Source organism: Pollachius pollachius, assembly GCF_949987615.1.
Source record: "Pollachius pollachius genome assembly, chromosome: 6".
Classification (NCBI taxonomy): domain Eukaryota; kingdom Metazoa; phylum Chordata; class Actinopteri; order Gadiformes; family Gadidae; genus Pollachius; species Pollachius pollachius.
Window position 1 is genome coordinate 10360667 of NC_136939.1, and position 142307 is coordinate 10502973.

Here is a 142307-nt window from a genome sequence, read left to right on the forward strand (position 1 = left end):
AAATGAAATGAATGGGCGGGCCTGCAGAAGGTCACAGTAATCTGTTTTTTTGTTTTCGTCATAGCATTTTATTTATTCATTACTGTCGGGATGTAAATAGGAGAGAAAATACGACTAAAAATTGTTTTCCTACCCTCGATCATTATGTTCCATACATTTTCAATAGTTGCCTACGTTTTTTTCACCCACTTTGATCTAAAATACATATATAGAAATATTTTCTGCAATTCAGGATCGTTGAGGGTAGATTAGCCACACCAGGATCAGGTGTAAAGCAAAAATAGTTATTTTGCTTTACACCATGGCAGCCAAGTAAGCGGCCACACGCCCTTTACCACCACATGAGTAGCACGGTTACGCATTGTCACAGAGAGATATATGCGCATTAAACGAGCAGCAGAAAAAAAAGAAATATGTCCACCGAGATGCGCGTCCACAGGGGGGCGCCGGTATACCACCGTTCAGTATAAAGATCAACAAACACAACAGTTGCCATATCAGATAAACACTTGGGAATACTTCTGAATGTTTCCCTACTCCCAGTTAAGCCCAGTACTTGGTGTTCGACGACCCCAACCGCGATCGAGGCGTTGTTATCTAAACCCGAGAGCACACGAGTCTGCGTTGTCAGGATCTGAAGGCGTGGGCCGAGTGAACGCCACTACCGCACTGACGCTAGCTCGTTTTTAGAAAATGGCCAGCTGGGGCAGGGTGTATAACATCTTGAGGAACTTTGCGAGGACGCCTCGGGTACTCACAGCGTTGGGACAGTCCCGCACTGTTGGTACTGGCGTATTTGCATCTCTCGTTGGAGCTGGAGTGATTTATCAGCATTATGGAGCTAGCAGGACGTTTCCTGTGGTCGTTTATGCTGAGGAGCCCCAGGTAAGTTTAGATCTATTGGGATCTCAAAATACGAATGGATCGCTTATTTCACTACACATCACCCATTTGCCTACAATCGACCTTGATCCTCGTTCTTCGTCTGTTATGATCAACATAACATCTCTCAAGGCTACTACGTATTTTATATTTCTGTCACCAGGAAACCGCTGTACCCGTGCGGTCTGCAAGGCGAATTCGCTTTAATCAGTTTGCCTCGTTGATTTACGAGCAGGAGGTTTACATGACACCCAGAGACTTCCTTTTCTCGGTGATGCTGGAGAATGTCGACCGTAAGAATTAAATTCAAATCTTTATCACAATAAGATGAGCTATGGGGTCCCACGGTGTGATGTGGGATTCCCTGTCAACATGGTCCCACACCTTGCTTCCTGTCACCTTTCCCAACTTCCATCACAATCATTATCTCCCAGATGTGTTTGACAGGAACCGTGTTGGAATTTAAACGATCCTTTGACATCTTTCTCTGTGCTCTTTTTCAGGTAAGTTGCGAAAGAAGGAGTTGAAAAAACAGGTATGGTTTTACGTCTTTATTTTTTCGTCTATCTTATGCTTATGCTGTTGATAAAGTAACTGGTTTTCATAGTCGATTATGCAAATCTACTGGTGATGGTCCTACTTTCAGGAAGTGGATAAAATGCTGACGACTGCCAGCAGGGCACAGGCTGATAACAACCTTTTCAGAAACATGGGAGATAATGGTATGATAAGTTCAACCATGTCGAAAAGGAAATAACTTGATCAAATCATTCATGCCTACAATATATAAAACAGACAAATCATTGCTGTGCCGATTTGCTCTTTTGTGCCTCACAGGCTTGATATCCTACACCGAATATCTATTCTTGTTGACCATCCTAACCAGTAAGTTTTTGATTCCCTGACCCTGTGATGATCCTCTTAAAACATATAGGTTTTAAATTATTTTCGGGCATTATCTATGAAAGCAAATCACAGATAAGGAGAGCATACATTATGTTGCTATTTCAGAGCCTGGCACAGGATTTCATATTGCTTTCAAGATGCTTGATGATGATGGAAATGAGCAGGTTGATAAGAAGGAGTTTCTTAAGGTAAGCCATTTCAGGATTTTAATGATGGGCTGTAATACAATGCCAAATGTGACCTATAATAATACTAATACATGTATCCTATTTAGCACTGAAAACCAGTGAATTGTGTATATTATAATATTTTAATCAAATGCAGATTCCTATTTAGCAGATATGAGTGTTCTGCTGAATTGTATTTAATCACACTTACATTTTAAATATTGCCACCTTTTTAATGCTGCCACAAGTTTGGATGCTACCTCAAATGTAAGTATGTACGCATATTGCAAAAGCCACGGACAGGTGAGGGCGCATTTTGTAGGGTCTCAAATAAAACTTTTTTACTTTACGTCGCTGTGGTTTGTGGTTTGGTCAAGCCGATGGAACTTCTTTAAAATGTTTGCTTGTTGTAGACAAATGTCAAGACTTTGCCCATTGTTATGAGCTTTTCTGTTGATTTGTTCAAGAGACTGCATGTGAGCACGTTGTGATCCACTCGTAGCGCTGTTTGCTACTCAAGGCTGAGAGTAGAGTCCAAGTGCATGAATGACAACCTCAAGAATTCATCATAAATACAGAATTACAAATCTGTTATTATCCTATTATTACATACCAACCTTTGCATTTGTTTGTTGCGCGACTACTGCAGTTGCTTTTAAAATGAATCGAACATCGTTATTATTTTTTTCGGCTTTTCAATTATTGTATTTTTGTACCTACAGCTGAAGAACATCATTCGGAAAAAAAAAGAAAAAAATCCCAAGGAAGGTGACAATGTAAGTAACAAGTTAATAATTCATTTTTTACTCTTTAATTTCATGTGGGGTTGAAAGATGAGTTTTTAGTTTTTGTAGAACCAGTCTAATTTCTTGTCTAGGCTTAAGGATTCAACAATGAAAATGTAACCTCTATTGGAAGCTTTGAGAATCCAGGAGGTGGAGATTGGATTTGACCGTTTCGTCTTCTTGACCTCGCAGAAGCCAACAGCTGGAGTGGAGGACGTGAACACCACCCTGCAGGCCTTCTTCTTTGGACGGCACGGGGAAAACAAGCTGCAGTACAAGGAGTTCCAGCGGTAAAAACGAGCGATCATTTTACTGTTGGAGAAAGATACGTCGCAATGTTTTTATTTATTTTTTTGTCAAAGGAGGGGATTGCTTACGCCTCACTTCAGTCTTTTCTTCGCCTCCAATGGATCTTTAATGGTTTTGTATTTTGGGTCACCATGCTTCCTGGTTTCATTTCTCCTCCCCCTCCAACAGGTTCATGGAGGACCTGCAGGCCGAGGTGCAGGAGATGGAGTTCCTGCAGTTCTCCAAGGGCATGGACACCATGAGGAGGGAGGACTTTGCTGAGTGGCTGCTACACTACACCAACGAAGAGGACAACGACGCCTACTGGGAGAACATGCGCAAGAGGATCCCGGCCGGCGAGGTGCAGATGAGATGGCCACTAAGAGTGCATACAAGACAAGGGATTTAGTACATAAGTGTTTTTTTGTTTTTCCACTCCACAGAGATGACTCACTTTTTTGCCACACACAAAATTATTTTTCTCTTTGGCGACAATATACTATAATACTTAATGGAGGAACCTGATTGTTTAAGGATTAATAGGATCAATGCATATATGCAGGATATATGAATAGGTTGTAAAAAAAAATGAAATAACAATCTCTAAGGTTTCATTCCTTCTTTATGAAATCGACTTAACAAGATTATTTTAAACCATTGTTGTAATTGTAAAATGTTTAAAACTGAACTGTGTTGTCTTGCAGAGCATCACATTTGCTGAGTTCAAAGCCTTCTGCCTCTTCACCAACAATTTGGAGGACTTTGCATTCACGATGAAACTGATCAGTGAAGCCAACCGACCTATCGGCAAGGGTGAGATCCCACATCTTATCTAACATGAATCTTAATTTTAAATCCCTGCTTGTGTGTGCCTGTTTGTCATCTAACTGTCGTGTGTTGTCCGTAGTGTCAGAGTTGCATCTAATTTTCCCTTTTAGGGAGCAGTCGTTGTTTACCGTATCGTATATCCATCATATTGGTCGTCTGTCCCGCCAACACAATTAGTTTTTTGTTGGTTTTGCGCTCACTGCAGCCCAGTTCAAACGAGCGGTGAGGATCGCAACAGGACACGACCTGTCTGAGAACGTGCTGGACACTGTGTTCAAGATCTTCGACCTGGATGGGGACAACTGCCTGAGCCACAAGGAGTTCCTCGGTGTCATGCACGACAGAATGCTACGCGGCCTAAAGGTGACATTGTTAAAGTTTGCGTAGCTAGTTCTGGTGGGACACTCTAGTCACGCACCCCTATCAGCAAACTGCTGGCGCTGTCCAATCAAACGCATGTACACTGATTGTGGTCGAATTTAAGACCTCATTCTGAGAAGTATAGTGTGCTGAGCAGAAATCCTGATGTACCCCATGGTGTATTGTATAGGGCTCCCTGTCAAATGTTGGTATGCTGTATCTGACATCTGTAGGTCAAGCTTTAAATCCTAAAGCAGGGGGCACCAGAAAAGAGTTGAACCATGCCGCCAAACTAAATTGTATTACCATTTCATGAAATAAGTGGTTTAATCTATGACATGAGGGATTTCTGACAGAACCTGTGTTATGGCAGGTCAATCCATTGTTGCCTGTCGTTGTTTAGGAATGTTTATGAAAATCGTAATATTGCAGTAAATTGCAATGTGAATTCATCCAGTTTACATTCTGCTTTCCCCCTCAACATCATATCTAAAAAAGGACCAAGTAATTACTTTTGAAAAACATGTTTGAGTGCCTACTTGTAACTTCAAATCACATGTTATACTTGCGTGTGTAGACTTGTGTATGATACGCTGGCGGGAAACTTTATTTTAGTCGCCAAGTTATATTCGATTCAAAATGTTGCCTACATAATTCTATTTAATTGGTGATCAAATTCCTAAAATGTAACTAGCTCATGAAAACCTATGCCTTTAAACACGTGGCCTCCATGTCTTTTAGGTGCAGCCCCGGTTAGGCCTGTCTGGCTATTGGAAATGTGTGAAGCAGGAAACCCTGAAAGGAGCGCAGGAGGCCCTGAGGGAATCTGGAAGCCCTTTCTAACTCCCCTCTGATGCCAACTGAGTGTTTTGATGTGATGAGTCATTTTTTTTGTAACGGATGAACGTACAAAGTTAACTTTAAACATATCGGAATTAGATGGTTCAGCTGAACTATGGCGCAAAAGGGAAAACACAACCATGATGCCAAGCAAAGGATGACACGGCAGTCTATGTCCCAAATGTTTACAGATTTAAATTTTGTTTAAAGAATATGCACGGTTAGTACATTGTGCCACAATATAAAAAAAAGGTAATTAATATTTTCTCTACACATATGTATTCATCATATTGACGTTGGTGTGCAGATTATGCATATCATACCAAGAAATAGTGTCATCAGCTTTAAGTTTGCACAGCATACTTTTGCTATTCAAGCACATTGTGTTTACAAAACTGGTTACCTGTGGTATGGTGTTTAAAATAAACTGGGGGTGGGTTTAAATTGCGTAGCATAAACTACAACATTTGCAAATAAAAGTATGCAATCTGATACACATCTGAACTGTTTTTTTGCAGCCGAATAAAGCCATAACTGCTAACTAGTCTGTAATTTATTATAGACTTGACCTTTTAAGGTCACATGAGTATGTGAATTAACCATTGACGATTGTGGTGCTAATTATCTTACCATATATATATAATCTATATATAGAATAAAAAAGACAAATACAAGCTGACTAGTATAGTAGGTGAAGAAATTAGTGACTGATGCCAAGGTTATCTGAATACAGAATACACGGCTACGATACAATAAAATTACACACGAAGCCATCTTTGGTCTTCTTATCACTTACTATAAACAAATACATATAAATTTGTATTGTATCAAAAATAGAAATTACATGGTAGCCATTGAAAGTAAATTCACATTTGACATACAATATATAGGTAATAAAGACACATACCTCAGATGTGATTACATTTGTTTTTTAAACCCTTGGCTTTAAAAAGGACCTAATAATTTTACCATATTTTTTTGGACATTCACTCAGTGTCTGGTATGAATAATGTCATTTTTCTTTCACACCACGTACAATCAATATTGGTGTCATTCATTTGCAGAGAACAGTATACAAAAGTACATGAACAAAATGGAAACAAAAACAACGAACAAACCAATAAACAGATTGTCATTTTTAAACATACGCCCTGCGCTTTCAATCCAGGGCTTCTGAGGGAACAAGAGGAGATACATGGCCTGGCTGGAACAACGATCCTGTAGAAAATGTCTCTCCTTAATTCATTGCAGTAGGCCTTTAAATGCATGAGCGATGTCGTGACGTGAGGTAAGCCCCTACGGAAACAGACGCGTGTCCTTACTCAAAAGAGATTCCATTGTTTAAAAAAAGAAATACAACAAAAGAAAAGGAACACTTCCCAGAGCTGTCAGTCTGGTTGTTTTTAATGGGAGAGGTTCAGGATGTTTCTGGTTTTCTTTCAGCTCAGGGGCACATATGTTGTACTGCAGCCAAGTGGACTTCTGCTCGAGAAATTCAGGAAGTGCTTTCTAAGTTGTCGTTTTCCGAGCCACTGTGGAGAAGAAAGTGAAAGAAAATAATGGTGTCAACCAAGGGCGGTTAAGACTCTACTACTACCTAACCACAACATGAACACGGTCTGTCTGTGTTCACTTTTTACCGTCCTAACAAAACACAGAATGTTTTAGTTATCCAAAAAAATTCTGAACACCCCAATAAAAACCACCGTAAAGAAAATGCATAAATGTGTCCCCCACTCTCCCCAAGTGTTTTTACCATTCACCACTGCAGGGCTGGGAGGTCAAGGGTCACTCTCCTTCTTCACCGTCACATCTCCATCACCAGCCAGGATGGTGGAGATCTCTCCCTGCATGAAGGCCCAAGGCACGGTGGACCCGGACAGGGGACAGCGCTCCCCGCTGGGGCAGTACACCTCGCCGCCGGGACCCTGGCTGCGGATGGAGGCCCGGGTGCACGGGAAGCAGAACTTGTGGTGTGGGACAGAGGGACACTGGACAAAGTGGGTGTCCTCTAGTCGCTCGCGGCAGAGGGTGCAGCAGAGCAAGGCGCCTTGGGCGCCTATTCCTGGCTCTCCGGCTGCAGAGCTACTGCTGCTGGCACCGACCTGGCTCCCTCCCTGCCCCAGTGACGCCTGGGAGCCCGAGGCCGTGGAGGGGCTGCCGCTGGCGGGGCGGTTGGCTGAGGCGGAGGAGGAGGAGTGTGCTGCGGACATGCCGGGGCTCTCTCGGGACATCTGGTTGGAGCTCAGGCTGTCAGCGACGCCCATCAGTGATGAGATTGGCGAGGGTTGGCTGTGCAGGCGAGGCGGGGCCCCCTCCTGAGGGGCGGCCATGCCCGGGAGGGGCTCCATGCCCTGGTAGGCGCTGCGCTGCCAGGCCTCTCTAGACGGGTGATCGGGGCGCGCGCCCTCACCTTCTCCGTTCTCTGAGCCCGGCGAGGCCTTGCGTCGGCGCGCCGCACCCTTGGGAGGTACCGGTCGCCCGGCGGTGGCCATGGGCATGCCCGCCTCGGGGTAGGGCTGTGGCAGCACCTCCTGGATCGGGGGCTCCTTGAACAGACGCACGCCGTCGTTCAGCAGCTCGGTGAGTCCGCGCCAGTCGCCGGTGCCCGGGCGTTTCTCGTATTCGACGTAGCGCAGCCCAGAGTTCACCGCTTTCCCGGCATCCTTGGCCGAGTCGCGGAACATCTGCCTGACCAGGTCTGGGATCTGGGAGTACACGATTCCGGAGCCGCAGGGATACTCTGCAAAAACTTTCAGCTCAAAATCAGGGGTAGTGTTGGCATCAAAGGCCAGCACGCGCCCTATTAAATTATGATCTTTCCTAAAGCGCACGTTGAACGGGACACAGCCGTTGAGGGTCACGAGGACATCTCGTACTGCTTTTGGGCGATTGGGCCAGCCTTCAGCTTTACTGCGGGCGCTCTCTGCCAGCTCAGCCATTACTTCACCATTTCTCCAGACCCCAGCATCCAGACCCACCAAGGTAGAGGCACTAGGCCCCACACCCAAGGACACAGCTTGTCTTCTGCCAGACTCTCCCATTATAGGTCCAGCTGAGACAGCAATAGATGGGGCTCCAGCCCTGGAGCCTCCTAGTGGGGCTAATAGACCATGAGGAGCTCCTACTAACCCTTGTGCCAGCAAGGCATGAGGGATAGATCCGTGTAGAGTAGAAACTGCTCCAACTATTGCCCTTCGAGGATTGGGGCTTTGCCTGCTTCCCTCTGATATGGCCACATCTTCAGCTCTGTGCAGACCATTGGGAAGACGAGAAGAGGAGACCCCATACTCTCCCCTCCCCCGGTCTATACGTTCTGAATGCTGGCGCCCCCCTTCCATTGGCCCACTCGAGGTGGGTTTGCTTTGCTGTGGTCCGGGAGACCTCCCGTCCAAAACCCCATGGGTGCTTTTTAATTGCCTGGCAGTTTCTATTAGAAGCTCGATTCTGTCCGCACCATCGTAATTCACACATCCGCGACATACCGCCTCGCTGAATTCCCACAGCATTGCCCACGGCATCTTGGGGAGATCGCAAAGGTAGCACCATTGCCGTCTAGAGGATGCCTGCGAGGCGGAAGACATGTTGTTTACAGGCCCTCGCACAAACTTTCTTCAGAGGCCCACGCTTTGCAGTCTTCGTGTTTCAATAATTATTTAATATCCAGACACGATCGGCCGCATGTCTCGAGATCTGTAGGAATTATTACAATTAAACTAAGATCGAACACGACAGAGGATTACACCGTTAAAAAGTTATCAACGTCTTCTTTCTTGGGTTGTTCGTGTCGGTCTGTCTGGAAGGAAGTAAAATGTTGTAAGACACCGGATACACCTACACGTCAATGCCATTGCATTGTGGGAGTTGGAGTTCTGTCATTTGTGCATATAAATTTGTCTATATATCTTTATATATATGAATAAAGTATTTGGGGTTCGTTTAGGTATTTTCTTATAATAGCAGAAATTTGACCCTGTAGTGTTAAAATATTTTACAGTCTTACAATTATAATGTCATCGTTATGCCGGTAAAACCAGTTTGCAAATATGTATGCAAATGTAACAGTATACAGCTATTTAATTTAAGTTGCGCATCCAGAATCGGACATCAAATAAACATGGCACCACAAACGTTTTTTTGAAGTACATTAAAGCTGTAAATAAATGTCGCTAGTTGTACTTCTCTGTAATCGCTTATAATTGTTAACGTTATTCATGTAGCAAACATTACTACTCTTAAAACTCGTGTTAAAACATTGACCCCTGTAAACAAAATAATATCGTTATGGATTTTTCTGAAGTAAACTGCTGTTCATGGAATTCAAAATTTTGTGTATTCCATCCGGGTCTCACATGTTGCATGACCCAGAAGAATATGCAGCAGAGGTTTAAAAGTAGGCCAGATGGAGGCGCTGTGGGCAAATGTGTGGAGTGACCTCTGCTTATTGCGTGTAGATAGTAGCTGCAGTTAATGCAGTACATAATATATCATGACCTTTGACAGATTTAAAAAATACACACACACGTGCAACTTTAGGCTGGACAATACACATTATTTTTCCAAAAATAGAGAGAGGACACATGGCTCAACTCAAAATCGTATGACGGGAACATTTTAAGAAATCCATTTATGACCTTACTATTCTTGTTGGTTAAGAAAATGCTGAGAAATCACATCATAGGTTAACAATCATCACTTTATTAAAAAAAAAAAGTTCACATGGAAATTGATTTAGAGCAGGTGTATCGGTTGGGGTGTTCTTTGAAAATGAACGCACTACAAAAAAAAAAAAAAGGTATAGCACCAAAATAAAAAGGATCAACTTAATAATACAAAATCTATTTAAGTTAAGGTAAAGGTTTTCTAAAAACCCATTGATACTACATTTTTGTCAATACAGATTGAATGTTCTATAGGGGTGTGACAAACTTTGAAATACACTATGCGACAACATAAAACTAGAAATTGGTGGAGGGTGCATCGTCATTTAGTTGGCATGGTGTGCAGTTGAAAAGCACAACTTCAGTGTGTACGGGTAAGGTCCACCTAAAAAGAGAAGAACAAATGGTTAACAAAAACAGTTTTGCCTCCAAATGTAAATGAACAATGAAATGAATTAACTGGACTCACTGGGGTTTTTCATCTGATAGTGGTTCATAAGAGCAAGGGCTTCCATGGCATCGTTGATGGATTCCCACTCCAGTAGGCCAGAAGAGCTGCGCTCACCTGGAGCAGTACAGGAAAGAGACCTTCATTTCTAACTGAAGCACAGCCGTGCAACAAAAAGTAAAACTAAAAATCGTTATACATTATATCTATGTCCTTTTTATCTTTACTCACTCTTTCCAGTGAAAAGTTTCACATTGGAGGGGACCTTGATTTCCAATTCTTCACAGACCTGAAAGATAACGTGTTTTAAGTAAATTGAGATAATCCTCCCATTGTACCCAGCATAAGTAAATGGCTCCCAAAACAAAAACAAAAAATAACTCCTGGTCTCCCTCACCTGGTTGAACATCTCGGCGGAAATGTCCGGCTGCCCGTTGAAGAAGTGCAGCACGTTGCTGGGGTGCTGGATGCGGTTCTTGGCTGCCTGCTCGGCAGAGGTGAAGCGGTTGTTGCGGGAACCGTGGAAGTCCTTGAAGCTGCTGCTGCCGTCCTCCAGCTCGTAGCACTGGCCCGGCATGATTGCCTGCTGCTTGGACACACTGCAACAGAGATAACGCATGACTGTCACCACCCACACCACTAGCATCTGCCCTCCTGGTACAATTGGGTTTATTGCTTGGCAAACATGGAGGAAAACTTCTTTACCAAACATTGAGCTTCTGTCCGAAAAGGAAGTTGTTGTTGAGGTGAGTGATAATCCTGTCCACGGCATAGCAGTCTCCCATCTCCACCATGGCAGCCCCAGGCTTGCTCTTCATGAACTTGATCTAAAGAGATAAAAAAAAAAAAAATCAAACAACAAAAACCATTCACTAACCCAACACAAGCAGCAGCACACACACACACACACACGGTCACTTTTAGTCATGGGATCCCTTCCCTTGCAAGCTTACCCTCTCTATGTTTCCGTAGAGGCAGAAGACATTGAAGAGCTTGTCTGCGTTGACCTTTGCTGGCTCCAGGCCGTACACCATGACGACGGGGGAGTCGGCGTGGGCACCGTACTCCGGGGGAGGTGGCCCGTAACCAGGGCCGTAGCGCTGGCTTCCACCACGACCACCACGCCCGCCGCCCATAGGGGGCCCCATGCGATGCGGTGGGGGAGGCCCGTAGCCGCCTTCATCATTGTAGTTGTGATAGCCTCCCTGGGGGCCAGCTATTCAGAGGAGAGCAGATTACTAGCAGAGGAGGAGCCTCCCTCGTTGTTCTAGCATCGTGTCATTGGATACTTACCATAATCAGGAGGGTGGTCCCCCAGGAGAGCGGGCTGCCTCTGACGCTTGTTAGGATTGGCATTAGGATCTTTGAATAAAAACACACAGAAAAAGATAAAACTGCCTCCGGACCTAGGGTGTCAAACAAATAGAAGGCTACAAGCTGTGTTTTGAACTACGTGCTACGTGATAAGGTTGGGGGGGGGGGGGGGGGGATGCATGCACCAGAGCCATCTCAAGATTAGTATGCAGGACTACTTAAAAAAAAAAAAATTAAACAAACAACATAATGGAGATTTTATTTTGACGCTAGAAAAATAGTATCAATACGCAACTATCAGTATCAGTCGACTAGGATATTTGTCGCCCTAATGCAAACATACACACAAACACACCTTGTGAATTGTTCCAATTGCCTTCACCATCAGCATCTGTGCAAGTACACATAGTCACATGTCAAGTCCGTATTCACAGTGAGACGAATGGAGCGCCTGGGCGAGACTGAAGCAACATATTACTTTCCAAACTGCAGGTCTGACAAAAAACAAGTTGAGGGAATACTTGAAAAATGGAAGCAGCATCAACCCTATGTGCACCAATTGTAAAAGGTCTAATCCGTCTTTCTTTATTAAGTACAAAATCAGCAGAATATGATCAAAAGGATAACAATGGAGGTATAAAATGCATTGTGTGTGGACTTGAGACTTTGACCTACATAGGGTCACCTCGAGATAAAAGGAGAGGGCCTGATGGACCCTTATGGTTGACACACCTTGGCACGTGGATACAGGTTATAAAAAGGAAACACTAACTTCTTAGCATGTCTTGACTGGTTTACAAAGATCGCTCAAGGCTGCTTTGATATTACCTCAAATAAATGTTTGAACAAAGCATTAAAAAGGGTAAAAACAGACAGGGAAAAAAACCTCTGGTAAATGTCTTACCGACCAGATTAAAGAATTGTTATGGCCATACTAAATTATTGCCACATCCAATACAAAGTTATAAAAAATAAACATGGGATCAATTATTCAATAACTGGCAACAAAACATGGAGCCAAAGCAGCATGGAACACCGTTTGGACTCCAGGTTAATATGTTGCCTAACAGCAAGAGACCTGTTTTTTTTTTTCATGTGTTTATCACCTTATAAAATAATAACCCCGGACACACTTGGATCAGCAGAAATAGATGATCTGAGTCCCCGCCCGCAAAATATTGATCATGTAAATGACAGTCGGGTTGTTGCGTGTACTTACAGCACCACAACTGCAGCACAGGACACAATGGGGACGTAGGGGGCGCTCTCCTGCGAGGCAGCTGCCCGAGCAGCCTTGCTGCTCCAACATCAACTCATCCCTTCCCTCCTCCTTCCCTCCTTTTCCCTCTGCCAGAGAAAGCACATCCGCCTGTCCAGTCTTGGGTTTTAAGTCGTTGTTGCTTTGTTTCCTTCTTTGGAGTTTCTTTGTCTTCCCCCACCCCCAGTCTTGTCTGTGTTGGGTTTTCCTTTTTGGGTTTCAATGAGAAGCTTGTACTCCAGCTTACCGTGCTTTCACTGCAAAGCAGGACATTAGCATCGTTTGAGAGTGGGGTGCCTGTCCGCAGACACACTGTGCCAAACCTGCATCACACGGGAGGCGATAAAGGCATCACTATGGGCCCGGTCATAAGGAGGAAAATGAAACAACACAAAACAGCACAAGGGAGAGGGTATGCAGGGAGAGAGGGAAGGAGAGGAAAGAAAGGAGGAAGAAAGAGCATCAGAGTCCTTAAATGAAGAAAGGATATTGGAGAGGAGGGGGGGAGGATGTTGATCTGTTTGCCTCTGAGGTTGTATGCTTGTGTCTTCGTAGGACCCACCCGCCACCCATGGTTATTCTTCAGGTGTCAAAATGGCAGCACACATGATGCTTGTTTATTTGTGTGTTGTTGTTGCTGTTGATGGTTTTGTAGCATTCAGCCACTAGCAAAGTGAGAAGTCATCTAGTGCTTGCCAATGTGTCATCTGCAGTCATGGAGACTTGATGCCGTGTGTTGCCGTGGATATTTTCTGCACGGTGTGTGGTCGTGTGATGTTCAGCGCAGGAATGCGGTGACCAAACGGATAGCGAAAGGAAACCCACACAACCAGGTCGAGCGTTGAGGTGTGGCATCTGAGAGAGTGCTTGTATCATATTGATGTTGTTGTCGTTGATGGTGGTGATGTTGTTTTTAACCGCCCTTAAGTATGTGATGCCGTCTGCCGCCCCCTTTTGTCAGGCTGAGTGTGTCTGAGAGAGCTCCTCTGTTGCGTTCCTGTGGTTGTGTTTGTGCCAGTCAGCTCCTGTGGGCCCGGGAGGAGTGGTGCATTTAAAAGAACGCCCACCCACGCCTGCCTCCCGGCCGCACCACGCGTCAATGTGTTGTGTAGAAAATATCCACACGAAAAATGAAAAATAGGTGAATCCTCTGGTGGCTCTGCAGATGGAGAGATGTGCTGTAACTTGTAAGAGAGATGATGGTGGTAGTTTGTTGTGGGTATGCACGGTGTCTGTTTGCATGACCTTTGGAGGAGTGCATGTCCAACAGTGGGCTTGAACTCAGTGGCTAGTCAAAGCCAGGCAAGGGTTATAGAAAGAGAAATGGATGTTCCATGTCAGGTGGAGATAGGAGTGATGGAGGACTTGGAATAGGTAGGCGGTATTGAGGGTTGAGGATGTGTGATTCCAGTGTCTGTCGCCCCCACTGTGTCCGATGTGTGCCACAGAGCAGCGTTACGTTCGCTGTGGCTGTAGATGCTGTGGCACTCCCTGCGCGGGACTCGCATTGAGCCTGTATGCGTGTGCACGGTGAGGACACAAGGAGCACCCTGAGGCAGCCGAACCAAGAAACTGAACACGAAATGTCACAGAATGGCGAGAAGCTTTGAAAAATGTCTATTGTATATTTTGTGGACCTACCTGTTTGATTTAAGTGTATGGCAATGTTTAATTTTCGTACAAGTATGTATATATTGAGTCTAGGTATATCAGAATGCCAAAATACTTTGAGGGTTTTACTTTTTGCATACCATGGCCTTTAAAACATTATGTGAGGTTGAATTGAAATCTTGATTTTTGCATTGTATTTACAAAAGTCAGTAACAATTCATGGATAAACATTCAAATTAACTAGACTTAATTAGTGTGTTGGATATAGCAATGTTTTGGTTTAGAAATCAAATGTGTTTATAATTCCGCAAACAATTACATTTAGCTTTCAAAAAATAATAACTGAAATGGATTTTAACCAACGTCAATGATCACAAATTATATATACATTCTTTACTCATTCAACTACAACTAAAGTACATCCAGCAGATTTAAAAAGAAATGTGTACAATTTAACAATCAAAATACTATACAATCAATTAAGTGTGCTTGTGTCTCTAAGCTTTACAGAAATGTACCAGTGCTAGTTTATCCACACACCCCTTGAGTTGTGCTCAGCTGTGTGATCCAGTTTTAAACCCAGCATAAAAATCTCCAGTATGTTGTGCAATAGCATTTGATTAAAAGCAAAAAAGAGACACTAAAACACCAACGTGCGCTAGGCCTCTTCATGGACTGGGGAATGTGAGGCAGTGACATGCGCTACAGGGATTGTGATCCTAGGCGTGAAGGGACCGTGTGCTACTGTGCCCGGTGCAGAATCGCGACCACTTTTTGCAAAACCACCCGACCCCCACGTGAGGCTGCTCCTTGTGCCCTTACTGTGAGCCTGCCGTGTGCCCGAGACAACGCATGAACAGTGGAACGAGCGTCGCCAGAGAGCGCCCCCTTCGAACGCCACGGGGGGCGGGTGCGGCGGGGCACCAAGGGTAAGGGGCGCCCAGCCGCGGGCGAGCGAAGGAGACGCTCAGGGAAGCGGCGTAGCCATCCCATAGAGTGGCATGATACGAAAAGAGGAAGAACACAAACAAATCAAGGAGGGGATGGAGAGAGGAAAGGGAGAAGGAGGAGGAGTTGCGCGCGTTACCTTGGCCGCTCAGGTTTGGGTTGGTGTAGTCCCAGGTGTCCTGGTCGTTCTTGAACACATTCAGACGCGCCGGCTGCAGGGGCGAATACAGACATTTGAAACATCTTTCACCTCCAAGCCCTTGAAATAACTCCACTCATAAAGAAAGACTGGGGAGCCTTAGACATGGCCATTTCCTAACCTTGGCATATTCGATCTTTAGAGTGCAGCAGCCAGAATAGATGTCCGCCCCGTTCAGAGAGGCCTTGGCTCGTTGGGCGCTTTGAACGGAGTCAAATGTGCTAGGGGGGTGGGGGTCAAGGACAAATAGTATTTACCTCGATGTCATGGAGTCAGATCAATAAAAATAATATAAAACATTTACAACATATTCTTTGGGAAAAAAAGCACATTACATAGGCCAGACATAACCAGGTGAAATGGACTAGAAGCAAAACTAAAACTGAAGGATATTCCACCATAGCCTGAACACCATTCTTCCTGAAAATGACGATTCTCTGTACTGGCCCACAGTTGTTGCAGATGGTGTAGAGCACATCCTGTTGGCAAATAAAGAGCACCTGATTATAAAAAAGATGATCGATCTCTTATCAAATATATCTTTATAAGAATATAAATATAAACATGGAAATCATTTTTTTGGTTGCGTTTTTCATTAATGCACTACATATCATTTTAAGGGATGGTCCTTTCTGAAGCGCGCCATCCCAATGCATTATGTCTAGCTCACTGCACTCATGCATTATTTACATATCTGCACACAGAGCATGCCAATGGTCGCTTGCTTTACCGAGGTGATGGGGTATATTGGGTTCATGACGGTGAGCAGCAGCACGTTGTTGACGCTGCGGGTGTCGTCGGGGTCGCCGGGCCGGGAGATCTTCTGACTGGTAGAGTAGTTGATGAAGGCGGGGTGGCCCGCGATGTACACCTGGTTCTCCGACGCATAGGTCACCGCGCTACTGGAGCCGTTCAAGTCCTCATACTCCACCAGGGCCTGACGCTTCTTGGGCATCATCACCACAAAGCTGAAGGCATGTGAAGATGCAAATATAATAGATGCCGGCGAACTTTATTTGTTACATGCTACTAGGGAAACAATACTATGTTTTCCCTAGGGGATTTATAGACTTGCATGAGATGCTTTTGCAAACAGTGTAGTGTGGTGGTTGGATACCTGATGGCTCCGAACTCCTGCAGAGCCTCCACCAGGTCAGCCTCCATCATGCCGTCAACCAGACCCCGAACGTGCACCACCGGGGAAGGGAGTGTTTTATGGGGGTCATCGTAACCCTCCTGTGTACAATACCAAATCCCTCACATCAAACAACAGCTATGGTGGCAGACGTTGATAAGGCGGTACATTAGCTTCACAGAGACGCACCGCTAAAGTACAGCACTGCAATGAACGCAAATGTCTAGCAAGAATAGCAAATAATGCTAAGACGTTAGCCAAACGAGATAACCTTTTTTACTTTTTATTGTTTAACTAACCTCATTTAAATACTTTAATAACGCAAAGGGTCAATGGAATAGTAACGGATGATATCGTATTATCTGTAACAAAACAATGAACGTTAACATGTTAAGAGTAAATCGACGGGATGTGGCATCTCTTCGCTACACTCCCCGAAGCAAGATGCTGTACATGAGCTAGCAACCAGCCACGCAGTAGACAGAATAACCATCCGATTGAACGAAGTGCGTGATTGTCAAAGGGAATTCTCACCGTTGTCATTCCTCCGTCTTCAGTTTTCTGTCTTTTCGTTGCTCTGCCACCTTCTCCGTAGTAGCGGCCCGCAGCTGCAGCCATGTTGTCCTGATCTGAGTACACGACTGAAAAGAACGGAAGATGCCGAAGGGACTCACAAATGGCCAACAGGCTCAGTTTTTCCCCCGTTGCTGTTGGTTGGGATAACCTATTTTTGCGATTGTAGCTCATTTTTTATATCAAGGCTTAACAATGCAAGCAAGCACAATTTTTCTGCATGTAGTATCTTTTACTTTTTTAAGTGTCAGTAGAAATTATTTTAGTTATTTAAATATTTTCTATGTGCATTCTATGTTTCTGCATTGCTTACTGCAATATATCTGTTTTGTACGAAAAGTTGTGCATTAATAGCTAAGCAATTATCACTTTTCACGTGTATGGTTACATATAAGGCTGGTGTCAATAAGCTTTGCAAAAAAAAACTAAAGCCTATCTTTAAAGCCTTATCACATTTCATTAAATTGTTTAATTTATTAAACACTGGATAATATGAGAGGTAGGAAAAAACACAATGGTTATGACAAGAAGCAGCAGTGCACTTTTGTTTTACTGTTGCCTTTTTTTTCATTTTTATTGATTCAACGAAGTGAGCATGAAACCAAATTTATTTCCATTTGTTACATTTTTGCATGACTACAAAAATTGTTTGTAAGGCTTCTGTGATCTTGGGCAGCGGGCACTTAGTCTTAAATGTCTTGTCATACGGTCAATACAAGGTTTCGGGTATGATCTGTGCGTCAATGGGCAAGGCATCAAAGTCAATGACTTCCTCAAAAAGATTGTTATTGGCGTGCATAGCAGGTCTATCACTGTATTTCCTTATAGAATACTATGAGCATAAAATGACTAACACACACGTGTCCTGTACAGTAAGGTTCTTTAGGTGCTTTAGTACCTTCAAAATATATGAATGTACACACTTGTGCAGACACATTGTTCCATCATGAAGACCCCATCATGCAGACCCCTAGAAATAATACAACAATATAGTGTTTTTTTTCATATCAGCTCATTTACATTATAAAGACATTAAATTAATAAATAATCAGATTACACTTAGTGAGTGAACGAATCATCTCTTTTCACACAATCACTCTAAATGGCAAGTATTATGCATATAAATATATTCCCATGCTGCAACTGATTAAATTATAAATAAATTTGATTAGACGAATGATTGAAATTTTGCCATTCCAGCAACACTGTGCACTGATGACCAGTACAAATAATCAGCACTTGGATTGGGTGAAGTTCAGCAGCATGGGTGCTATCAAGACACGTTGCGTAACGAACAGGATAATGTGACATCTGATCAGTCAAAACAAGGCTTCAGAACAACCTAGGGCAGCTTTCTTCCACACTGTCAACTCTTTTCAGTCCATGGGGTTTATGTTAAAAGAAAAACCTGCCACAGCTATTGTGGGCAGTCGTCTTCTGTTGAGTGGTCCTTTGGTCATGGCAAAAAAAAGCCTTGTTTTCCTTATAATGAGATATTTCATATTTGTGTCAACTCAAATCTTAGTGACCTAACGAATGCAGTCCCGGCTGAGTCCAACCATGATCATCACTGCAAGTCATTTCCTTTCCTACAGCGAGCACCTCTGTTAATCGCACCAGTACTAGTGTGGAGGAAACTTGCATATATGGTTGCCCATATGCATGGTTGATTATGTATGTGTATCTGTATGTGTGTATCTGTGTGTGTGTATCTCTGCGTGGGTGTGTGCGGGTGTCCTTGAGAGATTTTTTTTTCAAAGTTCATGGCAGTGGTTGTCAAGCAGCTTCCATCGCTGTGTAGCACTTGACCTTGTTTTACCGCAGCATCAACGATATCTCTCAACGATATCTCTGGGTTTTGCGTTTATCGTCGCCTTTTGCCCGGTTCTATCTGCGGTCCCTCAGAAAGCCGTTATATGGCAGTAGGCCTCCAGGCTGGAGAATAGGATGTAGAGGAACCAGAGGCCAAAGAAAAAGAGGGCCGTTAGTGTCTTGCCGCACTTGGAGCCCCCCAGCTCGCCCCCTATGGACGGCCGCCGGCGTATCATCAGCACGGCGATGATGAGGAAGGCGAAGATGGTGAAGAGCGTGACGGAGAAGGCCAGTGAGCCGGGGTCCACGTGGAACTTCAGGCCCTTCACCTCCCAGTAGATGGCGGCCACGGACCAGGCCAGGCCGATCCCCAGGAACACGTTGACCGCGTTGCTGCCCGTCACGTTGCCGATGGAGGCGTCGGCGTAGGGGTCCTGGGTCGCCGCTACTTTGCTGGCAAACGTATCTGGAGCACAAAGAAGAGCATGGGTTTAGGGGGCTGCATTGGGACTTATGGAGAACAAGCTTTAAAGGTGACATATGTACCACCAGGTGTGAGTGTGATTAGCCGTAACAAGCCGTTTTGAAAATGTGCCTCTTCTGACATCACAAGTGGGCGTGTCCACCTAGATGTATGGATAGATCAGTCGACCTGCATTCCCAGGCAACTGTAGCAAACGGTGCTCATCTATCCGTCATACATCTAGGTGGACACGCCGACCTATGATGTCAGAAGAAGCTGATTTTCAAAACGGCTAATCACACTCACACCTGGTGGTATAATAGAGAGAGAGAGACAGAGAGAGATTTGAGTTTCTGCAATGATGAGGAGGACCACATCTCCGGTTCCACTGACCAGGGATGGAGGTCCCCAGAGCCACAAACACCACGGCCGTGACCGTGTCCCTCAGGCCCACAGTGCAGCCAAAGTGGGAGGCCAGGTCTCCGATGATGGCCGTCAGGAAGCCGATGACCATGATGGATATGACGAAGCAGGCCCAGCCGTTCCAGTAGGCGGTGGGGGGGACGAAGGCAAACAGAATCTTCCAGAAAATCGTCATTATGTGCATGAAGTAGTCGAAGCAGTTGGGCATCCGCTGTTCCTCTCCGTCCTCCCCCTCGCCTATCGGGTGGAAGGTAAGGTCAGGAGGCATTCTTTGCTTCCACAATATCAAAAAACGTCAATGGAAACCAAAAGGAGCGTTCCTACAGAGGGCGCTATTGTGTATGACCCTATAGTCAGTTCTCATAAATGATGTTATTTTCTGTTCAGCCACGTGCAAAAAGTAAATAAAAATGACGGACCTGTAGAGCCCGAACTCCAGCATTAAACCCAGACGTAAAAGCACAAAAGATACAATCGTAGTATCGTATAGCAATATTGGGAGAATCACAATATTTATAGAATCCCAGCACATATCGCATTGTCACTCTCGTCATAATCTTTGTTATATCATACCGTGAGGTCCCAGCTGATTCCCATCCCTAACATACACAGACACAATTTGAAATGTAAATGAACATCCCCTGCCAATGAGAAAATGACCAAACTGTACCTCCACTGACTGTGACCGCCTCAATGAACTGTTCCTTCCAGGAGTTGGTGCCGATCACAGTGGCCAGGTTAGTGTCCTTAAGCAGCTTGTCCACAGTGCTCTGTCGACATAAACACAAAGAGGTTCAGGTTCAGGTACTAAAGGCCCCGCTTGGATACCGCTACTCTTACGTTTTTACTATTTATCGGGACTCAGTTGTCAGAAAGGTGGAAAAAAGGTTGATTTATACAGATTAATGTAGTTACAAGCTTTGGTCCTATGAGGCTGTGTTGATGTGAATGCTGTGTTCTCTACTTTAAAACTTGGTTATGAATAAGTCATGTCAATACAACCCCAGAAGACTGCAGGCATGTAAAGGCTATTTGGATTACAGAGGGGCTGAGGAGGAGGAAGTAGATGTCTGCAGGAAACCACTGATGGCGTCATTGTCAGTTCAGCAAGATTTGAATATATTTAAATTATTATAAAAAGAAAAGACATTAAATTATATGGCTCAGGACATATTTTCTGAAGAAAAATGTGTTGTTTTCCATTATCAACTTAAATCAGTTTGAACTGACTTTGACCCAGCAAAACATTTACAATTATAATTACAAATAGGGCATTTAGCAGACGCTTTTATCCAAAGCAACTTACATCAGTTCATACACATATTGACACAACGACGGCAGAGTCAACCGTGCAAGGCAACAGCCAGCTCGTCAGGAGCAGTTAGGGTGTTCAGGGACACATCAACACTCAGCCAGGAGGAGCTGGGGATCGAACTAGCAACCCATTTAAAAGGAGAACCTGATAATATACTAGAGATATCATAATATGAAATGTTTCTTAGTACAATTAAAGAGTGTTGAATCAACAGAAGGGTACACACAGCATGCGTGGCAAAATTATACCCCATCGAGTATTCCATTTGGACTTATGCCCTCTCCGATCTGATACGCATGTGGATTAAAGGGAACAAAACATGTTAAGGTCTTCGACCCGCTCAACCTCGATCTATATATCCTAGAGTCTAACAACAGAGTAATATTTTCTTTGGAGCACTTTATTAATCAAGGGCAGCGAGTAAGAACAAAGGATATAACCATATTTTTGGTGTAATAAACATACACTCAGATGCGGAAGCATTCTACTACACAATGTTTAACCCTTGGGAAATATCCCCTAAGCAATGATTATTAGACAGAATACAAATGTGTTAAGGTAAGCCAAACCCTAAAACAAATGTTTTACATTAAGAGTGATATGGCAGGTTACATAGTAGTGATATAGATCGATGCTGGTCCAGTTTAATACACAAAATAGCACAAGATGTAAACATGGACTCAAATTGCCCACTTTATGTTAAACTATTGCATGTGTTATTGGTTCCTGACAGTTTTGGATAACTAGGTGACATCAACAAACATCCTGGCTACACATTCTAGAAGTTTGCCAGAAGGCATTTTCAAAGAGTCCAGGCATTTTCAAAGTACAGAGAACGCCACAGGCCTAGCTGGTCTCTTGGATACCCCTTATAGCCCCTGCCCGGCTGCCACACACCTTAAAGTTACAGTTCTCCTCTATGACGACCTCAAGTCGCCTGTGCTCTCCCAGGATGGGTTTCCCCATCTCGGCGATCCTCCGTGCATCCTCCTCCTCAGGGCTGGGGTTGCCTAGTGAGCGGACGCAACACACAACAGCTTAGTATTCACGCTAAAATGCTACGGCTAAGACTCTGAGCTAATGCACACACGCAAACACACTCTCCCCCCCTGAAATCACTCCACGGATAAAATGCACTTTTTTAACATGGGCCCTTTTCCCCATGTAATATGTTTTGGGGGCATTAGATACATTCAAGTGCAATTTTCTTTCATAATTTTGTCTGGATTTTTTTGCATTGTACATTTTGCCTGTACACCTGTACATTTCTTGCCCTGGCACACACACAGCAAACCAAAAAGTACAAGCAGGTATTAAAACCAAAAAAGACCACCCAAAAACACTGCAGCTAGATTTCACACAAGCATAAAAGATTGGATACTCTGCCTTACCCTGGTTGAGTAGCAGGGCTGTGGGAACAGATTCAAGAGAGGTTGAGGTCACTAGCTGTTCAAATGGGATGCCATGCCTCAAAGGGTGAATGTGGGTGGCATTAAACACCATGCATAAAAATACTTTTAGGCCTCCAGCCTTTGTTAGGAGATTAACAACGACCCAAAACAGTAAGGCTGAGGCCTCCTCACTAGACTTTTTGAAACTTCCAGCTAGAAGTGAGACACCCCCGCAACTACACTCCTATATACCTACTATACTACTCACATCCTGCCTGCCACTAAATCATGAAACATCTTGAGAAGTTCCAGATACAAGTCTAGCCCTTATACTTATACTACTTGTTCAATGAATGAATGCTATTAGAAAAGCGTGTAATAGATTCCTTCTCCAACCGCCCTCGTAACGACTACATATCCAATTCCCCAACCGCTCTCTGGACTCACTGAGGCTGCCGAGAACAGGCAATTAGCTTTGAAACGCATAATTGGCGATGCCTGTGCCACAGTGCAACAAAGCAGAAAGGCTGCGTGGTGCCATGTAATCTTCAGTTACTGACTCTGATGCAGTTCAGCGGTCAGCCGAAGACTCACACACCCTATCACACACATACACACCCACACTGACAACCAAACTCAAACACACACAGAAGCAAACACACCCACACATGGACACACACACACACGCACAATCAAGAATGATAAATATAGAATATAGATATAGAATATAGATATATTCAATTGATTATTATTATTATTGGGCCCAATGGTTACCATAGCAGCATATTCCATGCATGAAGGCATATAGGGTGACATACCTGAGATTCCTCGTTTAAGCCATTTGGGGTCCTCCAGGATCACAGAGAAGGTCTCCTGCTTCTCATATTCTGCCACATTAATGATGCGTACCTGGATGATCTGACTGGACACACACACACACACACACACACACACACAAACGTCAACATCCATAACACAGTGGGATTATAGCTAAAGTAAGATTGAGCCCCTCCTAGTTAATAGGCAAGAGACTTTCAGAATCCAAAAACTCAATAACAGTGCAGTGTCCACTCTGATTGGCTGTGCTTCTGTGGGACGCGTCGCACTAGCGAAGCTCGGCCGGCTGGGTGGCATGAGTGGGAGGGGTTCTGGGAGGGTCGATAGTAAGATTCTCGTAAACAAAGAGGGGTACCGGCTGGCTAGTATTTATTATTCAAACATTATATCCAATATTTATTTTATTTTATTGATACAATTATTGAAATAATCGATCGGCATTGAGGAAAAATATTTTTAGCTACGCGCTAGTTTCAATGTTACACATTGCGACTTCAGGACACATAAGAATAACTTGATCAACCTTTTATTAGCATTCAAATGAGATGCATATAGCCTCATAAAGCCCGCCCACCCTAAAATGAAACTCACCCAACTCCGCCTTCACTAAAATATTTACATTCTCTGTGCTATCTAAATCACATCATGGGCTGAATTGACCTAAATATTTAATCACAAAGGACATAGCTAACTTATTCATGACTAGACATAGTGTGTGCAGACAGGCACCACCATGTGCACAAGCACATGGTGGTCACCGAAGGCCAGGGATCATTAGGCAACGCAGGGCGATGCCGGAAGACCGGTGGGTGGTATGCCATACTGGCATACTTAATGAGGAAAATACTGTTTGGTCAATTGACACAAACAAGTCATTTAGCAGTGGCAAACGATAGTGGGCTCACAATGCGATATGATGATGTTTTCATGGTGCTGATATGGTATGTATTGCGATTCTGTAAATATTGCGAAAGGATAGTACTATCTTGAGTGCAATATAATCGTCTGTTTTCTTTAACATATAGGTTTAATGTTGGGGTTCCACATTGTATTTTAAGTGAACATGGCCGAACAGAACACAGTCGATGCAAATAAAGGAACAAGGGAACGCTTCCATCAATAGATACATCCTATCGCCCTCTGCAGGACGGTACCATTCATTTGCTTCCACTAAGTTTTAGTGGAAGCATTGAAGAACAACAATTTAGAATTTAAGTTGTTGCCTTAAATAATCAGACTAAATTTTTTGTCAACCTTACGATAAAAGTATTACAGAATCAGAAGCTTTTCTAACCCCTGCTCCATATAGTGTTTCCAGTGCACATGCAATGTCTGTCTACACTGTAATAACTCAGCAAGTGGACATCCTGATGTGAGTCATGGCCCTGACCCATTAGCCTCGATCTACAAACAACTTATAGAGCCTGAATATTTAAAGGAAAACTGATCTGCTAGATAACATGAGGTGAGGACAGCCTCTCAAACCTGAGCAGGGCGTAGGATTGTTCCCCGGTGTCAACCGTCCCTTACTGTTGGTTCACAGAGAAGCACAGTAGCTATGCACAGCACCCCTGCAGCGAGCAGTTGGAGTATTGCAACTGGGAGTTGTGCCAATGCTTGATTGCAAAGCCTTGGCTAAGCATTGGTGATTAACGAATCACGTCTCATGTCTCATAGACAAAAGGCGCCACCAAGTAGCAGAGCTTATTTGGGAGTGCAAGAAAAAAAGACGCCTAACTCGACACCTCCCAGTCACAGGCGCACGGTGTTGGCTTCGGATACATCATATTCTTGCATTTTAGCCGTAGCTGAAGTGAGCTAAATGTAAATAAACTTGTATCCTCCATTGAGAGAGGCATACTAATTAGAGAACAGACTGCCTTCAATCAAAGACAATTTTCTAATATGGCAACATGTTGGACAAATAAAGCTTTTGAACTTGAACTTGAACTTATACTACATAATAACAATAATAGAGTGGCAAAGTCACGCCCCTTCCGGTAGAGCCCATGGGACCTATGAGATCGAAAAATATGAATGGGTTCCAATGGAGAGAAAGTAATTATTTTCTGGTCCCAGTCTTTAAATGCCCTGGATTACAAATATGTTGTTTGTGGATTTAAATGAGTTAAAGGGTACATATCATACCACCAGGTGTGAGTGTGATTAGCCATTACAAGCCGTTTTCAAAATGTGCAGCATTGTGACAACACAGGTGGGCGTGTCCATCTAGATGTGTGACGGATGTGTGACGGATAGATGGACACGCCAACCTCTGATGTCACAATGCTGCACATTTTCAAACCTGCTTGTAATGGCTAATCACACTCACACCTGGTGGTATGATATGTCCCCTTTAAAAGAGTTTGACCGTTTATTGTGCAATTGTTCAGTTAAAGGCTGTAGAGAAAACACAATGAGAAAGACTACACGTCTCGTATGTGACGTCACGCCCCCTTCGACTGGCGTGGACAAGGCCGACAATCTCCCCATCGGCATAACTGAAACTCTCCACATGCCCCGACTTATAATGGTTTTCAACTCTTTCGATGCTGTTATCCTCACCTTGGAAAAAAGCGGTGAAGTGGAGAAGAGAATTCGCCATGTCTGTACCAGAGTGGTGGTGACGTATATCATTCGCGTCGAGAGCAGCAAGGGGCTGTACTTCCAAAGCGGCCTCCCACAAAACCTAACATTATCAAACTTCTTCGCGAAATGTTGTAGCTTTCTTTGCATGAAAAATTATCATTTAAATCCACAAACAACATATGTGTAATCCGGGGCATGTAAAGACTGGGACCAGAAAATAATTACTTTCTCTCCATTGAAACCCATTCATATTTTTCGATCTCATAGGTCCCATGGGCTCTACTGGAAGGGGCGTGACTTCGCCACTCTATACATAGGAGACATGCCTTGTGTTTCCTTTTCAAAGACACAAGTATACTTTCTACGGGGCTAGTGGTCGTGTTCTGGGGTCAAAGTTGTATGTCGGTAGTGCTCGTGTTCAGTGTTACACACTGGTAGTGGGAGGAGTAGCCCCCACCCCCTGCACAACAACTACCTAAAGTGCACTGCCTTGAAAAGTTGTAAATATATGCAATGAATAATCATTGTTAAATTTATAATCTTTTACATACATTTAGTTATTTTTCTTATTAGTAATTCATATATAGACGCTTTAATCCCAAGCGACTTATAGAGGAATCAGACCAATGTCACAAGGAGCCGGGAGGCTTTTATGTCTCGCTCCAAGGCGCCGATATTTGGATGTCGAACCCTGCGCCTTTCAGCAGAGAAGCCCTCGCCCCCTCCACCCCAGCCTCACCTGGTCTGCTCGTTGGTGAACTCCAGCTCGCCCTGGGCCGACTCGTAGTCCACGCCCGAGCGCGCCGTGCCGTCCTCGGTGCGGTAGGGCACGCACACCGTGCCCCTGGAGCCTGAGCTCCTGACCACCTTCGCCGCCACCACGCCCGAGCTCTCGCTCACCCGCAGCATCCTCTGGCCGAAGGTGAAGATGCCGGCGTGGTCGTCGTCGATGATGGTCACCGTGGCCAGCGTGGGCTCCACCAGCCGGGCCTTAGGCGGTGTGCTCATGCTGCCGTCCTCTAACCTCAGGTTCTGCAGACGCACGAAGAAGTGCTCGTCCTCCTCAAACACGTCATCGTCCAGGATGCCTACCTGGGGGAGCAAGGGACAGGTGTGGCTCCGGTTCTGGTTCTGGCACGTTTGAAAACAAACACAGAGAGAAGCCCCGTCTTCTGAGACGCCGAGTTTTCCGCATCCGATGGCCGTATCTTATACCGGTTCCTATATCACTCTGCGCATCAGGAGTCTGGAGGTGCTCGGTCGGCGAAGCTAGGGTTGCAGGCTGATCAATGATCGCTCGATCCGCTCGACCTTTGACCCGTCTCCACGGCTTCCGCGCATCGCGCTGTCGGCAGGGCTCGGACGCTGCACTGAAGTAACGCGGTTTTCCAGGGTGTTCGGAATACCGCGTTCATAAGAGTGGCCCAGTGCGTCCCTCTACCACGCACAACGTTGGCTGTTGTTTTCCAGCCAGAGGGAATGGAATATGAGACTTTTGAATAGGATCAAAGCATACCTACATTAAACAATATATGTATGTGTGTATTGGATGACAACATCGAGGCTGAAATGTTATTGAGGCATTTCTATTGCGCATCAAACCCATCCCCTGACCCTTTATATCACTGCAGTTCGTTGTCTGTTTTCTGCACGCTTCTCTTTCTGCTCTTCTCCCCTCTACTCAAAATACAGAGTTGTCGCCATGTATAAATTAATTAATTAAACAAATGAAACAAACAGGAAAGCAACACACACACACACACACACACACACACACACACACGGCGACTCCTTCCCCACCTTAATCTCCTTGCGCGTCTCCCCCGGCTTGAACACCAGCGTGCCCTTGGCCAGCTCGTAGTCAGCACCAGCGTTGGCCGAGCCGTTCTCGGTGCAGTAGTCCACCTGGTAGGTGTCCTGGCCAATGCCGCCCTGGCACACCACCGCCAGGCTGGTGGTGCCGCAGTTCTCCGTGCACTGGTACTGGGCCCGCTCGAAGAAGACGATGGCGCACGAGGCACTGTCGCCGCCGCCCGCGGCGCCGCCCGTGGCCTGCCGGTGGCGCACGTGCTTCCAGAGCACGTTGCCCGCGCCGATCATCAGCCGGGTGGCCTGGATGCGGCGGAAGGCCCGGCTCTTCTTCTGCTGCAGCAGCGCCGAGTAGTTGGCCATCTCGACCAGCTGCTCCAGGTCCTTGTCGGGATGCTTCTCCTTCAGCTCCTTCAGGATGCGCACCACCTGCCGTCGAAAGGGAGAGGGAGGAAGGGGGAGATGGAGGGGGAGATGGAGGGGGAGAGGGATGAGAGAGGGAGATGGAGGGGGGGGGGGGGGGGGGAAGAGGGAGAGAGAGACAGAGAAAGGGAGAGGGATGAGAGAGGGCGACAGGGAGACGGAGAAAGGGACCGAAAGAAGGAGAGAGGGACAGAGAGAGGGAGAGGTAGAGAGAAGGAGACGGAGACAAAGAAAGAGGAAGAGAAAGAGACAGACGGAGAGAGGGAGGTAGAGAGAGGAACAATTCAACACAGCTGTTTAGTTAAATTCAACCATGCACTTGATGATCATCTAAATATCTTGGCTAACTCACCTTACTCTCTTTATGTACTATTTAACGAGCAAGAAAATCAAAACTGACAGAACAAAAGAAAGGAAACTGCCATACTGAATGAATAATCTTGGCCATTGCCACTCCTGATAATAAGTTCAGGCTTGATTTCCACAGCGCTAAAGTCGAAACCTCAAACACTGGAAAGAAGGAAAAAGGGTTTGAACTTGTGCCGTTGCAGTGGAAATAACCCCTGATAAAAATCGGTTATTCCACGAGTGGTTGAAAAGCCCCTCTCCCTCCGCTCCCGGTGTCCCACCTCCTCGCGGTTGGCCTCCTCCTCTCCGGCCGCCTGCACGGAGACGGACACGCTGGAGCAGTTCCCAGCGCCTGCGCTTCCGTCGGGGAACTTTCCGTCCATTACCACGTCGATGCCGTTGGGCTCGGCGTCGCCCTCCATCTGCACCACGATGCCGTGCCTCTTGTCAGCGCGGTACCGCTTGTTCATGTACTTGTAGAACAGCAGGCGGCGGTCGGCGATCCAGGCCAGGACCACGCACACGGGGAAGTAGAGCAGGGTCACCACGGCCTCCCACACCTGGGGGACAGAGGGGGCCCCATCCCCGGACCATTAAAGGTGACATGTAATACCAACAGGTGTTAGTGGGATTAACTGTTACAAGCCGTTTTGAAAATCTGCTTCTTCAGACGTCACAAGTGGGTGTGTCCACCTCGATGTATGACGGATAGATGAGCAACGTTTGCTCCATTCCACTGTTTGGCTGGTAGACTGAACTATCCGTCAAACATCGAGGTGGACAAGCCCACTTGTGAATGTCAGAAGAGGCAGATTTTAAAAACTGTAACGGCTAATCACACTCACACCTTAAGAAACACCTTAAGGGTTAAGAAACATGACAAGGTACGAGACCCATGTGTCTTCTGTGCAGATATGCTGTAGATAATAGCGGTTCCACCCCCTCATCCCGATCCGATATATTATACTGTAGGATATATGACGTGATATATTATGATGGGTTGGGGTCTCAGGTGCACGTTTCCCGTAAGATACGACCCAAAAGATCCGGCCAAAAAAAAGCTAAATCCAATTTCTTTGTGGTATTTCCCATCTGAAAATGACACATTCATCATTCCCAGATGGGAAATAAGTTGGATGAATAGGCAGGCCTACCTCCACGATCCCAGGGGAGATGACAGCCAGGATGAGGTAGAGCCAGATGTAGGCGAAGATGCTCCAGAAGGCCGTGATGAAGAACACCCGTAGGTGCTTAATCTTCCGCGACTCCCCATCCGGGATGACCAACACACACACACCGAGGATCACAAACATGTTGAATGCCGCGCTGCCCACGATGGTGCCCGGACCCAGCTCCCCGGCGTGGAAGTTGTGGCCGCACACCTGGGCGTGGGAAATATGGATGTCAGGCCAACTGAGGGACGACAGAGGCTTGGCTCTGTACTCACAGGTCCGATCACAAGTTGCCAAGAAGGGGCCGGCTAGTCTGCTGGTGGTTAAGAGCGCTTTTGTGTTTTATATTTTTTGTTCGATTAAATGTATTCCATGTTCTCTTATTTTGAACAATTGCAAAGGGCCGTTATCGACCGACGCAGACCAAAATGCTGCAGAACGCAATTTGATCAACCATGGGACACATCAGCGTCGGACATCTTGGTTGTTTATGAAGAGGCCCTCCCAGAGAGGGCTCCTCAGTTCATCTTTGTCATGTGTCATCGTATCAAACTAGAGCCATTAGAGCCGTTTGATAAATGGTTGTGACTGGCCCCACCCAGGCCAGGTATGCTGGAAATCGTACCAAACAATACATTTACAAGATAAAATAATCTTGCCTTGCTTTGAATGTTAGGGGAAAAGAGACCAATGGCAGAGCAAACAAAACATAAGCATGCAGATTTGTGTGGTTCCAAGGCTAATTTCTCCCAAGTATCTGGTGTAAAATGCCTGACCACTCCATAATGACATGAAATTAATGCTAACCATATTTCATAAATGATCTTTGGTAATCATAAGTGTCCGCTAAATTACCAAATAGAAAGTTTTTCTGAGGGATTGAAGGGGCTGTACCTCTATGACAGACAGAAGAATCTCAGGGGCAGAGGACCCCAGGGCCATGAGGGTGAGATTGGACACTGTCTCGTTCCAGATGCGTACTGTGGTGACTTGGATTTCACCGTTGGGTTTAGTGATGGTCACCTCTTTCTCCTAGAAAGACAGATGTTGGAAAGTAGATCGCTACTACACAATCGTTGCATTTCTAAAAGTCTACCAGCAGCCCATGAATTACTTTGAACATACAACATTCTTGTACTTAACAGCATACTACTTCAAAAGAGCTTTTTTTCACAAATCAAGTCATTCTTCCTTGGTTCTGTTGTTACAATGAGTGCAATAGTTTAGTGCAATAGTGGATAGAAGAGAGAACATTACATTCTTATATCATTGTACAGTTCCCAGTGATTTTCCGAGGGGTCTTAAGAGCACCTACTTGACAGTGAAGCACCGGATTCAAGTTGCTCAAATGTAAGATAAGATAATATTACCCTGCAAAAAGACTGGGCTTGGCGACCCTACCTGGGAGGTGATGACCTCGATGGAGGCCATGAAGCGGTCTGCGATGATGGACACCCCCAGGAACATGTAAAGCAGGCAGGTGAAGTACAAAACCGCCCGGCCCGCCTGCTCGCCGACCGGCGGGTCCAAGGGCAGCCACACCGGCAGCAGGATGCCGGGCTGGCACACCACCTTGTCGGCACACTTCTTGGGGGGCGTGGTGTTGGTGGAGGGGGTGTGGGGCTGCTGCGTGCCCGAGGCTCGCTCCACCACCTGGGACTGGGAGGAGGCGCAGGGCTGCGGCAGCAGGAGCAGGCCGGAGGTAAGGAGCAGGAAGAGGAGGATGGGGTAGGGGTGAAGAGGCAGGGGCCCCATAATGTCCCCGGGTGGGGTGGTGGCCGGTGGTGGTGGTGGGGGGGGGAAGGCGGGGCAGGGTGCAGGGGTGCCACCGGGCCGTGGAGCTAGCTCAGGCTGCTTTTTCCTGACGGACAGAATACAAATATGAGCTCAGTCAAATCGTGATTGTTGTTGTTTTTATCAGACTGATCCATTGAAAGAAAATGGACTGTTGCTCTTCACTCCTAGCTGCACTCCAACACTGGAAGCTCAGTGGTACCATTTCATTAGGATAATCTGTCCTGACCCCGTATCAAAATGAAATGGATTTGCAAAAGGGAAAGCTTCAAACATTCAAGGTCGAGCAATTGACTGAGCATGACCATGAAAGCCAAGGATACACAAGTAGCATTAGACTATTAATGTTCCAATCTTCCCATTAAACAAATAAACTATCTTAAACTAGAGGGCAAAGTATACCAAGCGTATGGGGTTGTGTCTTCAGAGATATAACTGGGCGCAGTGTTCAGAATTTTCCCCTCACTAACTTAAATCTTTAAGTGGTGTTTTAGTAAGTGCCATGGCAATTTGTGCCAAAGCTATGTGGCTTGGTGGCATGGTGAAAAGAATCAGTAAAGAAAACAGTAACCAAACTGACACATCAACAGAAGCTTTGTTTTTCCATCATTCTCACTCTCATGGCAAGGCGACCGAAAACACAAAGTTAACGAGGGAACAAGAAATGTAGGGCAATGGAAACCACCAATTCCACACGTTTCACAGGTGATGTCAAAAGATGTCCAGTTACTTACTTTGGATTATCATATTCATGTATTTTTTATAGGTCATCCACTAGAAATAAACTATCCTGCAAGAGATGAATGACCAACTACTAGCGGCTGATGGCCCTCCGCCTATATATGATTGCCCTGTTAGTCTTTCTTAAAGCCCACAGAATTACATCATGACTAACCTCAGAAGATCTAAATAAACACTACGGAAACCAATTTCCTGCCCCATTTACGCTAGTCATGCAGGTATGTAGGCCAGGATGTCATCTATATAGTCGCTGATCCGGGTCTGGGTCTCTGTGTCAACACATTGAGAGAGCGTTACCTGCCAGGTTAAATTGTAGCAGGAATATAAGGGGTTTGTGAATGTGCCTGAGAAAATGTGCGTCTTGGTAGCGGTTTTGCTCCGTCTGTCCTTGCCCACCCCCCCCTGCGCCCTCCCCCTCCCCCTCCGTCCTACTGCACGGGTGCAGACTGCATTGTTGTGCGTTGGGAGTTGTAACAGATACTGGGGTGCTGCATCTTTGATGCTGCCTGGCCGACGCCAGCTCATTATGGGGTTGTGATTCAGAAACCCAGCGCACACAGGGCTAGCGCATCGCATTTCACTTTCCAAGTCCTGCTATGGTTACCACGACCTCAGACTGAGGGCCGCCTTACACCCGCTGGACTTTTGGGGTGGTCATTGTGATGTTAGGGGGGGGGCGTAACCAAAAGATAACGTAAACAATCCCCACTCAGCCAGGAATACACACAGGTAAGAGGGTGAAGGCTGGGCTGATGATAAGCCGGAAGTTGCTGATGTTTAATTTATGAATGCCATATGCGTATATATGAGACAGGGTGAGGGCTAGAGGCTTAATATAACAAAAAGATAATTTTGTACTCAAAGGTCAGCTTCAAAAGAAAGTTATATCCAAATGAGAGATTTACATCTCAAATGATCGGTATATTGATCGCAAAGATAAGCGCTGCATATTCCTCTGTAATGGCTGGGGAATTGTTGCATGATAATATAACTCTAACAACACATTGATTCATTGGGCGGCCGGCTCTAACAAAGCAAGCACTATGCATTGCTTATTCATGCCCCTGTCTAAATTTAGTAGGCTCTTCCTTTCCTCGTCATCTAATACAAGCAATTCTTAGCACTATTTACGAAACGGTCGAAGGGGTACTTATTATGGCACACGCACAGGGGGGGGGGGGGGGCGGGGACAGAGAGAGAGAGAGAGAGAGAGAGAGCGAAAGAGAGAGAGAGAGAGAGAACGAGAGAGAGAGAGAGAGAGGATATCTTGATCTCCTCCTTTAATGTGTTCATGGAAACACACTCAAACGCCACATTTAGCTCAATTCTCGAATTGATTATTTTCAACTCGCACTCACCACAATAACATAGAAACTAAAAGCCTACTCTGCTCCTAGCACCTCCGGTTGTCTCCTCTCTCACCCTAAAGTCCAAGGTGGTACGTCTGGGCGGGGGGTGATGAGGATGTTGAGAGGGGGGAGGGTCATGCTCTCCTCCGGCCGAAGACACACTGAGCTGTGAGACAGCTCATCTCCCCTTACCTGCCTCTGGCATGGCCGCTGTCTGTCAGCATTGCCTATAAGTGATTGCCTGGTATTATCTTACACAGATAGGAACACCGGCAAACAGGGAATTAGCGCCTTTTAGCGTTTAGCTCGGCGAGGTAACATCGGGATAGCAGTGTCTCATGTACATGTATGTACATGTACATAATGTATTCATGTACAAGATGCACATGCTACATTACATTAGAGGATTGTGTTTTCACCTGACCTTAAGTCAGTCACTAAGCGCCAATCGCTACGCCTCAATGGGTGCTACAGCTAAGGCACTATCATGCCACTCTAAATTGTTACTGGTTACTTATTAACCTTGTAATGCCAGATGGATGCATACAGAGCGCCTAAAAGTTATCTTTCTGCCTAACCAGAATGACAACCTGTGTTTAATGCGTGTCCAATGGAACAGGATGAGGCTCTTCCTCCGAAAGCAAAACAATAATCTGTAACTTTTTGTTGGCAATATTCTTAATAGAGGGCTCAAAAGTAGCACTTGTAAATCCTAAATCCATGTAAATATAACGTAACCAAGGCAAACAATCAACTCTGTCTCGTTGAGAAACGCTTTGGCAGCACAATCTCAATTCAATATCACTATTCTAAACAAAATTTGAAAAACATTTACTCCCAACCATAAGGACTATTATTACCATGCTCCTAAACTCCCAAATGACAGCTGTCATTGTGATGTGCACTTTTCTGCAGATAAAAACTACATCTGGGCCAATAACATGCCGTGAATTAAGGTTGCCAGATCTGCCACTATACCATGTACGAAAGTGCACACAAGACATTGCGTCGAGAAGCCCTTCAAATATTATTATGCACAAATAATACTTGAACCCTGGGAATAGAAGGCAACCTTACAAGAACATAAGCTCCCCTTAACAGATGCTAACTTGTGTCAAAGTGCCAAATGTCTCTTTTTTTTGCTGGTATAAATGCCTTGTCCATATGCTTGTTTTTTAATTGCCACAAGAAACTGTTTTACAAATTTGTTCAAAATATGTGTGTGTGTGTGTGTGTGTGTGTGTGTGTGTGTGTGTGTGTGTGTGTGTGTGTGTGTGTGTGTGTGTGTGTGTGTGTGTGTGTGTGTTTGAGTGTGTGTGTGTGTGAACTAGCATTTTAAAAAAAAACAACGCTTGTGGTTTACTGGGTAAAACAGCATGCAAGACCTAAATAATTAATCAAAAGTTGAGAAAACATTACAGTGTAGTTAAATGCCTATCACTTCTTTATGGACCGTACGTGAACGAGAGACAAAGCTCGTTCAAAGTCCAACCACCAACCACTTAAAGAATTAACGCAGGAAACCCTCTTTTTAAACATTACCATCAACAACAAGAACAAAACATAAACAACCTCTTTGCAGTACAATGATACCAGCTCAAGGTACGTTCAAATCCTGGCATGTCGATCACTGTATACAGTTCAACCAGAGAGATCTATCCTCTCAATAAGTAAAGGATGGCTTTGGCTACCTGTGCACCCGTCTGGGGGAGCGATGAAACAGCTGTAAACCAATCCATCTCTATCAGGACAACACACACACACACACACACAGACAGATAACCAGTCAGACAGAGAGACAAGATAACCAGTCAGACAGAGAGGGGTCCATTAAACCCAAATGGCTGTTGTCACTTTATGCAGAATCATTTCATTGTGTTTGTAGTTCTATGCAACCCAAAAGCTCATTGAGTTTTCTTAAATGCCATTCTATGCAGCCTCATTTCCTTGTCATTTTTGATATTAATTGTACATATAGACGCAAAATCAGAATCAGTTTGCTGAACTGTGTCCAAGTTAAATCTGCTCTCACTATTTTCCATGGGTCGGAAAGCCTACAAATGTTTGAACAAATTAACACAACATTTCCACAAATAAGTAAAGGCATGTGGAAAAAAATATTCCATTCCTAGAAACTTGGCTCTGGTTAATGTATTGCTATTTAACAAGCAACGGCTAAATTATTCATTTGTGAAACGGAAATACAATGACAGGACACGTGGCAAAGTAGATATGATTAGTATTATTATTTTATAAAATCTTGAATAAGACCTTGAATAAAACGATGAATCTGCCTATTTCCTGAGCTGTCCGGGCTAGTCTAAAGACATATGCCAACAAAGCCTCTTTTTTCCTTGGGTCACACCAGTTGAAATTCCAATGCACAACAGACAGCAGACGTTTCTCTACATGAAAACAAACTCAAAATCCGCAGGAGCTACAGAGTTGGATAGACATCCCACAGACCTTGTTGTTACATTGTCAGAAAAACCATTATATGATAACCTAACTGCGTCATCACCGAAATGCACTCTTAATTGAAAACAACACATTTTTGCCTATTTTGCGGAAGCATATTCCTATCCACTGCTCCAAGATTTTAGGAAAAGCAGCTTGACACCTTCCCTTGTTTTCCCCCATGCTCATCTCCCTTCAGTCCCAACATGTTTTCACTAACCTGCTTGCCAAGAAGAAGTCAGGTCAGTTCCCTCAATATGATCAAACCTCCTCCCTGGAGTTTAAAAGGGATGTGTGAAGTACAAACGCGCCAGCAGAAATCACTTGGCTGCCCTCAGAGTCTGTGTGGATTGGGCCGTGGGGGGATGACGTCACCAGGGGGCACATACGGCGCCTTCTGGGTCAGAATGTCATCAATCTGGACGGCAGGACCGTACGGCTGGCTGGGCGCAGAGGCTTGGCTTACACTGAGACTTTGAGGCTTTGTGCCATGCCTCATGCGTTAGGCTCCAGAATGACGGTCATCTCTGAGATCATTCATCTGACGGGAAACATTTTCCAAGACGGTTTCTTTTTTTTTAATGTATAACCCAATGAGCCTCATTTTGGGTTAAATACACCCTGACATTTTGATTTATAAATGAGGTATGCAGAAAAATGTCACGCAGATGTTAACCCTTCCATCCCTTTTTAGGTGGAAAACATATCTGAGCTCTCTTTCATTTACTCTCAAGCTTTAGAGCATGTCGAGGGGAACTCTAGAACTTTAACAAGATTACATTTTCTAGGCTTGAAATATTTTTCAGCAACATTTGCGACAACGTCCGTCCTTTTTGCTATGAACGCCTCAGAGACATCAGAAATCTGCGGGTCGCCATTACAGGGGATCCTGGGAAAGAAAGTGTGTTTGTCCCGGCTGAGCCCATACATGCCACTTTCAGATCCGCCTGGAGCCATTCTCTAGGTAAAGAGATTCTCGGGCCGAAGGTCACTCCCACCCTGAAGGGTTCTGTGTCCACTTAAACCTAACACTGCCCTGTCCTCAGACTCGGCCACACGTGGCCCAGAGAGTCACTTACCTCAAGAGCGCATGGTGAGAGAGACAAAGACAGAGGGAGAGGGGGAGAGAGAAAGAGAGAGAGAGAGACATTGCGTTGTTGCATGGGGGCGCCATGCACTGAGGCAGGGAGGATACTAGACAAGCCTCCCTGACAGCCCAGTAGACGGAGCTAGTGGTTCTGGTTTCCATTACCTGTGACACCCGGCCTGCTCAGCGGCAGCCCTGTCACCTTAGAAGGACCAGTGTTGTCAGATCAGCGTGGGGCACCGACCACACCGGCAGGTTATGTAATATACACAACACACAGCCACCAAAACGAGAGCACAGCTGAGCACAGCGAACCCAAAGATGCATAGCATGTTGCAGGCACTCCTAGTTGGTAAGCTTCCCGCGGCTAACCGCTGACCGCCTGTGCAAAACTGAAGGTAGCAGAAAGAGGGCCACACGGAAAATCGATCAGGCCTTTTTTTAACATTGAAGAAAAGTCACTTCTTGCACTGAAACACAGAACCCTCCTCTTTATGGTTGTAGGGTTACTTTAGTAAGGGACATCTCCACTCATATCACCACTATCCCTCACTGTCTCCACTATGACCCGTGTCACCCGTATGTCCAGATATAACATTAGTGTTAGATGAATGAGGAAAGTCCATGGAAAGAACAACGATGAAAGTTTGAATGGCCATAATTACCTTTAAAACATGATTCTTTAGGCCAATGGTATGATCGATAAATGATTATCGCTTTCAGTTCCTCACCATGCCAGTTCGAATCCACAACAACAACTTTGTCAGAGCAACAGAAATGTTAACAAAAAGTGCAGAGGCAGCCAGCGGGGCTGATCGGACAAAGCCAGGGAGCCGGGGTGAATGAAAACAAAAAACGACAGAACCCACCCTTCCCTTCCCACACACACACACAAACACACACACACACACACACACACACACACACACACACACACACACACACACACGTTCTCTTTTTTTTCTCTCATGCCAACACCCACACACACACACACACACACACACACACACACATTCTCTCTCTCCAATGCCAACACACACAAGCACACACACTCTCTCTCATATCAACACAAACACACAGTGAATCAATATTTTGAATGAAAACACATTAAAATTAGGATGACATCCAATTTCATCCAAACATGTTTTTATGGAGGCCATTCTGTAAAACCTCCAACCCACAGAATCACTTCTGGATCCACTCGAGATATCTCTCCCCATGAGACCCATTATGCAGTGAGAGCTCTGTATCGATTGACAATTATAGTATTATTTTTATTTGACTTTTAATAATTTATGTGCTTTCAATTTAACCAAAAAAATGCACAAAACGTTTTGGGACAAGCGCTTGCCCAGAGGTCATACAATTGTAAGAACTCAATAAAAAATAAACAGGTTCCAGCCAGGCTGCTACACCCTGTGTCCGATAACAAATCTGTATTTTATACACCATAGACATTTCCAATTCAATTCAACTCTCTTCATAGCCTGCACAGTGAGAGGCAATATCATTAACCCCCCTGCAAGAGGACACGGAGACCCCTCATCCTGTAGACCCCAACCCCCCCCCAGACCCCAAGTGAGCAGGAGTTTGACCGACTCTATGGGCCTTTGCGCTGAGTGGTGATGGATCCCACCTGGGCTACCCGGCTGCCAGGGAACGGTGGGGGAGGTGTAACATAGCTCTTCCTCTCCCCTTTTGTCCGGTGGCACCTACGATGATGCACGTGTCAATGCCTGCATACAATACCCCAGCGTTGGTTTACTGCTGCTGACACGGACGCCGCGGAGTTGCCTTTCAGTTTAAGTGGCAGGAAGCGTTAACGCTATCTTACTTGGATTTGGCTGCTGAATCCCGGCGCATATTGTCTTCCCCTTCACGGTCAATGCAGATAACCTAAATAAATAACTGTTCCTAGGCAACGAGGGAAAAAATACAGGATTCATGTGTAATAACTCAATTTGTGTGTGGAAAATAGAGTTGGGTTGGATGGTTTATCTATTCTTTGCCTATAGTCAACGCAAGTGTGTGATGAGAAAACACGTTTCCAAATGCTCGGCTACCAGAGACAACACACTAGACAGCCTCAGGGAAACTTTGGCGTGGGAGTGTGGGAACAATTAGTCGATTCATTGATTATTAGATTGGGAGAAAATACGTTGTTTTCCTAATTTTGCTCATCAAATTGTAAAGTCAAAATCCCAGAACATTTGCTTCTTAAAGCTTTACATATTCATATATTTGGTTGCTCTGTTTCAGATAATTTGGAAACAGATGCAGGTCAGAGCAGGACACACTCCCCTTCACTTCAATCACTTTGGCCCTGGTGATTGGGTTTACTATTATTTACAAAATGAAATAAATAGGAATCAAAAGAAAGAACAATTGGTTTGGTAGAATAGTCCGAAAGCCAAATACCGGAAAAGGCCTGACTGTTGTTTGCTGCGGACAGTCGTACATAATGCAACTCCTAGCATTATAATCATACATATATTAGTGATGTTTGTTTACTGCAGATTATTGACTTGAATACAAATGTAATGTTTATCAACGCTTAAATGAATCATTAAATGATTCATTGATTATAAATAGCTGGAATTAAACAATACATAGAACTACTACAATAAGAATTATGAATTATGATGCCTATAGCAGGTGTTATCAGAGGTAGAACGAATAATCGGAGGATCTTTTTTATTTTATTTACGCTTCAGCGTAAAGATGCTGTTAAATATATGTTCAATGTCTACAGTCTACAATGTCGTCATATACAGTACACCCGCAAAGGTCCACTGAAGAATGTCCAAGTTGTACTTATTAAATACATAGGCTATTTATATGGAAAAGCGATACATTATATGGAAAAACAACCACTCAATTGAATAGTGTGCAATTGCATCCAGGTAAGACGAAACCGTTTTTTGCAAGACAACTTGAAGGACTATAGACCTTACCTTCAGTAAGGCAAACATTGAAAGGAACAGGATTTTTTTTTAATTTTTTTTTTTTATATACAGCGGACCACCAGAGGATAAGGTACCGGTCTGCGCCGTGCGTTTGTAAGTCTTTAACATCTCTTCTTTCGTCCTACTTCCATTGTATCACTGACCCCCGTGTTTACCTTATTCTAGGCTATATAGTAACGGTGTGTCAACCCCTTTGTGAGGGAAAAGGGTAAACGCATAATTTAGCGCATTCTCCAGTCATCACAATGAACAGCGCACTCTAATTGACACCACATTTAGAAGTAGGCCTGTAGATAGCATCCGTACTATACAATATAATAACGAAAAAACGATACAGATCATATTTATCATAATTTGTTTCAATTAATTTGTTGGAATTGGATAATATCGGTAAACCAAAACATATATGCTACAGAAACCTTTTCAATAACTACTAACTTCTCATCAACCAACTAACTAACTTCAATCTTACCTTTTCGCCTAGGGCACAATGTGTCGGAGAGCGGGCATTGCTTCAGAAATACTCGGGAAACACTGTAGTAAACTGTCCTAGTCTTTACACACAGGCGGACTCACGGACGAACTTTCCCGTTAACTCACACTTCCAAAACAACAATGAAGATGCTGCTCCTCATACCCATGTGGCTGGTCATACACACCAGGGCTACAGCGCATGCGCAGATGCTCGCTCAACCTTTGATTGGTGCACACCGCTATGGAGCAGTAGGCTTGTAATAAAGTAAATGCTGTTCTTGTAGCTTTAATTAAAGAAAAAAACTGTTATTTTAATGATGTCTAGGTAAGTTGCAATGTCTCAAAAAAATGCAATAAAATATAAACAAGTATTATTATTGGTAGCTTACTAATAAAATGGATCAAACATCAACAAACAACAATCATCATTATCATGATTAAAATGTGTTTAATAGATTCAACACTAGCCTATCCACATTTTAATATCGTAATCTACAAAATCAAAATAAGGCAATTTCTTCAGATAATACAATGATGTATGTAGGCTACTTTAAGAAAATAATACATACACTGACTTGAAATATCCAGTGTTATTTTCTTTCTCCATATATATGAGTTATGGACTGATCATTAGAATTTGGTCGGTTTGACAATGACTGAGCTGCCGGTGACAAGGGTAGGGTAAAACTCATTCATGAACATGTTCTTCACTCGGTGGCTAAAGAGGATGTACCTCACCCCAGGACCATAGCCTGTGAACACATGCGACACCTACAGGCAGACAAAGATATTCATGAATAACATTGGTAGTTATTTTGAGCATCACTGGATATGAAATCCAAGCTGGTGGAAGCTTTTAGTCTAATTGAGTCTTACACATTTAATTCAGTGGCGCCCGAAATATTATGCTCCATGGACCAAAATGACGGCAAAAATATAATTAAAATAATTAAAATGATAATAATAACTTGGGTAAACTCAAGATGTGTATAATACCAAAGCAAACGCAGACCAGATTATCAACATATAGGCCTTCATTGAATGGTGTATGCATTTCATTTGATGTATGGTATGGTGTTAGCCCGACAAACCTCTTTCCAGGTGTGTGAGTAGTTGGAACGGTCCTCTTTAGGCTGGACAGAGTACTCTGAGATGACCGTCTGGCCGTCCGCGGCCAGTAACTTGACATGCAGCTGGTAGATGTACTCATGCACCTGGGTCGTCTCATACCTGACCACCCCAGCACACAACAAGGGGAGCATATTCAGTCACTCTGTTCAGGCAGCTGACAACAGTTGACAATATATAGTTGTTAACTGTATAGTTGTATACAGTTGTTAACAATACATATTGTTAATTATATGAACTGTGAATTGTGCCTAGCTAAATAGGGCCGCAGTTCTACGCTACTGTAATATGTTATATTTTATAACATCGGTCATAATGGTGGTACTTGGGGAGACTAATGTTTTCTTAATGGGTACACGGTATAAAAAGTTTGAGAACCACTGACATAGAACATACAATTAAATAGCTTTAAAGGATTATCTTTCTGGGAATTTCAAAATAAAGTTTGAACAATAATGTGTTTGCATTTAGCATGTTGGATAACTATATAATACAGCCGTATACCAGCAGTAAGCAGATATACATTTTTAGGTGCAAATATATGCAGAAATAGCTATATTGAATCAACATTATCATTATTATTTTATTTGTATATATCGAGTTATTGAAGCAATGCAACATAAGTTCACCCAATTTAAATCTAAGAGGGTTAATTAGTTATTCTGTTGGACCTTAAAGTAAAAGAGATTGATTATTTAAAAGATACCCAACCAGCCCCTTCATTAACAGTGTAACATGTTCTTAATTCATACTCAGTGAGTTAGCTAGACTGGGTCAGTATGGACTACCACTGTGAAATTATGTCCTATCCTTTTCTGTCCTGACATTTTTAAACTGCATACGGGTCAGGGTGTATAAAACGGATGGATGATTGTTTTATATAATTATTGTCATCATTGACAGTTACTATATTGTACACATTTAATTAAGAATTTACAATGAATGATCAATGAATCCTTTACGATGAACAAGTCCATTATGATGTGGAGAAATTGTTTATAATGGCAAGCTATTCAGTTAAAAAATTGTTTCAGTCAGACATCATTCATTGAATTACCATACACTTAAATGTTGTATAAGCTATTAAAATACTTATTCAATTTAGTTGATGCTCTTATCCAAAGCCTCTTATCCTCTTTCTCTTACCCTGGCCCCCATGGAAATCAAACCCTAACCTTGACCAGTCGTGGTAGACACGACCACAACTTAATACAACAATACAAAACTCATGCAGAAGATAAATTCAGTTTTGTGTAAAATTCTATGTATTCATGTGTAATGTTAACCCACCAGTCTTGTATCTCAATGTCTGGCTGACTTTTATCCATCAAATCATCCGAAATTCTTTCTGCCTTCAGGTCCACCCGCTGCTCCAGAGTGAACCAGCTGTGCACAGAGAGAACACATTAACACACACACACAGGCGGGTGCAGGGGTGCACATTAGGTGTGACAGGTGGTGTTGGTCAGCAGTGACTGACCAATATTACTGATTGTGCTTCTGTCATAACCTGCACTTTTGTCCCAAAGCCCAAACCGCACATTTGGCTACAGATGGCAACCTCCGTGAACATAGCTTTCATTTTGTATTTATTGCATACATTTATTTATCTTTTATTTATGTTATGATTCCTTGTTATTTAACTGTTTGCGTTATGTGTTTTAATCACATGCTTGGTAAACAAGCAGCAATCTTCTTTGAATGTATTCTGTAATACCAATTAAGTTTAACACTGGTTAAAGAGGTGGGACCAAATATTTCTAAATGTATAGGGCACCTTTGAGCGAACTGTTTCTAGAGTTGTTGCTGTAGATTGGACTCGGCCACGCTGGTTGTAATCAGACATCATGTTTTATTACTGTTATTACAGGGTGTGTTGGAGGTTTGAACTAAGCAGCCTTGTACTGTAGGGTTAGGAATATTTACTAAGTTGGCTTTTTTGCAGAAGTTGAACATATATCTAACAGCATACAGTAAAGTATTACTGTACCTGTACTGGGGTAAATAGCACACAACCGCGCCCGGGGGTATTCCACTTCTATCTTCGGGGAGACGTTCTACTCCGGTAGTCCAGTCAGTGTAGTTACCTAGATGTGGAGAAAAAAACGAAGAAGTAAATAATACATGCAAGAGATTTCATACATTGCTTCAGCCTTCTTCATTCTTTCAATTAGGAAACTGCCTTCTCCTCTTCTCTCTCTCTTTGTGCTCTTGCAACACACTCCTGAGACGTGAGCAAAACTTTCACAGAAAATGAAAAAGCTGAATGCATTGTAAAATAATTGGGACTAAATGGGATAATGGGAATTTCTCTGTTTCTCTCTTACCTTCAGCTTGGAAACGGGGAGGTCCTTCTGGGGGGAACTCACTTCTCTCTGCCTCTGGAGGAGGGGTTTTGTGAGACAAACCTGTACAAGAATTCAGAGACACAAAGTCATGATAAACCTGCATAGTTGGTGTGGTGGCCCATGTGTGGACTGCAGTAATCCCACTGTGACTCTCACAATGATCATTGGTATGTTTTAGTGAGAGGGCACCTGATTACGAAGCTGTCACAAGTTATTAAAAGAGTATTTGTTTTATTTTTGTGCAATGCTATTAATTGAATTAATGAAAAGTATGCTATACATTATGAACGAGATTAAACTCTATTCCGCAGGAAGACAGAGGAATTAACGCCATACTTGAATTAATGTTGTAATTTATGACGAAACAATTTGCCAGATAGACAGTAGTATACAAACTAAAAGATTAGACTGGGAATAACTTTTTCCAAAGTGTAAATCAAGCAGTTATTCAAGGTTTGAGCTAACAAATTAACTGCACAATGATGGAAGTCTGCCAGTTAAAAAAAACAAAAACGTGTGAGCCAATAGTGATGTACCATAACATACCATAAGGCGACGTATTCTTCAACAAGTTCTGTCCGAACGGCTGAGGTTCGCAGACCATCTTCCTGGCCGGGGCAGCCATGATGTGTAAGGTTGTAGGGCTCCCTCCACAATGAGAAACCAGGAAGTCTATGCGGACAAATACATAAGCAGTAGAGCTAACGTTAGGCTTAAACTGCCCATGCCCTACCCTGATGTTGCAATAAAATTACACGTTTTCTCGGTGACGCATTGGCGTATTGTTAAACTTTAACCAAACCCTGAATCGTATCCACCTATAGAACTTCCCTATATGTAAATAGATAGAAAGGCATATATAAAGCCTGACTATGACATTGCTGTAAACGTTGGCAATGTAAACACGGTAACTCAGGCTTAGGGTACATTTTCAGTATGGACCTCTGACTCCACCTAGTGGATGAACACATGGACCGGTGGGCATGAAATGGGATAGGCCTAATAATAATAATAACATCAAGTTAGTTTGAAATACTGCATGCATGACCGAGCCAGACATTTAGAAGGCCAACAAACATTTTTGAAAGGCACACCTGGTACACAGGATATGACACTATAGGTTAATATTTGGAACTCTGCAAGCCTTGATGCCTGGAGCGATTTGTGGCCCATGTGTACACATTAGTACGCCACAAAAGGTGGCGTAGTAATGTGTCAACCGTTTGTGGCGTAATAATGTGTAAAAGCATAGAACAGCTAAAACGTGCATCATGCCGAGTGAGGCTCAATGGCCTCTTGCTCATCTCCTACAGTTTTGAGTGTCAAAGGAAGGCAGAATTCTCCGACAAGGGCTGATCATAAAAGAAACCACACACAATATCATTGTCAACGGGTGAGCATTGTATTTCAACGAAATTGCACGTTTTCTGCTTGGGATCAAAGGTCATGAATTTATTATGAACACTGGTAAAAACCAACGGTAAAACAATGTAAGCGTTAGAGTTGTAAGCGCCTAGTAGATGGCGTTAGAAGTAGTAAGTTGCCTATAATGTTGGTTAACTATCAGACATGTCCGGTCCAGTCCAGTATAATGATGAAAAGTAACCGACACAACTGAGTTAGTCTGTGCCGTGTCATTAACGTGAAACCTGTCCACCATAGCAATTCTCTATAGCGATAGGAGTCATGACAACGTATTGATAAATTGTGATTGTTGTCTGCACAATGTCTGACTAGGCTATGACTAGTGGTCACTGGAAGTGACTTTGGATAAAAGTCCCCAAGTATTATGAATACTGGAGCGATATGAATATGATATGCTTGTGTAGCATTGTCCAGGGGGAGAGAGGAGCTTCTATGACTGCTGCAGGGCTCATCAGGCCTACAGCGTTGCCACACAGACCCTCCTGACGTCTTTCCCCCCACCCCCATCTGCCCCGCGGAACAACTCAACCGCAGGTTCGCCAACGTTGACAGGTGACAGATTATAGTCAGGATGTACTACTACTACTTCTACTACAACTACTAATACTTCGAAGGCTTATGATGGTGCTTTTAGTGTTCTTTAAATTGGGCTTTCTGCCTTCATAAGGCACTTGAACTGCCTTGCGTTTGAAGGGTGCTATTTAAATAAACGTGCCATTCCCTATTACACGTCCCCTGCTCTTGAGTCAGAGACTGGAGAAAAAAGAACAGACGGTTATTTTCAGCTACATTCTCAGTGTAGTTCTGCTTGTAACCACTCAGTTGAAGTCTGTGGAACCCATTTGGCACTACTGGCTCCAACAATAAAGATTTCTGTTGGTTACGTAATTTATTTATACATAATAGTTTGGAAATAAATCAAATCATAGCCTTTAATATAGATCTTAGCATTGCATATATTTGTTGCAGTATTATGGAATATAAGCCTATTTGTACTACACTCTACTTGAAATGATGGGCCTTATTCACTATATTGGCCATCTTGGATCCATCTTGTGGACTGGTCCACCCACCCCATCCCACATTTAGTTTGACCACCCAGCTGGTGTCTAAAGCCAAGATGTCTGTGTATAAGGTCCACTGCCTCAAGATTCTGCATCCAACTGCAGTTTGATCTTTTCTTGTGTGAAACGTTTAGAGTGCTCCTCTGGTTCTCCATCTGCGGACATTCAGCCAGAGCCGGAGACGATCTCAGTGAAGGAGAATATGGAACCAGTTATGTCCGCTGGTCAGGGCGCTGACCAAATCAGAGAGGTCGGGGATGAGGTCACCAATATCCTTCAGAGAACGGTGGGTGATTAGATGATGACCATTTGTTCAACGACAGCAATAACACAGTTTGGCTTAGCAACCACGTCATTCCATGAAGAAAAAAAACTAAATTAATTGAAAAATCAGATGGTGTTTCATTAAAGACACAACTATGCTAAAATAGTGCATTCATCCCATTGGCACTTCTCCACATCACTTCAATATGATTTATTTGGTAAATGTGTGTACTGTGTTTGTACAGGAGGTGGAAGTTCAATGGGGCTCCAGCTCCTATGTCCTCTTGGGTTTGGTCACATTCGTGACCAGCTTCGCTGTTATGTACCTTTACCAGCAACCCCATCTGGACCCCCACCAGCGCTGACACGAAAATCAAATAAACCTTTCTCTCGATTGGATCCTTTGATGATGGCTTACATGGCAGTTTACGAGCCATGTTTGGCTTGCGATCTCACTACCTGCAAACTGATGTCACAAAGGGAAGAGTCAATGTTTGTAGTGGTGGTTGTGAAAGAGCTTAGTGAATAAATTGCCCCACTTTGTGGATGCCATTGCCACACACACTCTTTTTTGTGAGCGTCAACAGTGACGTCAACTTGCTTTTTGTGTATTTATGATAATTACACTTTTTGTGATAAATTGAACAAATGAACACGGTGCAACTTAGGTTTTGACTTAACTTTGAGCTAAGGTTAGATCAAATTTGTTAGTGTTATTTTTTGGCGATACATGGAAGCATTATTATTTACAGCTGTTGATATACCATACAGTATATTCCGCACATATATATATATATATATATATATATATATACATAAATCAGGACATATATTCCATTGTATGAGAGAAGTGAGAGAAAGTGAGAGAAATAGAGTGCTAGAGGGAGCAGAGGGTTGGCTGCACGTCTGCCATGGAGTTTAGGAGGGTAATTTATGGGTCAGCTGCTCGGTTGGTGGAGAACACCCCTGACCATATAAGGCCTGGAGTTCTGGGAGGAAGCCAGGGAAACAGGGTAGCAGAGTCTGTTGACACAAGCCATGCTCCTATCAGGATACATTCGTGACTACCTGCACAGAACCCTGCATCCGGGATTCTGGAAGACAATTATTAAAAGACAATGCAAAAGAAACATAACCCTTAACAAACACACAAGGTATAAATACATATAAAAAAACTGCCACAGAACTAGTCTCAGGAGGTTTGACGTCCTCCTGAGTGAACTGTTTACACAGAGGGATGTGCAAGGCTAGCTAACAGACAGAATAAATCTGAAAAGGCAACATCCACATCATTAGTCACGTTAGCGTTTAGCCTAGAAGCATGACACATACTCCCTATGCAATCCCCTATTGCCTGCATGTATTCTTTAACTGTCAGAGTCAGTTAAATCTCTTTCAGAGATGGACCTGGCTGTTGTTTATTCTAACATAAATACTTTGTAAGCTACATTTGTGTACAGTATTAACTGCTGTAACCCTTTTTTAAAGGCTGTTGGTAGAATACACGGAGTGCATGATTAGTGTGCCTGCGTTTTAAAGGTAAACACTCTGGCTGGTTTCCAATGGTTCAATCCTTATCCCCCCCTCCTGTTAAGGTAAAAATAACCACTGAAATTGTTCCACTGACGTGTTTGTGTGTGGGAAGGGGCGGGGTAAACGTTGACCAGAATTGGGCTGTGAACCAACAAACACACTGCTGCTGTGCCCCATGTGCCGCAGCAGCAGTGGGTCCTCTAGAGGGACACCTGTTGTCCTCCTATATGTGTGATCCGTGGCTCAGGCATGTTGTCTAGCATATGCCCACACTGACCCCAGGCCCACGGTTCTCCCCATCAGCTGATCCGCTTCAAGCACTTGAACAAACACTCTGACCTGAGAAAGCGCTGTGGAGGACAGTAGCGCTGCTTCGGCTGGATGAAGCAGGATCCTCTGAATAAATAAACCTGCTTAATGGTTAAAGTACACTCTAATGGTGCTACCGCGTGCCCCAGTTGTCCGCTCTGTTTAACACCGAGCACATGAGGGGCTTTTATAGCAGGGGTGAAGGGGGATTTTGGATCCAGCTACTTGAATGGGTTAAACGTAGGCCTATACTACTCACCAACTTATACCTAAATGAATTCATAATGTAATATTATAATTAAATCATCTCCATTTCTACTACTTTTGTATATAAGGACATCTTTTCTGTATACTTTTTGCAGGATTATAAAAAAAATATATATATATATATATATTTGTAATTCTAACTCCTCTGTTGAGATACACACATTTCCTGTCTAGGATTAATTATGTTATTTTACTTAAGAATTTTAGAAGCAACCATGGCTTTATGGCTAACAGCTGTATTGACCCTGACCCAGCTGGCACATGCATATGCTCCCTGTATGCATCGAGGGCACGGTTGCATCACATGTAAAATTCCCAACACTTGCAGCCAACCATGTACCATGTTCACGGCTACAGAAATACATGACCTTTCCATCTACCATAATGAACATTTTTCTAACGGAGAGCACACAGTGTACACAAATTCTGTCTCAAGTCTAACATTTGTGCACTCTCTGTTGGTATCTATTTCTACACATATTTTGATGATTTGATTTGATGATTTGCACTGCCAGTGCAATCGATTTGTGCAATCGACTTGTGCAATTGCTATGTGCAATCGATTCGTGCAATTGCTATGTGCAATCGATTTGTGCATTTGCTATGTGCAATTTCTATCTGCAGTTGCTCTGTGCAATATCTATGCGGCAATATCAGCAAATAATGAATCTTTGAGTTTCCCCAAAATAAATCATTATTTTACTGATTCACAGATTTGTATTATCCCGATTTTGACTGACTTTTTGTCTGAACAGGTAGTCAGAGCGAGAAAAGGTTAAAAACCTGACTTGATGTAATTGAATCAGCTTGAGGGGTGGGCTGGTGCTTGACCTGATGCAGATGGACAACCAAAGCCTGGGGTAAATATAGCCTGTTGCCTGACCACACGTTGTACGCCCCATGGGGCCAGCTCCCCTTTCAATGGTGAGGCCTCAGATACACATGCACATCGATCTCCAGAGAAGGATTCACACAATGTTCAGGCCCTGCAGACTGCCACCTATTTAAGATATGTGTTGCATGGACATTACACAACCCAATGTGGAACTGCAGTTTTAACAAACAAAAGATAAATTAAACCAAGTAAATAAATGGGCTATGAAGTCAATGTCTTTAAAATAAATATTACACGCTCCACAAATGCTGTTTCATAACCTAGTGTGAATTTCATTTCCCAATTAGTATCTCCATCCTCAATACAATGTGCACATTGTCAACACTATCTGCATCTTTGTTCTACATAAGTGCAAATGTCCAGACATAGACAGGTGGACATTTTAATGCAGGCGACAAGTTATAAATAAGGTCTGCCACAAATGTTTTATTTATACAGGCGGCAGTAAAAGCACGATTTTTCTGTTGCCAGGCAAATAATCAAAACTTGTGTGTACGTGAATTTGACATGCAAAAAATGGCTGCACATATTGTGCACTGGATAGCTGCCAAAACACTTGCATGAAAACACACTCGATGCCACGATGGGAGCAGCTGCAGGGACTCCGACACGCCTCATTGCTATCAGTTTCCTTTCTCCACGGGTCAAGTCATACACGCTCCGAGAGAGGTGTTCTCCATAGCCGTGAACTAAGTTTCCTTTTCCCAAGACACCCATGGATCGCTTCTTGGGAACAAGATGATGAAATTGTCAACTCAAAGAATGCATTTACTAGCTTGAGGGGATCCTATCCAAAACAGGGATAAACAGTTCTTCTACATTAAAGTGAATGGATCATTTTCAGAAGTCATTAGGGTTCAGTAGGGCATGGTTTAACATGGAGGTGTACAGCATGGGATGGGCCTGTTGGGGGTTTTCAATATCTGATTAGGCTTGAAGGGAATTTCAAAGCCTAGAACTGGAGCAGACGCAATCTAACGCAGTGATTTGACAGGCGCGTTGCATAACTGTCCTTGGACGACGCTGGGCGTGATGAGAAATGTGTTCTCCACTACGCCTTCGGGAGTGACGACCCCCACCCTCCGGTGCCACTGCTATCTGCCCAGACCGCTACACCCCTTGCACCCTCTCGCCCTGGCTGCTCAAACTTTGTGTTGGTGTTGGAGAGATTGCATAAAATTATGCACCGTATAGCTGCCATTGCAGCAGATCCTGTGGGTTTATCGCTTTTAGATAGTGTAACTGAAAGTGGCTTTTAACGCCACCATTATGTTAGAGTGTGTGAAAGTAATGCATGAACTGTACCATGATTCAAGCAAATTCGAATGGGACATGTTGAAGTGTGTGTGTGTGTGTGTGTGTGTGTGCGCGCGCATGTGTGCATGTGTGCGTGCGTGCGTGCGTGTGTGTGTGTGTGTGCCTGCGTGCATGTGTTGGTGCAGACATGAGTGTGTCATTCGGGTGTCAGTTGTTGGGGGTGGGTACAGAGCAGTGCAAGCCTGGACAGAGACTAATTTGGTAGCCCCCCACGAGAAAGGGGACAGGCGGCAGACAGCTGTGTCACATGACACTCATGGAGTGGGAGGGGTTTGTGGGTGTGGGGTGTGTTGTGGTGGTTCAGGGCACATATGATGGGAGGTGTAACACAAACCCTGGGCCGGTTGGAGCAGTATGTACTTACGTGTGTTAAGTGTGTACTTACGTAAGAGTGTACTTATGACAGTGTGTGGGTCTGGAAGGTGAAGCTGAAGGTTGTTGGTAGGTGGTAGGTACAGGAACTCGTTACTTATGGTGGGACACAAACACGGGGAAATGGAGAAAGGGAGTGACTGGCTAAAGCCGGTGTCGGTCAAGGGAGGAAAAGGCCAAAGTGCCTGTTGCCAGTTGGCAAGGGAAGTTGGGATCCCCCTCCTACAGCCAGCCCCCCACCACCAACCTTCTTCAACTTGGATCAGTGCCTCTACTAACAAACCCTTATTGCCCTTGAAGAAAAGTATTTAAAACGTGTTTCATTCAACGGGTGATAGGGTGTCGGGGAAGGGGGTGAATGAATGTTTTTCTGCCACAGCCATTGGAGAGTTTCAGGTACACCCAAACAACGACCTTCAAGCACGAATTAGTCTCAAATAAGCAATGCATGGTAGAAAGAACGAAGGCACTGCTCGGAGATGTGAGTGCCTTGGGCCGCCGACTTAAAACAAACGTCAAATAGAGCTGGAGGCATCTCAGTCAATCATAAGCATTGTTATTTTTTCACTAAACTTACTTCAACACTGCTCATCCTTATCATCATCATAATCCTCTTCATAACAATCTACGGCACTTGATGCAAACAACGAATATACAAGTGCGAACATTGTCATTTTTTGTTATAGCTGAATTCTTACAGTAAGCTTGCTCACTCGTCGCACTTTACAAGCCTGAAAAATGTTTTTATACAGCAAATCTCAAAAGCGTGGAAGTCGTCCTGACTCCGAGCGAACCCGAACAGAACGAACATGAAATAGCTTGTGAGCAAAAACCATGCACGCACAAAGCATTTAAGACAGATCGTCAAACACACCAAAGTCACCAAACTAGTGGGGACGAGCTGTCGGACTGGAAAGGATTCACAGAACAACGGGGTTATCAAACCAAGGTCTGGATGCGCGCACTTTACAATATATAGGCAGACCCCAAGAACCCAACAATATTATCAGTCAGGTAAAATGGTTGTTAAATAAATGGTTAACTGGTTGTTAAATAAATTATGAAGTAGATTTAGTTCCAGTCCAAAGGACTGAGGGATGTTTTCTGTTTCTTTGACTGATGTAACAGCTGCATTCCCTATGAGGTACATGGTAGGTAATAATTAGTTGTGTAGCATCTTATGGGAGCGTACCTATGTTCCCCGGGTTCTATGTTCCCCGGTTCCTATGTTCCCCGCTTTGTATGTGACCGGGGAACATAGGACCCTGTGTGCAAATCATTTTTTCATAGGATGTGCCAAAATGTAGACAATGTAGACAACAAAGAGGAATATGTAAGATGTGAGGTGCAATGGTTAAAACTTGGTCTTTCAATCTCTCGACAATCTTTCCAGTTGGTGAAATCCACTGCCAAACAGCTGTCAAACAGCTGTCAGCTGTATAGGATATGCATGGGTAAAAGGGTGCAAGACATTTGAGAGAAGCCAATTTGCAGGCCTCTAATGAAGCTTATGTGCAGCAATGGCGTCTATCATCTTTAACATTCCCCAGACCTGTAGGATCACTTCCTTCTTATCTTTCGTGCCCAATCATTGGCCAGAAAAACTAGAGCAAACCGTAGGAACATAATAGCTCTAGCTTCCTTGCCTATAGGAGATCTATCTGCATTTAGCTACAGTCTGCTAGGAAATGATAGCTATCCATCAGAAGTTTGAGATTAGCATAGTTGGACCTTGACAAGTTTGGATTAACCTATCATTGACACCCTAAACAGTGGTATGCATTGACATTTAATTGGAGGTTGATATATGTCTTTCTTAAAATAGTTGGCTGCTAATTTGGCACAGATTAACACCTCTTTTTCTGAATCTTCCCTCCACACACACAAGGTTCCTCTACCCACTGTAACATGATTGGGAAAAGTGCTGCTCAGCTTTTTAGGGTTATCTCACTGTCTCATGACCCCTGCCGCTATACACACCTCCTCCCCTCCCTAACTCCTCTGACCAACTGGTTCTATGTATGGCTGCCATGTTCGGCGCCTGTCTTGAATATCCAAGACGTAAATGCAGGAGCTGTTCGTTGACCAGCTACCAGCACTGACCAATGGGGGCCCAGCAGAGACCGAAATAGCAAAGCCAATGGCTGTTCCTCTTGTTCCTCTGAGTATATAAGCGCAAGAGAACTGCAGTCAAGTTGGGTGACCCCTATTTTGGTTTTGGTGAACAGGATCGGACAGTAACTTCATTTCTTGTCTAGCGTGCAGGTAAATACATACAACATCAACAAAAATGCCAATGTCACAGAAATATGGGCGGAATTAAGGAGGGCAATGCAAAATATATGGACAACTGAATTGACCTGAAGATGCATCCAAACCGTAGCAGTGGCTAAGAATCTAGAAAGTATCGTGCAAACTTTTTAAAATGCTGCCTTTGTTAAAGGGCAGCATTGGAGTTTTTGTGTTTTGACTTGTTGTCTTGATATCATTCTGTCTAAGGAAGGACACTTTATAGGTTTAGTATTTCCGATTTCAGTTCAGTGTTCTGGAATAGAAAGAGAATCAGTTGAGAAGGTTTTGGATGCTGCAGAAAATGTCCTTGATTCTGTGTACAAAGTGTATGTGCAGGGGGTCTGCATGGACTGTAGCTGTTGGGGCTGAGGCAGGTTAACATGCTTAGGTTAAGTCTTGCATTGGAAGAGCGTTCCATGTTCTTGGTAAGGTCTTGCTCTTAAGACTTGCAAGTTTTTGGACAGGTGGCGCCTAGTGGGTTTAGAGCAGGTGTAAAATGGTCCTGACGTTTTGAATATCTGGTCGTATAATTTCCCAGACTACTCACAATCAAAAGTTCACACTCTGTAGTGGCTCTTTTTTAGGGCATTTTCAGGCCCAAACAAACTAGCAAATTGTAAAATATTGTCAATGGCATTGCATGTAATGCACAGTTAATACAGTGATTTATGTATGCAAAGTATGTTGGTGATACGTCTGTGTTTTGTAATGCATGGGTTTTTTAATGTTTAAAGTGACAGGACTGTCAGAAATTGTAAATACGTGTAGAATAGTATGCGTATGATATGTATGATTTTAAGTTGTCGTTAAAATTTCAATTTGTTAAGAGATTTTCTGTTACCCAGAGTGAGGACACTTTAGTAAGCTGATGGACAATTCATGACAAAACATGAGTAAAAAATGTTTCACATCGTTACATAATTGTAATGGTTGATTAGTGAGGGAGGGGGTCGGGGGGGGCTAATGTTACAAATAATTGCTTAACAGAGGCTCCACCCACTAAATCTATTTATACATGACATATGATCTCTTGGGTATTGACTGACGTTAGTTACCGGCATTCCTATGCTGTGCACCTGTCCAATGGCTATCATGCATTCCCAATGTTCCCTCACTAAATGGGACATTCTAAAGGCATCAATTGCACTATGTTCACACGCACACGCAAGTCACATGCAAGAGGGTGTGTCTGGGAATAGTTCTTTCAGAGCCACAATCTCTGTTTCGACGATGCAATTTTGTTTTACATACAATCCTTTCTCTTTGCAGTGTGAGAAACGCAATCATGCCTTTCGGAAACACCCACAACAACTTCAAGCTCAACTTCAAAGTTGAGGAGGAGTTCCCCGACCTGACCAAGCACAACAACCATATGGCCAAGGTGCTGACCAAGGAGATCTATGGCAAGCTGAGAGACAAGCAGACTCCTAGCGGTTATACCCTGGATGATGTCATTCAGACTGGTGTTGATAATCCAGGTGAGCCATGCAAAGACGTATCAAAAGCCACATAAATGAAACCACACAGAACACCTACGACACATCGGCCCGGCAGCTGGCCCATGAATAGGGCTTCGCTCATTTCACCCCCGTCATGTGTCTAAACCGTTCTCCCGCTCTTTCTCCTCTCTCGTTCAGGTCACCCCTTCATCATGACCGTTGGCTGCGTTGCCGGTGACGAGGAGTCCTACGAGGTCTTCAAGGATCTGTTGGACCCCATCATCTCCGACCGTCATGGTGGATACAAGCCCACCGACAAGCACGCCACCGACCTGAACTTCGAGAACCTGAAGGTACGCTACACCAGTACCAACAGCAATGACGACAACAACTCAAACCGTAGACCACGATGAAACGGTTGACACGGTCGATGCAATGTCGGCACTAGTGGATGGTTCCATTGAATTACATATATCTGTTGTTTCCGTTATTTAATGACCCGCTTGTTGTTTAGGGAGGTGACGACCTGGACCCCAACTACGTTCTGTCCAGCCGTGTGCGTACCGGTCGCAGCATCAAGGGATACACCCTTCCCCCCCACAACAGCCGTGGGGAGCGCAGAGCCATTGAGAAGCTGTCCGTTGAGGGTGAGCTGATTTTGTTGTTGCAAAAGGGGGTGGGAGGGGGAGCAGTTGGACATACCCTTCACACAAACAATCAGCAGTTTACGGGATAATGGTAGATTCGTTGAGGGGTGTTGTAGGGTCATGTATTGTTGTTACTTGTTCATCTTCATGTTACTGTAGGTACCTATAGAACAGAGCAGTTCGATACTGCAATGTAGTCCTTAAGTTACTTCCTGTCAAATTATGCACAAACACAACAGTATGTTGCTCTGAAGAGATAGCATCCGTCCTTCATGTATTTGTGTTGTGTGTTTTGCTCATCTCCCCCTCAGCTCTGACCAGCCTGGATGGTGAGTTCAAGGGAAGGTACTACCCCCTGAAGTCCATGACCGATGCCGAGCAGGACCAGCTGATCAACGATCACTTCCTGTTCGACAAGCCCGTCTCCCCCCTGCTGACTTGCGCCGGCATGGCCCGTGACTGGCCCGACGGCAGAGGCATCTGGTGAGAGCTGCAGACCCCGTGTCGAGAAGAAACACAAGAACGGCCCTTTCTGTGGCCACCTGTTCTTTGAAACCAACAGGCTCATGTTTGCTCTCTTTGCCTTTCTCTTCTGCCAGGCACAACGATGCTAAGTCCTTCCTGGTCTGGGTGAACGAGGAGGATCATCTCCGTGTGATCGCCATGGAGCAGGGTGGCAACATGAGGGAGGTCTTCAGACGCTTCTGCGTCGGTCTCCAGAGGGTACGCTGACCAGCAACTCACTTACAAACGCTCGCAGGAGGAGCTTTGGCTCGGACTTGGTTTTGGTCCGGCTTGAATGCAACACACGAGACATTCATTGTTTGTTCCTCCTCTCTGTCTTCCAGATTGAGGAGATCTTCAAGAAGCACAACCACGGCTTCATGTGGAACGAGCATCTCGGCTACGTGCTGACCTGCCCCTCCAACCTGGGAACCGGCCTGCGCGGTGGCGTGCACGTCAAGCTCCCCAAGCTGAGCACACACGCAAAGTTCGATGAGATCCTCGGCAGACTGCGTCTGCAGAAGCGTGGAACAGGTGCGGCAAAGCCTGATGTGTTTTCTGCTTCGGGCGCTCAACAGAGGCGCCACTAGCATAGATTACACAGCAGAGGTCGTGCTTGTATCTGCAAAGAGCCAATGTGTTTATGTTAGCCTCCAGTGCTGACCAGGGCCGTAAGTACCATAGAGTACACAGCATAGGCTATTTCCGTAGTATATTTCCTAAGGACCCTTTCCCTTAAAAACATCCTCAAATAAATAGCCTTGATAAAAGGATAGAAGAATAGCAGATTACCAGAATATCACAAGTGACCGGTATTTAGTGTCTTCTTACACAGATTTCGTCTGCCGAGTGTGTGTGAGCGGTTTCCTCTGCTGTCACTCACTCTCATTTTTCCCCGCCCACGTCCTCAGGTGGTGTGGACACCGCCTCCGTGGGTGGAGTGTTCGACATCTCCAACGCTGACCGTCTGGGCTCCTCCGAGGTTGCCCAGGTGCAGCTGGTTGTTGATGGCGTGAAGCTGATGGTGGAGATGGAGAAGAAGCTGGAGAAGGGAGAGGCCGTCGACAGCATGATCCCCGCCCAGAAGTAAAAAAAGAAGGACAATGTTTCACCTTTTTTCACTTTTTCTAGTGACCACACCGTGATGTGCAATCAATTGAGCCAATCCAACTGGCTGGGGGGAGGGGGGGGGGTTCCTCTGCCACACCTAGAGACTCTTGACTCTGCTCACCTCTTCTTCCCTCCTCCCCCAACTCTTTTCCATTTCTATTTTCTCACCATACTTTCTTTCTTTCATTTTTTTCCACTTTTTTTTAATCCTCTCCTGGTCTTCTTTCCTTCCTCTCTCTTTTCTCACTTTTCTCTTTCTGGCGGTAACATCTTGTGATCCATTGCGCTGGGCTTGCCTGGCCGATGTGCCACCCTCTTTTCTTTTTGTTGTAAAAAGTCAACATTTGTTGAAACTGTTCAATAAAAAAACACTCCAAGAGATACTTCCAAACAAATCTGAGTCTATTATGTGGCACTGGTATTGTGTGTTTCCCAAATATAGCAAATGTGCTGCCTGTTTCTTACTTAATGTCACGGCACGACCTTGGTGAAGGGTATGCAGACTGTGAGCCAGTCTATTTGTGGGTTTGACCAAGAAGATGAACGCTTACGTTGTCATTAGTTACCTGTCTGTATTCATTTGGAAGTAGCTTCAGATAAAAGTCACTCCTAAATGACAAACAAATATCAGCTTGACACCTTGAAAGAAACATCACAAATACACACTATCCATATGCATGATGTTATATATCTTCTTTCTACATCAGTAAAGTAGCATTGATGAAAACAACGTAGATGGACATTTACAAAAAGAGCAGAAAAAGAAATAGAGGAAAAATGGCAACATATGTGAATCTTTATTAATCGTCAGCTCCATTTTTTCCTTTTATACCACAACCAATAAATCTCACTTTACAGTTTGTTTCTGAGGGGAGGATCAAACAGCAGAGGGGAGCAGAATCACTTTATTACCAAACTGTGCATCTTCTTTACTTCCATTAGTCCCCATTTGCATATTACAACAACTGGTTACAAAATCTGGCTCCAGAATGACAGTGCACTTTAAAATACTAAGTTTCCTCCAGGAACATAATACTGTAACAATTAAGCTATCTCCACACATCCAATGACAATCTGTGTCTGAGTCGATGTACCAGCACACATCGACCAAGGTCTCCCTCAAAATACATTTTCTATACATTTCACAGAATATATTCCACTGTCGGACAAATGTCCGTACAGCTAAACGCAAAATTGAGGCCTTGTTCTTCCTTATCAATAAATCCCCTTCCGCCAAACTCGTCGCTAATCCCCACACACACATACTTAGCATTCCACCAGAGGACTTTCGTCTGAGATCATTAAAATCCATGTTTCTATGGCTTGAATGCAATCCAAAGGCTTTTCAGAAATTCAGGGCTCGTCTCTGGATGGGCGTGGATTCCTTCATAACAAAGTGTAGAAGCGTTTACAAATTGGTAATTCTCTCCGTATCACATTTCTTTCAGCTCCCTTTGGAGTATTTTTTTCATCTTTTTTAATTAAGGACATATCTGAATATTTTGACGGACCTTTTAAAAAGCTCCATATGTAAACAAATATTCCATGTTATTTTTATTTTTGCAAACAATATGGTCCTAAATAACTTTCCATTTTTCGCATACTTGTGGTCAGGGGAAAGGATAGCACATAGAGCACCATATCTTTTGACTTATTTGTTGTTTTTTTCTTGGTTGGTATACCTAAAACTGGGCCCATGTGGCATGTAGCTTCCACTTGTAGGTGTGGATATTTTCATTTTTTTTTCATTTTTCCCCTTTAGACCGAAACTCTGTAGTCATGCAGTATTGCAGGTCAGTATTGTTCCCCGTTGTCATTGACAGAAACTGTTTTTAACTAGAATTACTTCCCTTGCTCTACCTATAAATAAACCTTGAGCTCTAAGATATATACTTTATTCATATATTTTATATACAGCCATTAACTGACTGATATGAATCCAGTTTTTTTTAATGATATTATTCTAAAAAATAAATAAAGTACCTGTGCAAATATCCACAAATTGAAGTGTTTCACATTTAAGACATTGGCGCCCTCCAGTGGCTAGTTCTCAGTTTTTACCTGTACAGGCACACTGGAAGGAGCTGATTCAAGTCAAAAGCAAAGTGCATTGAGGTCTATATTACCTAATGCTAATATACACCACAATGAGAAAGTCCAGGGAGAGGACAGAGCATCCGGGCATCCATGTTTTGTGACTGCCTTGGTGCCCTGAGGAGGGAGGACAGGTCAAACTATTCTCCTCGATATCGGGTTTGTGTCGTGACTCATGTAACAGCACAGACGAAACAGGACTGAGGATATCTAAGGAGATATATTTATATATATATATTTATATAAACGGGTCTACGACATGACTGCGAGTGAAATGACAGCTAATGGGTGTTTCCCTGCCAAACACAGAAATCAATAAAACACAGAATCCCAAAACCCCCAAGATGAGAGCGGAGAAAGGCCGAATGCTCTGCATTGGACGAGTAAGGATGTCCTATTTTAGAGAGGGGACATCTAATTGTTACACACAAGATGGTGGACGGCTACGGTCTGTGACGTGGGCCCCTATTAAACGTGGGGATGTTGACCAAGAAAGGCATATTAGACGGTTTCAATGGTTTGGTGGAGTGAATGAAAGACCGAGTGTGAGAGAGAAAGAGAGAGTGAAACAGAGAGAGGGAGAGAGACAGAGAGAAAGATAGATATCTACATGAGCGAAGCCACAACCAACCAAGTTAATATTAACATGAAGCTGGCAGCCTACATCGACACCACCATCTGCCTTTTATAAACCACAGGAGGAGAGATGTAAACCATTGACGATACTTGTTTTTCGGGGCAGGGAGGGACTTTCAAGGCAACCTGATTGGGAGGACAATAAGACTTCTATTTGCAAGTTATCCAGAACGTTCCCTTAACATCCCCACAGATACCAGTATAGACTCCAGTTTATGTTGGAGGTACACCAGTATATGTGCAAAATGTAATTTGAGCAGGTACCTGAAAAGCGAGAGATCAGAAAGCAGAGACAGCAGAGAGAGAAAGAGTATGGAAATCGAGAGATAGATAGATAGATAGATAGATAGATAGATAGATAGATAGATAGATAGATAGATAGATAGATAGATAGATAGATAGATAGATAGATAGATAGATAGATAGATAGATAGAACCTCAGGGAGTATCTTTAAGGCAACGTTCTAGAATGGGAATGCTTTTTGAAGTTTGCATTTTGAGCTAAATTACCTACACTTTATTAATTATTTCTCTGGCCATTAGATTTGCCCATTTTTGTTCCACACAAAAGATTGTGTATTCTCCAATTCATCTGTGCTAATATAATTTTTTACAAATTGGATGAAACAACAAGGTTGGATTCAAAGGAGCACTGAAAGGGTCACTGTTACATTTAAATAACCTTGGCCACTGTAAACATTAAGGTCAATCTGAGAGCTATGTGCAATTTGTTTTCCAAAACAATATCTAATACGTAGCTCTACAGACCTTTTTTTGTCATTAATAATAATTTTCTCAGGGAAGCTGGCGTAAGAAGAAAACGGTTATGGAAGGTTAATGGTTCAACCTTTAGTGGTTAACCTCCATATTGGTTTGGCAGGAGTCAATATGGTCAAGTGAAGGAAAGGTGAAGTGAACAATTAGCTCTTTGCCAGAAAAAATAGCTTACAACTGTGTATATTGGCCAAGAAGTGTACTTACTCCTTTAAAGTCTTATTTGATGCTGCAAAATTGGCACCGGGCCAATTCAATGTAAAAGTGGAGGAAAATATCCCTTTCCTGCCATTTGAACACAGTTGATATCACTGTCATGGCAGCCAACGGAGAACTGCATTCTGATTGGCTGCTTCAAAGCCATGTCAACCGAAAATGACAACCGCCCCCCCCCCCCCCCCTCCCCGTGTGACTGACAGTAATCCGATGGCAGCTTACACTATGTACACAAACCAAAACATAACACCAACACCCCCCTTCTGTGGGGCGCTTAACTGATCACTGAGTGGCATTTGTGCAGATTGTCCACAGGTGACAAAAACGATGGTGGATATAATCACTTCACTGGTGTTAACGTCAAACAGGATCAAACAGGGAATACAAAGCAAAACAAAAAACGTGGTCTGTTCACGCAAAGAGATGCACCGAACTGGCTTTTCAAACGACGGGTGTTTCTGACGAGGATGAAAAAAAAAAAATGACGTGAGTGCATAAATAAAAAATAATAACAAAATGACAGTATTAATAACAAATCGTTGTTTTCTTTATGGCTAGAGTAGCACTACAAAATACCAAGCTGGAGTTTCTTTGCTCCATGAGTCCAGGCCAATGGGCAGAGTTGCTCAGTAAGTCGAGAGGGGTGGTGTAGGTGAGTTTTGGAGGGGGGGGGGCACTGCTGGGGCACTGCTGGGGAAGGCCAGGGCGGAGGTGATGGTGGTGGTCATGGTGATGGGGGTGGTGGTGGTCATGGTGATGGTTGGGGTGGAGGGGGGGGAAGGGGGGGGCTCGGGCTTTATGACTAAAAGGGTGAAGGAAGTATGCGTGTCTCCGTGTGTGTCTGTGTGTGTGTGTGTGTGTGTGTGTGTCCATGGGTCTCTATAAACCAGGAGGAGAAGTGTGATTTGTGGGTCCAGCCCCTTGCTCCTTCTCCTTTTCTTCTCTCTTTTTGTGTGTGTCATCATCCCCCTCGCCCACTTTTACCTCGCACGCACAGGCATACACTTTAACCCACACAGAAAGACAGACACACACACACCCACACACACACACACACACAAACAAACCAACCCCCACACACCCACCCACACACACCCCAACCACAACGACAAATGACACACGGCCCCTTGATATCAAAGCTCAAGGTCCCTTGAGATCTGGGTGGCGATGTCCCTAAAGGCCACGGGCGCCCCCCAGAGGCGCGTGTAGCGCACCCCGTTCGAAGTCTCGGAGGCGCCCCCCGTGGACAGGTGGCACACCTCGGCGTGGAAGGCCACGCGGGCCCCGGCCGCGCCGCGGCTGCAGGACAGCAGGAAGGGCCCGGCGTGGTGGACCTGGCAGCCGCAGCTCAGGGCCGCGTCCCGCAGGGCCAGGACCACCTCCGCAGGGTCCCGTCGCCGCACGCCGCCGCCGCCGCCGCCGCCGCCGCCGCCGCCGCCGCTGCAGCCGCCGCCCCCCCGCCTCAGATCCCAGCCACATCCGACGGCCCGGGACTCGGACGCTTTTTGATGCCCAGGTAGATGGCGACTGTAAGGGGAGAGACAGGGGAGGAGGGGTCAGGGCTGGGGGTTCTGAGGAGGTCGCTAAACCTTAAGGAAGAAGCCCTTGGATTAATTGATGTTTCAGTGTTCATCATTGTTTTAATAACTTATAATTTCCTTCAGATAAGCCACAAGCGTTGCTGCTTTTTTGTTCGCACCATGTTTTTAACCGTACTTTAATACATTGTTGATTTACAGCAATATTGGTGATTATTTGTTTGGTTTTTGGGTCATGACTTAATAACTGATGAAGCATTAGTGAGGCTAGACAGGTTAAGAACCACTGGGTAAGAGGTAAGAGGACTATGGATATAACAACAAACAGCATCTATTCAACTATTTGGATTATCAATCCTTCTGGATTTTATTATAAAGTGCATTTTGATTTACCTTCATGAGGGTACTTTTCCAAATTTTTGTGTGAAAAACATCTTTACTATAATGCTCTTTCCCCCACTAAAGTTGGAACAAGCATCCGTGTCGTACGGTAACCCTGCATCTGAAACCAGCGTAAAATACCCACCTTGTGATCGCAAATCTGCTGATTCCCTCAGATTCATTTGTGACCCTAAGAAGGAACGGACAGACGGACACACAGACCCAGTTAGAGATGATCCACTCACAGGGCTTCCCGTTAATTCCACCAAAACACTGATGTCATCAAGACTACGACAGATAAGCATCATAATCCATTCCGCAATGATCCCTCCCCCATCACACACACACCCTCCCACAACCGCTATGACGTTGCATGCCCATTCACCAGTCTGAGATATGATGGAGGAGTGCTGGTTATTTGGATGAGACCACACGGGTGTCAGGGTGCTGAACGATGAGGAACAAAGCGGCGCCCCCTTATGTGCAGGAGGGGGCTCTGCTGGTTACGGCTTGTTCCTCTCACTCATGCATTATTAAAGCATGCAGGTAGTGCATCAACACAGAGTACTACGGCTTTATGGCCTCGTATAAACAAAATACGATGACAAACAACTCTCAAACACGTATGATAGTAAAACTTAATGGAGAATACAATATGGGATCGCATACGTGAATAAAACCTCACGCGGATTAACGGTGACACAGACCCTGTAGCAAAATGCTGAATAATTAGGAACAGAATAATAATAGATAACATAACCGAGCCATGCATGCTTAAAGGCTCAAGTATGGAGACCCATACTTGCTCAGGTGGTCATGTCGGTAGGCAGACGGTCGAAACATAAACAGCAACAACAATAACAACAACAACAACAACACCTCATTAGTCATGTAAAGGGACATGGAACAAGTCATGCAGACAGGGTACCAAACACTGATTAGTTTTGACGTTTTGCGACGGTTAGTGCGACAGATAGACGGGTTAGACAGGCAAGATGGACCTTTTCGCTTTCCCCTCCCCCCAAAGAACAGGTGGAGAGGGGGCGGAAGGGATGTGGTCAACGAGCACAAAGGCAAACAGAAGAAGAACGAGAAGAAGAAGAAGAATAAGAAGAGGTAGTAGAGGCGAGACGCGGGGGGAACTTACTAACTGTTTTTGATCCTTGCGGTAGAGTACAACCCGACACTGATTTGTTTGAACCCTGGCGCTTAGAGGGGTCGAGGTTGACCCTGGTGCCCGGGAGAGGAAAACCAGATCAAGTTGGAGAAAATGAGAAGAGGAGTCAAGGAGGGAGGAGGGGAGGGGAGACGGGCAGGGGGAGAGTGTTGGAGGGGGGGAGGCAGAGTGGTAGTAGTAAGGGAGGGGGAGTAAGACAATATAATTGAATCACAGCAAAGAGTAGAAGGGAGGAGAAGTGCTCATGAGGAGCATACTGGAGAGGATAAAGCTGGGTTTGATCAGATTATACATGTGATTATGAAGACTGCGTGGGGGATGGGAGAGGAGGAGGAGGAGGAGGAGGTGGGGGGGATTAATCCAGAGACAAAGCAAAGGGGCCTGTCTTAAAGTGAGTCTCTGAGGGTTCAGAAACCGTATGATTTGATTCCTCATTTCCCAGGGGATGGGACTTTTATACCATTTGTGATGTATTTGATACACAATCATCTGGTGAAATGGAACACAGATCTGATCCGCCCTAGTCGAACTAAGAACATGTTTCTACTTTGAGTAATATCTATATATATACGTTTATACTTATGATGCTAATATGCTTAAGCACAAATATACAATATGTGCATATTTGCATGCATCGGTCTAGGTTGCGAACTGGGACACATGCACAAGTGATTAGTTATTTAATGAGCAGTTTAACAACAAATGCTTCACAGTATATGGGGTAAAGAAACTAAGAACAGTCAGTTCTATTTCGAGACAATTAGACTTGAGCAAATGGATTAGAGCAACCTAAGGTAAACAGAAAGCATCCACCCAATTGTGCAGTTCGATGCACAGCTCCCTGTTTAATGTGGGACCGGCCATTGTTTTCTCATGTTGCAGCTCTCTTGCCCCCAGTTGTCAATGAAGGCCTTTTGTATTGACAATGAATGGCCTTATTGTCTTTGCCGGCCCTGAGGGCAGAACCAAAACCACGGACAACAACTGTACAAGGTCTGGACTATTTGCCAGAATCGGCTCCCTCTTTTTAATGTGTCTAACTTTGTACCGCCGTGAGTGTTGTCACACTGATCACAGTAATGGGCTGCTGTGATCAGCGAGTGACAACAACAGAAGCGTCTTTAATTACAGTATTGGCTAGTCCGGCGAAGACCGTACAGGAACATCAACCCCAAATTAGAGGCCCAAATGCTAACCCTCTCTTTCCTAAGCGGAGAGCAAACCGAAGCGGAGAGCCACTCTAGCACCACGGCAGGTGGGGAACGAAACCCCAAAACCGAAGACCGAATCACGGTGGTGGTGGTGGTGGTGGTGGTGGTGGTGGTGGGTGTGGGGGGTGGTGTGGGGGTTTGGGTGGTGGTGTTGGCGGTGGTGTGGCGGTGCGCTACCTGCGTGTGAGTTTGGAGGTCAGCTTGGTGAAGAGGTTGGAGGTCGCCCGGCTGCGTGCGTGCGGCAGCGGGCTGGCTTCGTGGTGGGAGAGGGTGGGCGAAGTGGGCGGGGCCGAGTAGACGGGGGCCCCGCGGTCCCTCAGCTGGCCCCCGTGGAAGGTGCTGCGGATGGTGGAGCCCCGGGTGAGGCGACAGCGGTCCGTGGAGGAGGTGGAGGAGGAGGAGGCGCCCGCCCCAGAGATGCTGAGGGTGGAGGGGGAGGCGGGGGGGATGCGATGGCTCAGGGAACTGGGGGGGGGGGGGGGGGGGAGATACAGTGGGAGGGGATTTCAAAAACGGCGACGTTAATAAGGTGTACTTATAATCGGCTGCATTCTCTTCTACTAGCTAGTAAGAAAGCTAACATGGCACTGAGCTGTCGTCGTCGTCCCCACCCACCCTAAGCTGTTCTTTTATTTTCTCACCCAAAAATAGTTTTGGCACGTGTAATTATGGCACTTAAACGTGTCGCGCATGCCAGGACAAGGCTTTGGCGGCTCCGACAGAGGACAGCCCGGCTATGTGTCTTCATCAAAATGGACGTCCCCATGTCGTATCTCTATCCAGACTGATCCCCGATGCCTCGCTGCAGAAGCCCGGACGTGTGGGGCCACAGCAGGGGCCAAAGGTCACACACCTGTTCTCCTTGCCGTTCTGCAGGAGAGATTGTCGATCGGTGCCGGCGCGGTCCGTGCACACGTACGTGTTCCGACGTGTCATGGCGCTCCCCGGGATGTTATTCTACGGCGCAGGAAAACAAATTTATGTAAAAATGTGTAACTACCTACCATCCGTCATATCGTCCAACTGGAGTACATCACCCACTAGAGAGATTTGATTCAAGCATTGGCTGAAACGTAGACATATCGTAGTCATAACTTCATCGGTCTGTGTTGTCTGTGGCTGGCGGCTCAATTGTAGCCAGTGAAATGATCCCCCACTATTAATGTAAGTCTCAAGGTGTATAGGATGTACCGGGGCAGTGCATCACTGCATCAGACTCGGCTGGAGCTTATTTAATGGAAGGCCTCTATAAAGGTCTCCGGAGGTTCCATTATGAGAACTTGATACTGAGGCTGAGTTCACAGGAGAACATGCTGTTGCCAGTGTTAGAAAATGCAAAAGGACGCGCTGCCCTGCTGCATCGATTTAACAAGACCTACATTGACAGGTGTGCCCGGAGCTTGCTTTTCCAACCATCGCTATGGCAACTGTCGGTCAATCATATGAGAGGCCTATTAAAAGATTTCGAGAGGTCAAATGGAAAATGTTTACATTGTAGTGCCATGGAGACGCCACGATCGCTCTCCTCCTTTATCTGTATATCCGACACACCTTGGGCAACACGTCCGTAAAGTAATATATCTGAACGTCAAAGTCTGTGTTGTGTTGTGACTGGTCCTGCAAAATGACATGCAGTTCTTATATCAATATCAATATTAAATGCGCTATAAGTTAAGACATAAAAAGCAGCAATAATTCTATCTCATATGCCCTTATTTTCACATCGATCGTTGTTGCACGTTTATCAAATGCGCCAGACAAAGAGTGGGATTATACGATTGACACAGCTCACGCAAAATCACTGCAATCGCACTGCGGAAACCCAAAAGTCCGTCCATCCGCTGCTAAAAGGTGTCGGGCAGCGGGGGACGTCCGGTGACCCCCTCCGTCCCCCCCACATCTGCGTGCGGACGCTCACCGTGGTGGCGGTCATCTCCTTGCGCCGGTCAGGGATCTCCGACTTGTTGGGGTTGTTGGCGCTGCTGACCATGGGGCTGGAGGGCGGCAGGCTGTGGCTGCCCATCACGCTGCAGCTGGCCTTGCGGGACGGCATGCGGCCCTCCCTGAGCTCCCGGTCCCCCGTGCTGGTGGGGCTCCTCTTGGGGTGCATGACGGGCATGGAGGGGCCGCCTGGACATTGGAGGACAAAAGGGTCGCAGAGAAAAAAAACAGGTAAGGTGGCGTTCTGTTTTGTGGCCACAAGGGTGTGTGTGTGTGTGTGTGCGCGTTTGTGTGTGTTTTATAAAATGGGTGTCTTGTGTTCTTTCTCACTCTTAAGGATGTAACCGATGCCTCTGCGTTGGAAGTGAAAGATGGGAGGTTACTATCTGCCTTTGGTAAAAGACTAACCATTTGATTCTAAGTGACATCGTTGGGCATCTTGCTTGAGGATGCCTACAGGTTTGCCGCAGACATTGGGGACCGTACCCGGTGCCTTTCGGCTGGTCTACACTATCCTGGCCCCATTATATAACAATACAGCATTGTAGCAAATCAATAGGAGTACATAAATAACTTTAAATAACCCGTTGGGTTATTGGGCCATTACGTAAAGAGACCATTGAGCACATTGAACCAGCCCCAATATTAGACTCACAGAAGTCGCTGTGTCTTCTCTGCCTGTGGTAGGTGGAGGCGCTGCGCTGGGTCTTGCTATGGGAGGAGGAAGAGGAGGAAGAGGAGGAGCCGGTGGCCGAGGAGTGCTTGTTGGTTCCGTTGGTGATGGGGCTGGGTCGTACCCGTGCCAGGGACAGACTGCTGGCAGAACGGGTCTCGCCTGTCCCGTCCTGTTACCGGGGGCGACAGATAGAGAAGGTGTGACCGTGTCCATAGCAGATCTGTTACAGATCGGCTTGGTGATCGTGGCTGTTTTTGCCCTAGCGTTTCATTATACATTTGTGCAGTTTTAACCTTTATTTAGAGCAACACTAAAACATTTTATATGAATTGTAATTGGCACAAATACGGCAATCATACTACCTATAATGTATGTAATGTTTACATTCTACATTAAAAAGGGTTGCGATGGCCATTCCAATTGTGGTTTCAATTGTATTCTTAGAACATACCCACATCAACAACAAGAAATGTCACTAACACTAGGCTGGTCTGGCGGCAGTAACTGATCTTGAAGTGGTACAAGTATTGTAGCACACAAGCAGTAGCGCACAAACACTGTGACACAATCCTGTTGCTGTAGCGACATACTTCCGGATGGCTCACCTCTGTCTTGAGGCCTAACAGCAGGTAGGTGGCGGTGACCTCGTTGTATTTCTGATTCAGCAGAGCGTCCTTGATTTCCTCCGGTGTGAAGCCCATCCCAACCATCACCTCTAAAAAGGCACACAATAACACAGGGAGTACCGATTGGATTTTTTCTATCCATCAGGTTCAAATGGATGCAAGGTCTCCATCAGCAGATGAGCCTTGAATAGGGATGCATGATGAATAACCTGGAGCCGATATGGACGCTCCGGTGGGTCAGTTTCTTGGTAGCTCACCTATGCGAGCCGCGTCGCTGTAGTCCTCGACCGGCTCTATGTGGGGCTTCAGGTCCTCCCCCTCAAAGCCTGAATTGATCCATTTGTCCTTCATGACTTGCTGTAGAACGGGACGGACAGAAAGACAAATCATTATTATAAATCACAGCAGAAAATGTGCACTACGATTTAGTATGATTTGTCTAATGCTCTTGTTGCTGATCACTAATGGAGACAGAAATTAAGCCGCAATTTCAATCATTCCTATGGAACAAACAGTTGTTTTGGGAATACTATGATAGCTGAGCTATAAGCTATAAGCTACAGCTATCTTAATATTAAGATAACCAGTTTTGTGTTCCATCTGCATCGGTTACGCATTAAACAACAAACCAACACTACAATAAGCAAACTGACTCCATTCTATTTCAGAATAGCCCAAGCGGTATCAAAGTACATTTTAAAACCCACCGGCTTTCAACAGTGCCAAGACACAGAGACAGCGCCGTGAATACTTCCCCGCTGTTTGAGTTTGAGTAGGAGTGAACTGAACGTGTGAGTGTGTTCCGCTCACGTCCAGGGTGCAGCGCTTGGTGGGGTTGAGCACCAGGAAGCGGCGGAGGATTCCCTCGCAGTCCGTTGACATGTAGAAGGGAACGCGGTACTTCCCTCGCAGAACACGCTCTCTCAGCTCCTGCAGGGCGCACACCAGACACACCAGTTAGGCAAAGTACTTTCAGACGTCAACGCAGCATTAACAGGGGCTCGGCAAATTAAACTGAATTAGCTAACGCTTTTTGTTGTTATGTTGAACAGTGAAGTCACGTGACTAAACCAAAACAATGGAGATAATTACTAGTGTAGAAAGTAAACAGTACCGGGAAAAGTAATGACCCAGTACGCACAAGGGTACATGTGTGTATTTTCCAAACCAAACATTGTCTCCTCAAGCCCTTAATCTTCTTGCTATTAAAATATAGTCTCTGGGCTAATCTGACTACATACTCTGCTGAGGCAATTAAGCAATAAAAAGAAAATAAAACACCACACCTGATGTTTAATGCACAGCACTTACAACCACCATCCAGTCTTAACCCCACGCCAACAATGGAGAATATTCTCTGGAAACACCAGTGTAAAATCAGTGTCACATAAACCCAGACGTCCCCATGTGACTCCACCGTGCGTGGCCCAGACCTCCCCCTCCTCTGTGAGCTATGCTTTGATGTGGCTCCGCTTGCCTTGAGGTTCTGCCCATCGAAGGGCAGCGATCCGCTGACCAGTGTGTACAGGATGACCCCCAGGCTCCAGACGTCCACCTCGGGCCCGTCGTACTTCTTGCCCTGGAAGAGCTCCGGGGCGGCGTAGGGCGGGGAGCCGCAGAAGGTGTCCAGCTTGTTCCCCAGGGTGAACTCGTTGCTGAATCCGAAATCGGCGATCTTGATGTTGGCGTCGGCGTCCAGCAGCAGGTTCTCCGCCTGGGGGTGAGAGCGATGGGAATGATAGATGGATGGCGGACGGACGGACGGACGGATGGATGGTCGGACGGATGGATGGATGGACGGACGGATGGATGGATGGATGGATGGATGGATGGACGGATGGACGGATGGATAGATTGATGGAGATGGATGATAGAAAGATAGATAGATAGATAGATAGATAGATAGATAGATAGATAGATAGATAGATAGATAGATAGATAGATAGATAGATAGATAGATAGATAGATAGATAGATAGATAGATAGATAGATAGATAGATAGAAGAATGATGGATGGATGGATGGAAGGACAGAAGGATGGATAGATGGATAATGGATTAAAGAATGGATGCATTTATGGAGGTTTGAGTAAAAGGGATCCGTAAGAAAGAAGAGCGATAATGGAGAACCACAGGAGGGGGGCAGGAAGGTGAGGCACAGGAAGAGACAGCGGTCAGAAATAGAATAGGAAACGTAAGAATGAAAGTGGTACAATAGAGAGGCCGGCAAGCAGAGAGGAAGTTGTGGATAGAAATGAGAGCGAGAGAGAAAAGATATAAAAAAAGGGAGAGAAAATAAGATAGTGAGAGAACGAGAGGCAGATGGGAAAGGGGAGGGGGGGAGCGTTCACTTGTGTGTCATCCAACAGGAGAGATACTGGACATGACTCATTGAGAAAAACAAAGAAATACATTTAAAGTGTTTAAATATAACATATTTCCCGAACACAGATAAGGCCCTTTTTCTCATGTTTCTGCCAACAAAACATGTTTCTGCCAACACAGAAAACTAAGAATAGCTTCTCTCGACACAGCTCTGGTATGTGATTAAGATGATGTGTGCAGTTTCACCATTCATAGATTACCACTTGTCACATTTCAGGTTTGTTGTAATCTTGTCAAGGAAAGAAATTAGCCCTAGTCACAAATGTACCCTAATATAGCCTCTTGAACCCTGCCAAAAATGTTCATACATTTATCAAGGTTATTTTTACCTTTAAATCTCGGTGTACAATGTATTTCTGGTGGCAGTAGTGGACAGCAGAAACGATCTGGAACACAAGACGGACACAGACGTGAATGCAAATAAACAGGCCTTCTGTATGGACCTGGGACAACTCTTTGTAATTTTATATACAGAATACTATGACATCAAGGATCAGATCTAATCTGATGCATTCCTACCCTTATAATAAACATTTGCGTTGAGTTCATACATTGGGTTTCTTTCATTTGAGTATACAGTGTGTCCAGAAGGAGAGATGAGGAGATGCTGCACACTTACTTGTCGAAATTTGGCTCTGGCTTCAATCTCCTTCATTCTCCCGTTAGACACAAGGTAATCAAAGACTTCACCTGAGGGCCCCACCCAAACACATCAGATCCATTCAATACACCCAAGAACAGATCTCAAACCGGAATGCTGTAAAGCATATACTGATGCTGAATATCCGACATTTCCCATATGTGTTCAAGATTATAACTTATTGTTCAAATTCAATAACCAAATAGGTATATGTAATACATATACATTTATATTTATCCACCCCGAAGAACAAAATCCTCTTGATAAATCTTATAATTTTGAATCCATTTTGTAGACCACTAAAGATACTGAACATAATTCAGGTTATTTGAAATCAAGTCAATTAAATCATGGTGAGGAAAATGATGCGAACATCCTGAAACAACAGCATAAGCCTTTTGTATTTGAAAGTGTCAAATGTATATATCATGCCCTAAATGATAAAATATTGTGCCTTTGGCATTGATGGAAAAGGCAAAAGACATGTTTTGTTGTCTGTCTGTACATCTTTCCCCAAAAAACGTTACATTTCAGACTCAAAGAGATATTGTCAGTGTGAGACATCCGCACCACAGTGGGCTTTGTGACATGTGTGTCCCTGGACCCCAGCTGGCCGCCTATGGGTTTTAACCTATTGCACCAGTTCCTGTGCTCGTGATTCCTAGACAGCAGTGTGACCCACCTCCACTGGCGTACTCCATGATGAGGTAAAGGGTCTTATCTGTCTCAATCACCTCAAACAGCTGCACTATAGACCCGAACAGAAACAGATTACAGGCAAAAATATTAAAATGAATCCCAATCACGTTTGGAATATGAACACACACACACACACACACACACACACACACACACACACACACACACAGCCATCGCTGGTCCGTTATAACACCTGCGGGCATGTTGCTAATTCCGTGGGCGTTTTTGATCCATACAACATTTCAGCTTTAGAAAATCCCTGTCCCCTCCCCCGCCTGTGTGTGTGTGTGTGTGTGTGTGTGTGTGTGTGTGTGTGTGTGTGTGTGTGTGTGTGTGTGTGTGTGTGTGTGTGTGTGTGTGTGTGTGTGTGTGTGTGTGTGTGTGTGTGTGTGTGTGTGTGCGTGTGCCTGTGACCTCTATATCAGGACCTGAGGAGTTCCCAGTTAAATCACGGTCAACTGCTTCTCTAAAGGCTATTCAACATCCACTGGGTTAGGACCCGGCATCGCTGTAACGCTTCTGTCTGGACACACACACGCACATGGAAGCGTGCACACGCCCACATATGCACTCCTGCACCCACTCAAAGTGTTTCACTACGGAGCACTGGCACGGATGTACACTCACATGAACACAAACAAACACACGCAGTCACATGGGAATTATCCTGTGTCGGGACACACACACACACACACACACCCCCCACACACACACACACACACACACACACACACACACACACACACACACACACACACACACACACACACACACACACACACACACACACACACACGTTTGGGTATCTCAAAATACTAGAGGATGTTTCTTACCTATGTTCGGGTGATTCAAACCTTTCATTATTCGCACCTCCCGAAAGAGCTGGAGAGGAGGGCACAAATGAAGATTTTAGGGATGATAAGAGTGAAAACAAATAACATTACAGTATAAATAACATCTACTGTTTGTCTCTTTTTGTTGTCTTCTCCCTTTTGAGCATAATATCCGATGAATGAAGAAATATTCATTCAAGTTAGATTTTCTTCAGATAGATATAGTGAATGTAATCTCAATCAATGCCCATCTGTTCACATAAAACCTCATTTTAGAGTAGTTTTCAGTTTCCCATGACTCACATGCATGGTATCAAAAAGCATAATATTGTTCTATATTGGTGAAATTCTTAATCGTGAGGGTAAGTCCCTTTCCCTCCCTTTACTATTATTACTTAAGCTTTTTTTAGTCTTGTCCCATCAAAGTTTTCCATCCCAGGTTTTTGTGTTTAGTTCCTTAACCTCTCTCTGAAGAAATGTGGCGTGTATCATTAAATATTTATGTCTCAAAAGATCTCAGAAGACTTCAAACAGAACACATAGAGAAGCACATTCCTGCCCTGATGACTGTACCAAACGCACAGAACCTAAAACACAACATACGACAAAATAACATAAGTGTATAATATATAAAGTCTTTCGGGATGGCGAAAAGAAACAATAACTGGTGCAAATAAAACCTTGCAGGAGCCACCCTACAATGAATCGACAAATGAACACATTTTAATACATTTCTACAAGTTCATTCAACCCTTGTTTGATATTAACCCAAAGATAACAAGGCAGCAGCCAGCCTCATAGATTGATAGAAAAAGAATGCAGTTGTATCTGCACCATCTACACAGCAATGTACTCCTCACTGCGTATAACATGTAAAATTAGAATTATATATTTGCAAGCTCTTTTTGTAGGATGTAGTGCTCAGTAAAACCTTAGTAACACCATAAGGTTCCTAAACATAAAGCCTCATAAGGGTCCCAATCAGTGGTTTTCTTCCGTGTCACCACCTTCAACCGAAACATGATGGTACGATAAGCTTTTTCTATCCTCTTTCCTCAGTCCTCGCCTCCTATGTCTATATGTCTCTCTCTCTCACTCTCGCTCTTCAATCCCTCCTTCATTCGGCTGCCATTCCTCAGTCTTTTCCGCTGGCAGCGGCTAACGTCACTGTTGCCATAGCGACCTAGGTATTAAGACTAGGCTCTTCCCAGCTTCTCCAGCTGTGCGAAAGAGAAGGGGAGGAAATCTGGGGATACACAGTGCCGAAGTGACCCATCCGGCCATCCCATAATTCATTCTGCCTCGTCCTCCACAGATCCGCCAACAGAATCCCTTAAATAGGATTTCTCACCTCTTTAGTATATACAAAGACATATCTTCTCACTGTTGTCCATTTCAATCTGTAACACAGTTCTCTTAGGGTGGAACCGTGTTTAGAAAGTACAATTTCCCTACCCCCTCCCCTCACTGCTACATCCCCCTCTTTCGTCCCTCAATTCACATGTACATTAAACAACAGATTATGCTAATATAGACTCTTTCATGTCTTCAGAAAGAAGGCTTTTCTTTGGCCCACGGGTATGTAAGAAACCCTGCTATCATCAGCTGGCCAATGGTAAAACATTCTTCCCCCAACACAAACACCAATCCAAGCCCTTGCTCCTCCTCCTGGCCAATCACAAAGCTTCAAATGGCAAAAAATACTCAAACATTATAGGTATGGCAATGTTGAAGTTTAAGAGATTATATAATGCAATTTGTGGGGGTAGTACAGTCAATACACTTGCTCCCCAATAGTATAAGTCCCAATATTTACCTGCACATAACAAGTCTTGATTCAGCACATTCAGCATATACAAGACTCAACCATCTTAAAACCACCTTAGAAAAATGGAAATTTGTTTTTGCTTTGTATGTCTTTGCATGTCTGTGTGTGTGAGAGAAAGATTTTACATTTAAAGATACAAAAACAGAGCGCAAGAAACCTAGGAAAAGAATCTGAAATTGACATTCTGTACTTGACATTTGACCAATACGTGGATGTAGTCTTCTGCACAGGTAAAGCATGGGTGTTCTGCACTCTGCACAGTTCAAGCATTGTGCTCTTTGTCCCTTCAGTGTTTTGTTCCTTTAGAAAGACTAAGGGCACAAAAGTTTGTACCAGCTCATGATGAGATTCCAACAGACAGCTATAACCCCATGAGGAAAACGCCCTGTGCCTACTATGTTGTCCTAAAAGGCAACCGTATTTCGAACAAGAGTCTGTGTTTTCTATAATTCATGGACACAGGCTTACAGGTTGATTTGGCTAAAGAGGTACCACATTTCAATGGTGTGAGACTTTTAATGAGAATAGGACAAGCAGGAACCGATCATGACTTAGATCGTATTGAGAAGGGTCTATAGCGTCGCTTGTAGAAAAGTCATGAACAATGCAACTTCATGATATCTGAAATCTGTAATGACCACAAAGGGCATTTGTTGAATGTCAGAGGTTCCAGAAGTCTGTGTAACAGAACATGGCGTTGCATGGATTACGACGCAAGGAAGCAATTGGTCAGCTTTGTATGACAATAACAATGTCCGCCCAGTAGACATGTCAATGAATGTACAAAGTATATAGGAATACTATTAAGTGACAGTAAGTGATAAGTGATTGTAGATTTCTGTGGACATTAAACATATCTCAGAAAACGACAAATGTTTCATCCAAACGTTGAGTGTGGGTGTATACTTTTTTGGATGTTGTCCGTATTATTATCTATGTGGAGCTTGTTCATGATGGCTGGCAGCAACCAGTGCAGGCTGACCAGCAGAAAACAAAGTGGTCTTCGCACTCACAATCACACCAATGCATATCCAATGAAAATATTTAGAGGTTATACTCTGCTTTTTTGACGATACTTTTCACAGGGATACTAATTGTCTTTTGTTATTGAACCTCATCTGTGTAAAGGGACGGCAAATTAGGACTTTATAAAGCATGTGTGGACCATAAACTTGGATATGAGTTGCTCCCCACTCTTGGAAGCAATTGGCCCATGGAGACAAGGCAAGTGCCTAGCTACCAACCAAAGTGCCCTACATCCTCCTCCCATCAAGAACTTAGTACCCGCCAAATAGTATCACATCTCAACTTCTTTCTCTTTCTCGGTCTCCCTGACTCTATTCATCCCTCCATCCATCTTTCCATTCATCCATCAATCCATCCATCACTCAGTAAAATATATGAATTTCCATTTAAAACCTGAACCTTTAAGTCTTTAAAGGACTTGGTTATTGTGTGTTTCAAATCAAGGCACAGCTCCGTTCATCAGAATGATGAATCATATTGCATGAGTGTTTCTGAATTTCTCAAATTGAAGTCAGGTGAAGTCAGCTGAAACTAATTTAAGTCTACCCGGTGATTGAATAATAAACTGTTTATGGCTATCCTGTGTAATGTTTATAGTGCTTGTTTAATCTATAATAACAGGATGATTAATAAGACAATGGGTTTATATTTCACTCATCTGTCGGGCGAAAAAAGGGTTGTCATCTTTTCTAGCAACGCATTATCACAGATCAGGCTCACCTTTTGAAGACTGGTGGGGTTCAACTGAGTTTTGTCGATGATTTTTATTGCCACCTGTAAAAGATATGATATATGATGTTAGAGGATTAATAATTTCCTCACCATAACGTGTTATTTTAAGAGAACAGACATCTTGCATGGAAGGAGCGCTGGGAAAGTCAAACTAGTACTTCGGATTAATCACCCAAAGACTTTCTAAAAAAAGGTTGGTAGTTTGAAATAATGTATCCTGTGCATCCCATAGGACACTAGTAGGAACCAGAATTAAATCCAAACCCATTCATGTGCCCTATATATAAACACATAACTTCCTCCATCTCGTACTTTCCACCACCCGTACCTTCATTCACTCCACCAGTCTTCCCTTTTTCGCCCTCTAACCAAAAACCCCAGCCCGCCCCAGCCCCAAGGCCTCACCTCCTTGCCGGTCAGGATGTGGCGGGCCAGCTTGACCTTGGCAAAGTTCCCCTTGCCGATGGTCTTGAGCAGGCGGTAGTTTCCGATGTGGGGCTGCTCGTCAGAGCAGGAGGCGATGGAGTTCCTACAGCGGGCCCCAAGAGAGCGGCTGGACAGGCTGGTGCCCTTATCGGAGCGGCTGGCCCCCAGGGACACATGCTTGGGGGGGAGAGGAAAAAAGACATTCAGTTGGAGGTACTCGAGGTGGCGCCATCAGTACCATCAGCCCCCACCACCACCGGACCTGAAACAGCTGGCCGGGCCGGGACAACATATATGCGAGGAGACTGGGCCCAGTGTGTGATTGCTGTCATAACAGGAACTAGGCTCTGCCCAAAATTGCACCATGGACCACATTTTGTTGTTGTTTTGTTGTTGTTTTCTCTTTAGTACGACTAAGGGGAGTTGGTCGGAAAGGAGCCTTCTGTGGCTTGAAGGAACATTTAGGAAGCCAATGAGATTTTTTTAGCATCTCCCAAATGGCACTCTTAAAGATGGTACAATTTGTTTGCCACCAATTTAGGTTGGGCCTTGGCTTCTTTATACTTTGATAATAACTGCAGGTAAGGGATGGACTGCATAAGGCTGCTTTGGCAGCTGTGGCACAGTAACAGTTAGCATAAGCGCCGTGGCTGTAGTAGCAGCTTGCTCATGGACCAATAAAATGTGTACTTCATCTGTGAGGTCACCACAGCGTCCCGAAGCCTGACTCATACATAATTCCCAGGCAGGAAACAGAGCAGAAGGAGAGTACAGGAAAAGAAAGACAACAGTGTCACAGAAACCCAAACCAAGATGACTGTCAGTGCAATGTCGCTTCTGGTCATGTGGCAACATGCAGGCCCAGTAAAATAGAACAAGGAATAAGAGGGAGAAAATGGAGACAAACAAATGTAGGATGGGAAGAGGAGACAAACAGAAAGATATTTCTAGAAGATATAAGGGGAAAAATATTAAGATGATAAGATGGAGTCAGGGAGGGGGGGGGGGGGCATGGGGCGAAGCTAAGTCAGAAAAAATTATGGGAGAGAAGATCTGTGTGAAAAGGAGGATAGAGAGAGAGGGGGGGGGAGCAGATGCTGGCACAGTGGTCCCTGGCCAGTCCCAGGGCCTTAGACATCACACCTCCCCCCCACCCCCACTCAACATGGCAGTCTGCTCTTACATTTATATATCTATAGAAACACACACACATACACACACACACAGCACACATATAGAAATGCATACACAAAAGCCAAAGAACAGACCCCACACACATAAACACACACCTTAGAGCCAATATAGCCTCCTTAAAAACGGTCTCTCTCTTCTCCTCTCTCTCTCTCTCTCTCTCTCTCTCTCTCTCTCTCTATATATATATATATATATATATATAATATCAGTTGACCCTGTAACACTGGATGGATGCATAAACCAATGTACATGAGAGTTGCCAGAATAAATAAAGTGAGTTACTCCTATGCTGTATGCAAAGCATTATCAAACAACACTTAGCTGGGCCATGATTAATTATGAATTTATTGCAGTTAGTTGTTGACATGTCTCCATCTATTCTGAAAGATTGAATTTAAACTAGAATGCAATGCAAAGGGTGACCATTGGCGAAGATAGATAGATAGATAGATAGATAGATAGATAGATAGATAGATAGATAGATAGATAGATAGATAGATAGATAGATAGATAGAGAGAGAGATATATTCATTTTGTTTCACTATGTTGTCATTATTTAACATACAGCATTAATACCATCTGGGTTCTGTATCGCCAGGGCCGGCTCCTGTTTCCCATGTAATCGGGCCTGTATTGAATGTATGGCGCTGTCTAGCACCATGGGCGGACGCTTCGTAGGCTACGCAGCAGTGGATTGCAGATCATTGTATGTCGTAATCCTCTTACACTTAGGAGCAGTTCGGAGGACAATGCGAGAGTATGCATTTCATATGTCTTTTTTCGTCCAATCCATCCAATTTCCTTCGACCACTCAAGGGGAATGCACGAACAGTAGGCTATGTGTGACATCACTGTCTTCACAGCGGTGGTCTGATAAGAGCTGACGGCTCGTATGAGCCTTCTGCGCATATCCACTAAATGTTATCGTATGCGGATGGACTCATTCCGGGCTGTTTGCCTTCCATCAGCTCTTTCGCTGTATAGACACTCAAGGATAGCCCATTTTGAGGGGACCTGCTCTACTGATGAGCCAACCCATATACCACGTCCCACAGCCCCCTTTAGCAACAACGCACACACTGGCAGGCCATCCACGGTGCACATAAAACATATTGTTATTCAAAAGGAGGTTATATTCGTCAGAAGGAGGGATATTTTTGCATGCACTATCAAATGTAGGCTGTAGGCGATCATTGCACTTACATGGTCAGTACTCCTGTCGTTTCCAGACGGTAACGCAGAACGAGAAGACATTTTCCCTGAGCAAAGGATCACTGTGTGTGTATGCGTATATAATAAGGACCGTTTTAGGCTCCACGGACAATAATAACAGCCCACATAGGCAGTTCCGCAGATGCGACCACGTCCCAATGAGTCTGCTTCTTATCCAACCGGCGAAGCCGTGGCGGTGAAGAGACCTGCTCTGCCTGTCATGGCAGCAGTAGATGTACGTGTTGTCCTCAAGCAAGCTGCATGTTTCACCATCCACTTTGCAAATGTCCGATCAAAAACGCAGCAATGCAATTAAAATCCCATGGAGCATCGAATCCGGGCTAAAATGCGGTGATGTTTGGCCAAAGCCCAACGTCTCTGTGGCGACTCTCCACCCCCTGCCTCATTTCGCCACAGAAATACACAAATACGGCTGATTCTTCTTCTTCTGGATGAATGTCTCCGTTTAGCATAATACTAGCCCATGATATTCTAAAATTTACCCCATGTATGTATGTATACACGCAACCGTCCTACTGTGCACCAGTCCGCAGGGAAACAGAAGCTGCGGTGCAGGAAAAGGCTCGGTGTTCCCGGTCCGGGAGATGCGCCACTTCTCTCGTCAGGGATGCTGACAGACATCCTCCGAATTCTACCGAAGGTGCTCCCGATTGCACGAGTGCAAATTTAATCATAAACGAGGCTAAGCTTCTACAAAAAATGACAGAGATAAGGCAAACGGACTATAGCAGCTGATGCATTCATAAATAATAACAACAGAATGAAATTATAAAATGGCAGAGCTATTTCAGAAATTTACAGGCTATGTTGACAGTTTTGCGTTGAGTGGCAGGTGCATCACCCGAGACGATTTTTAGGAGGCCAACTGATCTCAGGGTCAACCACATACATACAATAGACCCAATGTTATTTATAAAACAAAAGACACAAGAACAATTGTGTACAACTTATTTTGTGAAAATGTAAGCCAAAAACAGTGCTTGTCTGAAGAACAGACAATTCTGCAACATATAGTTTAATTGAGTAACGAATATATACATTGAGCCTATATTGTCTTCATAAAATATGATAATATAAAGTTAATGAATACATGCATATTAATGAATACATGTGGCTTACATAAGAATCAAAATAGACCTGTTTTAACCATTAACTAGGCATACCTGATTTATTGAGTAGGAATAGTTGCTAAAGGCTGGCGGCTAGGTCCACCATAATTAATGATAATTAATCCCAAGATGAATATGCCGCACTAGGTGGTGCGTACCTGCATAAACTTTAAGAAGTTCGACTAGATTGACACCTATTGCAGAACGGGTTGAATTACTTTAAAGGTACAATATGTAACATTGACACCGAGCGTTCAGACTGGGTACTGCAGTCCAATAATAATATTAGTCCGTTCTCTGCACGCCCCGTTCAGCTCAGGACTCAGCTCCCCAAGTTGCCAGGTTGAGGTCACTGAATAAACTCGAGTGCAACATACATTGCACTCGAGTTTATTCAGGAAGACGAGTGCAACATACATTTTTGAGACAACCGCAATCATTTTATTTTGACAGTGACAAGCTACAACGAGTCCTACACTGTAAGTTGTTCAGCTAATATAAACGTTTACAATTGCATTTTTCACACAAACTAAACTTTTTGCCTATAACTGGTTAGCCTGGGAACCAGACGAATCTCGCAAGCTCATGTTTAATTTGCTCTGCAGATGCGTCTTGCTCCCCTCCCATACAAAATATTTATGTCCGGTAGGCCTATAGACCGATCAAACACAACCGTTTACCTGATACGAGGCGGGATAAATATGATGACGGTGCAGAGAAGAATTTTCAACAACAACAAAGATGGCTTCTGCTTATATGGAACGGTCTGTTGATTACGCTATCGAGACAGTAATTAACGGACTGGATGGTATATATTCACTAAAAGAACACACAACTGCACACTACTAATTTTTTTTTAACGAATATGTTTTTCGTCGCTCACTGCTCCGTCAGACGTTTCGTTGCTGTGATTGGTTGTAGGCCTATCCAATTGCGTCCAGTGGCATTTTGGTCTGCACCTGTTGCTAAAGCCCTTTGGAAAACATCGTTAAGAAAAGCGTAAAGTAAATGTTTAAAATCAACCCGTATAGTAGGCTGGCCACTGTATAAATGCATGTAAAAAATTGCCATCTTGTCATTCTCGAAGGAGTTTCTCTCTGTACCTTATCTCGCAATATCTCTGCAAACGACACCACTGCTCGATTTCGGCGCAGGCATTGTGCAGTCTCCTCCAAGAAGTTCCGCTAGTTCATGTGGCATCCGTCTTAAAATCCTCCTGGGCCTGTCTCCATCATCCAAATTCAACTCCAAGATTAACCAGTGTTTTAGCAGCTCCTGCATCACCCTGTCAGGGTTACTTTATATGTATATACATACTTTATGTATATACCTTATCTCGATGTGCATTATCTGTTATCTCATCTCTACCTGTGCTGCTCAGTCAAAAGTTTTAAAAAGGAGCCGGAAGCTATGAGGACAATTTTAGTCAGGCCAGTTGCATATTCAATGCAAATTGCCTGAGTGATGCAGTTTAAAAACAATATATTTATTGAACAGCAACAAGTTGATCTGAAACAATGAAGCGGACGCACTTTATTATTAGAAAGTTTTTGGCTGTAGTTCATAGTGAGTTGATAATCTTTCCTGGTGTCCTACAGTGACAAGGAAGGATACACCAAACGGTGCCAGATAGAACAAAGCATTGTGTCTTCAATTTTATGGCGTCTTTCTTTTCAGATTATGTTGTTCTTAAAGCCATATAATTGTGACAGTACTGTAATACTGTGCACTGAGTGTGTCGATTTTGATATGTTGAGTGGAGTTACTTGGAAAATAAATGTTTGGGCTGTTCTGGTTTTCAGATAAATGGCATGATAATGTACTGTATGCATGGATAAATGGATTAGGTGTATGCTAGTTGTATGGACCACATCCTTTAGCTCCAGGGCAACGCCATAGAAAAAGAAGAGAGCATTTATTGTCTTGCTCTGGTTTTGATATTATTTCACTTAAAATGTTTTTTTTTAAATACAAACCAAAGAAGAATTTGGTAAATAAATGTTTGTAAGTTTAAATAGCCTATGCATGGGATATTTTGTGAAAGTGGAAAGGCTTGTAAGGCCCCACCCAAAACAACACATTAAACATCAAACAACATAACATAAGTATAGTTTTCCAGTAGATATCATCAATCGAAAAAGGATAGAAACCTTTGTGCAGATTAGGTTGTTTATATATTTAGATGTTCTGGTCTTTCATACGTTTAGCTGTATCTGTTGGATAAGGTACTGGTAGCTTGGCTGCGAGTGCTTTCCATTTTTTGGCATGTTCTTTTCTTAAGTTATTTTGGCAAGTTCATTTTAATGGACTATTTAAAATAAATGTGGTGGACCACTATATTCATTGACTCATGTGAGCATATGCAAAGATTGCAATTCTTTGTAGTAACCACTAGATGGTAGGACTGTTGAACTATTGTCACAAACTGATTTGTCCAAAGTATATTTACTGCATACAACATATAGCATTCTGTTGTATGCAGTGCATCCCCCCCATGCATACGAGTGTAAAAGGGTGTCAGCAAAGATAGTCTGCGTCCGTTGTGTAAAAGCCAATTAATTACCCTGTGCACTGACTGAAAGCCTATCTGCTGCTCCAGCACAACACGGCAGGTTTGATCATACTAGTGGTTGTTTGAGAGGCAGGAGCTGGACAAACTACACTCAGAAAGGATATTGCTAGAGCTGCGGTTCATTTAGAAGAACTCTTTGCATGCATGTGTGGCTTGTCATCATTGTTTGAGAATGCTGTTGCTCTTGTGTTTTTAGCATGGATATTAAAAGAAAAAGATCTCCCAGCATGGTTTGAACGCTGTTCCGTTGTTATGTGGGTAATAATAAGGAGAAACTAAAGGGCACACTGCCAGATACAGAGGTACAAGTAAGACAAAGATGGGTAGCCACTCAGTTCAGAGGTGAAATGGCCTCATTGTTAAGTGTGAAAGGGCAGGTTTGCAGGGTCCAGTCACCACAGACAGGAAACACAGTCATTAGTCTTTGGCTCCTCGATGGTGAGAGATGACTGGGGGTTCAACAAGCGGTGAAAGACATTGGTAAAGTGCTTTTGCTGTTTTGACAACTGTTTGTACTGAGCATAATCAGGAAGATGAATTATGAATCCAATTCATTTTCTTGTCTTGACCATTGACAGAAAGGTTTATGGACTTAAATGTTTAGTGTTTAGTGTTTTATGCTCAATTGCAAATAATTAAATAATAAAAATGATGGACTTGGACTTACTTGGACTAAGTGGGCCGGTGTTGCTTTGCACTACAGACAAGAAGTTGTTCTCTGTGAGAATGCAACGTCCACAGTGGTGGAGCTAGAACATTTTCAGTGGGGGGGCCAGGGTGAGACCAGAGATCATTTTGGGGTTGCACATAAATCTAAATATGATATAAGGCATCTTGAATTTAGGGAATATTTAAGGCATGTACACGCTGTAACTCTACATCCTAATATTAATTCAGACAGTGGTGTACTTACACTTTTAAATTCCATCTTTCAAATACACTTTTACTTTATCAATTTCTTGCAGTTACCTATGAGTCAATTTTTTTTCTGATGTGTATATAGATTGAACTCAGATTCTAAGACAAGTGCAGGTTGGTCTCAGCTTTTCAGGTATGTTTAAAAAAAAAAAACACTAACTCAACCTTTTGATCTAACACTGTAAGAGTAAAACGTCAAAATGCAGTGCATTTAATCAGAAAATAAATTAAACAATTGCAAAAACATTTTTTTTTTTTAACTTTTGAAGCCCTGCCTCTAACATAAACAAAATACATTAACTTGCCATAGATTCATTTTACAACAGCCGTATTCTGCGATTATTGTGGTTTGTAGCAAAGCGATTCACAAAATCACCAAATTCCAGGGCTATTGCTCGTCTTGACTCTACACTTAAAACTCCTACATTTACAATTACGGCATTTGGCAGACGCTTTTATCCAAAGCGACTTACATCGGTTAATACACACATTGACAGCAGAGTCAACCATGCAAGGCGACAGCCAGCTCGTCAGGAGCAGTTAGGGTTAAGTGTCTTGCTCAGGGACACATCAACACTCAGCTAGGAGGAGCTGGGGACCGAACTAGCAACCTTTCGGTTACAAGACAACTGCTCTACCTCCTGCTCTACCTCCTGAGCTAAGCCGAAGCCCCACATTTCTGAGTCGAACAACATGCATGGTTGATTTAACGTAGGTCTTGACCAGTTTGAGTGTGGAAATGCTTTGTTCAAAGGTAGCTTTACTCACAGGTATGGCAATGTCCCAGACATAAATGTATGCAAATTAGACAAGGGTTGCCAATGGGGTGGCCGGTATTCAGTCTAGTGTGGCCCCGGCCACCCCTGGCAACTCCGCCACTGAACGTCCACAATTCCCATGGTCAGCTACCGGTTCCAAGGTTGGAACCTGTTGCAAACAAAAATGTTAATCAAATGTGTTTCAGCTCTACATACATTGCATTTATCTTTTTATGTTGTGCAGCAGCAGAACTTGCCATTTCTGACTGTGAAGGCTAACTGTAGCACTTCTAATGAGGCTTTAGCATCTTCCATCACTGCATAATGTTTATAAAATTTGTTTGGCAAACGCAAAGGTTCTCATGTATTTTTGGGTCCAAATATGGGATTTTTCCATTCAATTATTTGGATTATTTTACAATTATTTATTCAAATTAGGCATGCTGTATTATTAAATGTATAAAAAAAGGCTTCATATTTTTTTATTAAAAGAACTTTAATTGAGTATGGAATTGTCCAGCAGTACACTTGAACATTAAGTTGGATAACAGGGTAGAACACAGCGTCACCTTGTAGAGAACTAGACAAGCAGTGTGAAATATACAGGTTCTGGTCAGGGATACATGCAGGGCTGTATTAGTAGTACATACAGTGCTGTGCTGTAATCAGGTGGCCCTCTCTGTCCTGCTAAGACATTGCAAGGATGGATAACAAAGTGCTTAAAACAAAAATAGCCGTATCTAGCCTTTTTCTCAACTCTTCTCTGGATGATAAGATAAGAACCTACTTGGGGTTTTAATGCAGAAAGTTTACTCTAAATCCTACCTCTGCTTTGGGTTTCCTGCAACGCCTCTTCCTGATGCGGCGCAGAACACAACCTGCTTACGTAAATAAGCGGGGGAGAAAGCACCAGGAGCCAAAGGTGAGCCCCTGTTGCCATATTTCACAGGAGGCACCATTGTTTAGCTTCACACTGGTTCCTTGCCATGCAAAGAATTTTTCCGCTACTGCAGTTTACTAACGCCACAAAATGTGTTGTTTGTGTTTAAATAAAACCCGACAACTTTTGTATGAGGCGAGCTGGTGAACGTGTGACAATTCCTAACTGGGGGAGGACTCTTAGGAAACAGCCGTCTTCCCCATGCTTTGTGCAGTGGTACATGCAGTTCTCCAGATATGTTTGTCTCACCTCATGTCGGTTGTGTCTTGAAGTCATCCAAGAGCAATATTTTGGTTGGATACAATTGAAATGTGCACATGTAGAAAATTAAAAAAATGTTGCCCATACTTAAATATTTGGCGATGCAAAAAGGTATTGTAAGCGTTGACTGTCCCAAACGTTACTAGACTTGATGCTTTAATACGTCTGTAAAAACTGTAAAAAAAAAAAAGAAGAAAGAAAATAAAGAATGTCTGAGATGACCCTATTGACTTATTAACCCATTTTGTTTTCTCCACTTTCTGTTGTATTCAAGAAGGGAGAAGTTCAAAAAGTTCTTCTGACTGGTGCTACAGTACCGATCAGAGGTTCTGGCCTACTCTGTCTTATCTGGACGTTGGCTTGGTGGAACAATGTCTGGGTCATTACAACCATGTTTTTGTCTGAGGTTAAAGAAACAGACTCACATTCCTTATCGACAGTAAAGGTGAGTCTGGAAAAATGAGGCAACCTCCACCCCTCCTTACTTCCCTCTACAAGCCTCAATAAATTCATGACCATCAAGGATGTCCCTTCTGGCCGCCCTGTTTTCCTCCCGTAGATATGTCAGTTCAACCCGCTAGTGAGGTAACTGCGTAGGCGATATGCCCAGGTTAAGTTCCCCTCTCTCTAAACCCACTTCCCTGTCTGTATCCGTGTCCTGTCTGTTATGGCACGGAAAGCCCATACAAGTACAAAAAAAAAGAAGGCATATCTGACTTATGATTTGATTTTAATTCGTCGACTCTCTTGGGTCAAATTTTTGTTTCCCTGTGTCTATGTCTTTGTTCAATTCTTAACATATTTTCTGTGAATTCATGACTGGATGTTTCTCATAAAACATGGCTACGGTTTGCCGTTGATTCAGAGGAAATGGGGTTATTTGAATCATTAATACTTCCCCCAATAAAGTGACGTGTTGTATTCCTGTTTCCATGTTAATGGAAAGATGATGACAGGTAACATGACAAAAGGGATATTGCTATGTTTAGATTTCAAAAAACAAAAAAAATACAGTTTGGTTGGGATGGTTGGGTTTTACTGAAATGCTGTGTCCAAGTCCATATTGTGCAATTTGCGAACAATTCGTTTTAACAAAAATGTACAGCAAGTTTTCCGACAATCCTTGTGAGGAATGACCACAAGGGGTACCCTACTATCCAGTCCACATGTGAGGGACTGGAGAGGCTGCAGTCTCCAGTCCAGTTGATGATAACATATGAGGCCCAGGTCAGTGAGACCAAAGGGGATGTACAAGGATAAATAAAGATTAGTCAGTTACGCATGCAGGACCAACCCAGTCGCCCCACGTCTGTTTTTGCTTCACGCTATTATTTGAAACGTCAAAACAATTTATACAAGAGGGAAACAAATAACCCCACAGGTTGGGATGTTTACAGTGATGAAGGCATCCTGCCAACATGGCTAGGAGCAAATATTTATAGCCACGCCTCGCACTTCAGCTCAGCTGTGTAGAAGTGACACAAAATTGGATGCATTTTGGTGATTGTCTTTCTCCATTTGACAAAATAATATGAGCTATTAATTTTGAATTAGAGAACAGCATGTTTTTAACTTCCCAGGAAGCTTACGGACTGCAGTGTGCTACCTCAAGCAAAAACATGTTTGTGTTCATGCTTTCAAATTTTCCGGTTTCCGGTTCTGGTTCGGGTCCATGCCAGGCCTATATGCCACATTTTGCCTGATAAATTCTAAGAAACACATCATGCATTGATCAGATTTTATCGAAGGGCTATTTTCAACGGCTGTCGAGGCTGTGCTTCAACAAAAGGTGTACATCCGCCTTCCCTTCCCTTCCCTCGCCTCTTGAGTCCCCCAGAGCCATATCTCACAGAGGTCGTTGACACTGACACAAAACAAGACCCCTTGGCCCGGTGAGTCCACCAGCGTGAGGCTGTAACCCTCTCCCAGAGGGCACCGGAGAGGGGGCCCATACATCTTCTTCAGGGCTAAATAAAGAGCCCCACTTGATGGGTACGCTCTGATAACATAAATCAGGATATCCCATGGCGAGAGAGATGGAGAGCAGCTATTGTTTTCTCGTCAAGTGGGCAGTGATCGTGACGGACAAGGTGCACATGATATACGTAGGCAAAAGAGAGAGGGAGAGAGAGAGAGAGACAGAGGCTGTGGCTGTGTTGAATCCTCTTGTTCTTGTTTGGTCCAGGACAACACAGCAGAAGGCAGGAGGAAAGGATGGCTGTATGAAGGTGGTGTGTGTTTACAGGGGTTTCATCTCTCCACTGCTAGAGGTAGCACCAGTGAATACTTGAACACCTGCGTAAAGAGCTTTACCTCATCATTTAAAATCTCCAATATTAATCAAAGTGATTATCTTATCAGTGATACTAGCCTGTAACCGATAACATAGTCAACGGTTACTGGAATCATGTGTGATAGGCCTTTATGATTCTAGGCTGCATTGTGCGGACTTGACGACCAGTGTCTTGATTTTGCAAGTATAAATAGAGCATCACCTGAATGCTGAATACACCCCTTTACCCACAAATCCCTATCATTGTTTACCATATTCAGAGAAGTACAAAGAAAGAAAATAACCAGAATTCGGTGTACACATGAAAGGGGAATTACGAGACTGAACAAGGAAAAGGGATTGGCGTACCTTTTCTTTCCGAAAACAAAACACACACACAAACACACAGACCGTGATTGCATCCAGATGGGTTTACCAGCACAGTGCTGCATTAATTAACGGAAGCAAGGAAGTGCTTCCCAGGGACTTCATTGTGATCCAGTGGATTGTGTTGGGGGCTGATGCTGGGGGTGTTTGGGTGAGGGAGTGGGGGGGACCATCCAAAAAGCCTTTGGCTCTTGTTGCTGATACCTGGCCTGTACCCCGTCTCCATTGGGCCTGGTGCTACTGAAGGATCGTGGAATACTTGGAACCCCAGCCTCCGACATCCGTTCTAGAACTATTATTGTCAGATGACCATGTGAGATATCCAGCATGAGTCAGAAGAAGTTCTGCCAAACTTACCATTCAGTCCAATGCCAGCGCCACTCCATGTTCTTCCTTCCCGTGCTCCAGGGTTGTGGAAATTTTGCTAGCGAGCGCGCTGTGTAATCCAAGGGCGGAAATATCACAGACCTATTGTTTTCTCTTTGTTGGTAAACATGTAGCCTTCCAAACCTAAAGATGGTTGTCCGATGAGTGTTACTTTATATAGAAGCTACAGTATGAATAGGCAATGTACTGACACATTTAGGCCAAGGTCAGGGTTGGCAGTGGATCAATTGGACCAAAAATTCAAGGAGGTGCAATTATTATATATTATTATATATTACGATTCAGGTGAAAAGTGTGAGTTATCCATGTCCCAGCTCTGCACCTTCAGGTAAAAACATCAGGACACGGCAAACTGTGTGTGTTTGTGTGTGTGTGTGTGTGTGTGTGTGTGTGTGTGTGTGTGTGTGTGTGTGTGTGAGACGCCAGCTGCCCTTCCATACCAGATGTATGCTCACCTGTGCTCAGTGGGTCATTAGTGTAACTGGGAGTACCTTGGCCCCGTACAACAGCTGCCCCAGTTTTCTCTCTCTGTCTCTCTCTCCCTCACTCTCTCTCTCCCTCTCTCTCTCTCTGTCTCTTTCTCTCGCTTTTGATCATTCCCTTGTATTACCTCCAAAACTTGGTTTGCTTTCCTCTTTCTATCAGAACGCCCCTGAGCAAGGCTTGTAACCCCTATTACGTGTTCTCATAGACATCTGCAGGTATTGGTTCCTTTATCATCTGTTCTCTAGTCAAACGTAGGCCTACCTTTTTCGGAGAGAGGCACAATCTAGAGTGAATCTGGGCTGTGTTAGCATACATCCCCCCTGCTGAGGCTAACAGGCTTTGTTTGGAATAGCCCACGAGCTAGTCAAACTTGAAAAAAAAGCCCAGCCGTGGCTTGCACCATTGCTCCGAGCGGCAGAGAGGAAGTTCCCTCCTAGTTCATGTCGTTAACTTGGCTCCAATAAAAGCATCCGTTTGCACCTCTCTGGACAACAGGAAGTCTTTGTTTATCGAAAAACATCCCCTTGGCAGACCCCAAGGGTGTGACCCCCGTTCTCTGCCCCTTCCATTACCCCCCCCCCCCCCCCCCCCCCCCCCCACACACACACACCTCCACCAACAGCTTCCCTTCCTAGCTGTACAGTTGCAGGTTGTCTCGGAGTAGCCATGTTTGGGCCTCCCTTTTTTCAATCCCAGCGGTCACTGCTTCACCGAACAATACGCGTAGGACAGAAGCCATGAAGTATGTGTGTCTATGTCTCGGCTTCTGTGTCACGCCGCCGCAAAGGGGCGTTTGTCAAAGTGGCCGCTGCCGCGTATTTTTACATACCCTTTGACATTCCCTTCGTCCAAGTCACCTAAAGTAGGAAGGAACAGTACACTAGATGTACAATGAGGTGTTCTCAAAGCATCCTGACGATGTCATGCTACAATTTCAACACTTGGAGCTCTAGGTATCCATTCTAAACGCAAATTAACGGTTAAAGCAGTCACACACAATGAGTGAGAAAAACGTACAAAATTGATTATGGCGACCCAATCAATAGGTTTTTATTACATGTCCATCAAAAGATCCATGTTATTCACAGTTGGGGTTCAAAACATTTCCTGGTCATATACCATGCACACACAAACACACACACACACACACACACACACACACACACACACACACACGTATGCATACGCACACACATGCGCATACACACACAACATTCTCACACACACACACGCACTGTCAAATATTTCTATATTTCTATATATATATATATATATATATATATATTCTTACATAGATAAGTGGTATACCAATTACTAAAGTGTGGCTTTCTGTGCAGTATCCATAGCAATAACAGAGCAACTAAGGTGTTAGATGACCGGCCGTGTGAATACGTGTTACAACCAAATGTACTTCTACAGGGCATTACCACATCGCAACTATGCAGGCAGGTGCTAGCAAGGTGGCCTATCATGGCATTCGTTTTGAGAAACTGCTTAAATGAATGTTAAATATGACTTGTCTTCCTTCTTTGTAAATGCGTACTTGAGTACTAGAGATGATCTCGACGAATTGCGGTATTCTTTCACACCCGCAGTCCTCTGAAGGTGATGAGACATTTGGTCTGAGAAAGCATGATGTACACTAAGAGAAGTACCTGAGCTCAAGTTTCTTCATTCAGCTTTCTAGGAACGGCTTTGCTTGCAATACTTTTGGCGTTGCCAAACGCCTTTACAAGGTGCTTGATACAAATCGTCACAAACATTCACAGTGTATGAATTTGTGATTGCTCTATCGTTTTTGTTTTTTGAATCTACGACCCCCTGCCCTCCCCGGGAGAGTCCCAAGCGTCAAACCCAACACTCGCAGCCGTTCCCTCCCTTCTTAGTCCTCTCTGTGCACCCCGGCAGCGCCCTCATCGCCTTGCCGCGACTGTTCGTGGCCATGGTTGGCTGCCGTCTTGCCGCCGGCCTGCTGGCGGCGGGCGGACCCGTGCCGGCGCTCCGACAGCCAGTTGGCGACGCTCATGGCAAGGCGGAGGAGGCCCAGGCTGAGGCAGTGCACCTCGGAGGGGATGGGAATGTCGGAGAAAACGGCGTGATCCCGGCACATCAGCGCCGCGCTGCACTCAAAGTCCTTCACCACGTTGAGGATCTCCTGGCGCTCCGCCTGCCGCATCATGCCCCGCACGTTCAGCAGTGTCGACACGTGCCTCTTCCTGTTGATGGTGGGGGAGGGATACAAAAGACTGGGATGAGAAGGGGTGCGTGTTGGAACTTTTCTCATGGCCAACCGGAGTGCCTGATACACCATGTGTACAAGGCTCGGAGTTCCTTGTCATCGTCAATCACTCTGTCAATCACTCTCATCTTCCACGCATCCTCTTCCTCCATGCATCCTTATCTGTGTACGGATGCTAAGAGTGTACATACGAGGAAGGCTATCCTTATCAGACAGCTTCATCACTGAGTACAGGCCAGGATGGCAGCCCCAGCGAACAGAAGTCCTTATTTATTGCTCTTATCATCCATCCCCCCCCCCCCCCTCCCTCCCTCCCTACCCCAGCCCCTGCTTGGATTCCAAGCCGTGGCACCAGACTGTCTCCCCTGGGGGTGGCAGGAATAGGAACTCCCCTGCACTTCCTGTCTGCTGCACCATGGGTCATGCGTCACACCCGGCGGAGAATTGCCAAAACTGTCACCTGAGCTTCAAGCAGTAACACAAACAGCCTCTGGAGAGGGGGGAGAGGAGGGGAGAGGGGGCTGGGACTCCCCTTGAGGGCCTCTTCAGTCTCTTCTATTCTCAAAACAGACCCTTGTCGGTCGCCCGAAATAGCCAGGTTAATGTAGTTATGTTTCCGCGAGTCTTTTCCTTGTTTTGATCCATTGTGTCAACAAAAAGACCATACATTCTCTTTCGATTTCCCCACCTTAGGCCGAGGGCCAAAAGCAGCCCTGTGATTGTACGGCTCTACACACGACATGGCGGTCCATGGGGACGACAGTGGAATCTTTTTATGGGATGAGTGACACCTGAGTCATTAGCGGGGGGAAGTGGTTTCATGAGTGATAATAAATTGCTCAGGCCTTACCGTATATCTGGAAACTCTTTCACCAGCATGGCAACTTCCATCTGAATAGAGGGGGTGTCTTCCAGGAGAATGATGTCAGCCAGATGGCAGATGAGACTGTCCAACCAGGATGAGCCCGACTCCTAAGACGACAGAGAGCTTTAAAACTTGATCTAAAACTTCAATGGTACCTATCAAAAGGTATAGCAGTACCATATCAAAAATATAACAGTGGGATGACTATTGTTATTCAAGGGGAATTCTTAACCTAACGTTTTTGTTGTTTTGATCAATATGGAGCTCACAGAATGACCAAATATGTATGTGTTATTCAGGACTACAACGGATTGCAGGGCAAAGATAATTTCCCTCCGAGAGACGTGAAGAGCGTGCACGTGTTTTTTTCCACGTATTTTTTCCTCAAAGTGCCGAGCTTGTCGGAATCCTTTGGCCTGCATTCACTAAAAATATCTATGTTGTTGTTTTTGAGGCTGCCATTAAAAACGCATCCCCTGCGTTTGCACTGAAACGTTGTCCTGCTCTTGGGCAAAAGGGGCCCCCAAGGCCATCCGAGAGCCACATCAAAGCCAGCCAGCTGACGGGAACAGGAAGTTCCTTCTGAGCACAGAGGCTTCCTGTTGTCAGCCGGTAGGTGACGGACACTTGTTTGAACTCGCACACACATAGGGGGCAAATGCCATGCTGGCAGGCCCAGCTCCTCTGTACTTTTTTTCCCTTACACGGTGTGGACTATTGTCATGCCACTTCATCTATCTTCATCTCACTGATGGCAGCCATTTTTCTGCGCGCTGTCCTGTATCAACACTGTCTGAGTTATTTGTGACCTGGAAAACCCAAGGGTCGGGCTGCATCCAGAGTCACCGGCCGCTGCCATCCAGGTCACTTCTGGTCTGCACTGTTAGCATTAAGCTTCACCGGAATATTTTGTACAGGATAATCATTTCCTGAAAAGGCATGCCCAGTTCCAAACTCTGAGGTCCTTGGCCTCTCTATTGGCTCAATTAAAAAGGACTTGTAGGACCTTTTGGGCTGCCTAAAAAGGGAATGGAAAGTAAATGGAATGGTAAAAAGAAGTGCTTAGTTGATGGTAAATGGAGAGAAGCATCTAGTCCATTTGCCAATAGCATTGTTTAAAAATGTATCCATTTTCCTTATTCCGGTTAGCATTAATATAACTGAGAGACATTTATGTGGTCATTTGGCAAAACAATCTTGAATCTTGAGACCTGTGCTGCTTACCAGATCCTTGAATAGTCCCTTGAGCTGTTTGGCCTCATCCTGAAGCCGGAAAGCCATCCTCTTCCTCATCTTGGAGGAAGTGCAGATGACCCTTCCCCGCAGTATGGCTCGGACATACTCCACAATGACTCGTCTGTGCACCTCGCCCACAAGGATCTGTCATGGAAATAATTAATTATCAAACCATGCAAAGCCCAACCACTGAAGCAGTGTGATGGAACTGTGATGCAGGTCAAACTTTAGTTGTACCTGGTACGGTGGTGGGTCCATCCTTCTGAACTTTTTAAAGTTCTGCTTGATACTTGCTTCAATTGCCTCAAAGGCCACAGTGTTGTTCAGCCATTTTCTCTTCACCAGCTTGTCAAAGAAAGGCTGGAAAGACCAAGAAAACGCCACATGTAAAGCCACAATTGATCAAGAATCAAGACGTGTTACTAGTTTCAGACAGTGTGCACATTTCTCACCCTAATGTGCTCAAACAGTCTGTCGGTTAGAACTCGCACCGATTGGTTGACAATCCTGTCCAGGGACGTGTTAGCTCTCTGTGCTATCTCCTCACTTCCCTGTGGGTCACACTGCCTGCAGCGCTGCACAAAGGTCCTAGAGGGGCACGCAGGATACAGATGATATGTTTTCACCAACAGTGCTTACAGTGATCACAGTAACCGATCTTAAAGAAACAGCTCTGCGGTAGGTGCCCTTCTCAAAGACACTTACAGGTAGGCTAATTGGAAATCCAAATCGAACAATGGACATTTCAGGGGGCTCTATGCGTTTCTGTCCCACCAATTTTGATGATGTTCAATAGAATGTTATTTCCCACTCTCCCAGTTTATTGCCAATTTACCTGAGCGGAGGGCAGCAGTTGACCAGAGCTATTGTTCTGGAAACATATCCATCTCCTCTATCTCCAAACTCGGCCTGGGTCTCATGGAACATCTCCACCTTTCTCTGAAAACTGGACGCGTGGAAGTGTTGAAGAGTTCACATAGCATATACTAATCGTATTTATCTCAACAAGGATAGTTACGGTCTACATTAAGATATATAAAGCAACGGTAACAGGCTTACACTGCCATTTTTTTTTTATGAAAGCCAGCTAGACATTCGCTGTTTTAGGTGATCCAAGTGAAAATATCATATTGTCACATGTTTGGTCTAACTTGGTAATTATGGACGTTGGAATTCATCAAGAGTCACCTACTTAAAAAAACACCTGATTGCAAAAGCAATTCTGTATAAGCTAGTCAACCATAAAGTATTGAGAAAGGCCAGTACTCACCTATAGAGGAAATCTGCGAGTCCTATGAGGCTGCAACGTGCCACTCTGGAGCCCAAAAACTGGCTGACAGTTGTGGATCTGTCCAGGTCAACCTTAAGTCTCTGAACCAGATAAATAGGCAGACATTAAGCTTTTCAATTGAAAACTTACAGTTGGAAACTGACCTAAGATCCCAAAGCACATTTTGTGAATAACACAATGCTGTACCTGGATGACAGAACGTGCAAGATTGGACTGAAACTCCTCTATGTGCAGAGCCTGGGCCCATCGCCTCTCCTCTTCATCCAGAACCTGTATCAGTTCTCTCTCGACTTTATCCTGAAAGTCATAAATATGTTATATTATGAAGGGTATTTCCTACTTTACAAAAAGTAATAAAACTATAATAATCAAAATGCATTTCTTTTACCTTGACAATATTGAGGCAGTTTTGTTCCAGCCGATCCACTGTGTCCTGGGGCAAAATCGGCTCCAGATGGGAATAATTGATATGTGCGGAAACGCCAATATTGCCTAGGACATCCCTGGTGACAAGACATACATTAAACATAAATACCTGCATCCTTTACATGTTCCTTCATTGTGTATCCTTGGCTACTCAAGGGTGTTAATATTTTCAAATTGAACCATACAAAGTGTGGGACGTACCTGTTGTAAATATTGTAGAACCAGTCCAACAATGAGTACACGTCTGTGATCTGCAGCGGGCCGCCTGTGATGATCCGCAGCCGCTTAGCCACGGCCCGGTGGTAGCTCTCCACGTACACCTGGAACGCGGAGAACTCCTCGGGGTAGATGGACACGGCGTTCCTCCTGGCGGCTTCCAGGTCGTCCACCATGCGACTCCTCAGGCTCTCCAGGTAGAGAGCGAGCTGGCCCGCCTTGGTGTCCATCTGGCTGGGCAGGCTCCATTCGGTGGCCTCTGCCACCGCCTGCCTCCACTTCTGCTTCAACCTCCGCGGCCGGTGGCTGGGCTGGCTCGGGTTCTGGGGACAGCCCTCTCGTGGAGGCTTTTCCTCTTTCAAGGCCCAGGAGGCATCGGCGTGCTCCTCCTGCTGGATCACCAGCACCACAAGGCACAGGTTGGGCCCCGCGCTGGGCTGGCGGAGGGACTCGCGCACTATGTCCCACATCTCCCTCTGCAGAGCCTCGTAGAGGAGCTCCACATCCTTGGCTTTGCGCCGGCCTGAGTCCAGCGTGGCGTTGGAGCTGAGCAGGTCATCCTGGAGGGAAGGTGTCGAGGAGCCTATGCTGGAAGGGGTACTGGGGAAGCTCGGCGTGAGGGCAGGATTCGATGCGTTGGGCAATAAAGAGAGCAGCTCACACTCTCGCTCCAGCTCCTGGATGTGTGTGTCGGCCTGGAGGAGGTCCCGGTTGTTCACCAACTGTAGGATCTCCAGTACTGTGGGAGGAGAAGATAGAGTCAGCATCCTTTCTCAAAGAAAACACAAAAAAAATGGAAGAGCAAGCAAGAGGGCAAGTTTAACAATTTGTTGTTCTGTGACCTCATTTCTAACCATGGCCAGGGTCCTGGTAGAGCAATGAACAGCAGCTTGGGTGATTGTAGCTAGGGAAGATGGGCCCTGCAGTGGGAGGAAGTGAAGTGGTTTCCTGACCCCACTGTTGGTTGATGATTCAACTCAGCGGACGACCTTGTAAACTCATCGCAGAGCGCTCTAGGATTGAGAGGAAATCCAACTGGACATAGCCAGGAAATTCAACGTTCTCTCTAAGTACAGGTTAACAGAACTAGCTCCAATGTGTTAATCTTGCAAGGCAAGATCACCATCAGGCGAGAATCCATTTAACCAGGCTCCAAGTTATGCGCATGTGGCCTAACCACAGTGCATCGGACCGATCAGCATATGAGGAACTACATGTGATCAACGTGCTAGACGGCGATACACAGAGGGTTCATCCAATCAGCTGGCAAGTATTTTTTTGGGATTGCCCCTTGCTTGCCACTTTCCAAACACTTTCCAAGGATGACTTCCCAGATGGTTCGGTGTAACAAACCATCTTGCGCCTCAGGTTACCAATGTGTTTGGCCATTGAAGAATTGCCATGGCAGGCAAAGGCCCAACATCACAGCCATTTCTCACACACTTTGAGGTGTCCAATGCGCGGATCTTACCTGAGAGCGGCTCCCTTGGTTTGACGACCTGCTCCTCCTCTTCCTCCTCCTCCTCGGTCTCCAGGGAGCCCCGGTCAGACATGGATTCCCGCTTCAGCTTACCCAGGCTGACCATCCTGAGGAAGGAGGATCGCCGGCGAGCCTCTGCCTCATGATCCATGCTCAGATCGCCACAGGGCAGGCTCTCCCTGCGCATCTCCCTCCGCCTGCCTGTGAAACTGATCACCAGAAGGCCTCCATTAACAACCCTCCCACCAAATGGTTCAACTACACTGGTGCAACTGGTGTCCTATCCTAATACCAGTAAATATTGTTGTCTGACTTGAAAAGTAAATTTCCCTGTGTGTGTGTGTGTGTGTATGTGTGTATGTGTGAGTGTATGTGTGTAAGTGTGTCTGTGTGTGTGTGTGTGTGTGTGTGTGTGTGTGTGTGTGTGTGTGTGTGTGTGTGTGTGTGTGTGTGTGTGTGTGCGTGCGTGCGTGTTAAAGTATAGTTGAGCATCACCCAGAAAAGGAATGCTACATATTTGCACATGTACAAAACTTTGCTGCCGTTGGGAATGAGGACAATGTCTCGGCTAAAAATAGCTCCATTCACGGAGCGGCGCAAGTTCACAAAATAGACCTGACAAACAAGAGCAGTTCCTGAGATCAACAGGTTTGTGACCGGGTCATTAAGTTACTCTTAAGGTAGTAGCAGGACTATGTGGTGGTATGAGTAAATCTGTGTTACTTGACCCTGACCATCGTTTATTTTCTGAAACCTTCTGGAACCTCTCATCTGGGATCAACTGTCTTATTTCTGTTGATACTATTTGTGCACTTTGTTTGTTATTCTCCAAGGAACCTCTAGCATCTGGAAACACTATGAGAGCTAGAAAATAATGTTCCCCCTTTGGATTTGTTTTTCAAATGGCTTTGAGTGAATTTACAAAGTTCTTATCTTGAGAAAATAATTGAGCGCAGTTGGTTCAGCTTCAAGATGCAACTACCCATTGCATCATTGGTTGATACACCTTAGAGAGGATGATGAATTGTTGATCTGTAGAGTATTTTTATCTTAATTCATAAAGTTATTAATAGCAGAACCACTTATTCAATGCTATTCTTGCTATCATGTCACAAGCGAGGTCAAAACCCCTCTATTGGCGCCTCTGCAGCTTCCCCTGCTCACCGGAGAAGCGTCATGATTTCCTCTGAGCTTCTGCGTAGTCCTTTCCTTTTCTCCTTCTCCGGTGTGGGTGTGGTGGCGCCCGCAGGGCTGCGCTGGGCCGTGCCCCCGCCGCCCCAAACACTGCGGCCGGAGATGCGTAGCCCCTTGCCCAGCTTCCCCAGGGTCTTGAGGGGTGACACACCGCAGATCCGCTCCAGCGTCCCGCGCAGGGGTCTTCCCTTGGCGTTCCCCGCCCCGTGTCTCTCCGCGTTCACCTCGTTCTCCTCCACCTCGCCGTCCCGTGACGTCCGATGATGCTGCTGCTGCTGCTGCTGCTGCTGCTGGCGGTATCCCCTGACCTCGGCCATAATGAGGCCCGGGTCGTCCCCGTCGTTCCTCTCGTCCTCCAAAAGGTCCACCTCATGGAAGGGGTTGAGGTCCTTCATCTCCTGGAGGTCCTGGAGGTGGTTCAGGTCATTCAGGTCCTTGAGGTCCAGGTCCAGTCGGGGCAGGATCAGCTCCCCGTTGCTCCTGGGGAACTCGTGGCAGCTCTTGGATCTGCCCGGGAGCTTCTTTAGAATGGGCATGTCACACTTTTTCTGGTTTCAACAAACTGAAAGAAAAAATGATTGTGACGGAATTAGCACCTCAGTTTTTACTTCATATGACACAAACTACTTATGACTACATATGACATTAAATACATTTGAAAAACTGTATATGATTAAATCAAAGCTCCAAATAAATTCATTTTCGCAACATCCTTTCAGGTCGGTTTCATAACACTGCTTGCCAAATACTCAGGAAATATGAATTCTAAATATTATTGAATTTAGAGAATGGCTGTGTATTTTCCTTGACAAAATACACGTGTTGGACAAACTCATATTGACAATATCTTTTGATGCCGAATAAACTTTTTGACTGGCTTAAAATGTAGTACACTTGAGTGACAGGAGAATAAATATTTTTTATATTTTGGATTATATTCAGACAAATAATAAAACAATAGGTCAAAGCTTTTCAATATTAATATGGCACACCTTTAGACAACCTTTGAAAACGTATTTATTAAATTAATTGATGAAGATATGTGTGTTATTGAATATTATTAAAATCACCGGATTTCTAAATCTTTTCTTTTACTTCACTGTGACACCGTGAACATTGCATTCCAAGATTTTCTGCTTTAACAGGAAGTTCTGGCTTTCGATGATTATAAAGTAATTATGGAAGAGGATATCAATTCAGATGGAAAAACACTTGATTAATATTACAGCTGCAAAGTAATAACAATACACCTGTATAATGATTGGAGAAAATCTCAGCTCAAATAAATAAACAGAAATCTGGGTATTTTTAAATCTATATATATCTTTTTTTAAATAAATTATTGTATTATTTTTATGCAACCTCAAATTCATTTTGTTTTGTGGAAATTAATTGTATTATATAGCACAGACATAAGTGCTAAGAGGTGCATATTGTGGGTAAAGACCATTATATCTCTTTTAAAACGTATATATTTAATTTGAACTTTAAGGGGGCCAGCAATTGGTACGACTATATAAATTTGAAATCTACTCAGGCAATTGCTTCGTTTGTCTGCATTTTTGCACTATCCAGAAACTGTCTTCTTTATTAATCCAATACAGTAACCATGTATCTTTAAGTAACCAAAACAATGTTGAAAAAAAAGTGCTCTCATCTCAGCCAAACTTGTTGTTTTACCTATGGTATCAGATATATCAAGAAGGCTCTGAATCCCCAGACTTAGCCATTGTTTAGACACTTTGTATTATGACCAGTATAATGAAATCTCTCCATGCATACCAAACACTAGTTAAAGCTTCATCACTTACTATGTTTTTTTAGCTGTACTTGTGCTACAAAAGTAGTATTATTAAAGCTGCTTAATGGCTTCAAATTTGAAATGCCCATCTAATAAATTCACGATAAGACATAAAGTTATCATATCTATCCATAATCATAAGCTTTCACACAGGGGATAAGGGGAACGTCTTTGGCGCACTGAAAATAACAACCCTGACGTAAGAAATACATACATCGGCAATACCTACACAGAACACGTCCGCATCATCTGATCATTCAAGATCATGGCGAGCCTTGTATCTCTAAGCAGAAACAAATCTACGCCTCGACTCAATCCCAACCCCAGCCGTCACTACAGGATTCCCCGGACTCCCATGACCACAGTGAAGCATTCAATATGAAGAAGAAGCGTCTGTAGGACCTGCTGGATGCTGCTTACCTGGTGTGACGGTCGTGCAGAGTTTCAGTGCAATCTCATCCTGGAGAGAGCTGCATGTATAAGCCTCCACTGGGTCTCCACTGTGTGTGCGTGTGTGTATTGTTTGAGAGACTAAAAAAAAGTGTGCGAGTGTGGCCGTAAGTAGACTCGGTGGCCCATGAGAGAGAGAGAGGGAGAGAGAGAGAGAGAGAGAGAGAGAGAGAGAGAGAGAGAGAGAGAGAGAGAGAGAGAGAGAGAGAGAGAGAGAGAGACGGCCTCTATTGTGGTGGAGGGTGATGGTTTTTCCTCAGGAAGTGCCCCCCCCCCCCATCCCATCCCATCCCATCTCTGACCCACCCCCACCTCCTCTTATCCAGCCCCAGAGACTGCTCTAACCACTGAGTGTGAAGGTGACAACTGCATGGCAACTGAGGATGAAGTTGAAGGATGAGATTACAGTTTGCATTTCCCGATCGCCTGTCATTTATTCTGCGTACATTGGTGCGCTTGTGCATGTGTGTGTGTGTGTGTGTGTGTGTGTGTGTGTGTGTGTGTGTGTGTGTGTGTGTGTGTGTGTGTGTGTGTGTGTGTGTGTGTGTGTGTGTGTGTGTGTGTGTGTGTGTGTGTTGACTAGCTTCCTCATGTTGGGGACAAGTTGTCCGGGACCTTGAGCTCCATACAGAAACTCAGCTAAAATAAGCAGTCACCACACATCAAAAACCCATACAAGAGACACACATGCTGAATGTATAGATGCTCAAGATAGCAATTCAAGAAGATGTCACCCATTTTATCACCAAAATCAATATATTTAGTCTTGTCTTTTTCACTCCTTTTCATCAGCTTTTCAGCTTTAATCTTTTTTTATTCATATATATTATTTATATTTGTTTCTGATCTATTTTAACTGAATACAGCAGATGTGTTAATACGCCATAATTGTGTGCTACAGAGTGCTACACAGTGCTTTCCTGAATCTCAAGTCTACGAGCGTTTCTCCGACACATTTCCAGTTTCCCTGTCAACTTGTGCTCTCTAGTGTACAATCCAGCGAATAGCAGGAGCCAACAAGTAAAACGGCATTCCTGTTATTCAGCTCTTTTGCCCGAGGCACATTCCTCTAATTCCCCGGGGTTGATTTAATTGTGGTATGGACAACAGCAGCCAGTAAAAGGGGTTTCCATATTTTATTATTGCTAGAAGGATTTACGTGTACAACACACCTCTTTGACGGTTGGTCAATGAGTGAATGAGGTTCCAATAAAAAGGTTATTCAAACAGTGCAACATTCGTTCATATTCCGGTAATTGACCAGAACTCGTTTAAGTTTGTCAAACAAGCTATCACATATCCAAAGTGTTTATAAGCTTAACATAAGACATATGAATGCTGTTCTACTTCAATGTCGTTAATGGTGCTCCTGCTGTCACATTTGTCTATATTCCTTGAGTGTTAAGTTACATTATTGCATTCCAAAGACTTTTTATAGTTTAGTTCAGCTTTAACAAGGTTAAGGTTGTCTGGGGCAATGTGTAAGATATAGAACAGAACATGTCAGTAGAATATGTTGCAAATATTCGTTTTTTTTTTCATTTTAGTATATATATTTTTTTTGTATATGGACATTCACAACTACAAGTTCACAAGCCAAGAGTTATAGCCATGATAACAATAGTGTAATAACTTAGGATAGAATAATTCTGTTTATTCCCCTGAAAAAGGCATAAACATTTATGGCAAGCTGAACTGAGGCGTTGCCTTCCCTTCTAAACAGATAGACCAGCATCATCTCACACAGTGCTCCTTCAGTTGTGGATTTCCGTGACCTTTTCCAAAAGGGTTAACAATCCTGATGGCTGCCCCACTCAGCCTAACATTATCGATTCACACGACAGCCACAGACGGCCACGTCAGTGTGGGCAAGGCGTCCGAGTTCAGAGGGTCTGGTTGTGGCTTCGGCTATGCTGGTTCTGCTGGTGCATGTTGCCGAAGTGGTAGGGCTCGTGGCGGTAGTGGCTGTTGGAGATGACCGGGTGTTCGATGCCCTCACTCTGAAGGTCGTTCTGCTTCTGGAGGCCCTCCAGCTTGCCCACCAACTCCTGGATGAAGTCCTTTGTCACATGCCCAGTTGGTTATCCAGAGTGTAAGAGAGTGAGAGAAAGTGAGAGAGAGAGAGAGAGAGAGAGAGAGAGAGAGAGAGAGAGAGAGAGAGAGAGAGAGGTGAGGTTGGAAGGTAACTTTAATTATCAGCATGTTGCTAACCCAAAATGATTAATTCAGATGAATCCTAGATAACAGATGAAGAAACCTTTCTATCTTTTTGTTTGGTTTACTGAGTTATGATTGGAGTTAAATGCAATAATATGGGACCATATATTTTTGGCAATTATAATCAATATTTAAGTGCTGTTTGAGATTCCCGAACCAGACATTTAGGATTGTAAGATGGCCACCAAAATCAAAAACAAGGATTAGTGTTTGTTTACCTTTTCCTCAATTAACCTTTCATAAAATAGCAAATGTGCCTTCTGTGATTGAAAAATGAAAGCACAGAACAAGACTATTAGTATTCAAAACACTATCTACTGTAGGCCAACTGTAGATAGGAAATAAATTGTTAACCAACCATTTTTGGCTACGGTATCAACACATGGAAAATACAAGACCCTACATGGCTAACAGGATTTGCAGGATTTTGACAATCCATTTCTTGAACATTCAATGGATTGTCAACCGACATCCATGGACCAGTGGGCCTATTAAAAGCTATGGTCAGATAAAGGGCTCCTCCTTCAAACTAACACATAGTACACATAGTTCCCACACAGAAAGAAGGCTAGAAGGCCTAAACATTTAACAATCCAAAGACACCCTTGAGTTTGTAAAAAACAAAAAAAAAATGTTTCTTACTGCTTTGAACCGCATCAAGAAATCACAGCATTCTCCAACATAAACACCAAGCAGTGTAGAGCGTAGACTTCCTGTAGCGGCTGTTTGATTTGGGTAGATGCAAATCAGTGCTGGTTTCTAAGACCTTGTTTGGACCTTTGTGATAACAGAAAGCACCACCCACTTGGTCTATCAAGCGACACCTAAATAAAAGACTGTCATCCAATCTTCTTTTAACTGCTTGCGACTCTTTGTTAGTTGCAGGCCTTTTGCTTATTGCTTATGCGTGTACCACCCTGAAGAGACACGTTGTATACGAATGGGACTGTTTACAGAAACCCCCATTTTGTCACTTTCAAATCATCAAGAGGACCCACCTCCCCAAGGACCTCGTCAGCTTTTTCACAACACCCAAAATCTGTTCCCACAATCTCTGGTCTCCATCTCAGCTGGCGGCGCTGTGTTTACTGAACTTGTACCACACAGCATGCAACCTACCCCGCTTGGTTCAAAAGAGACGTATTGTTCTGGGGGTGAAGCTACAGAAAGAGAGAGAGGGGGTGAACACAAACGGTGTCTGTCAAGACATTCAGACCGACCGTGGCGAGGGGTGTCCGGCACTGCTGTTCTACACTTGAGTTTAGGCTCTGGATTATGTCATGTGTGCATAATGTATATAACATGTCAGAGGCAAAGAGACAGACAAGGTAAACATGAAACATGCTTGACCTCATGACTTGGGACCAGGTCTGTGAATGAGGGTGGACATACCTTGGTGTTGTTTGTGCAGTTCTGAAGTAGATCCTGTTTTGATGGAGAAATGTCAACCATTGAAACAAATACATTGATATTTGCTGGATAGACATGCACATTCTTATAAACCAAAGCAAAATAGAATACAAATGTGTTTTTTTTTTCATCTATATGACTATATTATGTATGATCCATTGTTGATAATGATATGTATTATCTATTTCTTATGTTTTTTTTTTACATATCTCCTGGGTGACCTTACCTGCAACTTTTTTACTCTCTCTTCATCATTGGGCAATACTATCAGTTCATCTATGTTCACCTCCTCTGGCATGTCCACCTCCTTTTACACGTCCACACACACACACACACACACACACACACACACACACACACACATACACACACACACACGCATTTTGGCAACAGAGTCAGTTGAAAAACAATGCTTATTAAACAACATATTTTTGCTCTGAGTCCAACCATTTCGTATATCGACTATCTTTTCTCAGAGCTCAAGGCCGGCCGACACAGGGACAGAAACAATGTGGATGTTATAGTGTACCACTGCTCACAGTGAACAAACAGCCTTTGTATCAACCCACTGGACTGGCACGCTAACCCCCGTCCATCACTCAACACTTTGTTACTGGGATTAGACTGGTGTCCGTCCCGGTTAAAGCAGTCTTCCTCCTTGCTATATAGCACCAGGAAACTCTAGAACTAGGACACGTTATGGACATTTTAATAGGAGAACCCGACTGCAACATCACTAGATTTGATTGCATTCGATGAGATGACTCTGTCTTTAGGTTCAGGGCGTTTGAGTCCCCTTTCATTCAACTATTCACAGAACAGAGTCTCCCACAGGCCCAGATTGGTGGCTTGATGGCAGTGATTTATATTGACGCACCAAACACCTGTTGCAACAAGAGTGCGCTGCCCTGGTGAAATGCCTTTTTTTCCACTGTGCTATGCAAATACCTGTTTTATAATGTAAAACAAATGCACCAATCCCTACTTGCTGCCCTAGCTTTGTTTTTCCTACAACCAAAAGCGGAACGTAGGACCAAAACCCGCCTGAAATTATGTCCCAAATCTTCATGTTTTTCCCAAGCACCCACATTGAGAAATTCAGCATTTCCTGGTTCGTGCCTCCTCAAGGGACATCAATAATTTTCTCTCCAACACAGTTTCCTCATTCAGGTTCAGGGCCTAAACACTACCCTTGTAAGGCAGTGAGGACACTCGCCCCCCCTTTCCTGCGACAGTAGACCTAGATTAGGTTTCCCCAAGTGATGCTTTGCCTTTTAAGGAGAACTGGACGCCTTTATCCATCATCTTCAAGCCGTGCTCGATGGCCATCAGGTGTCAATAAACAGTGCACGGGACATCATGGCTAATAGGGGTTGTTACTTCATCTCACACTCTGTTTGCCTAAACCTGGCCAGACATATAAGCAAAGCCCAGAATGGTGTAGGCTACTGCCCAGATGTACTGTATTTGATCATTGCGCAATGTACAAACAGCTGTGTGTACACACAGCTATATACGCAATATACGCAATATACATATACGCAATGTACACACAGCTGTGTGTTTATTGCGTATATGTATAAGTGTATAAGTTTTTTAAAGGGAATTACAATTTTCTCTCTCAAAGTTGTTACGTATAGGATAACGACATGAACCATAACAAGTACAAGTCGAAGTCGTGATGGCATATGTTGCAACTCTCAAATCAACAGTAGATACTATGTTGACGTTGTTAGTCGATAAAACTCACTTTGCCAAAGTAGAGCTTGTCCATGGACTCGTCGATCCACTTCTCCACGTCCAGCCGCCTCTGCAGCTCCTTCCTGTTGTACTTCACCGTCACCCGAGCCTGTCTCTTCTGGAGGTGACCACTGCGGTCTGGAAAGTCATCCAAATCGGGTTCTGATGAATTCACTTTTTCATCTACTTCGGCCGCGGCACGTCCCACCAAGTCTCTAGCCATCTCTCGTCTGACTGGATACAGATCTGTGGAGGAAGGAAGCAGTGTGTGTTTGTGTGTGTGTGAGTGTTTGTATTTGTGCGTGTGCGTGTGTGAGTGCGTACGGGCGTGTGTGAGTGAGCGTGATGAAAGAAGACGGCTGGGAGGTTACAATAGGCTAGGACTGACATCGCAAAAGTGGACCCGAGATGATGGGCGGCTCCTGTGATGACGCCTCGTTTAGTTAATGTTGCCGACAAGTACAAATATTAATTTAGTCACTAGGATGGAACTGTTTTGTTTTTTTTTGCTGTGGCGTACAAATCATATTGTGAAATCCTTCATTTGAAGTAGTTTAATAAGGTTGGCTCTACGCTAAGGAGAAGACCGCGTCAAATTGTCACTAGTCACCTTTGTTGTTAGCGAGGACACGACGAGACAACCACGTGAGTTCATAGTTAGTAGTTAATCGTAAAAAGTTAGTTCGCATCAGGCCAACAAAATCGCGATAGACTTGTGGAGAGTTGGGCTGTTTACAAATCAAATGCTGTCCTTTAATTGGTATTTTGTGTAATCATTGTTTATAACAAATGTGTGTTCACTTCAGACCCTAACCATAACTGTGCCATATGTATAGCTATTGAAGGGTTGGGTCCAGTGTACATCAATATATTAATGGAGTGCAATGCCCTTTGTGATTCTTTATTATAGACGGAAAGTTTGAAGTACTCCTATGTTTGTATGTAAGGATAAAAACAACTAATTTGAGGCAGGGAATTTCTTGTTTTAAAAACATATTTTTATTCCATATTACAACCACATACAAAATGTAAAAATCAAGTATGAGTGAAAATGTTTGGGGAAACAAAACTTTGGCATGAACTTAAAATGGCACAACATAGTATAACGACAATCAATACACCAACACATGTGAGAAATCCAATTAAGCATTCATTATCCCTTTTAGTTTTAAATATCTTTGGGATATCAGATGCCAAGGTGGAGAAATCAAACACTGGGCGTTATTGACCTCAAATAAATATCTCTTTACATCAGAGCAAGGACTTACAAACATAAACGTTCAAATAAATAAATAATATAAATGATGGTGCTCACAAATGATAAGGTAAAAATGGGCAAAGGAAGATTGAAATGCAACAAAAACTATGTAATCATTTTAGGATTCTGTGTGACAAAAAAACGATCAAATGACAAAGAAAAAATCAAGGATATATATCTACCCTCATAAAGACAACGTTTTTGGGTGGGTTTTCAAGGGATTACCAGAGTATTGCGAGTATTTGTGTATTTGGTATATGTGATATATAGGTCCTAAGAAAAAGTTATTATTATAAGTCTCTTTGGGTCATTTAAACTTGAAAGAGCTTTCCCCTCACCCTTATATACATCTCAAATAATCTTTTTCTTCATCATACAAGTTCATTATTAAAAAAGTCATTAAAAAAGTTTTTTTTTCATCTTTTTTTCTCTATCTTTTTGTTTAAACGCTGTGATCTCCGGAACACACAGGCAGCCAAGGCCGACTCAAAATATGTCCCCCTACTCCTCCATCATTACTGAAGAGAGGAGAAAAGAAGTGCTATGGATTCCCCCCCCCCCCTAGAAAAAGATCTTCTCTTGCGTGACTCTCTCCCTCTCTTTCTCTCTCCCGCTCTCTCTCTCTCTCTCTCTCACTCACACCGTCCCAGCCCCAGTCCCGTTCACCTCATCCCCGGCCCGGAGCCCAGCGTGGCCTCGTCCCTCCACATGAAGTCCTGTCCGGGGGACAGTGAGTGGCGCTCCCCCCGGCCCGGGCCTCCCTCCGCTGGGTGGCTGGGTCTGTACCCTGGCCTGCCGTCGGCGGCGTGGAGCGCCAGGCTGAGTCTCGCCGTGCTGTTGCTGATCTTGAACAGGCCGTTGGGACCCAGGAAGGCCTCCCTCTCGCCGCCGCCGCCGCCGCACCCGCCGCCGCTGACCACGCCGTTGACCGTCTCCAGGTCGTTGTACACCGCCTTGTCTCTCAGCTGCTTCCTCCCCCGCGACCGCCAGCGCCGGCGCAGCACCACGATGCCCGCCACCAGGGCCACGGCCAACGCCGCCAGGACGCACGAGGCGGTGACGGCGGCCGACGACGGCTGCTCCGTCTGCCGCAGCGCGGGCCGGAGTGCGGGCTGCAGGGTGAACTCGCAGCTGGGGCCCATGAAGCCCACGGGGCACTGGCACACGGGGCCCGTGAAGTGGGTGAAGCAGGTGCCCCCATTCATGCAGGGCCGCACGCCGCACGCGTCCGAGCGCACGCTGCAGTTCTTGCCCGTGTAGCCCAGCGTGCACGAGCAGGTGTAGTCGTTCACGCCGTCCTGGCAGGTGCCGGCGTTCTGGCACGGGACGGCGGCGCAGTCGTCGATGTTGACCTGGCAGTTGGCGCCGGTGAAGCCGGCCTGGCAGCGGCACAGCACGCTCTGGCCGAGGTCCAGACACTCGCCGCCTGGGGGGGGGAGAGAGACGCGTTTAACCTCCCGTAGGTTGATGACCGACACCCGCTGTGTTTGGCTGATGAGTGTTGATGACTCAAGTCCAGCTCTACCGCAGGCTCTCACTGATTACAATGTCCTAGAGGTTATTAGTCATCTAAAAACCATTAACAGACCAGTACAAGACGAGCCAAATATATGTACTAAAGACAGCTGTTCACCTCCCTATCACCAGTAGGGGAGCCAGAAAACAGCAAAATTAAAGGATTTATAAAATGTATTATGAATTATTAAACTATTATCACATTTCCCATCACCAATTTAAGAATGTTATTCTGTACAAACAATATTGCTGCGTAAGCTTACCTCCCACATTTTTCCATTATTATCGTATAATACTTCTTATTAAACCATAAAGTATAACATGCGGCAATTAACCTGCTATTCATGACTTATACCAGCAGAGGTCACCAGTGGTGCATCTCCCTTCCTCAGCATCAACGTTTCAATAACAATTACCAGCAATAGCCTTTGCAGCTACTTACCGTGAAGACATGGGTTGTTGCTGCAGCGGTCCAGTTTCTTCTCGCAGTTGGAGCCGGTGTAGCTGGGAGGGCAGCGGCACGTGTATCCCCCCGTCATCGTCTCGACGCAGGTGCCGCCGTTAAAGCAAGGACCGTCAGCGCAAGTCATCGCTATAATCTCGCAGTTCTTGCCGTAGAAGCCTTGGGGACACGTGCATGAATAGTCGTTCTCGAGGTCCTAGTGGACGACAGAAAGAGAGTACAGGGTTAGGGAAAATAAAACATGCTTACAGAACACTTCAATTTTTGTTGTTGTTTATTTTATCAGCAGTGATCTAGCTTTTGTTTTTCGTGTATCTTCGACAAACAAATTCCGCCCGCTTACATTGCAGCTGCCTCCGTTCTTGCAGGGGTTGCTGTCGCACTCGTTGGTTTCCAGCTCGCAGTTGGTGCCTCCGTAACCTGGCCGGCAGGTGCACGTGTAGCTGCCCTGGCCCGTGTTGGTGCACGTGGCGCCATTGGCGCAGGGCTTGTGGTTGGTGCAGTAGTTGAGGTCCTGGTCGCAGAAGAGTCCCCCCCATCCCTCCTGGCAATTACACTGCCACGGCTGGCCACACGTCCCGTGCAGGCAGCCGGGGTAGCGTACGCACTCGGTGCAGGAGGGGCCCTGCCAGCCCATGCGACACTTGCAGCCCCCAGGGGCCTCGCAGTAGCCGTGCTTCTCGCTGCAGTCCGCCGAGCAGATGGCTGGATGGGGGAGGGGGGGGGGGGGGGGGGGGGGGGGGGGGATATTATTACAATGGATACGCCCTCCTATACGTCTATCTTACAAACACACGCACAAAGCACCCCAGCCTGACCCCAACTCGGTTCCAGACTTCACTATTGGTTAAGCATTAAGAAAGGCAGCTGGTCGGCACAACCCCCCTCCCCCTCGCCCCAACCAAACCGCACGCACGCCTGCACACACGCACTCATGACAAAGCACACACACACGACAAAGCACACACACACACACACACGCAGACACACACGAACATATTTACGACAATTTCACTACCACACACTGATCATGATAATGCGAGTGTGCGTGCGCGCACGCATATTCTCTCCATCTCATTCCCTACAACACAGGGAGGCGCACGCGGGCTCGCCCCCCCCAAAACACACACACACACACACACACACACACACACACACACACACACACACACACACACACAAACACACACATCGACAGACGCTTCCACACGCACTGGGCCACCTTGAAAAGCGTCCCCTAGGTCATTACTCTTTCTTCTATTGTTCCAGAGAGGGGACGGCAGATGGAACCCTGGCTTCTCTGGAGGAGCAGCGACAACAGAACCCGACAGGGGCCCCCCTTTATGAGGGAACTAGGCTCCCCTATAGGCTCAGGCCAAAGTCAATGAGCTAAGACGTAAAGCACTTTCACTCAAACGTCCCACACAACCACAACACCTCAACAGACTCGTCAACACCCCCCCCCCCCCCCTCCACACACACACACACACACACACACACACACACACACACACACACACACACACACACACACACACACACACACACACACATTTATTGTGAAGGCAAGTTTTCAGACACCCTTTTTGGGTTCGGATCAAACCGTGGAGGAACCCGGGTGGTTCAACTTACATTCAGAGCAGTAGTTTCCCTTCCAGCCCTCCAGACAGATGCGGCTCCCCTCCTCGTCGCAGGTGTAGTGGCCCAGCGTGTCGTCCCGTGGTCGGCAGTACTCGGCGCAGCCTTCTCCGAAGTAGTACTCGTCGCAGAACACGTGGTAGGAGTAGCGCAGCTCGCTCTGTTCCCCGAAGTGGACGTCCTGGGACCAGTCCTCCCCGATGGCCAGTCTCCTCCTGGTGGCCAGGCGGCTCACGAGGTTGTTCTGGTTGTCTGTCAAGTTAAATCATATTTTTTTAACATTTGTTCTACAGCCTATGCATGACTAACCATGCGTATAAATGAAATAAACAGTGAATTTTAAAAGGACGTTTGAAAGAATGAGGACCCACCTGTGTATTCCGTTTGGGATTCAGCGTTCCAGGCTTCAATGATGAGCGAAAATGTCCCCTGAAAAAGGCGAGGAATTAACATTTAACAACGGTCTCAACAAACTCAAACTTAAATCCATCTATTGTAAACGACATGCCCAAATGTGTGTACAAATGATAAAGTCCATTTACCGGCCACTTGAAATGAAAAGGCACACGAATGGGGTCGCTGCTGGAGATGGAGGTGTGATCAGCGCGGATGACGTTGGTCTGTCCCGTCCCGAAGGTGCAAGGGGGCTCGGCGGAGATCACGTCCTCCGGGTGCTTCAGGCAGATGCGGAAGAATATGTGGCAGTCCCTGTGTCGCCTGCAGATGCGGTGCGCGGTGTGGAACGAGTGGATCTTCAGCTCAAACACGCCTGAGGACAACACCTGCACACAATGATAAAAGTTGTGATCAGAGATGGTTGTGTTTCAGGATGTGGGGGGACAGTGTTTGTTTCTGTCCGAAGCCAAACTATAGTAGGCTATGACTACTTACCACTTGCATTAAGGCCAAGGCCACGAAGTATCTTAGATGATTCGACATTTTTCCACCCCAAAAAAGTTTCGTTCACCGTTTATCGTTAAAACAGAAAAGCGTACATCCGACGGATCCGATTAGAAGCGCGAGTCAAACGAAGCGAAAACGGAAAAAAACGCGATAAAAAACGAACGTAGATTCATGTATACGGTGGAGGTCCCGGGACGCGTTCGTCTGAGGTATATCCCGGTGCGTGGTTCCCTTGTTTATAATCTGCTGCTGGATGACAATGGAGCCTTTTATACTGCTGATGCTGCGCGTCACGCGCGCTGAGGAGGGACCCAGCAGCCCCAGGGACCCGCGTGGGGCCCGAGGGGCCATGGGGAGCCCGAGGGAGGGGGGTGGCGTAGAAGTGATAACATTTGGCAAAGCAAGGCTCACTATAGCGAGATTTGAGATTTATTCAAATTCCAAATACCCCAAGTCCAAATGAGTGCGTGTTTTCCAGATAGGGATAACAGGGAATCCTGCGCTGATAAACTATTCATGAAGAGGTATTTTACTAAAGAAACAGTGCCATTTTTAAACGAATTATACACAGTATAGCCTACAAGAGTTATATATGCCATAGTAATTCATAAAATACCACAGGTTAGGTTTACTAAACATTAGACTAAGTCATTACGAACTGGCTATAACTACATTTAACTACCGTTTTTTAGGCCAATTATGGTGTTATTTGCCTTAAATCATATATATATATACACACATATATATATATATATACTATATAAATATATACACACATACACATGCACTAAAGATATACATTATACGTATATTAAATTGTATATACAGCAGTTATTATACTAAAGTAAATCTTTCACCTCTTATCTATTTCTAAAGTTTCTATACATTTGAAGGAAGTAGAGGATCAAAGTTTTTTCCGCCCTTCAATTCTTTGTGAAATAGGCTACTCTAATTGCTCAGACGCGTGCGGGGTTACAAAAGCGGGCAGGTTAGGGATTCGACCTTTTAATTGTTCACTTCGGATATTCTGGGCTCCTTTGTTGCGTTCACCAGGCCGGGGAGGATGGGGGATGATGATGGGGGATGGGGAGGGTCTCGGCGAAGATTGGCAGGGCGCAAAAGTTTGGAATATCATGTTGCCTTTGTGTCGGAGCCCATGCGAACAGCTGTATGATAATGAACGGCACACGGTCCACCGTGTGCTGCTATTGTTGTCCCAAACCGTCTACCCCCAAACAGGCTTCATACCGAGAGCCTTCAGCAAAGCCATATCGATTTGGGCTAAATTATGTTCAGCTTTAATGCCCAGCACCTGTCACCAGCCACAATGTATTAAAATGTAGCCCCGATATTATAACACCATCTGGGGTTGGATGTAAAAAACAACAACAACAGCATGGCGAGCACCGCCTCGCACACTTAAAATAGCCGAAAGCCACGTTTGGAACGTTATCTAGAAAGAAACAGGTTTTTTTAAACTGAAAATTTGGCTAATAATCACAGGGTTATTAAACACGCTTGCGCTAGTGGCTTGTTGGTTTATAGTCTAAACTGAAAACACGGAGATCGGTCTAAATGATTCGGGTGAATCGTTGGTTATCCTTGTAGTAGGCCTACCTATAATAATAATAATAATAATAATAATAATAATAATAATAATAATAATAATATAATAATAATTGGCCGGTTTGCTGGGCAAACATTCTTGTCAAAGCGTGGACGGTTTTGTATTTGTGTGTCTGCTGCGAAGGCACGCGTTCGTTGTGTGGGTGTTTTTGGAAGGCGCGTGGGGGGTGGGGCCGGCGGCAGCAGGCCTTTGATATGCTAACGAGGGGACGCGTGCCTGGACTGAACATCCTTGGCACGCTCCACTCTTTTCCGAGCCCCACCAAAAAACAAAATATAAATCAGTTCAGCAAGAGAGCTGTGTAGCTGAAGAAGAAGTTGAGGAGTTTCTTTGTTGTAGGCTGGAAAAGGAAATCTTAAGGAAATCGTTTGTTTCTTTTGTTAGGACAGTCCATTAAAGATGATTATGGTATGCACCTTCACAAACCAAAATGGCCCATATTAGACATTTAGAAAGCCTACCGTTTAAGGGAAACCAATCAGTAATCTTTTGATTTTGCAGGGTCTCACTCAGTTTGCGTTTTTGCTTCCAGTACAAATTCTATTAACTTTACCTACTGGAAAAGTAAGTAATTAATTGTGTCTACAAACATATATTTGACAGATAGTAATATTTATTCAAACAAAGCTGATAAAATTATGATAACAATGTGATAACAACAGAAAGGGTTCTTTAGAAACAAACAAAGCCAAGAAAAAAACCCTGAAAGCAGCACCTTACACAGAAGCTGTTTCGAATTAAACAAATTTAAGTGATATCATGTTCGATTTCGAAATCAATGGCATAAAATAATGACACTTACCAGGTAAAAAAACATATACGAACTCCAAGAATACACATATCTACGAATAATACAACTTGTTACGTAACATCAGCTGGCTTGAGATATGTTGTGGCTGATGGGGGGGGGCGGGGTCAATCAGGTGGCTATCGGCACAGATGAGGTGGCTATCTGCGGACCATTGTGTGTCCCCCAACCAGATGGACAGTACACCCTCGCTCACCCGTGTCATCTGCATCCTACCCAGGGGACAGTGTGTGTAAGCGCGCGTATGTGTGTTTGCGTGTGTGTGTGTGCGCGTGTGTGTGTGTGTGCGTGTGAGTGTGCGTGTGACACAAACACACTAAAGGGCATGGGAACCAAAGAAGAGCCATGTCATGCCCCGCACCTAACCAAGGAGCTCCTGCTTCCGAAGGGGTCAGCATCTGCCTCTACCGGGCCCCGCCGGCCCTATAGGACCCTGGCTCGAAAGACCTGGGCTCCCTCGGGGACACTGGGGGAGCTCAGTGTGTGTGTGTGTGTGTGTGTGTGTGTGTGTGTGTGTTTGTGTGTGTGGGTAGGGGAGGGGTCCTCAGGGGAGAAGTCAGGCTGTTGTGGACACTACTTCAACCCCTGCCTGCTGTCTGCCTTTGGGACAAAGACAAGTGTCTGGTAGGCCATAATGATGCAGTGGCTGTGTGTGTGTGTGTGTGTGGTTGTGTGTGTTTGTGTATGTGTGTATGTGTGAGGCTTATGCACAGGCGCAAATATATGCATGCTATTTGACTGGGTGTAGAATGTGTTGGTGTGTGGGTGATGCCTAAGAGTGATTTATTGAAAGCGGGATGTCGTCCGCATATGTAAATTACACCATATAGGTTCTGCTGATAATTTCCCTCGAGACACATTTCTTTCGGCGCATTTATATGTGCCGATGTAACACACCAAATGAGTGCCAAATAGTTGGTGGTGTTTGTTTGTATGTGTATTTGTATGTATATGTATGTGTGAGTGTGTGTATGTGTGTGTGTGTGTGTGTATGTGTGTGTGTGTGTGTGTGTGTGTGTGTGTGTGTGTGTGTGTGTGTGTGTGTGTGTATGTATTCATGCTGCAATGGTATATCAGTGTTTGACCCAAAAGTGAAGAGGTTTTAAGGCGGTAACCATAGTAGGGAGGGAATCAGCAAAAATATATCAGTGTATATTATGTTGTGTGACTTACAATGTGTATACGCATGCGCATTCACATGCATTTTGTGAATCTTTGCGGTAAGACGCTATAGGGAGGTCCATTTCAAAAGACCTCCCTATAGTCTCCCTGTTCCTTCTTCTATCAGCGAATGTAGACTGACTCATTCACACATTGTGGTGCGACACACACAGATGCACGATAATAATCTAATCCACCTTGCCTCTCCCTCTCTCTCTTTCTCTCTCTCTCTCTCTCTCTCTCTCTCTCTCTCTCTCTCTCTCTCTCTCCCCCTTCTCCAGCCTCTCTCCCCTCCTGCGGCCCCTCTGGCAGATGGGACATGAAAGGGTGGGTGGGGAAGGGTGGGGGGGTGTAACCGAAGGAAAGGAGAACAGGTGGGGGCGAGAAGAGAAAAGAATAGGAGCAGGGCGCGAGGGTCAAATTGGTGCAATAGAAAGAGTGGGTGGGGTGGGTGGGGTGGGTGGGGTGGGTGGGGTGGGTGCATGGTGGGTGCAGGGGGGGGGGGGGGGGATAACAGACACTTGCAGGAGGACAGATCGATGGATAGATTTTTCTCTCCTCTTTTCTCCGAGCTTCTCTAATTGCGCACACGTCTGTTCCCTCTCTTTTCTTTCTCAGTTGTGACCACGGAGCAATGCACGATTTATCTATTCTGGGATGTAATGGCAAACCGACATTGGTTGGTCTAAGGGTGTGATGAAGACAAAGCTCTATCCGTTCAAGAGACTTCCGTTTCCTATTACATACATTGGAGCTATAGGCAAAGAGATCTTTAGTTTAGTAAGCTGGTTTGTTGAGCACAAATAAGAAATGTGAGAACTAGGTGTAGAAAAGCTAATAGAACCTTTCCAACACATTGTGGTAAAGGAATGGAAAGGAAAGGAAATGTGCTGAAATGTGCTGATAATATTAATCTTAAATTCAAAAGAATATGTAAATCAAAACAAGAAGACAAATGGTAGACCTAAGAATGTGATACGACTTGTCAACTTAAGGATATTCACAGGCTATTGTGTACAACAATGTAGCTGATCTTATTATTTTGACCCCAAGAATGTTAACAGAAGGTGTGCGATGCGTTCGACTGACTGAGGTGGGGGGTCTGAGGTGATCCTCGTCCTCAGAATGCTAAGTCTGAAAAAGTACAGGGCATGTTTTTAAAAAGTCCCTCATTACTATATTAAGCAAAATAATTAATGTACCGTTTTTTTATTTTTAAGAGATCCACAGTCCAAATGGCTGATTAACTTACAGGATGGTACTTTGTGGTGTCCAGAGTAAATCAAGTGTATAATGTAGTATTTGAGAAGGGCTTTAGACCCCAGCCAGGAGAGCTCTCTAAAGGTGAGGGCTTCAAGGCTCAAGTTGTGAATACAGCTGCCTGTTCAGGGGCCCTGGACCCCCAACCAAGCACCCATTCTGACCCTGGCCTCCAGCTATGGAGGAGCTATACACACACACACACACACACACACACATACACAGACACACGCATGCATTTGCGGCACACACGCACACATACACACACATGGACACACACTCATTCACACACACACACACACACACACACACACACACACACGCATACACACATAGACATTTACATGCATGCACACTCAAACACACACACGCATGCATTCGCGGCACACACACACACACACACACATGCATTCAGACACACACACACACTCACACAGACACACACACACACATACACACACATAGACACACACTCATTCACACACACACTAGACTGTAGTCCTCCTGCGGCGTCGCGCTCCACACACCGACCTATAGAATACATCAGCCCCTGGCAGCTGTTTAACCAGCACATTGAGGCATTAGGAGAAGAATACCATTCAGGTTAAGCTTGTGTGGCTTTGTGTGACTCTGTGTGTTTAATAACGAGCATTACGCTGCTAGCTACCTTTCTTGGAAGTGTGTTAGGCAAATGCAGTTCTTATTAAATGCCGTGGCTACATTTAAATGATGTTCTTTGGTTAGCAGAGCTCACATTAGTAGCGGCCCTTATTAGGTGAAACACACTAAAAGAAGAAGAAAAATAAGATACATTGTAAAACCAGACAAAAAAATATTAATGCAGAGTATAATACCATTTTCCGTTAGTTTCAACATTCAGCCCTAATAGCAACCTTTACTGGAATATTGCCATATTATCATAATGTAGTAAGGCTCCCTTATTTATCAAAAATAAATATGACAAATTAAATACAGATATTTGTTTATTTAGTTCGATGTTGAAATTGTTGCCATGTATTGTTATATATGTATTGTGATGTGTCGTAAAAAAATAATGATAATGTAAATATGCTTAGTAATAACACTGAACTCCCACCGATTAAATTTGAAGCATTGCATGAAGACGACCCTTATGTTTCCCAGGTCCAACCCAAAATCAACATGACCATTTTCTTGCACACAAAGGTATTGTTTGTCAACAAAGGAAACGTAAAACTTGAACATGCGGTTAGTATACTCATCACATCAATATTAAGTGACATCGGTGAGCTAATGACAGTATTTTTGGTATGCTTGGGAGTGCGGTTGGTCAGGTACTTCAGATGACACTGTAGCCTGAGTTTGTAAACAACCCAGAGATTTTTGATGGGATGAGATCCGGGCTTTCCGTTATGGATCCACTTCTGAGTCATGTGTTTTACCAATGAGATTGTATCGAAAGGGGAACTTTCTTCCAAGAGCAAGGCTTTGACCAACCGAAGAAGATATCACCAATTGTTCTGTGTTACCTACAATATGCCCAGTCGCACGAGGCAGCCGCTTCCATGCTTTACTGTCTTTCTTACATGCTTTGGTTTGTACCAGACGAAACAGCTGGTCACAAAACCATAGCCTCACCTTTCAGGTGGGGCCAGGATTGGTTAGACGGCTTTGCTACCATCTGAAAGGTTCTGGATTCCAATCCCAATGTCCACATCCTAACCTGTAGGCATCTTTGAGCAAGATGACCTAACAGAGAGGTCAGGGCCTGACCTCCATCCGACATGTGTGTATCTAAAAATTGACCAAGCAATTTTGGTAAACGGCATCTGCTCAATGATCAAATGCTTTCAAGCAACCAACAAAGAACCATGCCATACTTCATACTTCGGTTCTTTGTGGATTTCCTGTGCTGTAATAAAGTCCAGTTTTACACAGAAATCTTGATGTAACTGATAACCACTACACCTCCACCTGTCAGCCACTTAACTCTGTATAGCCTTGTGTTATCACTCACTTTAGCTAGGTGCTGTTCAGTCTTCTTCCAGTCTTCTCCTGGAAAATAAAGTGATCTTGATTGTAAGCTTGGTTTTCTGTGTAAACTCGATTGTTCCTGTTTTCAATTGCTTTACGTTCACTCATATTCTAGTCATATTATAGTCATAGCATGTTAGTGCCATTTTGCCATATTGTAATTTAGACTTAGATATTATTAGGATTTAGATATTATATATTTAGATTAATATTTAGTGATTGTTTATTATATTGATTAACTAATTGTTTGGCATAGTTTTGCTTTTTAGTTTTCATTACTTATACTTATTAGAGATGCATAGGACATTGGTTGCTATAGAGGGCGCTGTTATGCCGTAGCATTGAGGGAGAGTAAAACTGTTTTGTATCTTTTTATGGCATTCAGTGAAGACGGAGCGAACGCACTGTTTTTTCTACCGTCGTTTCAACAGTAAACACGCGAAGATCTCGTTCTTTCTGTCAAAGAGTGGTTAATCGACTGAATATGTTTAGAGCAATTTACAAATGCACAAGAAGGGAGTTTTAGCCACTACATAGCATAATCCTACAATATATTTATCTTGAAACTACCATGACAGATGGAATAGATACTGTAAAAAATGACACACTGAACATGAATCTCTATTACTACCATTTATATTCATAAGGGCTCCTAAAGATAAAGAGTAGGTCTTGTGGTTCACCATGGTCTCTGCAGGTGCTTTTGTGGATCTTTAATGAATGAACTAAGTGGGCCACTGTAACCCACACTATTTACACTCTATTCACTAGGCGGCCTGATGCCAGCAGAGCAGATGGCCTGCCACGCTTTGTCACTTTACACCACAGATCTATTTCACATCTGGAAGACTGAGCAAAATGTTTGTGTGTGACTTGGCTTTTTATGTGGTGTGGCTTTTTTGCTTGACAGAACATACAAATTACCTTTATTTTTCTGCTGTTTAATTTGGTTTAGTTCTTTAGTTTTCTACTGGCATCACTGGTATGTTAGAACACAGTTCATACTGCAAACCAGATATATTTAAATTCAGTCATTAGTTTACCCAATTTATCTTACTTCTACAATTTGCAATAAATAATAGACTACAGAAATGAAAAAACGTGCAGAATTGGCAGGTTTACCGATCATTAGATAGGGGCGCCCCCTGCTGGAAGACACCGAAATCATTTTGGTAATAAACACAGTAAGGTTGCGTTTACCATGCGTTCATCACGACTGAACACGTCGTCTAAGAATAACTACATATTAAAAGCCAACTGTTCCCCTACTTGGTTTGGAATATACATATAAATATCGAATAGGTTATACACTAGACGGGACATACCATGTGGTTCAAAATGTGACATGAATCAGAAATTGAGGTCTATCAGGATTTTATTGTTTGCAAGGAACTTCAAATCAATAGCTTATTAAAATGAATAAACAATGAAAGTGTAAAAGTCAAAGAACTTAATGTGAAGAACTTCAAAACTGTATTGAAACAATGGACTTCAGTGTTTAATCATCTGTAAATATGATATAGTTCCTCATATCCTTTTGACCTTATTATTATTGACCTTCCACTTTAGGTATAGCATTGTTTTGAATCATTAAAAATCCCTCACCTTAAAGTACATAAAAATCCTGCCTTGCTTAGAAATGCACACGTAAATTTGCCTGGCACAAAAATACTGACCATATAATGGTCACAGTCAGAAAGAATGTATATAAAGTGTAAAAAAATCCCAACACTCGACATAGCAAACAATCTTTGCTCACATTGACAGATTGCATTAAAAAATACACCTAATCCGTATCCCTACAAATATTAATGTCTGGGGAAACATAGCTAGCAGTGAGAGACACAGTTACTCCTCTATTATTATTCCACAGGTTGGAAACTCAACACTAGTGGACATTCATTCAAAGTTCATCCCATGGTTCTGGAAGCAGTATAAACGGTACGGTTAGGTGATTCCACTAAGTCATCATTGGGTTTTGACGTCTGCGTTTGTGGCCTCGAGTACCAGACTATTTGGGTCCAACCACCGCAAATCAAAAACACTAGCCGCGTGGCACTTTTGTCGTTCCTTAACGCCCACCCCCCCCTCCCGGCGTCCGCTACAGAGGCGGCTTCCCGTTGAGTTTGTCGTGCATGAGGGCGACGGCGCCGCCCGCAAAGTTCCGCAGCACGTCCACCGTCTCGCGCTGCAGCTGCAGGGACTGCCGCACAAACGAGTGCTGGCTCTCGGCCAGCTGCTGCAGCGACTCGGCCAGCAGCTCCAAGGAGCGCGACACCGTCTCCAGCAGCACGTTGGCGGCGTGCTGCTCCTGCAGGCTGAGCGCCGCGCTCTGCAGCATGGAGCCCTGCGCGTCCAGCGGGGGGGCCGGCGTCTCGGGCAGGACGGCCGAGAAGGTAGAGGAGGGCGCCGAGGGCGACGGCGCCACCGCCGCTGAGAAGGAGGAGGAGAGGGGGGCCGACGTGGCGTGCGGCGGGGGCGGACGGCGGAAGTGGTCCGGCGACGGCGCTTTCGGGTCTGAGACGAGGCGGGAGAAGGAGGGAGATTGACTGAGGTGAGGAGCCGTACACCCCACTGAGAGCAATTAAAAGACTCGCTTTGCTTTACATTTAAGATGAGGACTTTTTACTAAAATGCTAAATGTCTGTCCATAGAGTGTGACGGAAAACATCTGAATGAAGAACCAAAGAAGCACTTACATGCGGCGACCGATGGATCTTCTTGAAGGTTCCGGATGGCACGCGTGTCCAGCAAGTACGAGGCAACAGGCGGCCGCATGTCTAAGTCAGGGGGAGTCCCAGCTGGGTTCCAGTCCTCGTCCCCCATGAGAGAAGACTCCCCCCGATCATCCAGCTCGTCCAGCCCCTCCTCACCCACTGGACTGTGTTCCTCCAGGCTTCCCTTTTCCGGGCTCTTGTTGTCCATCTGTAGGATCTGGTGCACAATCTGCTCCGTGGCGCTCAGGTCCCGGGTCCTGCGGAAGCCGAGGCTTTGGTTGCCCGGGCTCGAGGTGCGCATGGCCATCAGCTTCCTGCGGGTGTCGCACTTGAGGTCCGACCACTTCTTGACCACCTCGATGACCTCGCGCTGGCACTCGCCGATCTCATTGACGGCGGCGGTTACTGTAGCCCACGTGCGCTTCCTCAGGTTGCTGTGCACGCTGTGATTACGTCTCCCTGCCGAAACACAAGCAACAGTTAAAACGGATCAACTCATTGGATCATTAACTTTAGGTTCTATATACCTTCTCTGGCTCAATTAAGTGTTAGTACTTAGGGTCTTAAAAGGCAGCCTAGAAAGCCTTCAAGCATATTGCTGCCCCCCACAATTTAGGAGGTTTGAACTATGGAAATGATCTAACTAAAGAAAATTCAAATAGAAAGATTAAAAGAGGGGTTAGTTATTCAATCAAAAACCCTGCAGCACCATTTCATTTTCAAGGAAGAAAATATAAATAGCACAACTTCAGAAGCTTTTCATGAAAAGCCAAAGACTAACCAAATCAAAACTACAAAAGTTAGCAAAAACAAATGAACTGCTCTTACTTACCAACAAGTATACGGTGATGTTTTTTCACTTCATCCAACATGATGTGTACTTCACTGAAACTGAACCGTGCTTTCCTTTTCTTGAAGCGTACACCACCCTCTTTGGTGTAGTAGATCTTTGAAGCCATCCTTCAGGCTGTGTTGATCAGGAATGTGTTCTTTCGCCTGTACCTCCACGTGAGGCCTGTGGAAGCAGGCTACTGAAAAATGTAAATCATAGGCCAAGAAAATGAGTGAGATGTTGTGCTGCTGACTGCTTCATTCTTAAGACTTCAGACGTCAGTGATTCCCCTATGATATTTTCCAGTGGTAGCACTCAGGTGTGTGTGGGGTGCACTATGTTGATGTGTGTGCACAGAGCTGATGGGCGCTAGTGCAGAGGTTGGAGTGTGATCAGTGATTCCAGTCTGTTGCATTCCAACAGATATGTTCTCAAAGAAGTAGTTTTTCTTTTCTCTTTATGCCTCCTCCGATTTACTGTAAAAGCGATTCATGAGCTATTACCCCCTACTGTATCATCATGCGATTTTAAGGCGTAAAGTAATTTATCTGTCAGTATACAATATCGATTCTAATTTGTATTGTAAATATGCAAAACATGAACATGTAGGTCAAACCTGCATTGAACATTTTTTGTATCGTACATGATTGTAGTTCCGACAATCACTATTCCATCCCAACTCGCTGGCCAAGTAAGATAAATACTATAGCCCTCAACCAAAATTGTTGGTTGTGCATTTACAAAGGGCAAAGACATGCTGTCATACACACACGTTTGCGTTATTGGGGGTCAAAGTGGATAGAGAGGAGGCTATTTGTGTGGAAAAATAGGTTTTCCCAGCTCAGATAGATCCCAGGCTAGCTGGACACTCCTTCAACAAGCTAAGCCACATTTAAGTTCTAGCAATGTTATTAAAAGTGTTGAACCTACACCAACTAAAACCCAATATTTGTGTTGATTGCGTTACAATGCCGTTACATTAAAACATAAACAATTCATTAATAACTACCGACTCTGTAGTCTGAGCTCCGTGTCGTTAGCTAACATGGCTAACATTATTATGGTTGAAAACTAGGATAACACAAATTAAATCGGGTTCTGAATGGAACATGAATAATAATGGTTTACCTGGGGAAAAACGTTAGCATGTGCTTCTGTCCGTAAAAGTGATTATTATAAAATAAACGAAAATATATGCTTTTACTTTTTAGAGACACCGCGAATGTCCCTAACCAAGCATGTCCAAATCTGCTCTTCTGCGCACTTCCAAACTGCGCACAAACCTGCGTAGTTGTCTTCTGCGCACTCTCCCTCTTTTTTTTGGATCTGAAAGGCAGCCTTCAAGCGCACTCGCTCGGTGCAAGAGTCTACTTCCGTTCTACTGCCATCCACATTTTAGGAAGTTTGAACTATGGAAATTCACTAACTGAAGAAAATCCAAATAGAAATATTAAAAGAAAAATAAAACAAAATCACACCCGGTTTCAGTCATCAGTCCTGTAGTGTGTAGGATTCTAAATCTAAAGCCTTAACTCACCATTTATCTGTTGCAATGCATACATACATGGAGCACCCTTTCAAGCATCCCACACTCAGCACATAACCCATCTAGATTGCTTACCCAGCAGCACCCAGCTTACCTGCTCCAAAACCACAACCTCATTCTGGCCGCCCTCCTTTACACCGCACTTGGCGTAACCCTTCTCCTAACAGTCTGTTGGATTGAATAGAAATGCCTTCCCAATACTTCCCTTCATCTCAGTGAAGAACATGAACTACATGACCCACATGATGTAAAAGCACAGCCAAAACATCAGGTCAGCCGTCCGATCGCCTGTGACGCTGCAGAATCTAAAGAAATCATAACCCCCTCACACACGCCCACACACCTCAGCGACAGATGTGCTCCTCCCAAAGGTCTCACAGTAAGCTCCCCAACATGTCTCTGAGGGTAAGATAGTGAGGAGATAGTGGAGGAACGCCTCCACCAATTCATCTCTTGCAGGCTTACAGGCCCTCTATGTTACACCCAAATGTATAACAATTTGCCTCAAAACAAATGGTCGTTCCCTACGAGTAGTCTCACACAGGATGTTTCCTCCCCACCTACAGAGTATGGGGAAATGATCCCTGTCCGCAGTATATACCCCCAACACAGCCCACTCATTCTTACAAGCCACTGCAGCCGACGCCCATTTCCAATCAGGACATGACAGGCTGCCGGAAAGCTGAGGCACGACCACTATTTACACACACCAGCCAAAGCCTTCCCATAATTCCACCCAAAGTCTTACCAACACCCTCCAATCTAGAGCTACCCAACAAGGGGCATTCTCATTGTAGTCACCTACCCAGATAGCAGGCTGTGAAACTCCTACAAACACTTTCTCGAGTGCGTCCATCGACAACCAAGTATACCCCTTGTAATAGTTTGACAGAAAACTGACCCGTATTACCTCATACATCAACCAAAACAAAAATAATCCTCCCTAGAAGCTGGCCCGTGCCTATACTGAACACAATCTCTGAAAGAGATCGAGGCCCTCCCAGCTTATAACGTTGAACACATACACATATATACAGTATATGTCCTGGGATAACAAGCTTCAGAACATGGCTTTCTACGGTCTCCATGCAATACAAGATCTATACTAAGTAGGTTTAACAGAATAGCTTCATGGCATACATTAAACAGAGGGATGTTATAAGCATAAGATGTAATAAAATATCTAAAGCTACAAATCAAAGTGTAAGATGTACATTCCAAAGGTAATTTTCACAAATTATAATACCAAAACAAGAATGATTATTTCTTGAATGAAGGACGCACACTAATGTAATAATGTGTTTTATTTCCAATATGGCACAAATTAGTATTAGACATTTTGGTAACAGTTCAGTGAATTTGGCAAAGAACGTGTATTTTTAAATGGCATCCCTCCTCTCCGCTGCATGCAGCATTGGCATGGTCATTTGTTGTGATATCCTAAGTTCTAATGTTGTGCTGTTACAACTTTGTGTAGGCATTCAAAAAAACACTGCAAAACCTAACAAGCTACATACATGGCAAATCCTGTGGCCATGCACCAAATCCATAACAAACAAAAAAGTATAAAAGCTTAACAGATGGTACAATATCAACTTTGCCAACCAAACCATTGCTAACAGAAAACACTCAATATTTGTACTGGTTGCTCACTACTCAGTCATTGTTGGTGTTTACTATGGTTTAAGAACCAATATTAGTTCATAAGAATAATTCCAAAAATAATACATTGGTTTTGAAGAAGCGTTCTGGTTGCCATATATTGTGTTCCAATATCAGTGGGGGTCCTCCTTGTGTCAGTGCAAACGTGTTAGTATGGCTAACCCTCTTTATTCCCTAGAAAAATACACACCACCTCGCAATATATGAAAAAAAAAGCCTGTGCGATGCTATAAACTATCAAATAAAGCCCCAATCATGCATGGCGTACCAGATATCCATGCTATATGATTGAGGGGGGAATCATTTTGTCAGTTTCTGATACCATTATGGGTGCAGGTTTACACTGAAGTCACCCTTTTCGGTTTTGTGTTTTGAATGGACAAGGTTGGTGCGAATTCTAGGTTTTCTTAAATTATTGCTGACACCTATAGTTTTTCTCCCAAATACCAGAGCAGTACGACGTGTATAAAAGATATTCATCTATACGTTTTCCACATTCAAATAAAACCTGCACACATATTGGTTCATAAACAGTTAATCGCTGCAAAGGGAAAATATGTACGGCATCGCCGCATACATAAAGTTGTTCCCCGTCGTAGGCCATTGCAAAATTCTCCCCATTCAAGAGTACATGGTCAACTGGAGCCACTGAAACGACAAGATGAAAAACACATTAAAAAGATAGCCACTTGACATTTCTTCACTATGAACTTAAACACCTTTTAAGTTAAACAATTTGAATGTCTGAGGACCTTTTCGATTTAAATTACCTCTTTTATGTTGACCTTGATGGTCCCATTGTTATCTTTATCCAGGGTTTTGAAGGCACCTGAATTGAAACGGTAGAAGAAATGACAGAATAATCATGTTTCCAAAGGAAATCTCTTTAACTCTTCTTTGTAACAAAAATACACCAGGTTTTAAATGAATAATGAGGTTGGGCTTCAAACCACTTACGACACATGGCATCCAGCCTGACGAGGCATCCAATGTAGTTATCAAAGTCCAGGTTTCCGCTTTCATCACTGTATCTGCGGACTATCATCTGACACAACTGATCGTTGAGGGGGAACCCTGCACAACAGGCACAGTGGGTAAGGCCGGTGACTGCCAGTGGCCTGTTTTGCCTGGCAAATGGACTTGTCCGGACTGCATGGCATTTTTGAGTCAAGGCACTCGGCATGTATTCAAAGCGGAGAAGAGTTATATCAATGGGATCATTCACAGAAATGCACAGTGCATTTCAATAACCAAGAGGTGTCAACTATTTGCATAATGAGAGGATTATTTTTGTTTTACCTGCGGCGGTGAAAGCTCCAGGGAGCTCCTCTGCACTGATGACCCCAGAGCCATCCCGGTCAAAGTTCAGGTACACTCCCTAAAAGTAGAGAAGTTATTCCCATTCCTAAATGAAAATACGTCTAATTGACTACAACATTACAGCTCCTCTTATTTCCCCTCTGACTAAGTTTCTAATCAAACTGGAATTTAAGGTACAACATTATTTGATGACCCCAAGGTTCCAATATATATTTTACATATATGTCAAAACTATTTTACACCTCGTGATGCTCCTCTCAGTGCAGTATAAGCCAACCAAACCAGAAAATAACTGCGTAATGGGGTGTCAAACATACGGATCCGGCCCACGGGCCGTATGTTTGACACCCCTGGTGTACATAGTCAAAAGGTACCACTCAGTAAGGCAACCTGATGGGCACAATCACTACTGAGAAACGTGCCGAAGACATGACACTTGCCTGCCATTTCTTGATGTTGTTCCAGAGGTATTTAAACTCATGGAATCCAAGTTTTCCGGTGCTGTCGCTCTACATAGAAATGTTAAGGAAAATAAAGAGCACTTTCCCTACCATGTGTACTTAAAACCTCACACATGACAGTGAGATTCTACACAGCGACAATCCAGTTTAAACAAGCTGTATTCAAAATTTTGTCAATCTCACCTTAAGTACTGTATTATGTGCATGAGTGAGTCATTTGCTGTTATCAATAAACAGTAGTTGAAAAAGACATTTGTTTGGTGTCTAACACGACAGTTGGCACGTTAATCATGGCACATGAAGCCAGCGGAGAAAGATACATCCATGACGGCAACCATGCTCCGGCAGGACTCGATGCTGAAGCCATCCGTCTTCAGGGCGGCATCTGAAATTAAAAGCCCAAACCAAGGCCGACATCAATGTGGGCTCTTCTGTGAACTTCAACAGCAATCCGTTCGTAAGAAACCAGTGATAGAATATGCTGTAGGTACTATTTTTTTGTTATTATTTGAGTGTTATTTGTTGGAAAGGGCATGGCCTTCCATCAGCCATTAGTGATAGATATGCGTTGTGATAATATCTGTTTGGAGTTTGCTGCACCTGCCTCTGTGTGAGTCAGGTTTCTGACCACTCCCTGCTCATATCTCACCCCTCAGAGCTCGAGAAACAAGAACCTCTCAATGGCGGAGAAAAATATGAAGGGTGAGACGGAGGGGGTGGCTGTTATCCTCTTGGGAGGAAGAGTTTGAAAATCAAATCTCAAATCTTACCTATAGCAGCTTTGAAGAAAGATCAAACTCTAGCGTCCTAGGGCCCTTACGTTTAGCGATGATCTTGTTCAGGATGTCCATCAGTTCCTTGGGGCTCACCTCCATGTCCTACATGGAGAGAGTGCTCACGTCAATGTTCAAACAGGCTTGTTTGAGGGGGTTTACACCAGCCCACCCTGTAGAATCTCACGTGTCATTTAGCTGTCACTTAGCTCAACTGATTTAAAAATAAAGAAAATGCATGTGACATTTCAGGTAATGCTCACGTCTCCAGCGAGCTGCTTGAAGACTCTGCGGAACCTGGCATCCTCTTCAGACTCATTGTGCTCTGCGTACGCCAACGGCCTGCGTGGTGGGGGCTGATGGGAGCACACACGCCATTAAACAGTGAGCGTTCAGTACCGCAGAGAGATGGCTGATAATATAAATAGCTTTCTTGTGTAAAGTTGCTGTAAGATAATATGAGTTATGCTTTAATAATACCCAGACATAAATGAGGGGGTCACAGCATTGTAGTAAACTGATGGTCATCTTATTTGTAGCATACTTAGCAACGTTGGTGTATATGGTTGCAACTTACAGGGTCAGAGGGAACAAACTGGGCTGGATCGATGTTGCTATAAGGGCAAAGAGGGTGAAAATGTGTCATTGTCTACATTCAGCAGAAATGCAGTTGTAATCTCTGTATCACATCTAAATGATGAGTAATGTACCCCACATGTGGTTTTATAATATAAAAGTATAACAGACAGAAGCTTACCTCACAATATCCAGGAAGCCACCGATAAGTCTTCTGGCTAAAGACATCTTCAACAATGCAGAGCACAATAACATAAATTAAGCAACAACTTAATGCTGCAAGATGAATCACGTTTCAATCAACATAATTATCAGTCTAGCAAACTTGTTCTGTGATCCAAGCCAGTAGCTCTGGTGGTTGGGAAAGACAGGAGGTCAACAGATTGCCAAAACTATGTTATCCATAAACCTTTAAAGGTCCCATGGCATGCCACCAGGTGTGGGCTGATTAGCCGTTACAAGCCGTTTTGGAAATCTGGATAGATCAATGTGCCAGCCTACCCAGTGGACTGTAGCAAACGTTGCTCATCTATCCATCCCACATCTAGGTGGACAGCCCACCTGTGATGTCATAATGGACAGATTTCCAAAACGGCTTGTAATGGCTAATCAGCCCACACCTGGTGGCATGTCATGGGACCTTTAAAATGTTATCTTATAGAGTGATAGGAAACATATCATGGACCATCACATTGTTACAACGTTTGCTTAAGTTCACTGCAGTCAACGCTTTCAAAACACACCCTTTGGATACACCCAACAGTAGTTTCCCGGAAAATATAAGTGGAAATGTTTTAATCATTGCTGTGTGCAGAGATCTGTGTTTAAGCCTTAGTCACGTGGGTCTGACAGAAGATTAAGCGAACAGTGTTTTTATGTGAACAAATGTCGATCCGGCTCCAAGAGGTATAATGAATGCATATCAATAGATGGAGAAGCGCCAAGTTTCCCTTATTTTTAAGGCCTATACGCATCATAAAAATCAGTTCCGTTCCCTGAAAGTTAACACGCGAACAAACATCCGCATGCTTGTAAAAGCTACAGTGAACTTCATTTATGGATTAATTAATACTTCTAGTCAATCCTAGGTTTAATTTAATCTGGTCCGTTTATCTGACAAAAGTACGGGCTGGCTGTTAACCATGGATAGATCAAGCTTTTTTTAAAACGCCTCATACCAATAATTTAGCCAGGAAGCTCACAGCACAGCCAGACAGGCTGTCTAGTTGCGCAAGGTATACAATCAACGACAACGTTGTGATCGAACCACCGTTGTTCTGCAATGTACCTCTTATCAATACGTATGCTAAAGTAGTGCATTAGTAGTGAAACATGAGAGCCATCGTTTAGGTCGAGTATACTGACCTTAACGCAAAGCACTTCGCAGAGTCGACGACGAATGTAAAACGGCAACTGGCTCTGAATACCACAGCTGGCACGCACTTCCGGTGACACGCCCCACTCAAAGGAGACGCAACTCTCACAGGACGACTCCCTCTAATCTCTAACAAACAACGCGTTCAACCTGTATATACTGTCTTTTTATATGGTCGATGGTTCAATCTTTATGACCTTTAACCTTAAATAAGTTTCGGTGTCTGGTCAGTGAAGTCCGAATATATTCAGTTATTGCGATTCAGTACTGCAACATGTTCAAAAACTTACCCCTTGGTGCGATGCATACACCAACATGGCATATTACCGCCATCTTCTGGATGGTAATGTAAATCGTAGATGCAAACCAGCCACAAAACCGCCTCTTCTATCAAAAAGACAGTCGTTAAATCCAGCAGCGAATATTTCATCGATGAGAACAACATGCGAACACGTATTCTTTGAATGAAACACCACCAGGCGTCCAGAAACCACATGCGTGATCCACCTTCACGTACGTGATGGATTTTAAACCATCGAAAACAAGTAAGATCATCATGTGTATAGTGAAAGGTGGTTTATTACTAAAGTTATCAAGACATAGCTCCAAAAAAATTTCCATAAATTTCTTTGGACCCTAAGAGAAATAAAAACCACGGAATAGGCCATGCCTCCCTGCCTATCTTAAGAATCCGAACATTTAAAGGAAAATAACAGATATGTATATATAAATAAGATATTAGATGCTAACTCAACTCACCAATTCCTACATACCTGTATGTTCTGCAATCACGAATCCCGAAGAAAGGGCTAGATTTTGTGATGTGGTGCCGACTAAATCCGCCAGATGGGGTCCTCTATAGCTGCAAGATTTGAATTAGAAATCTTCCCTAGCCTTATAAAGCTTACATGCAGACTACAACATCAATGCCATAGAACTGTACTAAGGATTATTTAAATAATGTATAGATGATTCATCTTTATCCAAATAAACATTGACGTATATCTTCTAACATATATAATGTATCTTTTTATATATTTCTATATAATTATTATAATGAGTCACGTTTACATAGCTAAGTTTTCTTTAATAGTAACAAGCGATGAATAAAGTGTATGTTTGTGTAATGTAGAAACAAAGTAGACAGTGAAATAGGATTATCAAGTTATGTTTTCATTATATACTTTTGGTGCAATACATTATAAAGGATTGTCAAAATGTAGCTGAGTCAGGCCTTAACCATTTTGCAATCGAAATTCTATTGGGTAAAGCTTGTAGGTGTTATGCTACAGTACATGCCATATGTGCGTGCACACTATTTTTTCAAGGGAGAGTTACATTTTGGCCGCTGCTGATGCAGTGTGTGTGTGTGTGTGTGTGTGTGTGTGTGTGTGTGTGTGTGTGTGTGTGTTTGTGTGTGTGAACGTGTGTGCACTCGCACACATACACACGCCCACTTAAAGCAAGGGTTTTTTATTCAATTGTGTTCCTTATGTGCCCAGAAATCTTAAATGATTAATTGATAATAAATCAAAATCCTTAATCTATCAAAATATAAACATTTAGCCACAATGCAATTATGTTATTTCATCTTGGGCATCATCTTTGTTCTTCATGTGTTGTTCTCCTCTCAAATGTTTAATTTCTCTTTAAACACAGCAGCCAGCTTGGCTAACCCCAGAGGCACTCACAACGTACACCTTATTGATGAATGGTACAACCAGGATCCCATCCAACCGTCATGACATATACCAAAGATGCTACAATAGCCGTCATCACAGACCTACACTGATACGCTGATCTGTTTATGGTTTCCTATCCACTAAATAAGAGGTGACCAAAAAAACAAACCCCATACAACAACTGACAGGAGCGCGATGGGGTTCTATAGAAACAAGATATCTACCCTTCAAATCCCACTTCAGCTCAAATCAGTCCATCCATGAAATAGAGGTATCCATGGTTACACCAGGAACCATGTTTAGTGGTTCCCTCAGTGACTCTCTTCATCCTCCAGCAGTCTTCACCTTTTCATCTCATTCAACGGTGGCTTCCAGAACACTCTCTACTGCACCACCACCACCACCACCACCACCACCACCACCACAAGGCAACGCAAACACCCACTATTTGAGTAAAAAAAATACAAAAAATAGTCAGCGTTCAATTATGAAACAATCCCGTGTTATTTCTACTGATTAGGTGAGAAAAAAATGAATGCAGGATTTTGTAGGCTTTTGTATTATTAATGCCTCCAAAACACCAAATTGGTGGGTTTACCTGCCTATATCCCTATAGGGGCTAAATTGGTGAGCCTAAGTAGTGCCTAGTTACCAAGGCTACAGGTCGAAGTCTGGCAGGAGCATCCCCAATATGACATATTTGCAGTCTTCAGAACAACCTGTTACCTTGACAACGCAATTTTATCATTCAAGCCCATTGCTACCTTCTCCCACAGTAGGAATCGAATGTACCCTAAGTGTTAAACGCTGCCAATTCCTTTCAGACTGCAATTCAAGATAGAGAGGAGTAAAGTAGACAGGCTGAAGAGATCCATGGAAATATTCCAGTTATAATGTCACTCTGGGATGGCACATTGAACAAACATTCGCAGATAATAGGCAAAGAGATAATGGGCTCTGTGTAATGAATGGGGGAGCGCTGCAGTTAGGAAGCCATTCACCCAAAGCAGCAAGACTCTATAATTAATGTTATCAGGCCCTTTTTTTTTCTTCCTTGTCTTTTATTTCGTAACTATAATAAGGACCACCCCGAAAAGAAAGCCAATGTTGAATATTCTTACTGCAACAGCTCTGAGTGAAGCAGCAAAAAATAGCCTATATTAACAGGAGTATCAAATGATAGCCTGCGAATGCTACGGGTTGAGTAAGGATCTCTTCCTGGTTGCATGTCTTAGTATGGAACTTAATAAACTACTCTGCATCCGCAATGCTGGCAATGCGTCTATGAGAGGACAGTGCAACTTATTCCATTCATGCTGATGTGTAGCAAAGACTGGTGTGTGTGTTTGTGTGTGTGTGACATGCTTTGTAGTCACAATCAATATTACACATTATTATAAGAAATAAACATTAGTCAGTTAGTATATATTAAAATATGTATACTATATTGACTATACAAAATATTGTTTAGTCAATTATTGCACCAACATCTAAACCTAATTTACATTGTGTTTCAACTTGTTTCCAGGAGCTGATTAAACAAACAGATCAGACAGTTCACTATAAAATAATATACATATATTATTTCAAAATCATTTTCATGAATTTCAATTCCTGGATGTTTCTTAATATATTATTGAATACTTTTTTTTACTTTTATTATAAATCTTTTCTATATGCATAGTAAATAAGGTTACCTTTTTCATTAGGGTTGAGTGCAAATCTAATTATTTAATCTGTTATAGCTTCCATCTATTAAAATAACCCTATTGTTGAGAGCATGCGTCACTCAATATGTCCACACACCATTCAATCGTTTAAAGCCTTTGGTAGGCTGTGCTTCCAAGTCAATTTGATTGCAATCATGTGAAACACACACTGAATCTTTGAACTCTCAAATGGCAAATAATAAAGAGTGAGGTGTCGGTGAAAGAAAGAAGCAGAAGACAGGTGATGTTAAAATGAACATTTATAATGAGTCTTTGTTGCCGTCGCAAAAATAATCTTTAAAAAACAATTCAATTATTAACACTGAAATGCTGACTTCACTGGTAGTCCACGAGTCATAAAACACAACTCACTGAATTTTGTTTACAAACACAGTACTACAGTTACATTAAATAGTCATTACCCTTAAATCTATTAATGAATGATGCTCAAATGAACCAAGAACAGAAACACGTGACACTTTTAAAAATCCTCTCAGTCCTTCCCCGTAGTCGCTGTTGTCTTTGTTAAACAACAGTGTTTAGAATTCATACTGCTTATTCTGTGTTTCTCTGATAAAAACAGAAAAACAGACTGGCAGCATAACAACAATGGTATATGAGGTCAAAGGTCATACAATTGGGAGGGGGGGGGTCATTTTCAGGGGGGCGGGGCATGGGGAGAAATGGGCAGGGTCATGCCATTTCCAGTGATCTAACACTTAGTATGTAAGCTGGCTGCCTTTTGGCTCAGTGTGGATTTATTTGGCACTCGTGTTGACAGTTATTCGCTACTTAAAACAGTTTTCAAACAAAAGGCATTTTCCGTTTTAAATATTTCCTATTTTGTCATTTTAAAAGGCATTAAAATGCTGTTAGAGAAAGCCCTTAGTGTAGCTTACGTTGTGGACTTTCACAAAACTTCACTATTAGATCTTATGCTGTCAGTCCATTTTTGTCTGATGTAAAGAACAAACGCACCAACAGATAAACAAATTAAAAATAAAATAAAAAAATAAAAACAGTCTTGCTAGGTTTGACAATACAGTTGGCTTAAAGATGTCCAACAGGTGAAGGAGTCGTGTGAATGTTAAGGTCAACCAAGTACATCGGAGGTTCAGCGGTTCAAAGAAAGACGGCCTGGTGTCTGGCTGGCGAGGATCCTGCGTTACTCAGACAAACGGGCTCGGAAACACCTTAGTCCGTTTAAAGGGCAAATATGGTGGCCGGAGTATCATGCAACACAGATTGGTTGTAAAGTTCGAATAATGAAGGGTTTTTTAAACAGCTTGAGTCCGTTGTTGAGATTGTAAAACTCCCAGTCCGAGCCTTTCCCGAAGAAGGGCTCCGCAGAGGGGGGGTGTAAATGTCCAGAGTACATTGACAATGAAAACACAGACAAAACTAACTGACAAAAAGACGTTGGAATGCTTCTGTTTATCTATCAGCATTCAGTTTAGATTTCTGGTTTATTATTATTGTTGAGAATTGACAGGGTTCTGTAACAAAAGTGGGAAAAAAATCATATTAACCCTCATAACAATCCTTACACTCTTTAAAGTCACCCTTTATTGAAGTTCACATATTTTGCTGGTGTCGTTTTTCCCTCACAGTTCAGACAATTATATTAGCAAAACATTGAGAATTCATAATGTGCCATGAATTGTTTTGGTAAAGATCGATACTATTTTGTTAGAAAAACAGGAAAAAGAAAGCCAATTTTTGTATGGACACAAAATGTGGTGTGGTGGTGGGAATCCGCCCCCTGGACTGTGATTCACGACACCTGCACATATTTTAGAGGAATCCACTTAGTGATTGACACAAACCGCTGCCACAGGGAATGTGAGGGAGAGGACATCGAGTGCGAAACAAAAGGTGCCACAATTCAGGTCAATCCAGATACTCCAGCCCCTTTCCATCATTAACCAGACCCAACACGAGGGACAGAAACAGACAGACATACCACCAGTGCAAGAGCAAAAAATGGCAACGAAAACCAAAACAAAATAATCCCTTACCTATTGAAAGTCAGCATGGATTCTCCCTTCATTTCACACCCAATATTGTGATGTTATTCATAAGACGGATATGACCCATTGATCGGTAAAGTGCATTTATGCAACACCAAACAAACAGGATAATGTTGACAGCGAATCGGAAGCGGTTTTGAACATGTATCTGGGTTATGACTTTTGGCCTTGTGTGGCCTACCTGACTATAGCTGAATTCTTGTCGTTGACATAGATATTAACTCTACATGTATTGTGACATTCCTGCCCTGAATTTACATTAAAAGACATTCAGACAGAAAAATAAATGGGTACATTCATAGAATAGATCTGGGCTTTCAAGCTGTAGTGTAAAACAAAAATCGTTTCTGAAGATAGTATGCCACAGGTTATGGGAGGTGTAACGTGATTTAACAAAGTAAACAGAAAGAAAACAAACCGCATGCGGTGCCTGATCGTGTAAAAAGGCAAAACATGAGTTGTGTAGCCAATGCACTGAAAAACGTCTTCACCTTTGCTTGTTTCACATTTTTTATACTATTCACTGGACCGAAAACATAAATAAAAAAACAATAAATAAATAAAGATATTCTCTCATTAAGTGAAGAGAGGTGGACTTTATTGATGAGAATTATGTGTGGTGATTCTTGGGCCAACATGACAACAATGGGTTCCCACCCAACTTACAACAATAAACAAAACATTATTATTATTTTTTTAACATGAAGTGAGTAAACTTAAGTGCCTTACAATTGACCGCATGCAGTGTTATGCCTTTGAATGTTACGAGACACCTTGCAAATTTTTGTTAATTTTTTTTCCTCTCCAGCCCCCAATAATTCACTTGGATATCATGCAATAGAAGACGTGCAAAAAGATAACACCTAACTCCACAAACACATTGCTGATTGTTAATGGCTATGTTATGAATGCTTATAACATGTTATGCTTAGTGCATGCTGGCCTATAAAGACATTTTTGTGAGAAAACAGCAGTACTTAAGCCACAGGTCAAACGAACACACAAAGGATGCATGGAGTGTAAAAACACATGGATCCATAAAAATCACAATTGTTAACTCTTACTCTATGTAACTATGGGATAAAAACAAAGAGCACAAATAAGGTATCTTTGTCCTTTTGTTTTCTTAAGTAATGCATTTGATTATCTTTTTTTTCTTAACTTAAAAGACAGTGTTTGATTGGCACTTGATCAGCACTTCTAAACAAGTTATTGATATCTAACATTTGATCGCACATCTACAATTTTCAGAAGCTGCAGAGGTCTAGTTTGGCACATGTTGTACTATGGAGTCTATTATTACTTTTACTATCTTATCGATACTGTATAGTTCTCTATACACCTTGCTTTATGCTCCGAGCATCTCAGAGCATACTTCTTCTAATCAACAGACCAGACATCTTTTCAGCTAAAATATTTTGTATAGTTTACTTTACTTATCAAATAGCAGCATTTTCATAACTTACAAAAAGTACATGTAAACCTATTCATTCAAAATCTTAATAATTTCAAAGGTTCATACAACAGACATGAAACACAAAACAGGACGACATGCTACTATATTGCTTCCAATATCTTTACATTTTCTTACTGTCAAACTAAATCATCTATGACAGAAATATGGACACCACCCGTTGATGATGAATCATCATAATGCACAAACAAATTTTGCGAAGCTAATCTTAATCAGGCTTAGTTGGCACTCTCATCATCCACACAAATATAACATAGTTCACATTGTATTGACAACGCTGGACTGCATTTGGACTACAAACTAGAATAGCTACAATAAAGTACATATAGATCATATGACATGACATATTGTATTCCACAGAAATGAATTCTAGTCATTTTTCAGATTAGAGGATATGCATAAAGGATGTCATTGTTTTTCAGCTTGAGGTCACAAACAGGTTACCTTTCCCTTTACCCTCTAACGCGTTCCTTCAAAACGTTTAGGCTCTGCTTTTTTTTTTCGAGGCTGAACCAAAAAGCTCATCTAGTTTTCAACCAACAGATGAATATTCACTACCACCGCCATTTCACGTTTTTTTTTTCATCTTCTGGCAGAAAAATGAACAGAACCTTCCCCAGCCCTAGCAAAAAAAAAGGGCCACAGTTCACGATAAAAACCTTTTCTGAAGTCCTAATGGTTCTTCCCCATGGAAGGAAGTAGGATTGGTTGAGCTAATACTGCTGGTTCTGGTCGTGTGGGGGTGTCACAGCTCTGACAGGGGGGGGGGAGGTGGGCAGGTGTTTTCTGTGCATTCTCAGCCCGGTGTCACACTACGGCAAACATTTGGGAAAACATTTTCATACCCTTGTGACCTTTAGTGCATAACTCCCCGTCAGTATGCCCCATCAGCGCCTCCTCCCCCCTAGTACACCACCAGGGTAGGACACGACCACCCGGGAGAAGAGGAGACAGGAGGAAGGAGAAAGAGGGGGAGAAACAGAGTGAAGGGAGGACAGGAAGGGACGAGAGGCGAGCGGACCGACGGGGAAGGGAGGATCTGTGTATGTATGTTAAACGGTAGAGAACGGCAACAGCAGGGGTAGTATTAAATGTTGAGAGAAAGAGGAAAGAGGATGGAGGAGGGGGTTGAGAGATAATAGTATTTGGCACAAGGTATTGATCAGACAGCTCTGAGGAAGAATTGTCGACAGTCGCGCACACGTCTGCTTGCATTGATAAACCTCATCTGGTTTTGTGCTTGTATCTCAAGATACCCTAAAAATTCCCGGGCAGTAGCAGGTCATCCGTACGCATCGCTATTACAGAGGTGGCCGGATGCTTTTACGTATCTTTTATAACGAGTTGGGATGTTTCTTTAGCAAGGAGGAGCGGTTCTGCTCTCCAGGTTTCGACAGAGCATTGTGCAATGCGGACGCCATTCGTTAGTGCTCGAGTTGATGGGGACCGTTATTAAAACACCTATTTTTAAAGGGGAGCAAGGCAGGTCTACATTTAGAGAAGACAGCACTGGCATATGCAAGGGAAGTATCACGGGAGTTAACAAACGCTTCGCAGATTATACAAAATCTTCATGAATTTTAAGTATGCGTAGCCAACTTCTGCAGTGCATCGAGAAAAGAAATGTAAAATAGGTAAACACAAACATCACAAGATGTCGACGTAGAAATGATCTTGTGAAGATACCCGGTCCATTCAACACGGACGCGTGTTGTGGACGTTGGCCTACATCTTCTTCAGGTCGAATAGATGTGTACATCAAAATACTCACATCCCACCAGGGATAGATACGCCACATAGATGCATGCGTTGCATCTCACAGTGCAGTCGTCAGACCCAGTGTACTCAGGGTGGGGGGGGGGGGGGGGGGGATAGTTAGGGCGGGAGGGGTGGGGAGGTGAAAACCATGAATAGCAGCATGGAAGCAAGCCAGGGTACTCTATATGCCAACTGTCCGTCAACGTGGATTCTGAAAGCCATTTAATAAAAATAAAAAAAAAGGGTTATTTTACGTAACATTGGGGGCTACACCCAATTCAGGTGAGCTTTGCTGTGTTTTTAGGTAGAGAACAAGCTGCCCCTGCAGACTCCACTGCAGAATCATCCCATCTGTCTTAATGCAAATTCAACTAAGTGGTATGGGGGGGGGGGGTTCACTTAAACCTGAACCCCAACCTTTTCAAGTTTCACTCCATTTCTCCCAGATTACGTACTTCTCGTTTCTATTTGGTACCCTTAATGTAAAGGCAATGGTTTCTTTGTTCACAGATACTGGTTCACACAGCTCTTGTTTTTCTGATCGAATGCATTTTGTGGGATTTGCGTCTCCCTTTGTGAACGGTCATGGATGAATCCTGCCTCGGGTGAAATGTGTAGTCTATGCTGCTACAAGCTTGTGTCTGTAACGCCGTCTCCGTAGAGTTAACTTTAAGCGTCTAAGGCAAAACGTATCGTCAAGTAAAATCGAGCGCGTAGCCAATTTTTTTCAAGAAAGAAATGAAATGCATGACTTGCATTCGGAATGAGGAGCAAATTGCTTTAATGGGATTAAGACTGGATTGCTTTGAGTCGTAAAAAGTAGCAAATCACTCACTATCTTATTGAAGGTGTCGGCTGACAGTGATCCAATGGACTACCAATTACTGGAAAACCTCTCAAACCTATTTTTATAAAGCCGCAAGATTCAGATTTTGGGTGTCGATGGTAACGGAGATTCGTATGCCCAATGGTATAGCACCAAGAAAGGGTTGGTTAACATTTGTTTCTGTCCGTTGCTGTGGAGATGCGAAAAATGTTTGTGCGTTTGTGGGAGCTTCATCTTAGTGTGTTCATGTAAAATATATTTATACATTCCTGTGTGTCTCCTCTGTCCTCTCACATTGGTTTTTTTTTTAACCCCTGAACTATACGCGCTATACACGACAATAACTGTAAAAGTTCAGACTGGGTTCAGATTATACATTTTGTTCACTGCAACACAATATTTGATCCCTGTAAATAAAAAAAGAGCAATAGGCTAACGTTGTTTTTACATTCAGGTCAACCTGAATTCACAGGCTTAAATAATCTATTTGTGTTTGAATGAGACCACGTCAATAATAAATAAAGAAAAAAATATAAAATACCCCCAAGAAACTCGTTTGAAAACTTCAATTATGCTGTGAGCAAGAATTCAACATATGTCAAAATAGATAGCGACTTCCTTTTTTCTTTTAAATGATACTTCGACATCGCTCCCTCATAGCCTGAGGTGGCCTCAGGTGCTCGTCACAGGAACCTGGTCCCCCTGGTAAACAATGCCGTAACGCCACTGTCTACAGAGAGCGAGGCGGGCCGGCCCGCTTTACAAGCCGACCGGCCCTTTCGTCTGGCACGCGCCACTCACCGGAAGCCTAGGGGTTCACGGCTGAAGATCTGAAATCAAACCCCGAGGAAAAAAAAACAAACATAAAAAGAAGAAGAAAAATAAAGATACAAAATAAAAACAGCTCTAAGGTTTTGGAGGAAGGGTGAAAACTGGAGGCTCAGCCGTTGAATCTGCAGCTTGGCAGTGGACCAGTTCAGCATTACTCTGATCACCGTCGTCAAAAGGACTCGACAGACTCTTTTAAAAAACATCAGGACGTCACTCCTAAAAACACATTCACATATCACACACATTTATCTTGGTTGTCTCCCCCGCCTCCTCCTTCTGCGATTCCCTCGTTTGAAACCGAAATATTGAACAGATATTTGGGCGTTTCGTTATTTTTTCTTTTTTTCTTACCATCCCCCCCCCCCCCCCCCCCCCCAATCAGTGACCCTATCGACTTCCTTCCACCGTCATCATTCCTTTTCTATCCTCTTCTCCTATTTTTTTCATCTTTAGCCCACCTTCTGGGGGTTTGTGGCGCGCACGCCCTGCTCGTACGTGATCCTCTGGCTGATCAGGTACTGCGCGGCCTGCGTGGCGGCCGGGGACCCTGTGATGGTAACTTTGCGGTTCCGCGTGCCCGGGATGAACTCCCCCTTTTTGGAGATCTGGATGCGGGCGCCCGTCAGCTCCTGGTACTCCACCAGCGTCTTCCCTCCTTTCCCCAGGATGGCGCCCACCAGGTTCTCCGGCACGGCGATCTCCACCACGTCCTTGGCGCCGTCGCCCAGCTTCTCGGCGGCCAGGAGGGAGGACGCCATCAGTGGGGACGAGGCGTTCAGGTAGCCGTTGGAAGCCCCGGTGGCGGCAGCCAGGGAGCCCAGCGAGAACCCGCCCAGGCCCGCCGCCGGGTGTCCGCCGCCGGAGGCGTCGCTAGCGTAGGAGGCTAAGAGGTTGGCTGCGGCCGCGGCGGCGGGGTTTGCGCTGGCGGCCACGGCGGCGAGGACACCAGAGGCGGCCGCCGGGTTGAGGCCCAGGCCCAAGGTGTTGGTGTTGTAGCCGTAGCTGGCCAGGGTGTTTAGCGCAGAGGTGATGGCCAGCAGGTCATTGCCGGAGAAACTGGACATGGCCGTTGGGAACGTGCCCATTCCCGTCAGGCCGGCCTGGCCCAGGAGGCTGGAGGCGGTGGCGGCAGCCGCGGCTGCGTTTGGCAGCACTTCGGCGGAGTTGGCGTAAGGGGAGCCCGTGGGGTTGGAGTTGGCCACGGGGCCAGAGATGTTGGAGTAGGAGATGTTGAGGCAGCTGCTGCTCTGGGGGTCCTCCTGGATCTTCTGAACTATGATTTCCACGGCCTTGCGGTTCTGCTCGGGCTCCCCGCTAATGGTGACCACCCGCTCCTGCAGGTTAATGCCCTCGGGCTTCTGGGAGAGCTGCACCCAAGCCCCTGACTGTTCCATCACTGCCTTTACTGTCGCGCCTCCTTTGCCAATGATAAGCCCGGCTGTGCTATTGGGCACTATCAGTTTAGCCTGCAGGAGGAAACGGAGAGATTGAAATCGAACGAAAAAAAAATAAGGGGAGAGGAGATGGGAGTCTTTTAAGTGGAGCAACGAGGGACAGGGGAGACGAATCTCACTGAGTCAGTTTACTACAGTCGCTCTGGCT

At 44.2% G+C, this 142307-nt stretch overlaps 13 protein-coding genes across 16 annotated transcripts in view; 2 read left to right on the forward strand and 11 right to left on the reverse strand.

Moving 5' to 3' along the window:
- Positions 1–473: 473 nt before the first annotated feature.
- Positions 474–5597, forward strand: micu2 (mitochondrial calcium uptake 2). Its single transcript, XM_079738297.1, has 12 exons — positions 474–885; positions 1046–1175; positions 1386–1417; positions 1529–1604; positions 1720–1767; positions 1894–1976; positions 2678–2731; positions 2933–3030; positions 3218–3389; positions 3733–3841; positions 4062–4219; positions 4958–5597. The coding sequence occupies exons 1-12, from the start codon at positions 694–696 to the stop codon at positions 5057–5059; spliced, it is 1254 nt and encodes a 417-aa protein (XP_079594423.1). The 5' UTR covers positions 474–693; the 3' UTR covers positions 5060–5597.
- Positions 5226–8851, reverse strand: LOC307077037 (interferon regulatory factor 2-binding protein 1-like). The gene is made up of 2 exons (XM_079738291.1): positions 6813–8851; positions 5226–6588 (listed from the first exon to the last, which is right to left on the reverse strand). The coding sequence occupies exon 1, from the start codon at positions 8638–8640 to the stop codon at positions 6838–6840; it is 1803 nt and encodes a 600-aa protein (XP_079594417.1). The 5' UTR covers positions 8641–8851; the 3' UTR covers positions 5226–6588; positions 6813–6837.
- Positions 8852–9734: 883 nt separating this feature from the next.
- Positions 9735–17258, reverse strand: hnrnpl (heterogeneous nuclear ribonucleoprotein L). Of its 2 annotated transcripts, XM_079738292.1 has the most exons (14): positions 17165–17258; positions 16613–16731; positions 16226–16463; positions 15887–15974; positions 15617–15711; positions 15436–15508; positions 11835–11870; positions 11459–11527; positions 11119–11381; positions 10871–10992; positions 10563–10764; positions 10397–10454; positions 10187–10282; positions 9735–10102 (listed from the first exon to the last, which is right to left on the reverse strand). In XM_079738292.1, the coding sequence occupies exons 1-14, from the start codon at positions 17246–17248 to the stop codon at positions 10044–10046; spliced, it is 1602 nt and encodes a 533-aa protein (XP_079594418.1). In that variant the 5' UTR covers positions 17249–17258; the 3' UTR covers positions 9735–10043. The 2 variants fall into 2 exon arrangements, with proteins under 2 accessions (XP_079594418.1, XP_079594419.1); XM_079738293.1 differs by lacking the exon at positions 11835–11870.
- Positions 17259–19104: 1846 nt separating this feature from the next.
- Positions 19105–31540, reverse strand: slc8a2a (solute carrier family 8 member 2a; the record flags this gene model as incomplete). The annotated part of the gene is made up of 13 exons (XM_079738288.1): positions 19105–19481; positions 19872–20138; positions 20572–20671; positions 21465–21503; positions 22114–22226; positions 22608–22625; positions 23426–23529; positions 26773–27125; positions 27834–28271; positions 28895–29173; positions 29768–29995; positions 30680–30817; positions 31187–31540. 13 exons carry the CDS (start codon positions 31538–31540, stop codon positions 19105–19107), a joined length of 2808 nt encoding a protein of 935 aa, XP_079594414.1.
- Positions 31541–41124: 9584 nt separating this feature from the next.
- nccrp1 (P1, F-box associated domain containing) lies at positions 41125–45000 on the reverse strand. Its single transcript, XM_079738304.1, has 6 exons — positions 44676–45000; positions 44109–44189; positions 43772–43868; positions 43072–43167; positions 41745–41883; positions 41125–41424 (listed from the first exon to the last, which is right to left on the reverse strand). Exons 1-6 carry the CDS (start codon positions 44752–44754, stop codon positions 41284–41286), a joined length of 633 nt encoding a protein of 210 aa, XP_079594430.1. The 5' UTR covers positions 44755–45000; the 3' UTR covers positions 41125–41283.
- Positions 45001–53778: 8778 nt separating this feature from the next.
- Positions 53779–57871, forward strand: ckma (creatine kinase, muscle a). The gene is made up of 8 exons (XM_079738298.1): positions 53779–53840; positions 55137–55345; positions 55505–55659; positions 55821–55953; positions 56265–56436; positions 56553–56676; positions 56802–56991; positions 57369–57871. The coding sequence occupies exons 2-8, from the start codon at positions 55153–55155 to the stop codon at positions 57545–57547; spliced, it is 1146 nt and encodes a 381-aa protein (XP_079594424.1). The 5' UTR covers positions 53779–53840; positions 55137–55152; the 3' UTR covers positions 57548–57871.
- A 4878-nt stretch (positions 57872–62749) lies between these two features.
- On the reverse strand, positions 62750–79853 carry mark4a (MAP/microtubule affinity-regulating kinase 4a; the record flags this gene model as incomplete). The annotated part of the gene is made up of 18 exons (XM_079738290.1): positions 62750–62858; positions 63348–63396; positions 64354–64436; positions 65772–66059; positions 66448–66551; positions 67513–67724; positions 68191–68380; positions 68817–68926; positions 69095–69194; positions 69648–69767; positions 70315–70551; positions 71551–71607; positions 71841–71911; positions 72544–72609; positions 73394–73442; positions 76968–77021; positions 77385–77582; positions 79803–79853. 18 exons carry the CDS (start codon positions 79851–79853, stop codon positions 62750–62752), a joined length of 2148 nt encoding a protein of 715 aa, XP_079594416.1.
- An 11951-nt stretch (positions 79854–91804) lies between these two features.
- On the reverse strand, positions 91805–101183 carry exoc3l2a (exocyst complex component 3-like 2a; the record flags this gene model as incomplete). Its single annotated transcript, XM_079739046.1, has 13 exons — positions 101091–101183; positions 98840–99431; positions 97667–97884; positions 96181–96934; positions 95942–96056; positions 95740–95850; positions 95533–95633; positions 95098–95208; positions 94715–94850; positions 94500–94622; positions 94251–94406; positions 93012–93133; positions 91805–92138 (listed from the first exon to the last, which is right to left on the reverse strand). The coding sequence occupies exons 2-13, from the start codon at positions 99403–99405 to the stop codon at positions 91805–91807; spliced, it is 2847 nt and encodes a 948-aa protein (XP_079595172.1). The 5' UTR covers positions 99406–99431; positions 101091–101183.
- A 1065-nt stretch (positions 101184–102248) lies between these two features.
- ppp1r14aa (protein phosphatase 1, regulatory (inhibitor) subunit 14Aa) lies at positions 102249–106802 on the reverse strand. The gene is made up of 4 exons (XM_079738306.1): positions 106498–106802; positions 104974–105054; positions 104730–104762; positions 102249–103180 (listed from the first exon to the last, which is right to left on the reverse strand). Exons 1-4 carry the CDS (start codon positions 106708–106710, stop codon positions 103004–103006), a joined length of 504 nt encoding a protein of 167 aa, XP_079594432.1. The 5' UTR covers positions 106711–106802; the 3' UTR covers positions 102249–103003.
- A 1605-nt stretch (positions 106803–108407) lies between these two features.
- dlb (deltaB) lies at positions 108408–112300 on the reverse strand (the record flags this gene model as incomplete). Its single annotated transcript, XM_079738289.1, has 7 exons — positions 108408–109171; positions 109703–109919; positions 110067–110428; positions 111356–111613; positions 111733–111790; positions 111904–112143; positions 112253–112300. The coding sequence occupies 7 exons, from the start codon at positions 112298–112300 to the stop codon at positions 108408–108410; spliced, it is 1947 nt and encodes a 648-aa protein (XP_079594415.1).
- An 8190-nt stretch (positions 112301–120490) lies between these two features.
- Positions 120491–123937, reverse strand: LOC307077044 (uncharacterized protein). 2 transcript variants are annotated; one of them, XM_079738299.1, is made up of 4 exons: positions 123811–123937; positions 122683–122881; positions 121833–122309; positions 120491–121650 (listed from the first exon to the last, which is right to left on the reverse strand). In XM_079738299.1, the coding sequence occupies exons 2-4, from the start codon at positions 122807–122809 to the stop codon at positions 121235–121237; spliced, it is 1020 nt and encodes a 339-aa protein (XP_079594425.1). In that variant the 5' UTR covers positions 122810–122881; positions 123811–123937; the 3' UTR covers positions 120491–121234. The 2 variants fall into 2 exon arrangements, with proteins under 2 accessions (XP_079594425.1, XP_079594426.1); XM_079738300.1 differs by having other exon boundaries at positions 122683–122878; positions 123811–123923.
- A 1577-nt stretch (positions 123938–125514) lies between these two features.
- capns1a (calpain, small subunit 1 a) lies at positions 125515–130450 on the reverse strand. 2 transcript variants are annotated; one of them, XM_079738302.1, is made up of 11 exons: positions 130386–130450; positions 129202–129248; positions 129022–129058; positions 128708–128800; positions 128492–128549; positions 127992–128056; positions 127651–127719; positions 127190–127268; positions 126848–126964; positions 126661–126719; positions 125515–126538 (listed from the first exon to the last, which is right to left on the reverse strand). In XM_079738302.1, exons 2-11 carry the CDS (start codon positions 129246–129248, stop codon positions 126512–126514), a joined length of 651 nt encoding a protein of 216 aa, XP_079594428.1. In that variant the 5' UTR covers positions 130386–130450; the 3' UTR covers positions 125515–126511. The 2 variants fall into 2 exon arrangements, with proteins under 2 accessions (XP_079594428.1, XP_079594429.1); XM_079738303.1 differs by having other exon boundaries at positions 127190–127264; positions 127647–127719.
- Positions 130451–141154: 10704 nt separating this feature from the next.
- LOC307077040 (RNA-binding protein Nova-1-like) overlaps positions 141155–142307 on the reverse strand; it is a gene marked incomplete at both ends in the record, with an annotated part of 15013 nt that continues 13860 nt past the window's right edge. Inside the window, one exon of the mRNA XM_079738295.1 lies at positions 141155–142171. Within this exon, the coding sequence (XP_079594421.1) occupies positions 141155–142171 (1017 nt within the window). The remainder of the gene's footprint in view (positions 142172–142307) is intronic.

Coding starts and splice junctions, on each gene's coding strand:
- capns1a (XM_079738302.1), bottom strand. CDS start 129,248: ATGTCTTTAGCCAGAAGACTTATCGGTGGCTTCCTGGATATTGTGAG. Junction 128,057..128,491: donor GAACAAGATCATCGCTAAAC/GTAAGGGCCCTA, acceptor TTTTAATTTCAG/ATGCCGCCCTGAAGACGGAT. Junction 126,539..126,660: donor TCAAGGTCAACATAAAAGAG/GTAATTTAAATC, acceptor TTGTCGTTTCAG/TGGCTCCAGTTGACCATGTA.
- micu2 (XM_079738297.1), top strand. CDS start 694: ATGGCCAGCTGGGGCAGGGTGTATAACATCTTGAGGAACTTTGCGAGG. Junction 1,176..1,385: donor GATGCTGGAGAATGTCGACC/GTAAGAATTAAA, acceptor GCTCTTTTTCAG/GTAAGTTGCGAAAGAAGGAG. Junction 3,842..4,061: donor CAACCGACCTATCGGCAAGG/GTGAGATCCCAC, acceptor CGCTCACTGCAG/CCCAGTTCAAACGAGCGGTG.
- LOC307077044 (XM_079738299.1), bottom strand. CDS start 122,809: ATGGCTTCAAAGATCTACTACACCAAAGAGGGTGGTGTACGCTTCAAG. Junction 122,310..122,682: donor ACATCACCGTATACTTGTTG/GTAAGTAAGAGC, acceptor GTGTTTCGGCAG/GGAGACGTAATCACAGCGTG. Junction 121,651..121,832: donor AGATCCATCGGTCGCCGCAT/GTAAGTGCTTCT, acceptor GCCTCGTCTCAG/ACCCGAAAGCGCCGTCGCCG.
- hnrnpl (XM_079738292.1), bottom strand. CDS start 17,248: ATGGCTGCAGCTGCGGGCCGCTACTACGGAGAAGGTGGCAGAGCAACG. Junction 11,871..15,435: donor CCCAAACCTGAGCGGCCAAG/GTAACGCGCGCA, acceptor GTACTTGCACAG/ATGCTGATGGTGAAGGCAAT. Junction 10,993..11,118: donor TCTACGGAAACATAGAGAGG/GTAAGCTTGCAA, acceptor TTATCTCTTTAG/ATCAAGTTCATGAAGAGCAA.
- ppp1r14aa (XM_079738306.1), bottom strand. CDS start 106,710: ATGGCTAGAGACTTGGTGGGACGTGCCGCGGCCGAAGTAGATGAAAAA. Junction 105,055..106,497: donor ACAAGCTCTACTTTGGCAAA/GTGAGTTTTATC, acceptor GACGTGTAAAAG/GAGGTGGACATGCCAGAGGA. Junction 103,181..104,729: donor ACTGCACAAACAACACCAAG/GTATGTCCACCC, acceptor CATGTGACAAAG/GACTTCATCCAGGAGTTGGT.
- LOC307077037 (XM_079738291.1), bottom strand. CDS start 8,640: ATGTCTTCCGCCTCGCAGGCATCCTCTAGACGGCAATGGTGCTACCTT.
- nccrp1 (XM_079738304.1), bottom strand. CDS start 44,754: ATGGCTGCCCCGGCCAGGAAGATGGTCTGCGAACCTCAGCCGTTCGGA. Junction 43,168..43,771: donor TGCTATTTACCCCAGTACAG/GTACAGTAATAC, acceptor CTCTGTGCACAG/CTGGTTCACTCTGGAGCAGC. Junction 41,425..41,744: donor ACTCACACACCTGGAAAGAG/GTTTGTCGGGCT, acceptor GTCTGCCTGTAG/GTGTCGCATGTGTTCACAGG.
- ckma (XM_079738298.1), top strand. CDS start 55,153: ATGCCTTTCGGAAACACCCACAACAACTTCAAGCTCAACTTCAAAGTT. Junction 55,346..55,504: donor GACTGGTGTTGATAATCCAG/GTGAGCCATGCA, acceptor TCTCTCGTTCAG/GTCACCCCTTCATCATGACC. Junction 55,660..55,820: donor TGAACTTCGAGAACCTGAAG/GTACGCTACACC, acceptor CTTGTTGTTTAG/GGAGGTGACGACCTGGACCC.